General features: G+C 34.0%; 7 protein-coding genes and 1 long non-coding RNA gene across 13 annotated transcripts; 4 read left to right on the forward strand and 4 right to left on the reverse strand.

Moving 5' to 3' along the window:
- Positions 1–20,869: 20,869 nt before the first annotated feature.
- On the forward strand, positions 20,870–21,394 carry LOC141715098 (uncharacterized). The gene has a single exon (XM_074518582.1). It carries the CDS (start codon positions 20,870–20,872, stop codon positions 21,392–21,394), a length of 525 nt encoding a protein of 174 aa, XP_074374683.1.
- A 20,347-nt stretch (positions 21,395–41,741) lies between these two features.
- On the forward strand, positions 41,742–52,386 carry LOC141713481 (condensin complex subunit 2-like). 2 transcript variants are annotated; one of them, XR_012571966.1, is made up of 9 exons: positions 41,742–41,963; positions 42,197–42,356; positions 46,449–46,832; positions 47,066–47,226; positions 49,990–50,050; positions 50,421–50,486; positions 50,592–50,677; positions 50,983–51,122; positions 51,402–51,842. XR_012571966.1 is itself a non-coding variant. In XM_074516915.1 (9 exons), exons 7-9 carry the CDS (start codon positions 50,647–50,649, stop codon positions 51,974–51,976), a joined length of 297 nt encoding a protein of 98 aa, XP_074373016.1. In that variant the 5' UTR covers positions 41,749–41,963; positions 42,197–42,356; positions 46,449–46,832; positions 47,066–47,226; positions 49,990–50,050; positions 50,421–50,486; positions 50,592–50,646; the 3' UTR covers positions 51,977–52,386. The 2 variants fall into 2 exon arrangements, 1 of the variants encoding a protein (XP_074373016.1); XM_074516915.1 differs by lacking the exon at positions 51,402–51,842 and adding an exon at positions 51,851–52,386 and having other exon boundaries at positions 41,749–41,963.
- A 223-nt stretch (positions 52,387–52,609) lies between these two features.
- LOC141711094 (uncharacterized) lies at positions 52,610–55,838 on the reverse strand. Its single transcript, XM_074513531.1, has one exon. The coding sequence runs from the start codon at positions 55,803–55,805 to the stop codon at positions 52,788–52,790; it is 3,018 nt and encodes a 1,005-aa protein (XP_074369632.1). The 5' UTR covers positions 55,806–55,838; the 3' UTR covers positions 52,610–52,787.
- Positions 55,839–61,445: 5,607 nt separating this feature from the next.
- LOC141713482 (uncharacterized) lies at positions 61,446–101,917 on the forward strand. 4 transcript variants are annotated; one of them, XR_012571967.1, is made up of 9 exons: positions 61,446–61,904; positions 62,138–62,297; positions 71,207–71,424; positions 86,490–86,654; positions 86,888–87,047; positions 99,496–99,556; positions 99,927–99,992; positions 100,098–100,626; positions 101,355–101,917. It is a non-coding gene; the product is annotated as an uncharacterized LOC141713482 (long non-coding RNA). The 4 variants fall into 4 exon arrangements; XR_012571968.1 differs by having other exon boundaries at positions 61,448–61,904; positions 100,487–100,626; positions 101,355–101,912; XR_012571969.1 differs by lacking the exons at positions 86,490–86,654; positions 86,888–87,047; positions 99,496–99,556; ... (1 more) ...; positions 100,098–100,626; positions 101,355–101,917 and adding exons at positions 71,824–71,984; positions 74,747–74,807; positions 75,178–75,243; positions 75,738–75,877; positions 76,606–77,164 and having other exon boundaries at positions 61,448–61,904; positions 71,207–71,590.
- On the reverse strand, positions 77,365–80,593 carry LOC141711095 (uncharacterized). The gene has a single exon (XM_074513533.1). The coding sequence runs from the start codon at positions 80,558–80,560 to the stop codon at positions 77,543–77,545; it is 3,018 nt and encodes a 1,005-aa protein (XP_074369634.1). The 5' UTR covers positions 80,561–80,593; the 3' UTR covers positions 77,365–77,542.
- Positions 101,918–102,173: 256 nt separating the features above from the next.
- LOC141711096 (uncharacterized) lies at positions 102,174–105,343 on the reverse strand. The gene has a single exon (XM_074513534.1). The coding sequence runs from the start codon at positions 105,308–105,310 to the stop codon at positions 102,293–102,295; it is 3,018 nt and encodes a 1,005-aa protein (XP_074369635.1). The 5' UTR covers positions 105,311–105,343; the 3' UTR covers positions 102,174–102,292.
- Positions 105,344–110,933: 5,590 nt separating this feature from the next.
- LOC141713484 (condensin complex subunit 2-like) lies at positions 110,934–126,635 on the forward strand. 2 transcript variants are annotated; one of them, XR_012571971.1, is made up of 9 exons: positions 110,934–111,397; positions 111,631–111,790; positions 120,698–121,081; positions 121,315–121,475; positions 124,238–124,298; positions 124,669–124,734; positions 124,840–124,925; positions 125,230–125,369; positions 125,649–126,089. XR_012571971.1 is itself a non-coding variant. In XM_074516916.1 (9 exons), exons 7-9 carry the CDS (start codon positions 124,895–124,897, stop codon positions 126,221–126,223), a joined length of 297 nt encoding a protein of 98 aa, XP_074373017.1. In that variant the 5' UTR covers positions 110,954–111,397; positions 111,631–111,790; positions 120,698–121,081; positions 121,315–121,475; positions 124,238–124,298; positions 124,669–124,734; positions 124,840–124,894; the 3' UTR covers positions 126,224–126,635. The 2 variants fall into 2 exon arrangements, 1 of the variants encoding a protein (XP_074373017.1); XM_074516916.1 differs by lacking the exon at positions 125,649–126,089 and adding an exon at positions 126,098–126,635 and having other exon boundaries at positions 110,954–111,397.
- A 221-nt stretch (positions 126,636–126,856) lies between these two features.
- On the reverse strand, positions 126,857–130,085 carry LOC141711097 (uncharacterized). Its single transcript, XM_074513535.1, has one exon. The coding sequence runs from the start codon at positions 130,050–130,052 to the stop codon at positions 127,035–127,037; it is 3,018 nt and encodes a 1,005-aa protein (XP_074369636.1). The 5' UTR covers positions 130,053–130,085; the 3' UTR covers positions 126,857–127,034.
- Between the last annotated feature and the right edge of the window lie 3,187 nt (positions 130,086–133,272).

Raw genomic sequence — 133,272 nt, forward strand, 5'->3', positions numbered from 1 at the left:
CACAAAGAAGAAAAGCGGGACAGACACTTCAGATTCTGAAGATGAGGAGAACTATGCCTTGATGGCAAATGCTGATAGCAGTCCTGAAACTGTTGAGTTAAAGGTACCTCAAACAACTTATGCCTTTCATACTGATGATATTACTGAGTTGAGATTATATCTTAAAATCATGTTTATTAGCTACAGAGATCAAACTTTAACATGTGAAAGATTAACTTATGAAAATCTTGCTTTTAAGAAAAGGAATGACTATTTAGAAAAAGAGTTAGTTATGTTCCATCAAACTTAGAAAGAAAGAGATGATGCTTTTTATTTTAGAGATGAATTGCTGAAATTGAATAAATCTCTCAAAACTGAGTTAGAAAAAGAAAAAGAGATTATCAGGACTTGGACTAACTCTGGCAGAACAACTCAGAACTTATTAAGTAGTGGAAACTAGAAAGAGGGCTTAGGTTATGGAGATGATAAAAGTGAAAAAGGAACTGAACAAATTGAGCCATTTATTGTTAAACAAACTGTTAAGCCAAAGGTAAATTCTGTTAAGTTTGTAGCTAAAACTGTAAAGTCTGATTCTGAAAAGATGAAAGAGTCTGTGACAGAAGTTAAGGAGATGTCAACTTCTGATAAATTAGAACAGGATAAATCAGCTGAAGTCAACATAGGCTTAATGACAAAAAAGCAGCTTAAGCATAAGCTGAAAGAAATAAGGAATGTCAACAAGGTTAAGGCAGCTAGGAAAAATAGGAATGGAAAGGAAGGTGTGAATAAAAACAATAATTATATGCCTGTTCCTAATGCTCCTAGAAAGAAATGTTATAACTGTGGAAACTCTAACCATCTTGCTTCTTTTTGCAGGAAGAATAAGAATATAAACTCTTTACCTCCTAAGTCAGGAGTTAAGAGTCAGTCTGTTAGGTTTAAGCCACAAAATCCTTGTTTTCATTGTGGTAGTTTATGGTATTCCATTTATACTTGTAAGGAATATCATAGTTAATACTATGATTATTATCAAATAAAATCTTCTTTGAGGAAAGTTGCTTTAATTCCTTCTAGTGTATAATCTGATACAAAGTCTGATATAAGTTCTGATAAACAACATGTTAACATAAACTCTGATATTAAATCTGCTACAAATGCTAACAAACTTAAAAAGGCCAAAGGATCCAAGCAAATTTGGGTCCTTAAAACTAACCATTAGTGGTCTTTGTGATTGCAGGGCAACAGGAGAAACATCCTAGTACTGGATAGTGGATGTTCAGGACATATGACTGGAAATAAAGCCCTGCTCTCAGACTTTGTGGAGAAAGCTGGCCCAGAAGTTTCTTATAGAAATGGCAACATGGGAAAAACTCTGGGATATGGCAATATTAATCTTGGGAATGTCATCATTGAAACAGTAGCTCTTGTCTCAGGACTTAAACACAATCTGCTGAGTGTGAGTCAAATCTGTGACAGAGGTTATCATGTGGATTTCTTTGAAGAACACTGTGAAGTTGTAAGCAATTCTACAGGCAAAGTGGTTCTGAAAGGTTACAGGCATGGTAACATTTATGAAGCCAGACTTTCAACAAGTACTGATGGTTCTGCAATCTGTCTGTTGAGTAGAGCATCAATTAAAGAAAGCTGGAATTGGAACAAAAGACTCTCTCATTTAAACTTCAACAACATAAATGAGCTCGTAAAGAAAGATCTTGTGAGAGGATTGCCAAAATCAATATTTGCTCCTGATGGCCTTTGTGATTCATGTCAAAAGGAAAAACAAAGAAAATATTCTTTCAAGAGCAAAACCGAGTCATCAATTCTTGAGCCTTATCACCTACTGCATGTTGATCTATCTGTTCCAGTCAATGTCATATCTATTGCAAAGAAGAAATATGTTATGGTTATAGTGGATGAGTTCACAAGGTACACTTGGGTGTACTTCTTGCATAAGAAGAATGAAACTGTATTTACTCTAACTGATCATGTCAGATAGCTGGATAAGTTGGTCAAAGATTCTGTTAAAATTATAAGAAGTGATAATGGCACTGAGTTCAAGAATTCAATCATGGAAGAGTTCTGCAAAGAGCATGGAATCAAACAGGAATTCTCTGCACCTGAAACTCCACAGTCTTTTGGATGTCATCCATGAAAAGTAGAGAAGGTTCATATCTAGCTGCATGGAGCTGATTTAGCTTGACCCTGGAGTCATTTGAGTGTGTGATATGATTTTGAACTTGATTATGAAGAGCCACAAAGGAATTCTTCATGTTGATGATCTCCTTTTCAATGGAGGCCATGTCCATTCTTTTCATTTGCTCTGTGAATTTGTGGAATTTGTTCTCAATTTCAGTCTGAGAAGGCATTAGTTTGTCCATCTTCTTATTCACAAGCCTTCTGACTCTCTCTTCATGACCTGTCACCTTGACTTCAAGAGCTTTACCAAACAGGTAAAAAACCTTGAGTTGAGCTTTTTAGACATCCATGACAGCATCATAGACTTCAGGAGGGGTTAAAGCTTTTGCATTGTTGCCCATGATGGTGATGTACTCCCTCCTGAATCTAGCTAGAACTTTATCCATTTCTAGCACATAATCATTTGAGAGCCAGGCATCCACATTGCCATCTTCTTCAACATCATCCACTATTTTCTCCTTTTGTTGTTCAACATCTTCATTAAAGCTTAACATGATGGCCTGATAATCTTGGTTGCTCATATTTGAAGTGAGAAGCTGCTGAGAGATATTGGCCAACCCAGAGATCTGCTCCACAAGCATGTCATCAACTGTGGAGGGTTGAGCTTCAATGTTTTGGAGCCATTGGGCTAAGATGTGTGGCTGTTGTGGCTGAGAAATGGATGGCTGAGGAGTTGAATCAATAGAACCACCTATGATTGGAGTCACAGTTTGAATCACAGATTGCTCTGTGGTTTTGACAGCTTGCTGTTCCCCACTAGTTGTGGGAACCTCCATTTAAATTGGAGAGGAGTTGGCTGGGTTACTGTCATATACACCAGTCTCAAACCTTTGTGCTTCTTGCAAAGCACTGTCACTTGAATGTGATGTTCTTGCCTCTCCTATAGCAGGGTCATTGGAAATTGAACTCCCAGCTTCAACTGCTAATGTAATTTCAGCCAGGGTTTTGAGGGGAGTTACCCCTACAAGAGGAACCTCCAATTGAATTAGAGAGGATTTAGATAGCTCTCCCTCAAGAGTACTACCCTAAAACCTATCAACTTGTGAAGGTGATGTTGCACATAAAGGTGCATCCAAGGTCACCATGGGGTCTTCAGTAAAAACTGATGAAACCCACATGTTTTTTATGTTGTCATCAAGGTCTACCCCAGCTAGTAGCCTCTCACCATCTAAATGTAGGTTATGGGTGGTGAGCACAGTGTCATGAACCATGTCACTTGATTGTTGATGCACTTGAGAGTTAGATTCAAGTGCTTTATGAGCTGAAGAAATTTGAGAGATAAGAGATTGTTGTTCAGTTGTGAGTGTTGACAGCTCCCCCTGAATGGATGAGGGAGCTTCATCCTTATTTCTCCTGCCATACACTATAGGTTTAAGTGCAGGCTGTGCTGACTCAGTACAAGGTGCATTGGGGAGAATGCTCTTTTCAATAGATACACCCTGTTGAGAGGATGCATCTAGTAATTATTATGTCCTCATTTGTTCAACTATATCCTTTTGATAGGATACAGAGGTGTCTTGAGTGGTCAGCTCAGTCTTTTTACTCTTCTTTGGTTTCTTGACCAAAGGTGACTCAGTTTCCGTTGGTACCTCACCACTCTCATTTACTACTGTAAGGGTTGGCTCTTTTCTCTTCTTTTTACTCACCTCAACCTTTTGAGAGGCTGAGGTGGTTGGTTTCCTAGTTGCTAATGGTTTTGAAGAAAGGGTTGCAGCTTTGGAAGGTCCCTGTTGGTGTGCCTGTGTTTGTTCTTCCACAGGCTCATGAACCATAGCCAAACTAGATAATTGAGGAGCTCTCATGTCTGGCATAGGGTAAGGGTAAGTCCTGAATCTCTCAAACATGAATGGAGTGATTCTCAGACTTACACTTACCTTATTTTTAGTAGTAAGTGAACCAAATATTATTTTGGACACTTGCTTACAGTTGCCAATTTTTGTGCTATCAATACCAGCTAGTAAGTGTATGTATTTTATTTTATGAATTAAAGTAGACGTAATAAAACTAGGTAAAAAGATTTCCTTACCTCTATTCTTCAAAGGCATAGTGAGCCTAGTAGCCAGCTCCTCCAAGTTTAGAAGTCCAATATTGAGGTGCATGTTGTGAGCTATAGAGAACACCAGCTTCTGCACTACACTGGAGATATTGTCAAATCCAGTCTTCCTGCAGGTGAATGCCCTCACTACAGAATCAAACACAAAGGACCATTCCTTCCTAAGGTTTGTCCTGTTCAGGCTTGCCAGGTTAATTGAGCCACTATAGTTATGAAGTCCATGAACTCAGTTAGCTCATCTGGAGTTGGCACCTCTCCCAGATTCTCAGTGGGAAATCCCAGGGCTGCATTCACATCAGCATCATTGAACTCAATTTATTGACCTCCAATTTTGCAAGTGACCACCATTGAAATGACACTATCTTGAACAACTGTCCTGGAGATAGCTGAGGTCCCGAACCCATGCAGCACATCAAGATACATGACTGGATTAGCAGTAAGAGCATCTGCAATGTAAGACTCAGCTAAGAACTTCATAAACCCTTGAAGCTTTCAGGGGCCTGGTTAGCATCTAGAAAAGCAATGAAATTAGTTCCTTTCTCAGGGATTGAAGTTCTAATGGTGTTCAGTGCCATTGTTGATTGTTTAGAAGTAGTGGGTAAGAAAAATTTGTGAGAAAGGAGCAAAAATGAGAGAGAAATGGGTTTTTGTTTGAGAGCTAGGTCACTTGAGATCTCGAAAAAGTGTAAGTAAGTGTATGTATCGTGAAGTCTGGGTATTTATAGTAAAAGCAAATTACTTATCGAGAAATCAGAAATAAATGTTTGATATTATACTTATCGAGAAGTAAATCTGAATTTGAAAAGATATATCGATAAGTCATTTTATTAATTCTTGTAGAGAACTGAAAATTGACCTATCGAGAAGTCTAATAAATACCCAGTTTGTCCAAAATTGACTGAATTAATTCCAATATTTATTTGATTAAATAAAACTAAAATTAGAATATTTTTACCAAAAGTAGTTTACCAAAATAATTTATTAAATTAAATTATTTTAGTTTTGAATTATTGATAAGTCTCAAAATATCCTTGTCGAGAACTCGGTGAATCATCACTAATCATGAACTCTACAAGGACTTATCGATAGGTCATAATAGAGCTTATCGAGAAGTCATTCGAGAAGTCTGTAAATTGACTTATAGAGGACTCACTCGAGAACTCTGAAATGACTTATTGATAAGTCATTTAGACTTATCGAGAACTCAGTTCTCGACATACTTTTGATTATTGTGATTCTGCCTTGTGTTAATTTTGCACAATAATGATGTAAATCAATAGCTGAGCAGTTTACTTAGAATTTGAAAAATTTCAAGTTATTTTTAAATTTGAAAAATATATATACAGAGATTCTAAAATATTTATAATTCATATTTTAGCTAATTTCCAATTAAATCAAACTAGTGTTGATTTACCAAGAAATTAATCTACTGCAACACATTAGCTGAGTTCTTGCCTTAGGATGAAGAATTAAGCATTCCAATTTCACTTACAAGTCTAGTGAAAGTTGCTTCATGCAAAGGTTTAGTAAAAATATCAGCTAATTGTTTCTCTTTTGGAATAAAAATGAGCTCAATGGTACCATTTACAACATGTTCCCTGATGAAATGATACCTTACATCAATGTGCTTTGTTCTAGAATGATTAACTGGATTAGCCACTATAGATATAGCACTAGTATTGTCACACATAATAGGAATTTTGTGTAACACTAGGCCATAGTCCATTAGCTGATTTCTAATCCAAAGCACTTGAGCACAACAACTTCTCGCAGCTATGTATTCAGCCTCAGCTGTAGAAGTTGACACAGACTGTTATTTCTTGCTATACCAGAATACAAGTCTTTGACCAAGAAATTGACAGCTTTACTAGTACTCTTCCTATCAACCCTGCATCCAGCAAAATCTGTATCTATGAAACCAACAGCTTCAAAACCAGTTCCCTTGGGATACCATAATCCCAAGTTTGGAGTCCCCTTCAAGTATCTGAAAATCCTTTTCACAGCCATCAAATGTGATTCCTTTGGATTGGCTTGAAATCTAGCACATAGACATGTAGCAAACATGATGTCTGGTCTACTAGCAGTTAAGTATAGCAATGATCCAATCATCCCTCTATAGTTTGAGATATCTATATTTTTGCCCTTTTTATCCTCATCCAACTTAGTTGCAGTAGACATAGGTGTAGATGCAGGTGAACTATCAACCATACCAAACTTTTTCAACAAATCATTCACATACTTGGTTTGGCTGATGAAAATACCATCACTTCTTTGACTGACTTTAAGTCCAAGAAAGTAACTTAATTCCCCCATCATGCTCATTTCATATTCACTCTGCATAAGCCTATAAAATCTTTGACAAAGCTTTTCATTTGTAGAACCAAAGATGATATTATCCACATAGATTTGAACTAGGATCATATCTTCACCATGTTTCTTGTAGAAGAGAGTCTTATCAATTATACCTCTAGTAAAACCATGTTTGAGTAGGAATTCTGACAGTGTGTTATACCAAGCTCAAGGTGCCTATTTTAGTCCATATAGAGCTTTGAGTAACTTGTATACAAAGTTTGGAAATTCTGAATCTTCAAATCCAGGTGGATGTTGCACATAGACCTCTTCTTCTAGTTCACCATTTAAAAAGGCACTTTTGACATCCATTTGATATACTTTGAAGTTTGAGTGTGTAGCAAATGCTAGAAAAATCCTTATTGCTTCTATTCTTGCAACTGGAGCAAAAGTTTCATCATAGTCAATTCCCTCTTCTTGTGAGTAGCCTTTTGCAACCAACCTTGCCTTATTTCTAATAGCAATTCCATTTATCCATTTTGTTCCTATACACCCATTTTGTTCCAATTATGCTTCTGTTCTTTGGTGCAGGAACCAACTTCCAAACCTTATTCCTTTCAAATTGATTTAGCTCCTCTTGCATAGCACATATCCAATTAGGATCCAATAGGGCTTCTTCACTTTTCGTAGGATCTACTTATGACAAAAAACATGCATGTAGGCACTCATTAGCAGTTGTACTTCTAGTCCTCACACCAGCTCTGGGATCACCAATTATAGCTTCTTTAGTGTGACTTCTATCCCACTTTCTAGTATGAGTTTATTGACTAGTGCCTTCATCATTTCCTTCATGATTGGTATGACTGTTAGATTCTTCCTCTCTTTCTCCCCCTGAGTTTGTGCCATCAAATTCAGGTGTCTGAGATGAATTTTCATTTTCATGATTTTGTTGTTCAGTGGTCTCTTCATTTGTCATTTGTTGTGCTTCAACTTTATCTTCTCCATCAGAGTCACTATCAATGTTTAGATTTTCAAATACAAGGGCTTCAGCTTCATTTTCATCAAGGCATTCCAAGCCTGGACACTTGTCTTCATCAAAAGTCACATCTATGTTTTCCATAATTTTCTTTTGATCAATCACATAGACTTTGTAGGCAGTTCTTTCCAATGAATATCCCAGAAAAATTGCTTCAAAAACTTTAGAGTCAAATTTTCCCACATATTCAGAGTTGTCTTTCAATATGTAACACTTGCTTCCAAACACATATAGATGCTTCACTATAGGCTTTCTCTTAGACATGATTGAGTAGGGTAAATTTTCATGAGCCTTGTTGATGAGATATCTGTTTTGAGTATAACATACAGTGTTGACAGCTTCTTCCCAAAAACTTGTTGGCAACTTGGCATCCTGCAACAATGTTCTAGCAGCTTCAACTAACGTCCTATTCTTTCTTTCAACAACTCCATTTTGTTGAGGTGTTCTAGCTGCTGAAAATTCTTGAACAATGCCTTTGTTCTTGTAGAATTCACTCAATGTTGCATTCCTGAATTCTGTTCCATTTTCACTCCTCAATCTTTCCACACAATTTTGATCTTCAGCATGTTTCTTTATCTTCTTGATGTGTTCAATTATAATGGTTGAAGTTTTGTAACACCCCCAGATCCGGGGTCGGGGATCCGGGTTGTCACGGTCTTTCTTTCCACAATATCACTTTACTTAATTAATAATAAATACCCTCATGCTGTGACCCCACACTAACACACACCACAACTCGTTATAGTCTCAGAGATGAAATTGAAATAAGTACAAGTCTTTGAATCCACAATTTAAAATTATTACAACCCAAAATGATTACTTGATAATTTACAGTTAATTGCCATTATCTGCCACAAGTTATAATTATACATAATTGGATTCTCAAAAGTAGATGGTCTAAACTACAATGGATCTACCTCTGCAGCTATAGCAGCTACAATATCAACCCACTAATCAAAATCATCTTATAATATATAGGAATCTAGGGTTTGGAGATGGTATACCTTCCTTGAAGCTTTTAATCCATGAAAGATCCTTGGAATGTCCATGGAAGCCTTAATATATGCTTAAGCTACCTTGACCTTGCAAATAAAATCAAGAATCACAAATTTGTTCTTGAAAGTTACTATTCACCCTAAACTAAAATGATTTGTTTGAGATAGAAAACCTTTGATTCAAGCACTCAAACTACTTGCTCTTCTTAGTTATGAAATATAGGATCCAAAGAAACAAACCTTATAATTTTCCATGGAGTATAGCTTGTGTTTTGAATTTCTAATTCACCATTTTGGTGAAAAATTCGAAATGAAGAAGATGAAAAGGGGGGAGAGAGAAGCTTGCTTTGTTTTCTTGATCTTTGTGCATAAAAAGCTTGGTTGATATCCTTTTGTTTTGTTAATTACCTTTTAACCATGGTAAAATTTGTGTGGCTTGAAATCAACCAACAATACCTTCCCTTTGGTCATGCTTATGTCATCCTCCTATGTCATCTTCCCACACTTGTCATCTTCTTGTTGGTGTGGTGACATCATCATCACTAACCTCTTTGATTAGCTCTTAATTACTTGGCTAATGACCGTTGATCTGTTATACGGTTCACTTAACTTTCGTTCTCGTTTATCGTTTGAGGGATCATACCCGGGATCTTATTACTTGGGTTCCCTTAACCTTTCTCAATACGTTATATTCCTTTTTATGATCCTCTATTATAATCCTTTAATTTAAATCCTTTTTATCCTGTTACCTTATACTCAATTCTCTCCGTATCTTGTGGATTTCCGGGAAAAACCAAAGTGTTCGGAATTGGGTTCTGACGATATTTACATACACTTATATACTTCATATAGTACTAATAAAATCCCAGAATATCCATAACAGAACCCCTACATAGTGTGGCGCGAAAAGTTTTCTCATTCAGCTAAAACACTATTCACAAGGGTTACAAAAAGTTGAAAAAATTTGGGGTTATTACAGTCTCCCCTCCTTAAAAGGATTCCGTCCCGGAATCAGATAGAAAACAAATGGGGATACTTTCTTAGCATTACACTTTCTAACTCTCGAGTCAATTTTCCACATTGTGGTTCTTCCATCAAACTCTGAATAGTTTGATAACCCTTCTCCAAAGCACTTGTTCCCTTTTCACTCTATAACTCTTCCTGGTTGCTCCATATAGGTTACGTCGGGTTACATATCTATGCGCTCATATGCCTCTATTTATCTGGCATCTGAATTTCACTTCCTTAACATTGATACGTGGAATACGTTACGACCTGCTACATGTTCGGGGTTAGGGCTAGCTCATATGCTAACTTCCCAAACGTCTTAATATATCCAAGGGTCCAACAAATTGTAGACTTAGCCTTCCTTTCTTTCCGAACCTCATCAATCCTTTCCAAGGGACACCTATAACATTACTAGGTCCCCTATTTCATACTCTTTATCCTTTCGTGTCAAATCAACATACTTCATGTTCCTATCTTGGGCTACTACCAGCCGTCCTCTGATTAGATCTATCATATCCTTGGTCCTTTGGACTACTGCGGGTCCGAGCATCTTGCGCTCTACAACTTCATCCTAACGTAAGGGAGATCGACATTGTCTTCCCTTAAGGATCTCATAAGGCGACATCTCGATAATGACATATGATCTATTGTCGTAAGATACTTAATCCGTGTTAAGTGATCATTCCAATTTCTTTCAAGTCTATTGCACAGACTCTCATTATAGCTTTTATCATTAGAACTTTTGCTTCTCACTACCCATCCTTTTCCAGTTCGTAGTCGCTACTACCTTCCGTTCCTAATATTATACGGGTTATACTTTTGCTCGCTAGCGTTCTATAACCTTTTAATAACCATGCCAACCTTAGTATCACGAATGTGTTTCCATTCCGCATACTACCACCACTTTATTACTCCTTTTTCAGTTGTTTCTATTTTCCAAAATTTGATCAATCAAATAGAAGTAAAGGAATTTGTTGAGAGATCACTATGATCATGAACACTTGTTATATTGCATAGTTAGTACAGAAGGTGGCCAGCCTTTAGTACTTGACAAGCAATTAAACAATAGATGGTATCCTACTAGGCTTCTATCACACAGATAGATAGTCATTCGGCAATACCTCCCCTTCTGGAAGGGTTGTTCTTCTCAGATTACATGCAATGAAAAGAAGAGAAAAGAACGAACTGAAGAGAATTGTATATATAAAAAAAATATATATATACTGCCACAAAATATCTGGCTTGGAACCTACCTCTGAATTATAGAGGTTTGACATAGGAGAACAAAACATATACGTGTTTATATCAGCATCAAGCATTATAGCCTCGTATTTCCCATGCCTAAATATTTCTATTCCGTTCATCATTCTATGGACCCATGCTCTTCCTCGAGCTTATACACAATTACCTTTGAAACTCCCTCGACATCGAAAATCGAATTTGGGATCTCATTCTATATATCACCGTTACTAGGATTCTATGCTCGCACCGCAACCTTCCTCGTATAATAATACGACTCTCTATTGATAAGAAAGAATAATTATTCACTAGGTAGATACTCTACTTAATTAGTCTATCAATGATAACTTATACACTACCACTACCCGATTAGTGGTACTCAATCTCAACACCCATTCCAATACAACTCTCACGGTTGTAAGCAGCTCATTACTCGCAGAATCATTGCTACCTTACTATGGTCCACCACTGACCTACTGTAGTCATTCATTTTCCTTGAAGTCTTAATAGCTAACCATACGGAGTCTATCCATGTCGTATCAAATCATTCTAAGGAGGTAACATAATCACCACTCCTGATTTATGAAGAACACTCCTGATCCTGACATACATACATGACATGAAGCATATAAAATTGCAGAAGAGTTTCAATCAAAGCACCGATAGCAGGTTAATACCATTCTTAATCATATGCCTTCAATAGAAGACTTAACTCAAAGGTTTGTTTGGTCCTTTTTGAAACATGGTCCTGGCTTATCTCAAGATAGGACCTTCTAAGATAGATAGCCCGTTCATGGCGATTACACAAATTAAACCTTTACCAACTACTAATACGGTTGGGTATTGCACAGTCATCAGAAGGAATGTCAATCTTCCAAATCATAATTCAACCTTCACATTTTAACCATCATCACTGTATCCTTTTGGCACACGTGCCTATAATTATCCTCTTACCTTTAAAGTGTCGGCCACCTCTTTGGCCTTTCCTGATAGTAAAATTTCCTTACAGTCAATGTCACATTAACCACTTCCAAATAAATTTTCTACCTTATTTCAATCACAGCTTATGTGTAAATGCTTTCCTTAAAATCTGATGAGAGAAAAAAAAAATCACCATTTTTCCATAAGTTATTGCCTCAGTCTTTAGAGGTTAATCACTGTCATGACTGACTCTTAATCATACTTAGAACATCTTTTATCCTGGGCCCTAATTGCCCTGAACAATTTCGACCTTTACTGGTTCGATTCATACTTTCTCGTGGTTCAACACGTGCCCCACTTGGCATCATTATAATTACGTCATATTTCCTTTATCAACATTTCTATTCTTGAGAATTTTGAATATTACCTTTTTCCTTATAAAACCTCTAAGGTTATCCTTCAATCGTTCCTCCTGTATTCCCTAGATACAGGGCATATCACAATACCGTTTACTAATAGTAGAACCATTGTCTATATACTTCTGCAAAATTTCTCCACTGATCCTTAAAGGTTATTATTACCTTAATGCTTTCCAATTCATACTGTCAAAACTCATACTATCCCTATCAAGGGTGAAATGCCAACCTTTATGCATTCCCCTAGGATTCGTTTTAAGTTACCGATGTCCTATCCTTAATTCCACCTTTAAAAAGGTACAAGCATCCTTCCATGGATAAATAAAGTCATATATCCCTGATATGGGTATCTTATTCAATCATTCCCACCTTGATAGTAAATGCCTAATTTCACAATAACATCTGTATATAAAATGAGGTTAATCAAAATGGCCTCCAAAAGATAACAACGGTTATCCGCTTTTCTTGCCTAATCTGGTAACGATAACATGGATGATCTGGAAGATATTGGTCGTGTTCAACGTGAACTTCTTCTTAATAAATCCTTATTTACTTTTGTTGTTTATCTCAACAGTCATCTCAATGTTGGGATATCTTTCATACCTGGCGTCTCCCTTCCTGGGTATCAAGCCACCGGTCTTACACTTCACATTCTTGAAGGTCACTTCCTTCATCCAATTTTCCTAATTTCTTACTTCCTTGTCTCCTCAGTCTATCCGCGTCTCAATATTTATCCTTCGAACTATCTCAAGGTTTTCCTCGAATCCTCCCAACTTACAGGGGATAAACTATATGCATCTCTTATGCCTTCAACCGTCAACTTTAACTCATGGTGAATCACCCTCATCCTGACGATCATATACTTTTCTATTTCTATTAATAGGAGTCTTTAGGGTTTCCTCATACCCAACTCCCTTATCATTCCTCAAACTCTGTTGCCTTTTTATTCCTTTCCACTTCAATTCCTTTTTATTTTCCTTTCTCTTATCATTATTTCATGAACCAACACAACATAAGCATTGATTTCAAATATCCCGTCATTCTGGATTCGCGTCTTCAGAACGAATCTTAACAACTTTTACAGCTTAGATTCATAATTCATCATACTCGTCTGCCTTTGTTCTGGCTCTAAAGCTTTTACACTATTCCATAACCTTGGGAATTACGATCCCGAAAACAATTGGCTGAACTTTAATCAGTTTATTATAATCTCTTGCTCCGTGCCTTCCTTGGCCTTTCACCAGCGGGTGGTCTCTCTCTTGGGAGGGTAAGTGACAAAACAGTCTTTTGTGGTTCGTCAATCATTTAGAATCTCAAATGATTCATCTATTTCCTTTAGCCAGGCTCTTGCCTCGACTGGGTCAGCTTGTTCCTTGGAACTCTGAGAGCTCAGCGACTTAAAGGTCATGAAAGAATTTCCCACCGCACTGTCTCCTCAGAGTGGTGGTTAGGGATAATAGTCTAAGTTCTGTCTAGACAGGTCCATGAATTGCCGTATAGGAGTACCGTCTCGGGTCTCCTTTCCTTACTCGACTTTCTGTTTCCTTATTATGAAATGTTTCATCCTACTCCCCATAATTGGGGTCATCTTTTAATTTAAAATCCTCATTTTCCACTCCATTATGTCATGGGTTCCTTCTATCTTGATGGCGACCTCCCTGACTATCGCGTTCAGGGTTTGCTCTAAATCTTATTCCTCAACTATGGCTCTCATCTAAGTTCTCATCCTTACACTCTTGAACTTTCGGAACCCAAATTCTATAGGAATACCTCATTATTCCCTTATCATCTTTCTCGATATTAATTTCATATTTATTTGTTGGCTCTCTGCCTTCATTCATAACTTTTTCTGGCACAATATGATCTTTTCCAATAATTCGGGCTATATTGCAATCTCAAACAGCTTTTCGGTACCGGCTCCGGTTACCTTCACTACTATTTCCATTTTCTCAAAATCTCTTATAAACTCTCCAAAAGACATTATCATCTTGAGTTTCTCCTATTTACTAAGGGTATCAGCCACCACATTGGCTTTCCCCGAATGATAAAGAATCTCCCAATCATTATCCTTGATTAGCTCTAACTGCCTCCTCTGGCATATGTTGAGCTCTTTCTACGTGAAAAGGTACTAGAGCTCCTATGGTTTGTGTAAATCTTGCACTTCTCTCCATACAAGTAGTGCCTCCAATCTTTAGGGAAAAACTATTGCAACGAGCCTAAGCTCATGGGCGGGGATATCGAATTTCATATTACCTTAATTGTCTTGACATGTACGCGATTACCTTACCGTGCTGCATAAGCACGCACCCTAAGCCCTTGTGCGAAGCGTCACTACACTTCACAAAATCTCCTTTTCCATCCGGCAACGCCAGCATAGGGGCCGTCACCAACCTTTGCTTCAGTTCTTAAAAGCTGTTCTCGCATTTCTCTGTCTATTCGAACTTCTCAGTCTTATGAGTAAGCCGCGTTAAAGGGGCTACTATCTTTACAAACTTGAACGAACCTCCGGTAGTCGACCTAACCATGGTCATCAATTCATCAGTGGTCCTTTATCCAATCTTGTCAGGATCCTCCATGGGATCCTCCTCAGCAACTATCCCTTCTAGGACAACATCCTCAACCGCTACATCCTCAATATCAACATCATCCGGTCCTGCATTAGGACACTCTATCGGATCCACAATCTGATTTCCAATAACTAATAAAACATCATCACGCTGTTGCTCCTCAACCTCAGGGTTCGGAGTCCCGCTACTCTATACGATAACGAACTACGCTCCTATCACGATATTTATAAGGGTTCCCATAAGGGTTTTAACTGTCAGTGCTACGTTAGGTAGCCCGACTATGAACTTGGCAAGAGTTCTTATTATCTTAGTTAACTTATTATCTTAACGTCCCATCATCTCTGAGGTTTATAACGCTTAGCTCTGATACCATTTCTGTAACACCCCCAGATCCGGGGTCGGGGATCCGGGTTGTCACGGTCTTTCTTTCCACAATATCACTTTACTTAATTAATAATAAATACCCTCATGCTGTGACCCCACACTAACACACACCACAACTCGTTATAGTCTCAGAGATGAAATTGAAATAAGTACAAGTCTTTGAATCCACAATTTAAAATTATTACAACCCAAAATGATTACTTGATAATTTACAGTTAATTGCCATTATCTGCCACAAGTTATAATTATACATAATTGGATTCTCAAAAGTAGATGGTCTAAACTACAATGGATCTACCTCTGCAGCTATAGCAGCTACAATATCAACCCACTAATCAAAATCATCTTATAATATATAGGAATCTAGGGTTTGGAGATGGTATACCTTCCTTGAAGCTTTTAATCCATGAAAGATCCTTGGAATGTCCATGGAAGCCTTAATATATGCTTAAGCTACCTTGACCTTGCAAATAAAATCAAGAATCACAAATTTGTTCTTGAAAGTTACTATTCACCCTAAACTAAAATGATTTGTTTGAGATAGAAAACCTTTGATTCAAGCACTCAAACTACTTGCTCTTCTTAGTTATGAAATATAGGATCCAAAGAAACAAACCTTATAATTTTCCATGGAGTATAGCTTGTGTTTTGAATTTCTAATTCACCATTTTGGTGAAAAATTCGAAATGAAGAAGATGAAAAGGGGGGAGAGAGAAGCTTGCTTTGTTTTCTTGATCTTTGTGCATAAAAAGCTTGGTTGATATCCTTTTGTTTTGTTAATTACCTTTTAACCATGGTAAAATTTGTGTGGCTTGAAATCAACCAACAATACCTTCCCTTTGGTCATGCTTATGTCATCCTCCTATGTCATCTTCCCACACTTGTCATCTTCTTGTTGGTGTGGTGACATCATCATCACTAACCTCTTTGATTAGCTCTTAATTACTTGGCTAATGACCGTTGATCTGTTATACGGTTCACTTAACTTTCGTTCTCGTTTATCGTTTGAGGGATCATACCCGGGATCTTATTACTTGGGTTCCCTTAACCTTTCTCAATACGTTATATTCCTTTTTATGATCCTCTATTATAATCCTTTAATTTAAATCCTTTTTATCCTGTTACCTTATACTCAATTCTCTCCGTATCTTGTGGATTTCCGGGAAAAACCAAAGTGTTCGGAATTGGGTTCTGACGATATTTACATACACTTATATACTTCATATAGTACTAATAAAATCCCAGAATATCCATAACAGAACCCCTACATAGTGTGGCGCGAAAAGTTTTCTCATTCAGCTAAAACACTATTCACAAGGGTTACAAAAAGTTGAAAAAATTTGGGGTTATTACAAGTTTCATCTTTGGAGTACATGAACTCAACCCAAGTGTACCTTGAAAAATCATCTACTATAACAAGGGTATATTTATTCCTTGAAATGGATAAGACATTTACTGGCCCAAATAAATCCATGTGAATAAGTTGTAGTGGTGCACTTATAGAATTCACAGTTTTTGGCTTATGACTTGATCTTTTCATTTTTCCTTTCTGACAAGCTTCACAGAGTTCTATTTGAGCAAACTCTAAGTTAGGCATGTCTCTTACAAGCCCCTTCCTGACCAAGGTATTGATTGCCTTGAAGTTCAAGTGAGAAAACTTTTTATGCCATAATTTGCTTTGTTCTTCTGATGCCTTGGTGTAGAAGCAGCAAACTCCATCCTTAATTGTTGAGTCTAAGTCTACAACAAACAAGCTTCCTTTCCTTACTCATTTGAGAGCAATTTCACCAGTTTTTTTGCTGATAAAAGAGTAATCTTCTTTGTTGAAAACAACTTGAAACCCTTTGTCTGCAAATTGACTAACACTTAGAAGATTCACTTCTAGTCCAGCTACCAGTGCTACATCTTCAATGATAACATTTCCAGAAATAATCTTTCCATATCCCATTCTGAATCCTTTGTTGTTGTCTCCAAAGGTCACCAAAGGGCCATCCATTTCCTTAAATTGTGATAGCAGGACCTTATCACCTGTCATATGCCTGAAACATCCACTATCAATGATCAATATGACCTTCTTCATTTTTCCCTGCACACAATGAGGATTAAGTGTGTTTAGCAACCCAAACAGTGTTGGGCACTTTCTTTTTGTTAACTGATTTAGCAGAAGTAGAATGAGAAGTGTCAGATAAAATAGAATTCATGGACTGTTGCGCATTTTCCCTTTCTGATGTAGACCCAATCATACATTTCTTGAGGTCAACTCTCAGCTTATGACAACTTTTCATCACTTTCATGTTGCAGGGAATGTAATCAAACTTGTCACTGAATGAGTAGGGATCATTTGCATTTGCTTCATTATACTTGCATACTCCTTCAGATGGCTTACTAACTACCTTTTTGCAAAGGAGAGTTAGATGGTTCATGGAGCCACATTTTTCACATGTCTTTCTAGGAGCATCTGCAACATAAGCAAAGTTCTTGCTTTTGTTTATCCCAATTTTTCCATTTCTATTTTTCTTTTTCTTCTTAGCATCTTCAGTTTTGATTTCCTTGACAGGTTTCTTGACCTCCTGATTGGCCATGAGTTTCTCATTAGTGTTGAACGATTGAGTTGCTTCTTCATGTTTCTTTTCCTTATCTTCATCAGCAATTTCTTGCTTAATGATCAACTCCTCTTCACTGAAATTTACTTCACATGCCTTGAACATAGGTGAGTCAACTTTCTTTAGAATTGTTGGAACATTTTCAGAAACTGTTGCCTTTCCTTTGTCACTCACATTTTTCTTTTTGTTGTTCAAGACATCATAGTCAAGACCAATGGCAATGTTTGCACATGGTTTGTTCTTCTCATGATATTGGCCAATCAGTTCAGATGCATTTTTGAATGATTTCAGCTTAACTTCATTCTTCTCTAACTTCTTTCTTAATACTGCCTCAATTTCACTTGCACACTTCAATTTATTCTTTAAGTATACATTCTCCTGTTTGGAAGCATCAAGTTCTACTAGTAGCAATTCAGCTTCTTGCTTCTCACTCTCAAGTTTCTCATTGATCTTTGTCAATCTGCTTACTTCCTCATTTGCAGCAACCATACTTGTGTGAATATGGAACAATTATGTGCTCATATTTTCAACAGTTTCCTTATATTGACTCACATTTAAATCAATAGTGGTAAGGGTTGGTACCTATGATTTAGATGATGAAGAGTCTCCTTGCTCCAAAGACATGAGTGCATAGTTTCCAACTTCCTCATCTTTATCATTATCCGAATCATCCCAACTTTTTCCCTTTACAATGTTGGCCTTGCCCTGTTGCTTCTTTAGAAGAGCCTCATACTTTGCTTCCAATTCCAGATAGGCTTTATCTTTCTTTGCCTTATTAGGTTTTCTACATTCTGTTGCAAAATGGCCTAGCTCATCACAGTTAAAGCACCTAATGTTTGATCTTTCAACAGATCCGGTTTTGTAGCCATTCTTGCTAATAGAAGTGTACTTCCCTTTTCATTTCCAGCTGCTGTCTTTGTCGAAGGACTGTCCTTTACTCTTGAAGTACCTTGGCTTTTTACTCTAATGTTAGAGAATTTTCTAGCCAGATAGACCATTGATTTGTCTAGCTCATCAAGAGTTTAGAACTCATCTTCTTCATCCAATTCCAGTATGACTTGCTCTTGAGTGTCATTGGTTCTTTTCTCACTTGTTGAGGAGACCGGAGTCTGGATTCTTTGCTCATCATTGGATGTCTGACCGTCATTAACCATTAGAGCACTTGATCCATCCATAATGTGCCCTTGACCAGCTCTCAATGATTTCCTTTGAATCATTTCTAGTTCATATGTCTTTAAGATTCCATATAGAACTTCCAGGGTTATCCTACTTAGATCTCTCCCTTCTCTGATTGCTGAAATCTTTTGCTCCAAGTGATGAGGGAGTGTGAGTAAGAACTTTAGATTCACTTCTTCAGAATCATAAAACTTGTCATGAAGCTACAAGTTATTGATCAGCTTATTGAACCTTTCAAACACATCTGTTATGCTTTCTTTTGGTTTAGCCATAAACCCCTCATATTGAGAAATCGGTATTCTTCTCTGATTTGACCTCACCTCCTCAGTTCCTTCATATAAGATCTCAATCTTCTCCCAGATTTACTTAGCAGTCTCACAATTAACAATATTATTGTACATCACATTGTCAAGTGTATTTATCAGGATTAGTTGCAGAGCACTATCCAGGGAGACTTTCTCTCTTTCAGTCTCAGTATACTGAGATGGGTCCTTGGGAGCATAATGAGCTGGAATAACCATATCTCCATCAGTAGACTCTTCAACTCTGACCATGGGAATGAAGGGTCCATCTTTGAGGATCTGGATATAGAGATGATTAGCCATTCTGATAAACAGTAGCATCTTCTTTTTCCAAAGAGTATAGTTGGCTTTGTCAAATGTAGGGATTTTAATGCTGCTGATTTTCTGTGTATTCATTCTTCCAAGATCTTGAATCTGTTTGCTTTCAGATTTTGCTCTGATACCACTTGTTAGGTAATGAATTACACACAGGGGGTGAATGTGTTTTGGTGTTTTGGTTGCTTTTTCTCTACTTAAATTAACAATAAATAACTCTCAATTAGATCTTGTTAGATAAGTGTTAAACATAAATAAATTTGCAAGTATGAACAACACAGATCTTTCAAAACTCACTTAATTTTATATTAAAAATTAAGAAGTGTTTTGCTACAAAATCTCTAAGTTCTTTTCTGTTAAAGAACTTAGCTTCTTTCTCGAGAGAGAATACAAGTTTTCTTATCTATTCAAGTACTACTGAAACAAAGGACCATAGTTAACTTTATAAGATAGTTAACTATTGGTTTACACAATGTATAATAAAGAGTGCTAATCACTTTAGTAACCTGTCACTAATCACTTCCATTTAAGGGAAAGTGAGTCTTCCATTTCTGGCTTAGCATGTCTTTGTCCACTGTGTTAACACTAATCATCCTTTGTCAGTTAATCTTCACCATTGATCTTGCACATCTCTCAAACTGTTTTTTGTAGACTTGTCAACCCAGTTGCGTGAGTTGTTTGTTGATTGATAATCTTGGATATTAAACTATTTTGCAATCTTGTACTTTGAGATTTTCTTCACTTCGACATCTCCAATTGAACTTTAAAGAACTCGACATCTCGATAGGCAATTTGGCTTGTCGATATCTCTGATACTCCATTGTTGACTTGACTTATCAATAACTCTGAGTTCTTTAGTGAATTTTGGTTTATCGATAACTCAGAGTTCTCTAATGAACCTTGGCTTATCGATAACACAGAGTTCTCTAATGAATGTTTGCTTGTCGATAACTCTGAACCTCAATCTTCATTCTGACTTGTCGATATCTTTGAGTTCTCGAATGGAAAAATGACTTCTCGATATCTCCAACTGCATTTCCTGAGTTCTCGATAGGTAATTCATGAGTTCTCGATAAGTCATTCCTGAGTTCTCGAATGACTTCTCTATAACACTAAATATGTGACTTGTAGAGTTCTTGACTTAAATTTTTTTTCACCAAACAGATTTATTCAACTCCAAGCTTTTTCACAATTCTTCTGGGGCATGATCTTCTTGATCTTCTTCCAGATAGAACTCTTAGGCTTGACACTGTTTATGGAAAAATACTTCAGTCTGCTCCATTGACATTTTTACAGACTTTAAGTGTTACAAGTACAATTTACAGATTAAGATTACAATACAACTAATCTTAGGGTTGTCAATATGACTTAGTCTTGTTAAGGTACAGGCATGTCTTGCATAATAGTTATCAAAACAAGCGAGGATCCTACAAAGGTTTCATTGCAGGAAGTGGATTTCTGGATTCAAATTCATAATCTTCCAATAGGGTATATGACAGAGACGGTGGGTAAGCAGCTGTGCAATTTCTTTGGCACCGTAGTACAAAATGATGCTAAAAACAATTCTAGCATATGGTGTGAGTTCATGAGGTTAAGAATAAGGTTAGATATGAGAAAACCCCTTAAAATGAAGAAGAAAATTGTGAGGAAAGATAGAACGGAGGTGGTGGTCTTGTGCAAATATGAAAAGCTTGGAGACTTCTGTTTCGTTTATAGACTATTATCTCATACAGAAAGGTTTTGCAAGAAAAAGTTAGATACTGGCAATAAATCAACAACTAGAGACTGGGGTCAATGGTTACGCACTCAACCTCGAAGGGGAATTGGTGGTAGTAAAAGCAAGTGGCTCAGAGATGAAGAGGGTGGCGATAGGTGGCATTCGTCTGATCGTGAAAATCAATCTACTATAAATTAGGGATTTCAAAACGCGGAATTTTCGCGTGCAAAGGAATTATCTCGCAGTCAAAAGGAAAAGGCTAATATCATGGGTGATAACACGGGTCAACAAGTTTTTCAAAAATTTCAAAAACAACCACATGAGGGAAATTCATGTTGTATTAACAATAAGGGGTTGGACTCGGAAGAATTGTATGGGCTAAATCTGGAGGAACGAAAAAGACAAAGGAGCGAAGCCCATGTTGTAGCAACTCAGTTAAAAATACCAACTAGATTAAACATGAACTCTACACTTTCTGCATTTGATTGTGTGGAGACCTCACCTAATGTTTTGGCTAAGCTTGCTCAGCAAGCTAGCCATTTCCAATGAGTTGTTTAGGATGGAACTGTCGAGGTCTTGGGAACCCTTGGACAGTTCGTGCTCTTGGTGATCTCTTAAGGGATCATAAACCCGATTTCCTTTTATTAATAGAAACAATTTCTTTTGCTAATAAAATAGAGAAGATTAGAATAAAGTACGGCTTTGATCATTGTTTTTCCATTAATAGAATGGGGAGAAGTGGTGGACTAGCTGTATTCTGGAAAAAGGGCAGTAAATTGTCAAGTGGAAGGTTATTCTAATCACCACAATGATATGGCATTTCTAGAGAACAACTTTGTCTCATGGCGTCTTACTTGTTTTATGGGTATCCAGAGCGTACTAGGCGAAGAGAGTCCTGGGATCTCATTCGTAGATTAGCAGCTGTATCTTCTTTACCTTGGTGTGTATAGGTTGATTTTAACGATATTTTGTATGCCTCAGACAAGAAAGGTAGAGTTAATCATCCATCATGGCTTTTGGATGGGTTTCGAACAGTGTTGGAGGAATGTCACATTTCTGAGCTTACTTTAAATGGAGGCAAATTCACTTGGGAACGTAGTAGAGGCACTCCGGAGTGGGTTAGAGAAAAGCTAGATTGAGCTTTCACTACAGACAGTTGGTGGGCAAAATTTCCTCTTCATAATTTGAGGATGGTGCATAGTTCGGTTTTAGATCATGAACCTCTTTTACTTGAGTTCTTTAAGACAGATTTATCTAAGAAAAATTGCAGATTTAGATTTGAAAACATATGGTTGAAGGAACCATGTTTCGTGCAAGAGGTGTCTGCAATTTGGCAAGTTATCCCAGTTATTCATCTACTGCCAAAAATAGTTGAAGTTACATCTTTTATGGCAAGATGGGGAAGAGCATTCATTCATAAATTCAGGGAGAAATTAAAGTGACTCAAGTCTAATCTAGACAATCTAGTGAACCGTGAAGATGATCAAAGTGTGAGGGAATATTTAAGTGAAAGAAGTAAGTTGAATACACTTCTGCTGCAAGAAGAGACGTACTGGAAACAACGAGCCAAATTTTTTTGGCTCCGTGAAGGAGACGAGAACATCAGGTTTTTTTCATGCATCTGCTACATCAAGGAAAAAATCAAATAGAATAGAAGTGTTGTATAATTAAAATGGAGTCAGATTTGAGGACCATGATAGTAAGTGTCAAATTGCGCAGGACTACTTCAAAAAGCTATTTGCGGAGAGAGAAGATACCACTGATTTGTTGAATGTAGACAATCCTAGATTTGTCTCTGCAGAACAAAACGTACAGCTGGTTAGAGAGTTTACTTTTGCGGAGTTCACATCATCTATAAACAAATGCACCCTGACAAAATGTTAGGGCCTGATGGTCTCAATCCAGCCTTTTTTCAGAGCTTTTGGAAAGTCATGGAAACTGAAGTATTCAAGCAATGCACGTACTGGCTAAGATTAAAGAATTTTTCGGGTGAGCTAAATTGTACAAACGTTGTTTTTATTTCGAAAAAATAAAATGCTTCTTGTATGAAGGACCTTAGGCCTATAGCGTTATGTAATGTTCAATACAAGATCATAGCAAAGGTTTTGGCAAATAGATTGACTACTGCGCTCCCTCATTTAATTTCAGAAAATCAGTCCGCATTTGTTAAGAACATGAGTATCAGTGACAATGTCCTTATAGCTTTTGAAATGATTCACCGTATGAGTCGGAAGAAGAGTGGTAATAGAGGAGAGGTGGCTCTTAAACTGGACATCAGCAAAGATTACGACCGAGTTAATTGGTCTTTTCTTCGAAAGTGGTTGAGAGTGATGGGCTTCTGTGAACGATGGACTGATTGGATGATGTTATATGTCAAGACAGTTACATACAACTTCTGCATTAACGGTTTGATAGTTGGTCTGGTGGTGCCAAAGAAGGGATTGAGACAGGGGGGATCCCCTCTCGCCCTATCTCTTTTTGTTGTGCGTTGAAGGGCTATCTAACGCTCTTGATAACGCCTCTGCTGAAGAAAATATTCATGGCTGTCAGATTAGTTCAACGGCTCCTACGATTTCTAATAGTTATTTGCAGATGACAGTTTTTTGTTCTTTTAAGGTACCACTGAGGAAGCCTTAAACATCAAAACTCTTCTGCTTAATTATGAAAAAAGTTCAGGGCAGAGTGTCAACTTTCAGAAGTCCGGGGTATACTTCAGTGCCAATGTTAGACATGACAAGCAAAAGGAAATCTCTCAAATATTGGGGGTCTATAATGACATTACTATTACAAAATATTTGGGGTTGCCATCTCTGGTGGGAAGATCTAAAAAGAGAGTTTTTGGCTATTTAAAAGAGAAGGCGTGCAAATGCATTCAAGCGTGATAGGCGAAGCCTTTTTCTCAAGCTGGTAAATCAGTACTTATCAGAAATGTAGCACAGGCCATCCCGTCCTATAGCATGTCATGTTTTCTCATTCCCAAATCTTTATGTCAAGAGCTGGAATAGATGTTTAATAATTTCTGGTGAAAAACAAAATAGGGTGATAATCAAAAGGGTTTGAATTGGCTTTCGTGAAATAACATGAGCTGTTCTAAAAGCAAAGGTGGTCTAGGATTCAGAAATCTCCATGGTTTTAACATTGCCTTGTTAGGGAAACATGTGTGGAACTTCACTCATAACCAAAATTCTCTTGTGTCCAGAGTTTTTAAGGAAATATACTTTCCTGACTTCAATGTTTTGAAGGCTAAGTGAGGTCAAGGTTCGAGTTTCTTGTGGTCAGGTATTTTTGCTGCCAAGGAGGAGCTAGCTAAGGGATTTAGATGGGTTCTGGGGAATGGAAATGATATCATTGCTATTAGGGATCCATGGCTGAGAAGCAACAATAATTTTCTATTGGAACGGAATCTGAGGTATGAACAAAGAAATGAGGTGGTTTCTAATATGTTTATCCAGAATTAAGAGAAATGGAATGTGGCTCTATTTCGAGATCAATTTCTTCACATAGATGCTGAGGCAATTTTGAAGACTTACATCCCTCAATGTGAGGTACCTGACATAGTAGTTTGGGTAAACTCGAGAAATGGTATTTATAATGCTAAATCTGCATATCAATACATAATGTAGTTCCTCAAAGTATTGGATGGAAAAAAAATTGGGAGTTAAAACTTCCTCACAAAATCAAAGTCTTTGCTTGGCATTTTTGTCGTAATGTTGTTCCGGTTCGTAAACGTCTGAGTTCCAAAGGGGTAAGACTTCCTATTACATGTCCTATGTGTAATGTAGATATTGAGCATATGTTGCATCTATTCTTTGATTGTACGTTTGCTGGAGGTTGTTGGGCCCAGGTTGGTTTGCATTATGATTGGGAGGATGTGAAATCTGCTCATGTTTGGCTTCTCCAAAAATTGAGTACATCTGGAACTTCCAATGAATCAAAAAGTACCCGACAGCCACCATATACTCCCAGATTATTTAGTAGAGACCCTTGTCCCCAACTTCATCAAACTGAGCAGATGTTTGACGATAGACCGGATCAACCGCAAATACAGCTAAAAGAAAGAAAATCAAGGAACCCCTTTCATTGTTGATTTCAAGTAACATTATAATTATTAAGATACAATAAAGATAAAATGCTACCATCAAATTTTTTCACATTAAGCGCATTAAATGAAGATTCAAGTGTTGATAAAGGTGATAACTGCAGAAATACATCAATATTAGTTATGGTACATTGTGACTCTAATATTTGAAATTATGAATCACTTAATAACAGACCTTTCAATCCTTATCTTTATTCAAATTGTCTTCCTCTGCCCATTGATAATATTCGAATCTTCCACAGTACTATCTAGCATAACAGAGCATCATAAGAAAGATGATTTAACAATATAATCACGTACTACAATCAAATTTTGTGAATAACTATAATTATATTCATCAGTTAACAAAAAAAAAATGAAAAACTGACATTTGTTAGCTGGTACCCAGCCCAACAGATGTGGTGTAGTATAACCCAACAATTTCCCCTTCACACAGCGGGGCTCACACCTACCAAGCCACTCCCCAGCCAACAATCCAGACAAACTGAGATTTAGACTTTTAGCATGACTTGGTAACTACCCTTCCACATTTTCTCTTCCAGAATTACATCTGGAATCAATGCAACATCTGTATACATTACAACCAGGTTTTGGAGCTCTGTATTTTTCTCTTCCAAGTCCAAAATAAAAATATTTTAATGGTAATGAAAATTTTATTAAAAAAACTTGAATCATGTAAAGTATTCATCAAAATTAACTACAAAGGGGCACACATTAAGAAATGGACAGCACCATTTTGCTAGAAAAAAATACCAAGCAAAAACTAATAATTTTAATTGGTTGTATCAGGGTTATTCAAATTGGTCTCTGCTTTTATGAATTAATTTGATTCACATATGATAAAGCCTCTCCATTCCACATTGAAATATTCTCTAGATGAGTCAAATAATTATATGACCCTGGCCTGGATATTAACTTCTTATAACTTATAAGTAGTTCAACTAATGAATTAAAGTTTGTCCTAATAGATAAATCACGGGTTGGAGTTCTGAATTAAATTCTGAATTATGCATCTACCATTGTCACCAATATCAAATCAAACAAGATATATACAAATAACCAACCTAGAATCCACACAATTACAATAGACTAAAAAAATGGTACGTTTCAGAAATTAGCCTCCACATCATCTTCTGCATCGACCTTGATTATATCGCAAAATGATCAATCAAACTCAGCTCCCATGTATTCTTCTGATTAACTTCCTTTATCCAAAAATTGATTTAAATCAACAATTAAACTTAACCGAAATAATAATTCAACAAAACCTCGAAAAATTATTCTTTTCTCGGTCTCCACATCATCTTCTGCATCCACCTTAATTATTTCGCACAAATGATCAATCAAACTCTGCTCGCTCGCTCTCACACCCTCTCTCGCTCTCGCTCTCGCATTAGATGGAGGCATTAGATATAGGTTGTTAAATTAGATGCAGGCATTGTTAAATACAACCTTTTGATGTGATTCTCTAATTCTCTTAATGAAACTTCCTCGTTATGATGAAGAAAAACATTTGAGTAATGTTCTTTTCAAACATGCTCACCATTCTAGATAACAAGGTTTTGGCCATTAAGAATATGTGTATCTATAGTTTTGATGAATCATTAGTCTTAAAAACAAAAATGAAGATAGAGGTTGTGTTATGGTTTTCCACATTTCTTTGGTTTTCTTGTATTTCAAATGGTTTGCTTTCTCCTAAAGGTGTCAACTTTGAAGGTTAAAATTTAAACTTTCTTCACTAAAGTTAGTCAAGAAAATATTTTTCTTTTCTCGTGGTTTATATAAAAATAACTATAGTGCAAGATTTGATGGGCATTAAAACTTTCTTGGTGGATCCCCATGTTGTTCTTGATAATTGGGATGGTGATCCTGTTGATCTATGTAGTTGGACTATAGTACTTGTTCTGCTGAAAGCTTGGTCATTGGCCTGTAAGTTCATATTAAATCCAGTTTAAAAGTTTTATGATACGTAGTTATTGATTCTTCTTAGTATGTAAAATTTCAGTGGAACTTCTAGCCAAAAATTATCTGGCATCTTTTCTCCAGGCACTGGCAATTTAAAAAATCTCAAGAGTACATGAGTATTTAATGTAAGATGTGTGTGTTCTTCTCAGTCTTTCTGATCTTATACCGACTAGGCCTGTTCAAATTTTGTTACTGATTTTGTTGTGTAATATGTTGCAGACTCTTACATAACAACAACATAACTGGACTTATTCCAATAAAGCTGTGAAGGCTCAGAAATCCGCACACTCTTGATCTTTCAGATTATATATACTTCCTGCAGGAACATTGAGTCAAGTTCAACTCCTCCTACTGAGTTCATATAATAACTCGCTACAGTTTTGGTGCACTCCATCAGTGTCATACCAATTTTTTGCATAATTCTCATGAATTCACCCTCATAAATTATTCTTGTTTGAATATCGACCGGTGATCGGATCAACGGATTGTTGAGCCCACGAAACACATAATTGTAATTTTTTGAAAGGAAGCCAATTAGTACCCATTAAATATGTTAAATATATAATAAGTTCAAAGAAAAATAATAGTGAGAAGATAGAATTTTGGGTATTGTAAAATTTGGTGCAAGCAATTAAGTAGAAGAAGTAATATATACACACAAATTTCGGACCGTTATTCGTGTGACATGCATCAAATATATAGTCATTGTAGTGTGAAAAGTAAAATAAAAAGACACAAGACCCACTGATTGCAACCCGTTGCAACGGCCGTTGAAAACTAAAGTTGAGGCTCCCGAATTGACGGAGTTTCAAAAATTGAAGCCATCAATCCTCATACGATGCATACTCATTTTGGTGTGGCCCGTAAAAATGATGCTGAATCAATCTAAATACATACCCCGGTGCATGTGCTCTAATAGGGGCAAGAGTGGTCACTCGACCTCCCTTAAAAAAAATTCTTGGTTTTATATGTATTCATAGGATACATATCTTTAAAAGAACCCCGTTAATATTTATTTTTGTGATAATAATTTTACCAGCCGGGGCAATAATATAATTATTAGGAACGAAAATAATGAGTGATGCACTTTTTTTATATTAATAGTCTTTTTTAATTGGATGTTGAGCAAAAATTTTCAAATTATCGTTAATTGCCACATAATACTACAAGAAATTGAAGAATTAGAGAGTATAAAATCGAGATTGAACATATTGCAACCGATAAGAAACCATCACCGATTTTTTTATAAAAATTCTACGACCCCCCTTAACTCTAAAACTCCACTGGTTGCATTCTCCATGTTTGCAGTAGTTTTATCCCACCTTGACCTCTGATGTTTTGGTGTTGGGGTCGACATAGCATCCCAAAGAGTTTATCCATCAGTAAGCAGTGTAGCATCTGAATCAACATCTGGAGTTTCATAGATGTCACCCGTCTCTGTTTTCTTCAAACCCTCCTTCATGATTGTTTGTAGCACGCACAAATTTACATAAATTTATTTATTTTTTATGAAGGAGAACACTACAAGAATTCCTAATTATACCAATGAAAAATGTTCACGAAACCGAGTCTGTTGGCAATTACTAATGGATTGTCAAACGAACTGAGAAATTTGAAAAACTAACCGTACATCAACTAAACCATGATGGATTACTAGCAGATATTTATTAATGGATATTTTCGCTTGGAAAATAGACGCCAAAAATGCCCGCCAAACCACAACAAGGAAAATGCTAATAATATGCCATCAAAATTTTGCCAACGATCTAGTAATGGAATACTAACATTTTAGAAATGGATTACCAACATTACACTAACGGAAATGCAAACTTGCTACAATCCGTTATAATTCTATATCAGTTAAAGGTATATCTATTACTATTCCATTCGTACATTCAGCTTTCATACCAATCTACCTTTTGTACTATTACAACGTCTTATTAATTTAGTTGTAATCCTTCTCCACGGCAGATCATATCATATCTTCTTCCCCAGCATTGTTGCACCGCCATTTCACTTTTTTTTGCTATCAAGATTGGTCAACATTTCACTAACTTATATTTTAATTAGTTCTTATGTCCATAATGATATTATTTTAATATCAATGTTGTTAATACATGTTATTATTTAGCTAAATTTAACCTTTCATAAGTATTACAAATTTAGTTAGTTTCTAATAAAATGTTACGTGTCACAAGTACATAATTGTTAGTTTATTAGCTTGTTTGAAAATCATATAAATAACATTCTTCTTGTTATTTTGTTTATTTATAACAGATAAATTGTAATTTTATTTACCCAATCTTAGTTGGTTTAAATTTAGTTAACATTGTATATTCTAGCTGTGAATGTTTACTTATTGTAGGGTACTAAAAAGTTCAACATAAATAATGATTGAATTTTGATGTATCAAAGAATTGACAGTGGAGGATACTTACTCCGGAATTTATAAGCGGGTTTGAAAATTTTATGCAACATGTTATATCTCTTCGTCTTGAATGGGACATATTTTCAGTGTTCATGTTCCAAGTGTAAAAATTGTAAATTTTAAAATGCAAAAACGGTAAAATCACACTTATTAAAAAAAAAGCGTTTGTAAGAATAACAAATTTTTCGAAGGTGGACCTTTCCACATTCGGGAGACCATGTGATGTGTCTTATTTTAGTAAATTATGTTTGTAATTTTGTTTTATAATTGTTAAATTTTAATATAGGTCAAATTTTTTACTTAATTTGTACGTTATACTCCTAAATTTTGGATTTAATTATGTTTTATATAAATATTAACTTGTAAAAGTAATTTTTTTCTCTTATTATATTTTATATAATATAATATATATGTAGAATGTGGGCTTATACATTAACCAATGAATAATATATTGAAAATTTTGAATTTAATATATATTTCACTTTAGAAAAAAACAGAGCCAATAAATAACTCAATCCTAGCCATTCATATTAATTTAAAATCAAGATTTTACCTGAACATGTGCACACCTAATATTTACCGACTTTTTAATTGGATAGGTAAATTAATAAAAGAATAAATATATAAGCTCCAAATCTATAAAATCAGGATATAATTAATCCTTTTTTTTGAAATAAACGAAACTTTCATTAAGACATAGAAACATCCGATAAGAGTGTCTCCAACAAAAAAGATGGAGGAGACGAGAAAACAACGAAGCTATTAAGCGCACAAGGAACCCTAGCCAAACTATGAGTTGCTTTGTTTGCTTGCTTCTTAACAAACACTACTGAAATATATATATATATATATATATATATATATATATATATATATTCTTAATGACTACTCCTTAATTTACCCATTTTCCAAATGTGTACCCATAACCCATATTAAGTATAAAATTACTAGATCCATGGATATATCCACAAAATTTACCCATGACCCATATTAAGTATAAAATCTATATATCCATGGATATATCCATATAAGTTTACCCATTTATTTACCCATCAAAATAATAAACATGGAGATTTTTTGAATTTTAAAATTTAAACATCTTATCTAAGGAAAGATTTGCATGATTTTCTCATATCTGTTACAATACTAATTCAATGATAATTATTGATTTTCTTATTCTCTCTCATTTTTTGCAAGCATGACCTAATTTTTTCATCGCCTACTTCAGTTTGAACGAATTGTTGGTTATTATATCTAAATTGTTCCTCCATTTTTATTAGTTAATTAGTGAGTCTCATCTTATGAATTTAGTTGATTTATATTTTTTTAGGTTTAACCAATCACACTCTTTTCTAGCAAGTAACCTTAAACCAATCACACTCTTTTGTAGCAAGTAACTTTAAACATAAAACTACAAACTACATTAATAAACAATCTTAATAGACAAATTATTAAGATTACCCAATATTTTCTGTTCAATTGTGTTATTTACAGCATCTACATTCGTCCAATTCAATCTACTAATCGATGGTTCGAGTTAGTGTTGTAATTATTTTTAATCTATATTTGAATTTTTCCGTTTAATCATTATGGTCCTATGTTGAATTGTGTTATTTTTATTTTTCAAGTAAGGTGTTGTCAATTAATGATAATCATTTTGGATTTAGTTTTAAGAAATAATTAATGGTTTGTGTTTATGGTGTTTCTGATGTGGATCTCTCCACAAAGAAAGAAAGAAAAGAAGAAGAAAAGGGATAAGAGAAGAAGAGGATATTTCAAAAGAACACGATCAATCCAGAAACGTGAACTTTGAATCTCAAATTGCTTAGATCAATCCAGAAACTAAGTAATTCGAATCTAATCTTCAAAACAATTCAGTAATTGAAGTTTAGAGAAAAGAAAAACTACTCATAGTTTATCTCAAAACATAAGTTTTATATCATCCATTGTCTCCCTTAAAAGATTACATTAGAAGGGTATTTATAGGCTTAGACAATAACCCAAACCCAATAGGATTCCGAGAGAAATTCAATATCAGCTTGAATTAGCCAATATCTGAATCCTTCCAGGAAACAAATTTAAAAACCAAATCCGAATAGAAAAAAGACAAAAAAACCAAATCCAAATAGGAAAATAAAATCCTAAGTGCTTAAAATAAGAAAAACCCTTTCAAGTGAAAGATAAAAACTTGCAAGCAAAATTCGAATTAATAATTATATAATAATCAACTACTTGTCCAACTTCATGCAGCGCTCCTTTATTCCTTGTTGTCCAAGTAAGCTGCATAACCCATGTTTGCATCCTCTCCAATTGAACATCACCACAAGTACACATAACCAAATCCAAATTAACATATTCATTCCTTGATCCTCATCATTCTCCTCTCCTTTGAAGAAAATTCGTCCTCGAGTTCTAAAGTATTTAAGAATAAGCACATAACGAGGTGATTTCTCGTAGAACTTGAAAGCCTTAAATTTCAATTCCATCAGCAATATCTTTGGAAGTAAACTCGAAAGAATAAGATAGTTTGATGAGATAGGTGAATTCAACAAGTTCTCTACCCCCAGAAAATCATTGTGTTCCACTAGGATAATGTTGTTTCCCTTGTACATAACCTCTTTAGTTTCGAACTTCTCCATTAGTATCTCTTGTCCTTCAACAATGTCGTCATGCACAAATTTAGGAGATGCATCTATCTGATTTTTTTCAACAACCAAAACTTTCTCAACAACTGACTTTCTTTTTTCAGGCTTCTCTATCATAGCTTCTTTTCTAACTGGTTCATCCTTTTCATCGAAACTTGATGTAGTCGGCATACGTAACACCTGGTAATCAACAACAAGATCCGCGACATTCTCTACACTGACAAAGTCTTCTTCTTTAGTTTCTTCTGAAAGAGTAAACTCGTGAAGGGAAGACTTCAATTTCTCGTCTTGTTGAAAAGATTCACATTCCAAAGCAAGATTGCATACATCATTAAACGAGATATATGGACTTGATTTAACCTTTCGATAAATAGGAAAATTCAATCCATGAATAAATCTTCCAATTTTAATTGTTTCCGTCTCCTCCAAGTCACAAATAAGGCGCAATCTATAAAATTCAGAAGTATACTCAGAAACACTCATAGTATCTTGAGAGAGGGATGTCATCTTCATTTTACATTCGAATTTATAATGCAAAGGAATATATTTTGCACGAAGTTTCTTCTTCAGAGATGTCCAAGTCATAATCTTTTCTTTTCCAGATCTAACTCTTTTTGTGTTTAGATTATCAAACCACAAGCCTGCTTTCTTTGTAAGTTTAAGCGCTGCAATCTTGAATATTCTCATCTCAGTCCAACCTGTATAAGCAGAAATCTTGTCGACTTGTGTAACCTATTCAACAAAATCATCTATGCTACCCAAACCTGTAAAGTAACCAAGCTCTATACCAGGATCATAGACTTCATCACTATCTTTCACCTTAACTAAAATTTTATCCAATTCATCAAACCTCGATTCCGTTGAATTAACAAGCTTTTGAGTACGTTTATCAATCTCATCCAATTTTCCAAGTAATTTTCTGAGCAATTCATCCGTAGCCATAAGAAAAATCTGATTTTTTTGTGATGAACAGTACCCGTGAACAGTGCCGATGAACAGTGCCCGTGAACAGTAAACTCATGAACAGTGCTGATGAACAGTACCCCGTGAATAGTATTATTTTTTTTGAAATCTAGATCTCCCAACAATTAAGAAATTGGAGAAAAAACCTTGGCTCTTGATACCAAATTGATGTGGATCTCTCCACAAAGAAAGAAAAAAAAGAAGAAGAAAAGGGATAAGAGAAGAAGAGGATATTTCAAAAGAAAACGATCAATCCAGAAACGTGAACTTTGAATCTCAAATTGCTTAGATCAATCCAGAAACTAAGTAATTCGAATCTAATTTTCAAAACAATCCAGTAATTAAAGTTTAGAGAAAAGAAAAACTACTCATAGTTTATCTCAAAACATAAGTTTTATATCATCTATTGTCTCCCTTAAAAGATTACATTAGAAGGGTATTTATAGGCTTAGACAATAACCCAAACCCAATAGGATTCCGAGAGAAATTCAATATCAGCTTGAATTAGCCAATATCTGAATCCTTCTAGGAAACAAATTTAAAAAACAAATCCGAATAGAAAAAAGACAAAAAACCAAATCCAAATAGGAAAATAAAATCCTAAGTGCTTAAAATAAGAAAAACCCTTTCAAGTGAAAGGTAAAAACTTGCAAGCAAAATTCGAATTAATAATTATATAATAATCAGCTACTTGTCCAACTTCATGCATCGCTCCTTTATTCCTTGCTGTCCAAGTAAGCTGCATAACCCATATTTGCATCCTCTCCAATTGAACATCACCACAAGTACACATAACCAAATCCAAATTAACATATTCATTCCTTGATCCTCATCATTTGTTTCTTAGCACTATACATTGAATCTGAACTGGACTGAATTGCTTAGGGTGTGGATGTTAACTTTATGGGTGAATTTTGAGCAAAAAATACAAATAAAGATATTGTTCCAACCGAAGAACTTACACATGGAAATGATGATCATACCCGTTCTGAGGTGGTTTCTCAGACTCAAGGATTGTCTGTTCAGAGATAACAATTTAACGTTTCCCTTTACTTGAGAAAGCTTTAATAAATAATTAAGATAGCCCTTTTTATTTCCTAATGTAAATCTATATCTTATGGAATGAATGTAGATGATAAGATGGAATACCTCGATTTTTTATGGCATTGTCAAGCAATTTGAACGCAACAAAATCTAAGCAGCTGCATCTGAAAAGAGGTAAAAACAGAAAGCAGTATTTTAATTTAGCAATGAAAAAAAGCATTGTTCTAATCACTTTCAGTGTATATGCACGTACGTAGTGATATATATATATGTGTATATATATTAGGCATATTAGATTTGATATAGACTTTGGTTGTTGATTTGGGGATAATTTTTGCAATTGTAGGATAGTTATTGTAATGCATTGTGATTGAAACAAATATGAACTGAAAACTTTCTCGAAAGAAGTGGCTCATTTTGGAAATATTTATTCTTGAAACAGTTAAATATAGATGAAGCTGAGACCTTTGGAGTTGTAATCTTAAAGTCTCGAGGTTTCTTATTCATATTGGTATTGGATAGCGGCAGAGACATTTATTGGATTTATTCTCATACTTAACATCGGCTACAGGTCAGCACTTATATATCTTAATCGTTGGTTTTTTAGTTTGATCTTAATTTAAATAGTTAATTGTTACTAGAAATTATGGCTTTTGATTTTGGTATTTTATTATAGTTCCATTCCATCTCATGTTTTTGCTGCAATAGCATATAATTTTATGCGTTAATGAAAGCGTGAAAGATTTATTAAAAAAAATCCTAACTAAAAATGTTTATTGTTAGTTGTACGAGTTATTCGTCCTAATTTTATTAATGTCCGGTCATGTGAACTCAAAATTTCATTAAATTAGATTGACGGCACAGAGTTATGACACTTTTATCTACTTTTCAATAATTTCATTAACATTATATTTGCATATATTTTTAAATTCAATTTGAATTCAAAAACTAAAAATCTACGGGAGATTCAGCTTGCTTGATCCTCCTGCTTTCTCTTACACTTCTGGTGTACCCAACGAAGCCATGTCGAAGAGGCGGAGAGAAATGCACAACCAGGTTTTGTTGCACAAAAAAAACCTTTTTTGAAGCTCATTAGTCTCATTATAGAAGAATTGCTGCTACTAAGAAGGCATCAGTTGTACACTGTTTATAAGTAGAACATTAGTAATAAATATCATGTTCTGCACTGTTTATCCGTTGGTGATCCATCATAGCTAGATTGTATTGAGATATGTACGCCATATCCTAAAGTGAAATATTTAATTTTTACAAATTCAGAAAAATTATGATGAATCTAAATTATGAGGATTATGGAAAGGTGTTTAACCTACATTGATCATGGTAGGTAAAAAGTATCACTAATACATATTACTCAATGATTGATGATTGCTCTCACCAGGACATGCAGACCAATCCTTTCTAGCAGTTTGTGCTTTATGAAACCTTATTGAAGAATTTAAAGAAAAAGTGTTCTCTAAGCAAAAATGCTAGAAAATGGGTAACTTCATTGGAGGCAAGTAACATTTATAAACTTCTGTTGGACTGTCAGTTAGGTATTGAGACTGTTTTATCATTCTAATACTCCAGTTAGTGCAACTATTGAACATATTACTTGCTATTTTGCTTGGGGATTTCGCTAAATTTAAAAAGAAGCCTCCAATGGCAAATATATGAGTTTGAAGTGAATAATCATGAAGATATAGAATCAGAACCTCAGAATTCGTTCTAAGAAGGCTCCAACTTAAAAGAGAACACATTGGCTCTTTTCATGCTGTTAAACATACCAGTTGTTTTATCACCTGGAAATTCAGGTTCTCAGGTAGGTACAATAACTAACATAGCTCCCTGGCAATTCACCATTGGAGCCAGCACTGTAGATCGCGAGTTTCCTACTTATGCTACTCTTGGCAACAAAATCCACTTCAAGGTTAGTTTTTGAACTAACCTCATATGTTTCTTCATAACAACATAACTATTTTTCTGGATATAAGTATTGTAGTTAAAACTGAACATGTGCATATTTTTCTAGAACATAAGGTATGTATGTATGACACCCTTAATTAACCCGGCTTGAATTTTCTTTGAAGATGTATCTCATAAATATAACTTTCTGTTTTCAGGGACAAAGCTTATCTAAAGCGTTGCCAAACAATGTTATCCATTTATTAGCTCTAAAGGTGCTAAAGCTGCAAATGCCACTCTACATGATGCGTAAGAAAACACATAAGCTACTAATATATCTTTACAAATACTATATGTGTAATGAATTAAATCAACTAACAATGACAAACTCAACGTTGGGTGAATCATGTGGCCAAGGTGCAACCAACAGCTGACAATCTGGATGTATTGACAAAGGAATACCTCATGTTTGCTTTGAAGATCTAAAATTAAATATTTCAACTGTGGGAACACGTTTACTAAAATTTATTTATATGTCCTTTGTTTTCAATATTTTACACACTATTTGCTTTTTAGATGTCTTTCGGACAAAGTATTTATTCTGATTGATTTGTGCAAGTGACAAGGCTATTTTCGACGCTCTTATAATTAAACGGAAGGCACTATATTACTCGACTCAAATGATAATGAAAACACGACGACAATCATCAAGACCATAGAAGAGACACCTACTATACTAATGTTTGACAGTGCTGAGGATAAGCAGCTACGAGATGTGGGATAAGATGGCGGAAATGAATCGTGGTCAAATAATTTGAGCTCATGTTCTCAGCTGGTACTGAAAATTCTATTCTTTTGGCTTTTTGTTTGGTGTACATTTAGTTCGAGTCTGAATAATTATGAATGGTTACCTCAAGGGTAAGTATGTTTGTCATGTTTGTCAGACAGTAGTTTAAGTCAGTTTATGGTGTTACTTTTATTTTGTACTAGATCTAAGACTTCGGTTGGGTCAAATGGGTGCTCCGGATGAGAATATATATTGAACTTGATAGTTGCTCTCAATGTTGATGTTCTGCAGGGGTAGATATCGAGGAAGATTTTTTTCATGGGAGAGTCATTTTTCTTGAAGGCAGTACTTTTTTAATAGGAGAGTGATTTTTCTTGAAGGTGGTACTGTTTTCACATGTGATGATCAGCTAGAGGAGATGGACTAATTTCAAGTCTGGAAACAAGCCTTTCCCCGTATTCTTAAAATCGGTGAGCGATTTGGCTCCATTAGCTACATAGGGTAGTAATGTATGTGTACGGTGGTGCAGTATGGACTAGTAGTTGATTATTTTTAGTTTTGTGGATCTCAATTTATGCTCTGTAGCTTTTGGTTTTGAGGTAGTCGGCGGAATTAAGTGTGGTTATGAGGTATAAGCATGAGCTCATATTCCCTCTTGATCAATATCATGTCCGGTTTATAAAAAAACCTTTATACTAATACAACATATATGTACTTAAATGTATTTTTGGAGTAATATTCATTTTATTAAATATATAAGTATAAAATATTGACTATAAAAATAGTGTTTATTCTAATTATGAATTAATGAGTTAAGGAAGGATACAAGTTAGATTGTTGATTCATATATCTCAAAAATTTATTCTAAAATATATAAAATAATTAATTATTAAAATTAAAATGACAATGAATAATTACTGTTACATAATACTGATAAAATGTGGAAAGTACACAATGAAAGAAATAAGTGAGTTCAGAGTCTTTAACAAGGGAGTTCACTTTATTGTAAAAATTATAGGTTGTCTGAAGATTATTCAATATGTACAAATAAATTTTTTGAAGTATTAGTTTTTATATTTAATCTTTTAATATGTGCATGATTGCTGATTAATGAAATTTATGTCATTTTTATCATATCTAAATTAATTTATTATGTTACCTTTTTAGAAACCAACACACTTACTTGAAACTTAAAATTATTAGATTTGTTACTGACATTATAATTTTAAATTTCGATAATTTAAAAGATGGGCAGATTTACAAAAGAGGTATTACATGCATGTTTTGCTTCTAAAGTAAAATTTTATCTTATACTTTTAAAGATGGAAAATATTATCTGTTAAGAAATGCGGCATTTTGTCAATTTTGTTAAATAATTTGAGATAAATGAATAAATAATAAAATACCATTTTATGAAAATATCTACTTTCGAATAATTATTCATGACGACATTTCCTTACTTCTCACCATTCCTAATTTTAATTTAGGAATAAATACAGGATTTTAAATTTTTAAGAATAATTTAGGAATGAACCAATAAATAAATTTTTATTGTATCATTAAACAATTTAAAAATAATTTAATTTAATTACGTAATAAATCAAATGAGATATGTTGAAAATATTTGAATTTTACATATTTATTAGAATAAATTTAAAATTATTAGAAAAATATTGATTAACAATTTTGTAATAAAAATATATTACATAATTTAAGAAAATTTAAAAAAATAAGCCTTTGGCATTTTTTATAAGCAAAACTCTGACATTTTTTAGAATACAATGAAAATTATATGAGCTGTGGACGAATTTAAGTGTTTGCGGGAAAACAAAATCCTTTCTATGAATCAATAAATTTTTTTATTATATCACTAAATAATATAAAACTAATTTAATTTAATTACGTAAAAAATCAAATGAAATATGTTGAAAATATTTGAATTTTGCATAATTCTTAGAATAAATTTTAAGTTATATGAGTTGTGGACGGAATGTTGTGTTAGCGGAGAAAAAAATAGTGATTACTAATTTTATAATTATAATATATTACATCATTTATGAATATAATACATAAATTTTTACAACTTTAAAAGTTAAGACTTTAGCATTTTTTTAAGTAAGACTTTGGCATTTTTCATAATATAGTTAGAATTATATAAGTTATGGACGAATTTTTGTGTTAGCGGACAAAAAAAATATTTACTGGGTTTTTTTAAAAAGTATTTAATTTAAAAAAATATATACTCAGTTTTGTTGTACAAATTATTAAAATATTGACTACCAAAAACGTAAAAGAGAAATGTTAAAATATGATTTAAGAGACTTTTAATTGGTTAAAATCTGAGAGAAAGAAAACTAAAATAAAATACTGAGATTTTACGTTAAACTATAATATGAATTTTATATTTTAAAATAAATGAAACCTAAATAACTGTACCAAATAAATTAAATAATACTAGAAGATAACCGTTTATGTTATAAAAATTACAAATTTCGAGAAAAAAATTCAAAATTGAAGAAATTTGGAGCGCGCGTAGCGCGGGCAAAAAGTCCCTAGTTACTATCAAGAATGGCTCGGCAATGACCAATGATGTCCCCCAGTTCCAAGTAATTGCACACGTTCTTGTTAATTGCCTCAACACTATTGTAACCTTTTGGTAAGATAGTTCCTGTGCCCACAATAATGCCTCCAGAATTCCCGCTAGCTCAGCCTCAAATACTGAAATACCGCCTGCAAACTTCATAGTTTTTGCACTAAGAAACAGACCAGAGTGGTCCCTCAATGCCATCCCTATCGAAAACGAGTCTGCACCCTAAAAAACAGAAGCGTCGACATTCAGTTTTACACTTCCCTCCTCAGGAGGAACCCATTCTCTACTCCTCTGCATGCTGATTGCTGAGATTTCTTCTTCTGAACTTCTATCCACTCTGATACTTGCTTCGAACTCCAGCAACAGTTATTTCTGGTGACATGTTTGCCTTCCCATACCTTTTTATTTCTTGCATACCAAATCCCCCATAACACCACCGCAATCTTGATCTTATTTTCATGACTCTCATTACACATTCTTTCCAGAAACCATTCTGACGCATTCTCCACATCCTACATATTATACACCAGCCCTATCTGTTGCCAACAAGCAGCTGCAAAACTACAGTCACAAAACAAGTGCATGAGATGATCGACATCGCCAACACACATATCACAAGCCACAGGAGCAAGTTACCTTTACCACGAAGTAAATTTCTAACCGGAATATTATTACGGCAGAACCTCCACAGAAAGATCTTAATCTTGTGAGGAACATCTAAACGCCAAATCATATCTCACCCCCTTGACTGCTGAAGTCCTAAATCACCAACATGATTTAAATGCCATCTCTGGTACCCCGATTTCACTGTGTACTGTCCACTACTCAAGTGAACCCAAGCCATCCTGTCTTTAGTACAATTCTGAGGAATTCGAGTTGCTAAAATAGCATCTGCATCAATATTGTTAAAAGTACTTCGAATCTTCTCTTCATCCCATGCTTTCCTTCCAGGAATAAAAAAATCACTCACCTTGGCACTCCCCTCTACCATATCATTATTCTCTTGATCTACACAGTAATTATCTTTTCCCCTCAACCATTTATCGGTAAATTTTTTTATCTCTTTCCCATCCCCTAAAACCCATCTCATCCCCTCCTTCAAGACATCCTTAGCTTCCCAGATGCCAGACCACGTATAACTAGCCCCACCAGTTCTGTTTGCTTTCAAGAGATGACAATCTGGAAAATACTATTCCAGTATAACTAGCCCCACGTATAATATTCCAGTATTGCTTTCCCAATAAAGCTAAGTTAAAACCATGGAGATCACGAAAGCCCAAACCACCTCTTTTTTTCGACATACTCATCCTCTCCCAAGCTAACCAACGAATGCCTTTATTATCAGACGAGTTAGATTTTCACCAAAAAGCGTTCATCATCCTCTCAATTTCCAGACACAACGACTTTGCAATCATAAAACAAGATATCGTGTAGGAAGGAATAGACTGAGCAACATTCCTTATTAACACAGTTTTCCCGCTTTAGATAAAAGCTTCATACTCCAACCCAGTATTCTTTGCCAGATCTTATCCTTCAAATATTGAAAAACTGTCTTTTTTGATCTGCGAATTAAGGATGGTAGTCCAAGATACTTACTGCTCCCAATATCATTAGTTACATTAAATAATCTCTTGATTTCCTCTTGTTTATCTCTACGAACATTGGCACTGAAAACAATTCATACGACTTTAAAATCTCGTTAATACTGCTTGCCTCCTCATTAGAAGCTTTAAAAAATAAAAAACTGTCAGCAAAAAGGAGATGAGTGCCTGCTGGTGCTGAAACACTTACACGACACCCATGAATCGAACCCCTAGCTGCAGCATCTCTCAGGACAATGATAAACCCTCCCCACACAATAAGAACAAGGGGACAAGGGGTCGCCCTGTCAAGCCCCCTTTTAATCCTGTTAATTAATCCTGTTAAACATTTCAAATTAACGGGTTTCATTTTGCAAAATATAAATATGGTGAGTAAATGGCATAATTTGAATCACTCGGTTAAGCAGGTTTTGGGAGGGGATAAGGGTGGGGGGGAGGTTGTGGGAGCGGGGGGTGCGTAAGTTAAATGTTCGAGGAAATGTGGAGGAGAGAGGTGGGGTTTTGGGGGTAGGGGAGAAGGGGGGGAGTTTGAGGGTTGAGGAGGGGGAGTATTATAGGGAAGCTGTTGCGGCGTTGAGGTTGGCCAAGGAGGTTATTAAGGTCAGCAGAAGTGGAGAGGGAATGTTGTTTGGGAGTTGAATCAGAAAGGGGGGTTTTCGAAGTCGTTGGCGAATTCGGCTACTGATTGGCCTTGTCTTTTGTTGGAACTTTTGTCTACTGCTTCGGAACTTGATTACTTTCAGGTAAGGGTCTTGCAGATATTTTGGTATCTTTTGTATAGCATAATATAGCATAAGAAGGAATATTTAGTTGAAAAGGTATAGGTGCAATCGTAAAGTTTGAAGTAATTACCAGATTTTAAGCATGAGCTGATAAACTACGAAAATACTTAATAGTGCATTTATTCATTTTTGATTTGTAATGCTTGATCTAATTTATTGATTTCGCTACATATTTTCTTGCCATTACTGAGTAGCCCAAATTGGTAATCCACAATATTGATGTCCTAAAGAATGCTGAATTAGTAGATGATACAACGGTCCGTGGATCATTGTATCACGACAGTCTATCTGGAGAATAATAGCTTTGGGTGCCAATGAAAGAATTCTCCCGGTCATTCTTTTGACGTCAGACAGGTACTTACTGTTGCTGCATAGTACAATTTTGGTGTTTTCAATTATGAGACGGATGGAGTATCATATTAAGAAAAAATAGTAAATAATCATTAGCTAAATAAAACAAGCGTAACGAGAATAATTAAAGATAGTCTAATCCTAATACTTGAATATTATTTTAAACGGACTAGATTATATAATATTATATGTTATCTACTTGTACAATACTTAAAATATATACTTAAATTCATAAATAACTTATGCTTTTATAATTTGTAAATTTTATAAATAAAGTAATATCATATTATAATATTCTTAATCATCTTTCTCTCTATTTTCTTTCTGATTTCAGTTATATTATAAATGTGAAAACGACACTGAATTAATTATTATTTTATGAGTTTCATGTAAGTCATAACATCTTAGAAATTGACTTTTAGAACTTAATATACAACAAATATAGTAAAGATTCCGCGTTAAAAAATTATATAAACTAGACCAAATTAACTAATGGTCCAGTTTTAAAATCCTAATGCTTTGGTGCACTCCATCAGTGCCATACCAATTTTTTGCATAATTCTCATGAATTCACCCCCATAAATTATTCTTGTTTGAATATCGACCGGTGATCAGATCAACGGATTGTCGAGCCCACGAAACACATAATTGTAATTCTTCGAAAGGAAGCCAGTTAGTACCCATTAAATATGTTAAATATATAATAAGTTCAAAGAAAAATAATAGTGAGGAGACAGAATTTTGGGTATTGTAAAATTTGGTGCAAGCAATTAAGCAGAAGAAGTAATATATACACACAAATTTCGGACCGTTACTCATGTGACATGCATCAAATATATAGTCGTTGTAGTGTGAAAAGTAAAATAAAAAGACACGAGACCCACTGATTGCAGCCCGTTGCAATGGTCGTTGAAAACTAAAGTTGAGGGTCCCGAATTGATGGAGTTTCAAAAATTGAAGCCATCAATCCTCATACGGTGCATACTCATTTTGGTATGGCCCGTAAAAATGATGTTGAATCAATCTAAATACATACCCCGGTGCATGTGCTCTAATGGGGGCAAGAGAGGTCACTCGACCTCCCTTAAAAAAAATCTTGATTTCATATGTATTCATAGGATACATATCTTTAAAAGAACCCCGTTAATATTTATTTTTGTGGTAATAATTTTACCAGCCGGGGCAATAATATAATTATTAGGAACGAAAATAATGAGTGATGCACTTTTTTATATTAATAGTCTTTTTTAATTGGATGTTGAGCAAAAATCTCACGTTAATTGCCACATAATGCTACAAGAAAGTGAAGAATTAGAGAGTATAAAATCGAGATTGAACATAATGCAGCCGATAAGTAACCATCACCGATTTTTTTAATAAATTTCTATGAACCCCCTTGACTCTAAAACTCCACTGGTTGCATTCCCCATGTTTGCAGTAGTCTTATCCCACCTTGACCTCTGATGTTTTGGTGTTGGGGTCGACATAGCATCCCAAAGAGTTTATCCACCAGTAAGCGGTGTAGCATCCGAATCAACATCTGGAATTTCATAGATGTCACCCATCTCTTTTTTCTTCAAACCCTCCTTCATGACTGTTTGTAGCACGCACAAACTTACATAAATTTATTTATTTTTTATGAAGGAGAACACTACAAGAATTTCTAATTATACCAACGAAAAATGTTCACAAAACCGGGTATGTTGGCAGTTACTAATGGATTGTCAACCGAACTGAGAAATTTGAAAAACTAACCGTATACCAACAAAACCATGATGGATTACTGCCAGATATTTATTAATGGATATTTCCGCTTGGAAAATAGACGCCAAAAATGCCCGTCAAACCACAACAAGGAAAATGCTAATGATATGCCGTCAAAATTTTGCCAACGATCTAGTAATGGAATACTACCATTTTAGAAATGGATTACCAAAATTACACTCACGTAAATGCAAACTTGCTACAATCCGTTATAATTCTATATGAGTTAAAGGTATATCTATTACTATTCCATTCGTACATTCAGCTTTCATATTTAATACTCCCTCCGTCCCAACCATTTCTTTACACTTTCCTTTTTGAGATGTACCTTCCAATTCTTTACATTTCAAAATTTTCCAAAAGTAGTAAAGTTTTTATAATATAAAAAGTAAACTCATCCACTACTTACCTCCACTATACCCACTTTATATATAAAATATTAATCGGTCTCACCACTTTACTCACTTTTTAAACTTTCCACCACTACTTTATCATTTTTCTTAACCTCCGTACCCAAACCAAATATAAACAAATGGTTGGGACGGAGGGAGTACCAATCTACCTTTTGTACTTTTACAACGTCTTATTAATTTAGTTTTAATCCTTCTCTACGGCAGATCATGTCACATCTTCTTCTTCCCCAGCATTGTTACACTGCCATTTCACTTTTTTTTTTGCTATCAAAATTGTTCAGCATTTCACTAACTTATATTTTAATTAGTTCTTATGTCCATAATGATATTATTTTAATATCAATGTTGTTAATACATGTTTTCATTTAGCTAAATTTAACCTTTCATTAGCATTACAAATTTAGTTAGTTTCTTATAAAATGTTACATGTGTCACAAGTACATAATTTTTAGTTTATTAGCTTTTTAGGAATCTTATAAATAACATTATTCTTGTTGTTTTGTTTATTTATAACAGAAAAATTATAATTTTATTTTCCCAATCTTAGTTGGTTTAAATTTAATTAACATTGTATATTCTAGCTGTGAATGTTTTTATTATTGTAGGGTACTAAAAAGTAGGGGTGAGCAAACAAAAACTGAAAAACCGAAACCGGACCGAAAAATCGAAAAACTGAATCGAAAAAAACTAAAATCGACAGAAACCGTAAAAAACCGTAACCGAATCGACGAACGGTTTGATAACGGTTACGGTTTTACTCCAAAAACCGAACCGAAAAACCGAACCGTTTATAATACATATAAATACATATTTAATTTTCTATTTATATAATTTATAAATAATACATTATTAAATATATATATATATAATAAATTTGTTACCATACTAGTAGTCTGTTACTTCTTAACTTGGTATCACCTGATTAGTACTTTGTTCATTTTCATTTATAAAACTTTTTGTAATTTTCATTTCCTGCTACCTCGCATTTTTCAAGTTGTTTTTTTCCTCGTACATTTAATTTTCTTTATTTTGTAGATAATAAAGTTAATAGGCTACATATGGTAGGTTCTAAATATTTCTTATTATTTTATTAAAAAATTAAATTTAAAATTATAAAAATTAAAAACCGAAAAAAATCAAAACCGAAATACGGTTAACCGAACCGAAAAAACCGTTCTGCACGGTTCGGTTATGATTAATAGATAGAAACCGAACCGAACCGACATGTATGGTTTGGTAACGGTTTCTGTAAAAACGGAACTGAACCGAATCGAACCGTGCACACCCCTACTAAAAAGTTCAATATAAATAATGATTGAATTTTGATGTATCAAAGAATTGACAGCGGAGGATACTTGCTCCGGAATTTTTAAGCGGTTTTTCGTCTTGAATGGGACATATTTTCAGTGTTCATGTTTCAAATGTGAAAATCGGAAATTATAAAATGCGAAAACGGTAAAATCACACTTATTAAAGAAAGCGTTTGTAAGAATAGCAAATTTTTCGAAGATGGATTCGGGAGACCAAGTGATGTGTCTTATTTTAGTAAATTAGGTTTGTAATTTTGTTTTATAATTATTAAATTTTAATATGGGTCAAAATTTTAACTTAATTTGTACATTATACTCCTAAATTTTGGATTTAATTATGTTTCATATAAATATCAACTTGTAAAAGTAATTTTTTGCTCTTATTATATTTTATATAATATAATATATATGTAGAATGTGGGCCTATACATTAACCGATCAATAATATATTAAAAATTTTAAATTTAATATATATTTCACTTTAGAAAAAAAACAGAGCCAATAAATAACTCAATCCTAGCCATTCATATTAATTTAAAATCAAGATTTTACCTGTGCACACCTAATAAACATTTCAAATTAACGGGTTTCATTTCCCAACAATTCAGGGAACACAAGACACTGTCACTCACTTAGTCGTTTCATCAAGCACCTGGTGTGCACACATTTCAAACTAAGAAAACACCAAACCAGAGCTTGTAAAATGGTAAACAAACCCTGGAAAATCATCCCACGACCTCTCCTGGAAACAATCCTCAACAACCACGCTAATCATCACCGTGTTTGAGGAGGGGGAGTATTATAGGGAAGCTGTTGCGGCGTTGAGGTTGGCCAAGGAGGTTATTAAGGTGCAGCAGAAGTGGAGAGGGAATACTGTTAGGGAGTTGAATCAGAAAGGGGGGTTTTCGAGGTCGTTGGCGAATTCGGCTACTGATTGGCCTTGTCTTTTGTTGGAACTTTTGTCTACTGCTTCGGAACTTGATTACTTTCAGGTAAGGGTCTTGCAGATATTTTGGTATCTTTTGTATAGCATAATATAGCATAAGAAGGAATATTTAGTTGAAAAGGTATAGGTGCAATCGTAAAGTTTAAAGTAATTACCAGATTCTAAGCATGAGCTGATAAACTACGAAAATACTTAATAGTGCATTTATTCGTTTTTGATTTGTAATGCTTGATCTAATTTATTTTTTTCTCTGCATATTTTCTTGCCATTACTGAGTAGCCCAAATTGGTGATCAACAATATTGATGTCCTAAAGAATGCTGAATTAGTAGATGATACAACGGTCCGTGGATCATTGTACCACGACAGTCTGATCTGGAGAATAATAGCTCTGGGTGCCAATGAAAGAATTCTCCCGGTCATTCTTTTGACGTCAGACAGGTAGTTACTGTTGCTGCATATTACTACCTCTGTCCCTCTCATTTCTTTATACTTTTTTTTTCAATGCTCGGCACGCATTTTAAGGTAAATATAAAATATGTTTCCTCAATTTTTTAAAAAAAAATTCTTTTTCTGTATAAAAGTTTAAACATTAAATTTTTTTTTGAAAGATTTTTTTTTTTTAAACTACACTTTTACGGAGCCTTAAAGTGCGCGCCGACTCCCCGTTACCCAATGTAAAGAATTGAGGGGGACGGAGGGAGTACAACTTTGGTGTTTTCATTTGCAATTATGGTGCTTATTCGTCAATCTGTTATTTTTTACCTAGTGGCCAGTATGCTGTGTTGAGTAACCAGCTCATCTAAAACCTTAAGGTATTAAAGGAAGGCCCCGTAAGATCATATATTTAACACTCCCCCTCACTCGAAAGCCCATTTATGGGTTGAAGAGTGGAACACCGGCGCTCATCTTTGGGGCATTAATTGCCTTTAGTGTCCACATTAAATTGTGAGAATGTTGGGGGTGGCTGGGAATCGAACCTTAGTTCTCCCGCCAGCCTAAGCTCTGATATCATGTTGAGTAACCAGCTCATCTAAAACCTTAAGGTGTTAGAGGAAGGCCCCGTAGGATCATATATTTAACATGCTGGACTTATGACAGTTCCTTTAGTTGCTTTATACTTTTAGATTAGACTATCGAGTAGACATAATATTTGAGATATGACATATTAGGTACTATCTTAGTAAATTTAGTAATGTTTTATTTTCGTTTTTTTTTAGTTTGTTTTCACACAACACTATCCATTTGTTTCTTGATTGCCAATTTCCTTTCAAAAATCTAATTTGCACATTGCTACTTGAGGGAATTTAGGATCCTTAGGAAAAGAGTGTAAATAGAAATTGTAAATAATAATAAATGTTGTATATTGTGTGTTGTTGCAAAGGAAACTCCTCTCATCTAGACATATAGCATATTTATAATTTATAAATGAATGCAACCCTACTATAGACGCTTTTATTATACCATTTTACTCTTTCTTCTTGTATTTCACTTATCCTAGGAACTACCAATTTATAACTTTTTTCATTACTAGAAAAGTATTGAAAGACAGAGATTAGTGCATATTGATGTCACTGCAACTTGCTTTGCATATATAAAGATTGCAAAGAAAATTTGCACAGATCTGTGTGTCCACACTTGTGAAACTTGGAACACATTTTTTCTTTTCTTGAAGCTCTGAGGAAAACTTAATATGATAATATTCCTTTGATTTCAGTGAAAAATGAATTTATGCGAGTTTGAAGCACCTCGGTCATGAATATATAATTTGTCCCAAATGCTGGTAAACTTAATGAAGTGAAACATGGTTGTCACGTCGATGAGTCGAGGCGAGTCGACGGACCTCCCGACTAGTCGTTGACTAGTCGACAAAAAATAATAAATTATTATAAATTAAAAATGTAATATACATATATATATCCACACACACAAATGTATATATATTATGTATTTTAGATTTCTAAGTTCTAGGTTCAAAGTTACTACTCCTTCCACAATGTTTTATTTAAGATTCTAAGGAATTAAGAATCGAACACTTGGAGAGACCGATGAAAAAACTAGAAGAGTTAAGAAATGACAACAAAGAAAAGTACTTGCAATCATCTAACAATTTAGTACAACAAAGAAAAGTATTTGCAATTATGTGAAATATGTAACAATTAATCAATACCAATTGTCTGAACAAAGAAAAGTATTCGCAATCATGTCAAATATGCAAAAAAAATTATGCAGATTTTTTTTTTACACTGAGCAGCTCGACTAGTCGACTAGTCAACCGCTTAGTCGACTGACCGATTAGTCGACCAGGCGACCGAAATATCGACATTCAGTTAGTCGACATGTTGAGTCGACATCCAATCACCGCTTAGTCGACTAGTCGCCGACTAGTCGCGACTAGTCGACCGACATGACAACCATGAAGTGAAAACCTAAGATGATAATAATCCTGTGATTTCATTGAAAAATGAATTTATGTGAGTTTGAAGCACATCGGTCATGGATATATAACTTGTCCTGAATGCTGGTAAACTTAATGAAGCGAAGCATCTGATTCATCCTACCTCTACATGCATTTCCCGTGTGCTAAATCTACCATTCCAATTTTATCATCTAAACATTACAATTGTTATGAGGTGCTTCTACCTGTAACATGAACCACACTGCTAATACAATTTTGGTTGCAATATTTAATTATATGTTACTGTTATTTTTAAGATTGACATTATTCGAATAGAACTGACTTAACAATTTAACTTGATTACTTGAACATGAAACACTAAATAATACCTTTGCTCAGCGAAGATACTGGGTAGCAGCCGGTCTAAGAAGCTTTCCAGCATTTTTTCCCCTTTAAGCTAAAATAAAAGCCAACCTAAATAGTTGTTAAGCTTTTTTACTAAACCTCATGAATGAAAGCATGAATTCACATTGTCACTACTTATAGAAAGATCTATCTGATAGAAAAGTGTTTCTTATGTGCCAGAGTTTTACTTTATACGTAATTATTTCACAAGCTCAGAATAACTGGTGGTAATTCTGTCACCTAGATTGTCAATGTGCATAGTGCATGCCATACATATAGCATTAATATCTGGTATACGTATTATTCATGTTTTTTAATTTTAAATTGTTATATTGTGTGATTCTTTTAATTCATTTTGTTTACAATTATAAACATTGTTTGTATTCATTAATGTTCTGCAGCTATTATTCCTACCGAGCTTTTATGGATTTTGGGTTTCCAGATATTTTTATCTCTCGAGAGGTAATCAAGTGAAATTTAAGTTATGAACCAGTATCTTTTTCGTTTATCTTGAGGCCATGTAATCACTATTTTCTCTCCCGGCTGTAATTATAAAGTGAAAAGGCCTAATTTAGTCTGGTCCTTTTTAAGGCCGAAGTAGTTCCTTCCTCTTGAACATTGCTTTCCCACAAAGTTGATGTTTTCTCAATGGTTTTCGTACATCATTTACATGAAATCAGGCCATCATATTCTCATGTTTTTTTAATGTACTTAATATTATTTAATAAAGTTACACGTGCATGTTTTGCTGGCCATGTGGAGTTATAGTCTGCTATGATGTGTTATTTAAAATTTGAATATCTTAGCGTATCTGACCTTTTTCAACTTGCAGACCTTTGGATGGACTCCTTAAGAGGGTAAACTGCATATGGTTAATGATTATTTCAGTCCTGCTGAGGTGGGCTCAATTTTATAGACCAATATGACAATTTAAAGGCGTGATTTCTTTTTACAGTCTATGAAGAGCTAATTTGAACTTTGACGTTATATCTTGAAATTGTAGTGGAATGTGATTGTTGAGGTTCTAGGGCCAAACCCACGGCATCTGTTTGAGCTATATGCACTTAAAAAAAGCAACTATTACCAAAAGTAAGTATTACTGAATGAGATTTTTTTTTTTAACTCACACACTCACTTTACCTTCGACAAGACTTAAACCCTCGAAATCCTGTAAATGGGGTGATGGCACTGTCTGTAGAGCACAAGCTCTCTGCTGAAGTTCATTTTCATAGATGATTTTGTTCTGGTCGAGAAGATATAAATTATTTTATTTTAACTGCACAAGAAATTTCAAATATGATCAGGATCTTTTAGGCTAATTTGTTGTTATTGGCTGATGCAAGATCCATTACTTTCTTCTTTTTGGTATAGATCAATTCTTTTTTTCTTTTCAGCTGAAATGAGTCATGAAGCGGATATTTACGATAACATGCCATCATGGAATGATGATACTGGGTTTGCTGACCATTTTGATGATGGAAATGATTGTAGTGATGTTGAAGAATCAAATACACTGGTCTCTCAGCCTCGTCAGGTTTGTTTACATTATATTCCGATGATCCAATCTACCGTTGCTTCAGCTATTAATCAATTGACATATTTGGAAACACTCTAATATTTTTTCCTATGGATCTGAGAAATCATTAGTGAGGAGTTCTACCTCTTCCCTTCGTTTCACTGAAACCTATTGTAACATCAATGCTTGATGACAATTTACTCATTATACCTTTGCATTATATTTCTTCACTGTTAGTATAACGAAAGTTACACTATTCCGTTCTAATAAAAAAATATTATTACCCGAGTAACACAGGTAAATAAGATTAAAGTCCAGTATGACAGAAAGTCCAAACAAGTTGATGTTCAGGCACTAAAAGAAACTCTTTGGGGGTCTTTGCAAGAATCTCAAGTGCGGTCTGTTCGAGTAGTTGATTTATCTCGTTCTCGACAGTTGTTTATATTTGACATCAAGTTTTCTCATTCTAGCATAAGCTCCCTTGAAATAAAGAATTATATCTTGGAAGGTCTATGTAATTTTATACTGAAGTGGGACATTTTAAGATTTAATTCTTAATTAGGATGTTTAAGATTTAAAACAAGGTATTGCAGCAACTTTTCTGATATGGCTTGTGAATTGTGATATTATGCTGCTTTTTGAACACAGTTTATTTAATTAAAGGTAGGTATATTAGATGTCAGTCTGTTGCTTCTAAATTCTGATATCTTTCCATGCTGCCATCGTCTTGTTTTTCCAATGTAAAGGAGCAGGGGGAAACAATATCTATCAAGGATGCCTTGGCCACATTTCCTGATGACTGCAGGGCAGCTGAATCCCTCAAAGACATCTCACCGCACTTGCTTTATATGTTTGCTGCACCTAGCAAATGAACACGGACTGAGTATCCAGGGCCGGGAGAGTTTGGACGACTTGAGCATTCATCTTCCACAACAGCAATGATCTGTTAAAAGGAGCAATAATTATAAGTTCACTGCACTCATCTTTTGATCTTGATGGATATTCCTGGACAGTATTTGGTTGCCCCTATAATATTTTAACCTGTTGTCCTTTTGGCATGAAAATAATTTATATTGATATACGGTTACCTTGAAATGTGAATTTATCACAGCCTCACAGGCAATGGAGTGCGTAGTGCTATTGCTGATTGAATAATCGGTAGCCTCGTCTTCTCTCCAAAATTTAAATGTATGGATTTGATGATAATGGTCGGATTTTGTTTTATTAACTTTAAGCTGGCTTCTGAACAAAAGTCTACACTTTCAATCTGGATAACACTAATTTTCTTGGAGCTTTGTTATATTAAGGTTGGAATGGTTACTATTGATTCATATCGAATGTCCTGCCTAAGCTCCATGGCTCTAATGATTTTCAAAACAATGTTGTTCCAGTAAATGTCATCCTTTCTTCAAAGATTATAACAGATGCAGATTTGAAAGTTTTTCTGTCACTATTACATTCAGAGTCATTGGGAATATCATAAACTTTTTCTGCAACTACTGGCTCAGATTGATTTTATTGAAAGAAAAGAAAAAAAACACTCAAGAGATTTCACCCTGTCAAACACAATCTATTTATAATATGGTGAATGGCAAAGAAACACCCAGCCAAATGTTAGGTAGATATTACAGAGTACTAATCAAAGTAAGAATCTAGTAACAGCAAACAGAGTCATTTCTGGAATTACACAAACATAGTCAATTCAGTCCGGCTGTAGATGTTTCGCTCCTCATCATAAAGTGAAGGATAAGCAGCCACCATTGCATCTTGAGCGCCAATGTAGAGTGAGTTGTACAACTTCCAGTATACTTGTCTAACCTTTCTTGCTGGATGAAACAACCCCTGAAGATAGTAGTTAAGTACAACAGCTGCGCCTAATGCAACCCTCATCGCTTCAATGGCTTCCATGACAGCATTTATGACATGCGGTGAAGTCTCAAATATGTTGGGCCAGACGTGGTTCATCAAGTGAACCAATGCATCCTCACATCCCAGACCAGCCACACCCAGAGCCATGTGCTTGACGGCTGATGCAGCGGTCTGCCTGTGAACCAGATCCCTGTCCATCAGAGCATCTACAAGTAATGGAGTCACGGCATATATGTAATCTTTACCCATTTCACCAATGTACTCGAAAAGAAAGGAGAGAGATTTCAGAACACCATTCTGCACATTTAGCTCAGGAACACCATACTCATTCATCAAGGCAGGTAACACTGTAAAAGGTGAACAAGTTTCTGCAACTATTGCAATTGCCACAGTTGTGCACACGCGATTCTGGCGTTCCTGAACCTTGAGATTGTTCAACAAGGTTGCCAGAACATCTTGTGGTCCAATAGCTTTTGCAATGTACCCAAAAGTATTCACTGTAGCTCGACGAATTCCCTTTTTGTGGGCTTTAAGCATCTCAAGAAGCTCAAAGCATATCCTCACCCACTCCCTAGCAGGAATGAACTCAGCTCCACGATCAGCAATTCGACCAACAAGATCAATACAGTTCTCCTGAACCTTCTCATGCCTATTCTTCAAAATTGGGGTCAACCGTGGAAGCAAATCTTTGATTGGAGGAGTCATTTTAGACATACCAATACTATTCACAATTGCTTTTAGTGCTCCCAGTATTGATCCCAAGACTTCAGGATATTCTTCTCCCAAATACTCGTACAAAACAACCCCAAGATGTCCCATAAGTTGCTCTTCCTGGCATTGTTTCATGACCACTGCAACCCGTGTAATGAGATCTGCTGCATGCTGTCTAAGCTTTGCACTCTTGTTGTTCAGACGCCACTTAATTGTACCACATATCTGAAGAAGGTAAGGCTTCACCCTCTTCCCTAAAGAATTCACTACTGCACTGAACCCATTAAGCATCACATTAGAATCATCACTGGTCTGCTCTTGGAATGCATAAAGCATGCCATCAATTAAAAGCTCTTCCAATCGAGCATCAATATCAGATGCACCCAGGTCTGCTATCACCTTCCCGATTGTCTCCATAACCATTCCCCTATACGGTTCACTCTCATCTTTAAGGCCCTCCATTATTCGTCCAACAATATCAGCAACTCCAGCTTTGTTTCCTATTTCAACAGTAGTCTCAACAAGCTGTTTATAATTTCTACGATCCAAAGCCATCCTCCTAACCCAAAAATTGCGGAAAAATTCAGGCAACATTTCACTTCGAATATAATTAGCCTCTACACCTTCAGTGCTAACACACTGCTTAACCACTTTTAACACAATCTTCTTCATTTCCTCATCGGGTGACTGAAACTCACGTATCAAGATAATCATGACTTCTTTTGTATAGTAACTTGCATATACCGCATCCATTAGTGGTATAATGAAACCAATTGCCTTCAAGAAAGCAGCCAAGACTTTCCCACGGTGTGACCTAATACCCTTCCATAGCGGCTTCAAAACTGAGTCAAAGCTTTCAATACCATATGGAGCAGAGGCCTCTGCAAGAGCTGCTAAAGACAGAGCCGTAATAGTTCTGACCTTCTGATTCTCATCATTCAGACCATGTTGGATAATTTCTACAAGAGAACGCAAGTGAGGAAGAACTGCACAGCCTATCAGTATAGCAATTTGCTGAACAATCTTAATACCCGTGTGACGAGCTTGCCATGACTTCTTACTTTGACATACAGCTTTCAAGAATGGAAAAATGGCAGGTATCCCTAGTGCAGAAGCAACAACACTGAAGGCTCTCGCAGTGGTGTTCCTCACATACTCATCAATGTTATCAATATCAGGACGCATTGCAGAAATCATTGTAGGCAGGCCAGCTGCTTTGCTGAGATTGGATATAATTTCTCTTCCCTCTACACGAGCATAATAGTCTTGATCAATTAATAAAGGCTCAATCACCACAAGGATTTTGTGTACATAAGGACGTACCAAATCATCCAGTTTATATAATACTCTGTCAATGACCTTGACCAAAAGATGTCTCTCCTGATCTTCCAAGGTAGGTTGCATGAGAAGCGGCAGTATCTGACTAAACAATTGGCCAGCACCAAACTCCCTGGCCTTATCAGTAAGCTGTCTCAAAGCCGTTTTACGCTGAGCCGGTGTTCCATTCTTCACCTTAAACAACAATTTCATAATTTTTCGCCCTTTCTGCTCCTCAGCAGACAGTTTATCTTCTTCTTCATCTTCCTCATTCAGCAAAGCTCCGAAGAACTGGTAATCTTCGGGCTTCATGAATGGCAAACCGCCTGGCAATTCCTTGGGAACATCGAATTGCTGACCTCTATTCTCTTCAGGAATTGCATAAAGTGGAGTTGCCATTGGAGTGGGGGTAGCAATGAGTTTCCTAGCAGGTGTTCTGATAGGCACATATGAAGCCGGAGGATCTAAAATTGTATATCCTTTCTCTGGGAACATCGAGTCGAGTTCTTGATCACTCAGCAAGTAGTTAATGTTAATAGCCCCCGGTGTTGGGGTAGCAAGTTCAACTCCTCCCACTGGTGTATAATAAGCAGTTGCAGCTTTGTTGCACTCCATTGGTGTTGCACTCCCCATGTCTGCAGCAGGTGTCTCATCCCACCTTGACCTCTGTCGTTTTGGTGTTGGGGTCGACATAGCATCATCCCAAGTCGTCATTCCAGCGCCAGGAGTCATTGCACCAGCATTAACTTCTGTAGTCTCATCCCACCTGGATGACTCTCCTCTCTTTCTCTTCAGACCTTCCATGCTGTTATTGTTATGTTTGTTTGTGTGGGTGCATCCCCCTCGGCCTCTATATATAGGGCGTACACGATTCCCATTCATAATAGAATTAGCAATATCTTTTTATCTATTCATGTTAGAATTACCAATATCTTTTAATACTTGTCACCATAATTTCTATTCATGATAGAATTAGTAATATCTTTTAATCTATTCATGATAGAATTAGCAATATCTTTTAATACTTGTCACCATAATTTTCTATTCATGATAGAATTAGCAATATCCATAAAATTATTAGTAATATCTTTTAATATCTTAAAATATCATTTTCACTGTCCTCTTTTTTCTACGAATTCGGCATATTATCAGAAAATAGCTGTAATAAATTTTTTTAATTATTTTTGGGGAAATGTTAAGATATATTGATTAAAATCATATTAAAAAATTATTATAAATTTTAAAATTATCTTGCATAACAAGATGGGGAAAACGTAGTAAACACAATCCTTAAATATTTTTTGACGATTCAATATGTTAGATATATTGATTATAGTCGTATGAAAAAAATTATTATAATTTCTGAGATTAGTCTCGCATAATAATAATAATAATATTTTTCATTATTATATATTAATTATTATATATTGATAATTTCATTTAATATTATTATAATTCTAAAATTATTATAAATTGATAAAAAATAATTAAAAATTAATAATATTAGTCAAAATATTAAATATTAAATTTTTTAATTATAAATTCTAATTATAATATTTGAAATTGAATATTTAGGTTTATAATTGGTTTAAATATTATTTTTATTCAATATTTTAATACTATAAAATAAAAATATTTATTACTTTTAGAATTTATATAGGAGTATTCAATTGTAACATAAATATTTAATTTTATATATTAAAATTATAATATTACAGTTTCGGTATAAAGAAATAATTATTTAATATTTTTATAATAATAATAATTATTATTACTATTATTGTAAAATGAGGGAAGTTATGACATTGTAAGCAAAGGATGGGGTTGTTTCTTATTTAGCAAAAGAAAAAGAGGACCGGACAGTTGTGGCATCAAAAAGTAGCGGGCCATCCACGAATAGCTAACTCGAGAAAAAAGGAAAGGGGAAGTTTCTCGGGCAATATCGTTTCTTAATTTACTTTTTTTTTGCCTACCAATGGACCCAAAACCAAACCAAAGCCCTCTCTTATCATCCTTATTGTTCCGCCGGTCTATTATATTATCATTATTGTCATTAATTTTGTCCCGAGATATTATCCACATTATATTATTATATCAGGTGATATTATTATCTCAATTTTATATTATGATAATTATTAATTTATTTGACTCGATGGAGTAAAATATGAATTTTGATTGATGGATAAAAAAAACTAGAAAAATGAAGTAGTATTTATACAAACATCTCGTTCATGATATCTACAATAATCTCTTCTCCTTTTTGGTGACTACTCCTATATATAATATTACAATGACGAATCATCTTTCTCGCCAAGAAAGAGAAAAAGAATGCTCTCAGATTTTATTCTCCATAATATTATTAATTTTTGTGATGGTCGTATTGTTGTTCCCTCTTCTACAGGATCTTCTTCAGGGACAGTTTATCATATCCGGTTTCAAGTTTTCAAAATTCGAAATCGACTCGCTTATTATTAATAAAATCAACGAGTCTCGAAGTATTAGTGGAACATGACATCATCAAATTAAGTGAGAGTTTGACATTATCAGAAAATGTCATCCATAAAAGGAGAGCTTGACATATTAGGAATAATGATGTCAACTATACTCGATTTTTTTTAATGGTCATATTGTTCTTCCCTCCCCTACCCCCTATAGGGAGACTTTATCATATCCAATGCCAAGTTTCTAAAATTCGAAATCGACTCGCTTACTGTTCCAACTTCAACCTCTCAGAACCTACAATTAGATCTCATTGGAACATCAACATAAATTTAACCAATTTTCATAGTGTTGATTTATCTTTTAACTCCTTTAACAATCATTTCTCGGTATTTTACGAAATTCAAGAAGGTGCAATTTTGGAGAAGAAACTTACTTGGTTTGATATGAATTTAAATAAGCGTAACGTATATGTAACCCTAAACTTCCGGGGATCGCCAGACAATGTAGATGACATGATCATGAAAGCTATCAGTGAGAGTATTGCGAATAATATTGAAAATCAAATTTAATCACTGTCTTAGTACGTAAAATTTCAGTGGAACTCCTAGCCAAAAATTATCTGGCATCTTTTCTCCGGGCATTGGCAATTTAACAAATCTCCAGAGTATACGAGTATTTTATGTAAGATGCGTGTGTTCTTCTCAGTCTTTTTGATCTTATACCGACTAGGCCTGTTCAAATTTTGTTACTGATTTTGTTGTGTAATATGTTGCAGACTCTTACATAACAACAACATAACTGGACTTATTCCAATAAAGTTGTGAAGGCTCAGAAATCTGCACACTCTTGATCTTTCAGATTATATATACTTCCTGCAGGAACATTGAGTCAAGTCCAACTCCTCCTACTGGGTTCATATAATAACTTGCTACAGCTTTGGTGCACTCCAATAGTGTCATACCAATTTTTTGCATAATTCTCATGAATTCATCCCCATAAATTATTCTTATTTGAATATCGACCGGTGATCAGATCAACGGATTGTCGAGCCCACGAAGCACATAATTGTAATTCTTCGAAATGAATCCAGTTAGTACCCATTAAACATGTTAAATATATAATAAGTTCAAAGAAAAATAATAGTGAGAAGATAGAATTTTGGGTATTGTAAAATTTGGTGCAAGCAATTAAGTAGAAGAAGTAATATATACACACAAATTTCGGACCGTTACTCATGTGACATGCATCAAATATATAGTCGTTGTAGTGTGAAAAGTAAAATAAAAAGACACAAGACCCACTGATTGCAGCCCGTTGCAACGACCGTTGAGAACTAAAGTTGAGGCTCCTGAATTGATGGAGTTTCAAAAATTGAAGCCATCAATCCTCATACGGTGCATACTCATTTTGGTGTGGCCCGTAAAAATGATGTTGAATCAATCTAAATACATATCCCGGTGCATGTGCTCTAATAGGGGCAAGAGTGGTCACTCGACCTCCCTTAAAAAAAATTCTTGATTTTATATATATTCATAGGATACATATCTTTAAAAGAACCCCGTTAATATTTATTTTTGTGGTAATAATTTTACCAGCTGGGGCAATAATATAATTATTAGGAACGAAAATAATGAGTGATGCACTTTTTTTATATTAATAGTCTTTTTTAATTGGATGTTGAGCAAAAATCTCAAATTATCGTTAATTGCCCCATAATGCTACAAGAAAGTGAAGAATTAGAGAGTATAAAATCGAGATTGAACATATTGCAGCCGATAAGTAACCATCACCGATTTTTTTTAAAAATTCTACGACCCCCTTAACTCTAAAACTCCACAGGTTGCATTCCCCATGTTTGCAGTAGTCTTATCCCACCTTAACAGTTGCATTCCCCATGTTTGCAGTAGTCTTATCCCACCTTGACCCCCGATGTTTTGGTGTTGGGGTCGACATAGCATCCCAAAGAGTTTATCCACCCGTAAGCGGTGTAGCATCCGAATCAACATCTGGAGTTTCATAGATGTCACCCATCTCTTTTTTCTTCAAACCCTCCTTCATGACTGTTTGTAGCACGCACGAACTTACATAAATTTATTTATTTTTTATGAAGGAGAACTCTACAAGAATTCCTAATTATACCGACGAAAAATGTTCACAAAACCGAGTCGGTTGGCAATTACTAATGGATTGTCAACCGAACTGAGAAATTTGAAAAACTAACCGTATACCAACGAAACCATGATGGATTACTGGCATATATTTATTAATGGATATTTCGCTTGGAAAATAGACGCCAAACCACAACAAGGAAAATGCTAATGATATGCCATCAAAATTTTGCCCACGATCTATTAATGGAATACTAACATTTTAGAAATGGATTACCAACATTACACTAACGGAAATGCAAACTTGCTACAATCCGTTATAATTCTATATCAGATAAAGGTATATCTATTACTATTCCATTCGTATATTCAGCTTTCATATTTAATACCAATCTACCTTTTGTACTTTTACAACGTCTTATTAATTTAGTTTTAATCCTTCTCCACGACATATCATATCACATCTTCTTCTTCCCGAGTATTGTTGCACCGACATTTCACTTTTTTGTTTGCTATCAAGATTGTTCAGCATTTCACTAACTTATATTTTAATTAGTTCTTATATCAATAATGATATTTTTTAATATCAATGTTGTTAATACATGTTATTATTTAGCTAAATTTAACATTTCATAAGCATTACAAATTTAGTTAGTTTCTAATAAAATGTTACATGTGTTACAAGTACATAATTGTTAGTTTATTAGCTTGTTTAGGAATCTTATAAATAACATTCTTCTTGTTATTTTGTTTATTTATAACAAAGATATTGTAATTTTATTTACCCAATCTTAGTCGGTTTAAATTTAGTTAACATTGTATATTCTAGTTGTGAATGTTTTAATTATTGTAGGGTACTAAAAAGTAGGGATGAGCAAATAAAAATCAAAAAACCGAAACCGGGCCGAAAAACCGAACTGAAAAAAACCGAAACTGACAGAAACCGTAAAAAATCGTAACCGAACAGAACCGACGGAACAGTTTGGTAACGGTTACTATTTTACTCTAAAAACCGAACCGAAAAACCGAACCGTTTATAAACCGAACTCAATCTTAGTTCGGTTACGGTTAATAGATAGAAACCGAACCGAACCGACATGTACGGTTTGGTAACGGTTTTCTGTAAAAACCGAACCGAACCGAACCGTACACAACCCTACTAAAAAGTTCAATATAAATAATGATTGAATTTTGATGTATCAAAGAATTGACAGTGGAGGATACTTACTCCGGAATTTTTAAGCGTGTTTGAAAATTTTATGCAACATGTTATATCTCTTCATCTTGAATGAGATATATTTTCAGTGTTCATGTTTCAAGTGTGAAAATCGTAAATTCTAAAATGCGAAAACGGTAAAATCACACTTATTAAAGAAAGCGTTTGTAAGAATAGCAAATTCTTCGAAGATGGACATTTCCAAGTTCGGGAGACCGTGTGATGTGTCTTATTTTAGTAAATTATATTTGTAATTTTGTTTTATAACTATTAAATTTTAATATGGGTCAAAATTTTAACTTAATTTGTACATTATACTCCTAAATTTTGGATTTAATTATGTTTCATATAAATATCAACTTGTAAAAGTAATTTTTTGCTCTTATTATATTTTATATAATATAATATATATGTAGAATGTGGGCTTATAAATTAACCGATCAATAATATATTAAAAATTTTGAATTTAATATATATTTCACTTTAGAAAAAAACAGAGCCAATAAATAACTCAATCCTAGCCATTCATATTAATTTAAAATCAAGATTTCACTTAAACATGTGCACACCTAATATTTACCGACTTTTTAGTTCGATAGGTAAATTAAAAAAGAATAAATATATAAGCTCCAAATCTATAAAATCAGGATATATTTAATCCTGTTAAACATTTCAAATTAACGGGTTTCATTTTACAAAATATAAATAGGGTGATTTCATATTTAGCGAGAGCCAAGAAAGCCCAACAATTCCGGAAACACAATACATTGTCACTCACCTAGTCATTTCATCAAGCACCTGGTGTGCACACACTTCAAACTAACAAAACACCAAACCAGAGCTTGTAAAATGGTAAACAAACCCTGTAGAATCATCCCACGACCTCTCCTAGAAACAATCCTTAACAACCACGCCAATCATCACCGTGTTTGAGGAGGGGGAGTATTATAGGGAAGCTGTTGCGGCGTTGAGGTTGGCCAAGGAGGTTATTAAGGTCAGCAGAAGTGGAGAGGGAATGTTGTTTGGGAGTTGAATCAGAAAGGGGGGTTTTCGAAGTCGTTGGCGAATTCGGCTACTGATTGGCCTTGTCTTTTGTTGGAACTTTTGTCTACTGCTTCGGAACTTGATTACTTTCAGGTAAGGGTCTTGCAGATATTTTGGTATCTTTTGTATAGCATAATATAGCATAAGAAGGAATATTTAGTTGAAAAGGTATAGGTGCAATCGTAAAGTTTGAAGTAATTACCAGATTTTAAGCATGAGCTGATAAACTACGAAAATACTTAATAGTGCATTTATTCATTTTTGATTTGTAATGCTTGATCTAATTTATTGATTTCGCTACATATTTTCTTGCCATTACTGAGTAGCCCAAATTGGTAATCCACAATATTGATGTCCTAAAGAATGCTGAATTAGTAGATGATACAACGGTCCGTGGATCATTGTATCACGACAGTCTATCTGGAGAATAATAGCTTTGGGTGCCAATGAAAGAATTCTCCCGGTCATTCTTTTGACGTCAGACAGGTACTTACTGTTGCTGCATAGTACAATTTTGGTGTTTTCATTTGCAATTATGGTTGTTATTCGTCAATCTGTTATTTTTTACCTAGTGACCAGTATGCTGGACTTATGACAGTTCCTTTAGTTGCTTTATATTGTTAGATTAGACTATCGAGTAGACATAATATTTGAGATATCACATATTAGGTACTATCTTAGTAAAGTTAGTAATGTTTTATTTTCGTTTTTTTTAGTTTGTTTTCACACAACACTATCCATTTGTTTCTTGATTGCCAATTTCCTTACAAAAATCTAATTTGCACATTGCTACTTGAGGGAATTTAGGATCCTTAGGAAAAGAGTGTAAATAGAAATTTTAGAGAATAATAAATGTTGTATATTGTGTGTTGTTGCAAAGGAAACTCCTCTCATCTAGACATATAGCATATTTATAATTTATAAATGAATGCAACCCTACTATAGACGCTTGTATTATACCATTTTACTCTTTCTTCCTGTATTTCACTTATCCTAGGAACTACCAATTTATAACCTTTTTCATTACTAGAAAAGTATTGAAAGACAGAGATAAGTGCATATTGATGTCACTGCAACTTGCTTTGCATATATAAAGATTGCAAAGAAAATTTGCACAGATCTGTGTGTCCACACTTGTGAAACTTGGAACACATTTTTCATTTTCTTGAAGCTCTGAGGAAAACTTAATATGATAATATTCCTGTGATTCCAGTGAAAAATGGATTTATGCGAGTTTGAAGCACCTCGGTCATGAATATATAACTTGTCCCAAATGCTGGTAAACTTAATAAAATTTAAGCGGGTTTAAGCGGAATTAAGTGGATTTTGAACGATTAAGCGGTTTTTGACCAATTAAAAGGGGAATTAAAAATTATTAGAAAAAAATAAATCTTATTTTTAAAAAAGGTATAATTTGATATTTTTAAATTTTACTTGTATTTTTTAAGTTGATTATGATTTTGTGAATGATTATTTTATTAATTTATTATAATACGTGAATGTTATCTCTTTATTCAAAAAAATATTCATTACTTTTAATATATACATATTAATTAATTTATTTATAATCCGATTAAGCGTCCGCTTGTAAAACCGCTTAAGCGCCCGCTTTAGCGCTTAAGCGCTAGAAGGTGACCTCACCGCTTAGGTCCGATTTGCGCTTTTTACAACACTGAGAAAAAGAGGACATGGGAGTTGTGGCATCAAAAAGTAGCGAGCCATCCACGAATAGCTAACTCGAGAAAAAAGGAAAGGAGAAGTTCCCCGGGCGATCTCGTTTCTTACTTTACCTTTTTTTTTGCCTACCAATGGACCCAAAACCAATCCAAAGCCCTCTCTTATCATCCTTATTGTTCCGTCAGTCTCGATTATATTGTCATTATTGTCATTAATTTTGTCCCAAGATATTATCCACATTATATTATTATATCAGGTGATATTATTATCTCAATTTTATATTATGATAATTATTAATTTATTTGACTTGATGGAGTAAAATGTGGATTTTGATTGATGGATAAAAAAACTAGAAAAATGGAGTAGTATTTATACACACATCTCGTTCATGATATCTGCAACAATCTCTTCTCCTTTTCGGTGACTACTATATATAATATTACAATGGCGAATCATCTTTCTCGACAAGAAATAGAAGAAGAATGCTCTCAGATTTTATTCTCCATAATATTATTAATTTTTGTGATGGTCATATTGTTGTTCCCTCTTCTACAGGATCTTCTTCAGGGACAGTTTATCATATCCGGTTCCAAATTTTCAAGATTCAAAATCGACTCGCTTATTATTAATAAATTCAACGAGTCTGGAAGTATTAGTAGAACATGACATCATCAAATTAAATTAGAGTTTGACATCATCATATAATGTCATCCATAAAAGGAGAGCTTGACATATCAGGAATAATGATGTCAACTATACTCGATTTTTTTAATGGCCGTATTGTTCTTCCCTCCCCTACCCCCTATAGGGAGACTTTATCATATCTAATGCCAAGTTTCTAAAATTCGAAATCGACTCGCTTACGGTTTCGAACTTCAACCTCTGAGAACCTACTATTAGATCTCATTGGAACATCAACATAAATTTAACCAATTTTCATAGTGTTGATTTATCTTTCAACTCCTTTAACAATCATTTCTCGGTATTTTACGAAATTCAAGAAGGTGCAATTTTGGAGAAGAAACTTACTTGGTTTGATATGAATTCAAATAAGTGTAACGTATATGTAACCCTAAACTTCTGGGGATCGCCAGACAACGTAGATGACAAGATCATGAAAGCTATCAGTGAGAGTATTGCGAATAATGTTGAAAACCAAATTTAAGGACCGTCTTTTACTAAATTGGTTATGGTGGGATAAGAATCCCTACTTCAGAATCAGCTGCAATTTGCAGTCGTCTTTAAATTCTTCGGAGAAGATGTGTGCAGATTTGTTGATCAATGATTCTCAAGCATGCAAAATTGTTATATATTGAGGGGTTGGCCGAAATGAACATCATAGTTTCGAGTATTTAATTATTTTAATATGATATATATATATATTATTTTAAATATTGAGAACTATATTGATGATCACTCTTCCACAAAGACGCAAATATTTAGTTATAAATTGTTATGCTTAAAGTTCAGTATATTAACGAGTTTTGTTTATGTTAGAATACTAATATGAGATCATATAAAGGGCCTTTTTCTAAAACCCATGAGATTTTAGAGTGACTAGTTCCTTAACATGGTATCAGAGTTCAGGTCGGTGGAATATGGTTCAGTTGTGTAATGAGAGGGAGTTCCATATTTAGATAAGGCCTTTCAGAATCTCATTGGCATTATCTACTTTGGTATCATAAGCACCGCAAGTAGTTCTCAATTAAATTTTTAAGTTATGTATCACATTTGAATATGTTAAGTATTGCTCCTGTTAGCGTCCTTTTGTAATCTCAATTCTACTTCGAAAAATTATGTAAACTCATTTTAAATTTCTACATGGTAGCTTGTTAAATTAGATGCAGGCATTGTTAAATACAACCTTTTGATGTGCTTCTCTAATTCTCTTAATGAAACTTCCTTGTTATGATGAAGAAAAACATTTGAGTAATGTTCTTTTCAAACATGCTCACCATTCTAGATAAGAAGGTTTTGGTTATTAAGAATTTGTGTATCTATAGTTTTGATGAATCATTAGTCTTAAAAATAAAAATAAAGATAGAGGTTGTGTTATGATTTTAAACATTTCTTTGGTTTTCTTGTATTTCAAATGGTTTGCTTTCTCCTAAAGGTGTCAACTTTGAAGGTTAAAATTTAAACTTTCTTCACTAAAGTTAGTCAAGAAAATATTTTTCTTTTCTCGTGGTTTATATAAAAATAAGACTAATTTACACTTTGCATCCCAAAACTTTGGTTGAATCTCACTTCAGGTTTAATATTTTAAACTAAAACGGTTTGCACCCCAAAGTTTATAAACGCTGTCAATAAGCATCCCTTGAACGTTTCTGACGTTAAGTCAGACGTTAACGCTATTGTCAGAGGGGTATTTCTGGTAATGTATATTTTCAAAAAAATTACGCAAACGTAAATTACAGTCTACATCCCATATTTTATCTTTAATCTCATTTTAGGTCTATAAATTTAAATAATAACAGTTTGCATCCCACAATTAATTTAAATAAATAAACAAATTTATCTAAAATATTCAATTTTCTTTTTCCAAGTTTATATAATTTAAAATGAAATATAATAAGTTGAAGTATAATACTCTCTATTCCACCCAATTCTTTACATTGGAATATGAAGGCTCGACACGCATTTTAAAACTCTTATGAAATATAGTTACCTCATTTTTTTTAAATTCTTTTCTTCTAATTAAAAATTTAATATTAAATTTTTTATAAAAGAAAAAAATTTTAAAATTAATTATGGTACTATAAATTGTAGTAGCCTCAATTATGAGACGGATGGAGTATCATATTAAGAAAAAATAGTAAATAATCATTAGCTAAATAAAACAAGCGTAACGAGAATAATTAAAGATAGTCTAATCCTAATACTTGAATATTATTTTAAACGGACTAGATTATATAATATTATATGTTATCTACTTGTACAATACTTAAAATATATACTTAAATTCATAAATAACTTATGCTTTTATAATTTGTAAATTTTATAAATAAAGTAATATCATATTATAATATTCTTAATCATCTTTCTCTCTATTTTCTTTCTGATTTCAGTTATATTATAAATGTGAAAACGACACTGAATTAATTATTATTTTATGAGTTTCATGTAAGTCATAACATCTTAGAAATTGACTTTTAGAACTTAATATACAACAAATATAGTAAAGATTCCGCGTTAAAAAATTATATAAACTAGACCAAATTAACTAATGGTCCAGTTTTAAAATCCTAATGTGAACATAAAAAATAATATAACTCGATTTATTTTTTGATAATTTGTAATTACCATTATTTTTTGATAACTGAATTTCAAAACTCTAGGATGCAAAGTAAGATTTGAGGAAAATTTTAGGATGCAAACTGAAATATAAAAATATTACCAAAAATGCCCTTCTGACAATTAACGTTAACGTCTAACTTAACAGCAAAACTACCAAAGGGATGCAAAAAGTCACCGTTTTTTAAGTTTAGGATGCAAACTGTTAAGGTTAAAAGTAATAGTACCAAAGTGAGATTCAACCAAACTTTTGGGATGCAAAGTGTTAATTAGTCTAAAAATAACTATAGTGCAAGCTTTGATGGGCATTAAAACTTTCTTGGTGGATCCTCGTGTTGTTCTTGATAATTTGGATGGTGATCCTGTTGATCTATGTAGCTGGACTATAATACTTGTTCTGCTGAAAGCTTGGTCATTGGCCTGTAAGTTCATATTAAATCCAGTTTAAAAGTTTTATGATACATAGTTATTGATTCTTCTTAATATGTAAAATTTCAGTGGAACTCCTAGCCAAAAATTATCTGGCATCTTTTCTCGAGGCATTGGCAATTTAACAAATCTCCAAAGTATATGAGTATTTTATGTAAGATGTGTGTGTTCTTCTCAGTCTTTCTGATCTTATACCGACTAGGCCTGTTCAAATTTTGTTACTGATTTTGTTGTGTAATATCTTGCAGACTCTTACATAACAACAACATAACTGGACTTATTCCAATAAAGTTGTGAAGGCTCAGAAATCTGCACACTCTTGATCTTTCAGATTATATATAATTCCTGCAGGAACATTTAGTCAAGTTCAACTCCTCCTGCTGGGTTCATATAATAACTTGCTACAGCTTTGGTGCACTCCATCAGTGCCATACCAATTTTTTGCATAATTCTCATGAATTCACCCCCATAAATTATTCTTGTTTGAATATCGACCGGTGATCAGATCAACGGATTGTCGAGCCCACGAAACACATAATTGTAATTCTTCGAAAGGAAGCCAGTTAGTACCCATTAAATATGTTAAATATATAATAAGTTCAAAGAAAAATAATAGTGAGGAGACAGAATTTTGGGTATTGTAAAATTTGGTGCAAGCAATTAAGCAGAAGAAGTAATATATACACACAAATTTCGGACCGTTACTCATGTGACATGCATCAAATATATAGTCGTTGTAGTGTGAAAAGTAAAATAAAAAGACACGAGACCCACTTATTGCAGCCCGTTGCAATGGTCGTTGAAAACTAAAGTTGAGGGTCCCGAATTGATGGAGTTTCAAAAATTGAAGCCATCAATCCTCATACGGTGCATACTCATTTTGGTATGGCCCGTAAAAATGATGTTGAATCAATCTAAATACATACCCCGGTGCATGTGCTCTAATGGGGGCAAGAGAGGTCACTCGACCTCCCTTAAAAAAAATCTTGATTTCATATGTATTCATAGGATACATATCTTTAAAAGAACCCCGTTAATATTTATTTTTGTGGTAATAATTTTACCAGCCGGGGCAATAATATAATTATTAGGAACGAAAATAATGAGTGATGCACTTTTTTATATTAATAGTCTTTTTTAATTGGATGTTGAGCAAAAATCTCACGTTAATTGCCACATAATGCTACAAGAAAGTGAAGAATTAGAGAGTATAAAATCGAGATTGAACATAATGCAGCCGATAAGTAACCATCACCGATTTTTTTTAAAAATTTCTATGAACCCCCTTGACTCTAAAACTCCACTGGTTGCATTCCCCATGTTTGCAGTAGTCTTATCCCACCTTGACCTCTGATGTTTTGGTGTTGGGGTCGACATAGCATCCCAAAGAGTTTATCCACCAGTAAGTGGTGTAGCATCCGAATCAACATCTGGAATTTCATAGATGTCACCCATCTCTTTTTTCTTCAAACCCTCCTTCATGACTGTTTGTAGCACGCACAAACTTACATAAATTTATTTATTTTTTATGAAGGAGAACACTACAAGAATTTCTAATTATACCAACGAAAAATGTTCACAAAATCGGGTATGTTGGCAGTTACTAATGGATTGTCAACCGAACTGAGAAATTTGAAAAACTAACCGTATACCAACAAAACCATGATGGATTACTGCCAGATATTTATTAATGGATATTTCCGCTTGGAAAATAGACGCCAAAAATGCCCGTCAAACCACAACAAGGAAAATGCTAATGATATGCCGTCAAAATTTTGCCAACGATCTAGTAATGGAATACTACCATTTTAGAAATGGATTACCAAAATTACACTCACGTAAATGCAAACTTGCTACAATCCGTTATAATTCTATATGAGTTAAAGGTATATCTATTACTATTCCATTCGTACATTCAGCTTTCATATTTAATACTCCCTCCGTCCCAACCATTTCTTTACACTTTCCTTTTTGGGATGTACCTTCCAATTCTTTACATTTCAAAATTTTCCAAAAGTAGTAAAGTTTTTATAATATAAAAAGTAAACTCATCCACTACTTACCTCCACTATACCCACTTTATATATAAAATATTAATCGGTCTCACCACTTTACTCACTTTTTAAACTTTCCACCACTACTTTATCATTTTTCTTAACCTCCGTACCCAAACCAAATATAAACAAATGGTTGGGACGGAGGGAGTACCAATCTACCTTTTGTACTTTTACAACGTCTTATTAATTTAGTTTTAATCCTTCTCTACGGCAGATCATGTTACATCTTCTTCTTCCCCAGCATTGTTACACTGCCATTTCACTCTTTTTTTTGCTATCAAAATTGTTCAGCATTTCACTAACTTATATTTTAATTAGTTCTTATGTCCATAATGATATTATTTTAATATCAATGTTGTTAATACATGTTTTCATTTAGCTAAATTTAACCTTTCATTAGCATTACAAATTTAGTTAGTTTCTTATAAAATGTTACATGTGTCACAAGTACATAATTTTTAGTTTATTAGCTTTTTAGGAATCTTATAAATAACATTATTCTTGTTATTTTGTTTATTTATAACAGAAAAATTGTAATTTTATTTTCCCAATCTTAGTTGGTTTAAATTTAATTAACATTGTATATTCTAGCTGTGAATGTTTTTATTATTGTAGGGTACTAAAAAGTAGGGGTGAGCAAACAAAAACTGAAAAACCGAAACCGGACCGAAAAATCGAAAAACTGAATCGAAAAAAACTGAAACCGATAGAAACCGTAAAAAACCGTAACCGAATCGACGAACGGTTTGATAACGGTTACGGTTTTACTCCAAAAACCGAACCGAAAAACCGAACCGTTTATAATACATATAAATACATATTTAATTTTCTATTTATATAATTTAGAAATAATACATTATTAAATATATATATATATATATAATAAATTTGTTACCATACTAGTAGTCTGTTACTTCTTAACTTGGTATCACCTGATTAGTACTTTGTTCATTTTCATTTATAAAACTTTTTGTAATTTTCATTTCCTGCTACCTCGCATTTTTCAAGTTGTTTTTTTTTCTCGTACATTTAATTTTCTTTATTTTGTAGATAATAAAGTTAATAGGCTACATATGGTAGGTTCTAAATATTTCTTATTATTTTATTAAAAAATTAAATTTAAAATTATAAAAATTAAAAACCGAAAAAAATCAAAACCGAAATACGGTTAACCGAACCGAAAAAACCGTTCTGCACGGTTCGGTTACGATTAATAGATAGAAACCGAACCGAACCGAACCGACATGTATGGTTTGGTAACGGTTTCTGTAAAAACCGAACTGAACCGAATCGAACCGTGCACACCCCTACTAAAAAGTTCAATATAAATAATGATTGAATTTTGATGTATCAAAGAATTGACAGCGGAGGATACTTGCTCCGGAATTTTTAAGCGGTTTTTCGTCTTGAATGGGACATATTTTCAGTGTTCATGTTTCAAATGTGAAAATCGGAAATTATAAAATGCGAAAACGGTAAAATCACACTTATTAAAGAAAGCGTTTGTAAGAATAGCAAATTTTTCGAAGATGGATTCGGGAGACCATGTGATGTGTCTTATTTTAGTAAATTAGGTTTGTAATTTTGTTTTATAATTATTAAATTTTAATATGGGTCAAAATTTTAACTTAATTTGTACATTATACTCCTAAATTTTGGATTTAATTATGTTTCATATAAATATCAACTTGTAAAAGTAATTTTTTGCTCTTATTATATTTTATATAATATAATATATATGTAGAATGTGGGCCTATACATTAACCGATCAATAATATATTAAAAATTTTAAATTTAATATATATTTCACTTTAGAAAAAAAACAGAGCCAATAAATAACTCAATCCTAGCCATTCATATTAATTTAAAATCAAGATTTTACCTGTGCACACCTAATAAACATTTCAAATTAACGGGTTTCATTTCCCAACAATTCAGGGAACACAAGACACTGTCACTCACTTAGTCGTTTCATCAAGCACCTGGTGTGCACACATTTCAAACTAAGAAAACACCAAACCAGAGCTTGTAAAATGGTAAAGAAACCCTGGAAAATCATCCCACGACCTCTCCTGGAAACAATCCTCAACAACCACGCTAATCATCACCGTGTTTGAGGAGGGGGAGTATTATAGGGAAGCTGTTGCGGCGTTGAGGTTGGCCAAGGAGGTTATTAAGGTGCAGCAGAAGTGGAGAGGGAATACTGTTAGGGAGTTGAATCATAAAGGGGGGTTTTCGAGGTCGTTGGCGAATTCGGCTACTGATTGGCCTTGTCTTTTGTTGGAACTTTTGTCTGCTGCTTCGGAACTTGATTACTTTCAGGTAAGGGTCTTGCAGATATTTTGGTATCTTTTGTATAGCATAATATAGCATAAGAAGGAATATTTAGTTGAAAAGGTATAGGTGCAATCGTAAAGTTTAAAGTAATTACCAGATTCTAAGCATGAGCTGATAAACTACGAAAATACTTAATAGTGCATTTATTCGTTTTTGATTTGTAATGCTTGATCTAATTTATTTTTTTCTCTGCATATTTTCTTGCCATTACTGAGTAGCCCAAATTGGTGATCAACAATATTGATGTCCTAAAGAATGCTGAATTAGTAGATGATACAACGGTCCGTGGATCATTGTACCACGACAGTCTGATCTGGAGAATAATAGCTCTGGGTGCCAATGAAAGAATTCTCCCGGTCATTCTTTTGATGTCAGACAGGTAGTTACTGTTGCTGCATATTACTACCTCTGTCCCTCTCATTTCTTTATACTTTTTTTTTCAATGCTCGGCACGCATTTTAAGGTAAATATAAAATATGTTTCCTCAATTTTTAAAAAAAAAATTCTTTTTCTGTATAAAAGTTTAAACATTAAATTTTTTTTAAAAGATTTTTTGTTTTTAAACTACACTTTTACGGAGCCTTAAAGTGCGTGCCGACTCCCCGTTACCCAATGTAAAGAATTGAGGGGGACGGAGGGAGTACAACTTTGGTGTTTTCATTTGCAATTATGGTGCTTATTCGTCAATCTGTTATTTTTTACCTAGTGGCCAGTATGCTGTGTTGAGTAACCAGCTCATCTAAAACCTTAAGGTATTAAAGGAAGGCCCCGTAAGATCATATATTTAACACTCCCCCTCACTCGAAAGCCCATTTATGGGTTGAAGAGTGGAACACCGGCGCTCATCTTTGGGGCATTAATTGCCTTTAGTGTCCACATTAAATTGTGAGAATGTTGGGGGTGGCTGGGAATCGAACCTTAGTTCTCCCGCCAGCCTAAGCTCTGATATCATGTTGAGTAACCAGCTCATCTAAAACCTTAAGGTGTTAGAGGAAGGCCCCGTAGGATCATATATTTAACATGCTGGACTTATGACAGTTCCTTTAGTTGCTTTATACTTTTAGATTAGACTATCGAGTAGACATAATATTTGAGATATGACATATTAGGTACTATCTTAGTAAATTTAGTAATGTTTTATTTTCGTTTTTTTTTAGTTTGTTTTCACACAACACTATCCATTTGTTTCTTGATTGCCAATTTCCTTTCAAAAATCTAATTTGCACATTGCTACTTGAGGGAATTTAGGATCCTTAGGAAAAGAGTGTAAATAGAAATTGTAAATAATAATAAATGTTGTATATTGTGTGTTGTTGCAAAGGAAACTCCTCTCATCTAGACATATAGCATATTTATAATTTATAAATGAATGCAACCCTACTATAGACGCTTTTATTATACCATTTTACTCTTTCTTCTTGTATTTCACTTATCCTAGGAACTACCAATTTATAACTTTTTTCATTACTAGAAAAGTATTGAAAGACAGAGATTAGTGCATATTGATGTCACTGCAACTTGCTTTGCATATATAAAGATTGCAAAGAAAATTTGCACAGATCTGTGTGTCCACACTTGTGAAACTTGGAACACATTTTTTCTTTTCTTGAAGCTCTGAGGAAAACTTAATATGATAATATTCCTTTGATTTCAGTGAAAAATGAATTTATGCGAGTTTGAAGCACCTCGGTCATGAATATATAATTTGTCCCAAATGCTGGTAAACTTAATGAAGTGAAACATGGTTGTCACGTCGATGAGTCGAGGCGAGTCGACGGACCTCCCGACTAGTCGTTGACTAGTCGACAAAAAATAATAAATTATTATAAATTAAAAATGTAATATACATATATATATCCACACACACAAATGTATATATATTATGTATTTTAGATTTCTAAGTTCTAGGTTCAAAGTTCCAACTCCTTCCACAATGTTTTATTTAAGATTCTAAGGAATTAAGAATCGAACACTTGGAGAGACCGATGAAAAAACTAGAAGAGTTAAGAAATGACAACAAAGAAAAGTACTTGCAATCATCTAACAATTTAGTACAACAAAGAAAAGTATTTGCAATTATGTGAAATATGTAACAATTAATCAATACCAATTGTCTGAACAAAGAAAAGTATTCGCAATCATGTCAAATATGCAAAAAAAATTATGCAGATTTTTTTTTTACACTGAGCAGCTCGACTAGTCGACTAGTCAACCGCTTAGTCGACTGACCGATTAGTCGACCAGGCGACCGAAATATCGACATTCAGTTAGTCGACATGTTGAGTCGACATCCAATCACCGCTTAGTCGACTAGTCGCCGACTAGTCGCGACTAGTCGACCGACATGACAACCATGAAGTGAAAACCTAAGATGATAATAATCCTGTGATTTCATTGAAAAATGAATTTATGTGAGTTTGAAGCACATCGGTCATGGATATATAACTTGTCCTGAATGCTGGTAAACTTAATGAAGCGAAGCATCTGATTCATCCTACCTCTACATGCATTTCCCGTGTGCTAAATCTACCATTCCAATTTTATCATCTAAACATTACAATTGTTATGAGGTGCTTCTACCTGTAACATGAACCACACTGCTAATACAATTTTGGTTGCAATATTTAATTATATGTTACTGTTATTTTTAAGATTGACATTATTCGAATAGAACTGACTTAACAATTTAACTTGATTACTTGAACATGAAACACTAAATAATACCTTTGCTCAGCGAAGATACTGGGTAGCAGCCGGTCTAAGAAGCTTTCCAGCATTTTTTCCCCTTTAAGCTAAAATAAAAGCCAACCTAAATAGTTGTTAAGCTTTTTTACTAAACCTCATGAATGAAAGCATGAATTCACATTGTCACTACTTATAGAAAGATCTATCTGATAGAAAAGTGTTTCTTATGTGCCAGAGTTTTACTTTATACGTAATTATTTCACAAGCTCAGAATAACTGGTGGTAATTCTGTCACCTAGATTGTCAATGTGCATAGTGCATGCCATACATATAGCATTAATATCTGGTATACGTATTATTCATGTTTTTTAATTTTAAATTGTTATATTGTGTGATTCTTTTAATTCATTTTGTTTACAATTATAAACATTGTTTGTATTCATTAATGTTCTGCAGCTATTATTCCTACCGAGCTTTTATGGATTTTGGGTTTCCAGATATTTTTATCTCTCGAGAGGTAATCAAGTGAAATTTAAGTTATGAACCAGTATCTTTTTCGTTTATCTTGAGGCCATGTAATCACTATTTTCTCTCCCGGCTGTAATTATAAAGTGAAAAGGCCTAATTTAGTCTGGTCCTTTTTAAGGCCGAAGTAGTTCCTTCCTCTTGAACATTGCTTTCCCACAAAGTTGATGTTTTCTCAATGGTTTTCGTACATCATTTACACGAAATCAGGCCATCATATTCTCATGTTTTTTTAATGTACTTAATATTATTTAATAAAGTTGCACGTGCATGTTTTGCTGGCCATGTGGAGTTATAGTCTGCTATGATGTGTTATTTAAAATTTGAATATCTTAGCGTATCTGACCTTTTTCAACTTGCAGACCTTTGGATGGACTCCTTAAGAGGGTAAACTGCATATGGTTAATGATTATTTCAGTCCTGCTGAGGTGGGCTCAATTTTATAGACCAATATGACAATTTAAAGGCGTGATTTCTTTTTACAGTCTATGAAGAGCTAATTTGAACTTTGACGTTATATCTTGAAATTGTAGTGGAATGTGATTGTTGAGGTTCTAGGGCCAAACCCACGGCATCTGTTTGAGCTATATGCACTTAAAAAAAGCAACTATTACCAAAATAAGTATTACTGAATGAGATTTTTTTTTTAACTCACACACTCACTTTACCTTCGACAAGACTTAAACCCTCGAAATCCTGTAAATGGGGTGATGGCACTGTCTGTAGAGCACGAGCTCTCTGCTGAAGTTCATTTTCATAGATGATTTTGTTCTGGTCGAGAAGATATAAATTATTTTATTTTAACTGCACAAGAAATTTCAAATATGATCAGGATCTTTTAGGCTAATTTGTTGTTATTGGCTGATGCAAGATCCATTACTTTCTTCTTTTTGGTATAGATCAATTCTTTTTTTCTTTTCAGCTGAAATGAGTCATGAAGCGGATATTTACGATAACATGCCATCATGGAATGATGATACTGGGTTTGCTGACCATTTTGATGATGGAAATGATTGTAGTGATGTTGAAGAATCAAATACACTGGTCTCTCAGCCTCGTCAGGTTTGTTTACATTATATTCCGATGATCCAATCTACCGTTGCTTCAGCTATTAATCAATTGACATATTTGGAAACACTCTAATATTTTTTCCTATGGATCTGAGAAATCATTAGTGAGGAGTTCTACCTCTTCCCTTCGTTTCACTGAAACCTATTGTAACATCAATGCTTGATGACAATTTACTCATTATACCTTTGCATTATATTTCTTCACTGTTAGTATAACGAAAGTTACACTATTCCGTTCTAATAAAAAAATATTATTACCCGAGTAACACAGGTAAATAAGATTAAAGTCCAGTATGACAGAAAGTCCAAACAAGTTGATGTTCAGGCACTAAAAGAAACTCTTTGGGGGTCTTTGCAAGAATCTCAAGTGCGGTCTGTTCGAGTAGTTGATTTATCTCGTTCTCGACAGTTGTTTATATTTGACATCAAGTTTTCTCATTCTAGCATAAGCTCCCTTGAAATAAAGAATTATATCTTGGAAGGTCTATGTAATTTTATACTGAAGTGGGACATTTTAAGATTTAATTCTTAATTAGGATGTTTAAGATTTAAAACAAGGTATTGCAGCAACTTTTCTGATATGGCTTGTGAATTGTGATATTATGCTGCTTTTTGAACACAGTTTATTTAATTAAAGGTAGGTATATTAGATGTCAGTCTGTTGCTTCTAAATTCTGATATCTTTCCATGCTGCCATCGTCTTGTTTTTCCAATGTAAAGGAGCAGGGGGAAACAATATCTATCAAGGATGCCTTGGCCACATTTCCTGATGACTGCAGGGCAGCTGAATCCCTCAAAGACATCTCACCGCACTTGCTTTATATGTTTGCTGCACCTAGCAAATGAACACGGACTGAGTATCCAGGGCCGGGAGAGTTTGGACGACTTGAGCATTCATCTTCCACAACAGCAATGATCTGTTAAAAGGAGCAATAATTATAAGTTCACTGCACTCATCTTTTGATGTTGATGGATATTCCTGGACAGTATTTGGTTGCCCCTATAATATTTTAACCTGTTGTCCTTTTGGCATGAAAATAATTTATATTGATATACGGTTACCTTGAAATGTGAATTTATCACAGCCTCACAGGCAATGGAGTGCGTAGTGCTATTGCTGATTGAATAATCGGTAGCCTCGTCTTCTCTCCAAAATTTAAATGTATGGATTTGATGATAATGGTCGGATTTTGTTTTATTAACTTTAAGCTGGCTTCTGAACAAAAGTCTACACTTTCAATCTGGATAACACTAATTTTCTTGGAGCTTTGTTATATTAAGGTTGGAATGGTTACTATTGATTCATATCGAATGTCCTGCCTAAGCTCCATGGCTCTAATGATTTTCAAAACAATGTTGTTCCAGTAAATGTCATCCTTTCTTCAAAGATTATAACAGATGCAGATTTGAAAGTTTTTCTGTCACTATTACATTCAGAGTCATTGGGAATATCATAAACTTTTTCTGCAACTACTGGCTCAGATTGATTTTATTGAAAGAAAAGAAAAAAAACACTCAAGAGATTTCACCCTGTCAAACACAATCTATTTATAATATGGTGAATGGCAAAGAAACACCCAGCCAAATGTTAGGTAGATATTACAGAGTACTAATCAAAGTAAGAATCTAGTAACAGCAAACAGAGTCATTTCTGGAATTACACAAACATAGTCAATTCAGTCCGGCTGTAGATGTTTCGCTCCTCATCATAAAGTGAAGGATAAGCAGCCACCATTGCATCTTGAGCGCCAATGTAGAGTGAGTTGTACAACTTCCAGTATACTTGTCTAACCTTTCTTGCTGGATGAAACAACCCCTGAAGATAGTAGTTAAGTACAACAGCTGCGCCTAATGCAACCCTCATCGCTTCAATGGCTTCCATGACAGCATTTATGACATGCGGTGAAGTCTCAAATATGTTGGGCCAGACGTGGTTCATCAAGTGAACCAATGCATCCTCACATCCCAGACCAGCCACACCCAGAGCCATGTGCTTGACGGCTGATGCAGCGGTCTGCCTGTGAACCAGATCCCTGTCCATCAGAGCATCTACAAGTAATGGAGTCACGGCATATATGTAATCTTTACCCATTTCACCAATGTACTCGAAAAGAAAGGAGAGAGATTTCAGAACACCATTCTGCACATTTAGCTCAGGAACACCATACTCATTCATCAAGGCAGGTAACACTGTAAAAGGTGAACAAGTTTCTGCAACTATTGCAATTGCCACAGTTGTGCACACGCGATTCTGGCGTTCCTGAACCTTGAGATTGTTCAACAAGGTTGCCAGAACATCTTGTGGTCCAATAGCTTTTGCAATGTACCCAAAAGTATTCACTGTAGCTCGACGAATTCCCTTTTTGTGGGCTTTAAGCATCTCAAGAAGCTCAAAGCATATCCTCACCCACTCCCTAGCAGGAATGAACTCAGCTCCACGATCAGCAATTCGACCAACAAGATCAATACAGTTCTCCTGAACCTTCTCATGCCTATTCTTCAAAATTGGGGTCAACCGTGGAAGCAAATCTTTGATTGGAGGAGTCATTTTAGACATACCAATACTATTCACAATTGCTTTTAGTGCTCCCAGTATTGATCCCAAGACTTCAGGATATTCTTCTCCCAAATACTCGTACAAAACAACCCCAAGATGTCCCATAAGTTGCTCTTCCTGGCATTGTTTCATGACCACTGCAACCCGTGTAATGAGATCTGCTGCATGCTGTCTAAGCTTTGCACTCTTGTTGTTCAGACGCCACTTAATTGTACCACATATCTGAAGAAGGTAAGGCTTCACCCTCTTCCCTAAAGAATTCACTACTGCACTGAACCCATTAAGCATCACATTAGAATCATCACTGGTCTGCTCTTGGAATGCATAAAGCATGCCATCAATTAAAAGCTCTTCCAATCGAGCATCAATATCAGATGCACCCAGGTCTGCTATCACCTTCCCGATTGTCTCCATAACCATTCCCCTATACGGTTCACTCTCATCTTTAAGGCCCTCCATTATTCGTCCAACAATATCAGCAACTCCAGCTTTGTTTCCTATTTCAACAGTAGTCTCAACAAGCTGTTTATAATTTCTACGATCCAAAGCCATCCTCCTAACCCAAAAATTGCGGAAAAATTCAGGCAACATTTCACTTCGAATATAATTAGCCTCTACACCTTCAGTGCTAACACACTGCTTAACCACTCTTAACACAATCTTCTTCATTTCCTCATCGGGTGACTGAAACTCACGTATCAAGATAATCATGACTTCTTTTGTATAGTAACTTGCATATACCGCATCCATTAGTGGTATAATGAAACCAATTGCCTTCAAGAAAGCAGCCAAGACTTTCCCACGGTGTGACCTAATACCCTTCCATAGCGGCTTCAAAACTGAGTCAAAGCTTTCAATACCATATGGAGCAGAGGCCTCTGCAAGAGCTGCTAAAGACAGAGCCGTAATAGTTCTGACCTTCTGATTCTCATCATTCAGACCATGTTGGATAATTTCTACAAGAGAACGCAAGTGAGGAAGAACTGCACAGCCTATCAGTATAGCAATTTGCTGAACAATCTTAATACCCGTGTGACGAGCTTGCCATGACTTCTTACTTTGACATACAGCTTTCAAGAATGGAAAAATGGCAGGTATCCCTAGTGCAGAAGCAACAACACTGAAGGCTCTCGCAGTGGTGTTCCTCACATACTCATCAATGTTATCAATATCAGGACGCATTGCAGAAATCATTGTAGGCAGGCCAGCTGCTTTGCTGAGATTGGATATAATTTCTCTTCCCTCTACACGAGCATAATAGTCTTGATCAATTAATAAAGGCTCAATCACCACAAGGATTTTGTGTACATAAGGACGTACCAAATCATCCAGTTTATATAATACTCTGTCAATGACCTTGACCAAAAGATGTCTCTCCTGATCTTCCAAGGTAGGTTGCATGAGAAGCGGCAGTATCTGACTAAACAATTGGCCAGCACCAAACTCCCTGGCCTTATCAGTAAGCTGTCTCAAAGCCGTTTTACGCTGAGCCGGTGTTCCATTCTTCACCTTAAACAACAATTTCATAATTTTTCGCCCTTTCTGCTCCTCAGCAGACAGTTTATCTTCTTCTTCATCTTCCTCATTCAGCAAAGCTCCGAAGAACTGGTAATCTTCGGGCTTCATGATTGGCAAACCGCCTGGCAATTCCTTGGGAACATCGAATTGCTGACCTCTATTCTCTTCAGGAATTGCATAAAGTGGAGTTGCCATTGGAGTGGGGGTAGCAATGAGTTTCCTAGCAGGTGTTCTGATAGGCACATATGAAGCCGGAGGATCTAAAATTGTATATCCTTTCTCTGGGAACATCGAGTCGAGTTCTTGATCACTCAGCAAGTAGTTAATGTTAATAGCCCCCGGTGTTGGGGTAGCAAGTTCAACTCCTCCCACTGGTGTATAATAAGCAGTTGCAGCTTTGTTGCACTCCATTGGTGTTGCACTCCCCATGTCTGCAGCAGGTGTCTCATCCCACCTTGACCTCTGTCGTTTTGGTGTTGGGGTCGACATAGCATCATCCCAAGTCGTCATTCCAGCGCCAGGAGTCATTGCACCAGCATTAACTTCTGTAGTCTCATCCCACCTGGATGACTCTCCTCTCTTTCTCTTCAGACCTTCCATGCTGTTATTGTTATGTTTGTTTGTGTGGGTGCATCCCCCTCGGCCTCTATATATAGGGTGTAGACGATTCGATTCATAATAGAATTAGCAATATCTTTTTATCTATTCATGTTAGAATTACCAATATCTTTTAATACTTGTCACCATAATTTCTATTCATGATAGAATTAGTAATATCTTTTAATCTATTCATGATAGAATTAGCAATATCTTTTAATACTTGTCACCATAATTTCTATTCATGATAGAATTAGCAATATCCATAAAATTATTAGTAATATCTTTTAATATCTTAAAATATCATTTTCACTGTCCTCTTTTTTCTACGAATTCGGCATATTATCAGAAAATAGCTGTAATAAATTTTTTTAATTATTTTTGGGGAAATGTTAAGATATATTGATTAAAATCATATTAAAAAATTATTATAAATTTTAAAATTATCTTGCATAACAAGATGGGGAAAACGTAGTAAACACAATCCTTAAATATTTTTTGACGATTCAATATGTTAGATATATTGATTATAGTCGTATGAAAAAAATTATTATAATTTCTGAGATTAGTCTCGCATAATAATAATAATATTTTTCATTATTATATATTAATTATTATATATTGATAATTTCATTTAATATTATTATAATTCTAAAATTATTATAAATTGATAAAAAATAATTAAAAATTAATAATATTAGTCAAAATATTAAATATTAAATTTTTTAATTATAAATTCTAATTATAATATTTGAAATTGAATATTTAGGTTTATAATTGGTTTAAATATTATTTTTATTCAATATTTTAATACTATAAAATAAAAATATTTATTACTTTAGAATTTATATAGGAGTATTCAATTGTAACATAAATATTTAATTTTATATATTAAAATTATAATATTACAGTTTCGGTATAAAGAAATAATTATTTAATATTTTTATAATAATAATAATAATTATTACTATTATTGTAAAATGAGGGAAGTTATGACATTGTAAGCAAAGGATGGGGTTGTTTCTTATTTAGCAAAAGAAAAAGAGGACTGGACAGTTGTGGCATCAAAAAGTAGCGGGCCATCCACGAATAGCTAACTCGAGAAAAAAGGAAAGGGGAAGTTTCTCGGGCGATATCGTTTCTTAATTTACTTTTTTTTTGCCTACCAATGGACCCAAAACCAAACCAAAGCCCTCTCTTATCATCCTTATTGTTCCGCCGGTCTATTATATTATCATTATTGTCATTAATTTTGTCCCGAGATATTATCCACATTATATTATTATATCAGGTGATATTATTATCTCAATTTTATATTATGATAATTATTAATTTATTTGACTCGATGGAGTAAAATGTGAATTTTGATTGATGGATAAAAAAAACTAGAAAAATGAAGTAGTATTTATACAAACATCTCGTTCATGATATCTGCAATAATCTCTTCTCCTTTTCGGTGACTACTCCTATATATAATATTACAATGACGAATCATCTTTCTCGCCAAGAAAGAGAAAAAGAATGCTCTCAGATTTTATTCTCCATAATATTATTAATTTTTGTGATGGTCGTATTGTTGTTCCCTCTTCTACAGGATCTTCTTCAGGGACAGTTTATCATATCCGGTTTCAAGTTTTCAAAATTCGAAATCGACTCGCTTATTATTAATAAAATCAACGAGTCTCGAAGTATTAGTGGAACATGACATCATCAAATTAAGTGAGAGTTTGACATTATCAGAAAATGTCATCCATAAAAGGAGAGCTTGACATATTAGGAATAATGATGTCAACTATACTCGATTTTTTTTAATGGTCATATTGTTCTTCCCTCCCCTACCCCCTATAGGGAGACTTTATCATATCCAATGCCAAATTTCTAAAATTCGAAATCGACTCGCTTACTGTTCCAACTTCAACCTCTCAGAACCTACAATTAGATCTCATTGGAACATCAACATAAATTTAACCAATTTTCATAGTGTTGATTTATCTTTCAACTCCTTTAACAATCATTTCTCGGTATTTTACGAAATTCAAGAAGGTGCAATTTTGGAGAAGAAACTTACTTGGTTTGATATGAATTTAAATAAGCGTAACGTATATGTAACCCTAAACTTCCGGGGATCGCCAGACAATGTAGATGACATGATCATGAAAGTTATCAGTGAGAGTATTGCGAATAATATTGAAAATCAAATTTAATCACTGTCTTAGTACGTAAAATTTCAGTGGAACTCCTAGCCAAAAATTATCTGGCATCTTTTCTCCGGGCATTGGCAATTTAACAAATCTCCAGAGTATACGAGTATTTTATGTAAGATGCGTGTGTTCTTCTCAGTCTTTTTGATCTTATACCGACTAGGCCTGTTCAAATTTTGTTACTGATTTTGTTGTGTAATATGTTGCAGACTCTTACATAACAACAACATAACTGGACTTATTCCAATAAAGTTGTGAAGGCTCAGAAATCTGCACACTCTTGATCTTTCAGATTATATATACTTCCTGCAGGAACATTGAGTCAAGTCCAACTCCTCCTACTGGGTTCATATAATAACTTGCTACAGCTTTGGTGCACTCCAATAGTGTCATACCAATTTTTTGCATAATTCTCATGAATTCATCCCCATAAATTATTCTTATTTGAATATCGACCGGTGATCAGATCAACGGATTGTCGAGCCCACGAAGCACATAATTGTAATTCTTCGAAATGAATCCAGTTAGTACCCATTAAATATGTTAAATATATAATAAGTTCAAAGAAAAATAATAGTGAGAAGATAGAATTTTGGGTATTGTAAAATTTGGTGCAAGCAATTAAGTAGAAGAAGTAATATATACACACAAATTTCGGACCGTTACTCATGTGACATGCATCAAATATATAGTCGTTGTAGTGTGAAAAGTAAAATAAAAAGACACAAGACCCACTGATTGCAGCCCGTTGCAACGACCGTTGAGAACTAAAGTTGAGGCTCCTGAATTGATGGAGTTTCAAAAATTGAAGCCATCAATCCTCATACGGTGCATACTCATTTTGGTGTGGCCCGTAAAAATGATGTTGAATCAATCTAAATACATATCCCGGTGCATGTGCTCTAATAGGGGCAAGAGTGGTCACTCGACCTCCCTTAAAAAAAATTCTTGATTTTATATATATTCATAGGATACATATCTTTAAAAGAACCCCGTTAATATTTATTTTTGTGGTAATAATTTTACCAGCTGGGGCAATAATATAATTATTAGGAACGAAAATAATGAGTGATGCACTTTTTTTATATTAATAGTCTTTTTTAATTGGATGTTGAGCAAAAATCTCAAATTATCGTTAATTGCCCCATAATGCTACAAGAAAGTGAAGAATTAGAGAGTATAAAATCGAGATTGAACATATTGCAGCCGATAAGTAACCATCACCGATTTTTTTTAAAAATTCTACGACCCCCTTAACTCTAAAACTCCACAGGTTGCATTCCCCATGTTTGCAGTAGTCTTATCCCACCTTAACAGTTGCATTCCCCATGTTTGCAGTAGTCTTATCCCACCTTGACCCCCGATGTTTTGGTGTTGGGGTCGACATAGCATCCCAAAGAGTTTATCCACCCGTAAGCGGTGTAGCATCCGAATCAACATCTGGAGTTTCATAGATGTCACCCATCTCTTTTTTCTTCAAACCCTCCTTCATGACTGTTTGTAGCACGCACGAACTTACATAAATTTATTTATTTTTTATGAAGGAGAACTCTACAAGAATTCCTAATTATACCGACGAAAAATGTTCACAAAACCGAGTCGGTTGGCAATTACTAATGGATTGTCAACCGAACTGAGAAATTTGAAAAACTAACCGTATACCAACGAAACCATGATGGATTACTGGCATATATTTATTAATGGATATTTCGCTTGGAAAATAGACGCCAAACCACAACAAGGAAAATGCTAATGATATGCCATCAAAATTTTGCCCACGATCTATTAATGGAATACTAACATTTTAGAAATGGATTACCAACATTACACTAACGGAAATGCAAACTTGCTACAATCCGTTATAATTCTATATCAGATAAAGGTATATCTATTACTATTCCATTCGTATATTCAGCTTTCATATTTAATACCAATCTACCTTTTGTACTTTTACAACGTCTTATTAATTTAGTTTTAATCCTTCTCCACGACAGATCATATCACATCTTCTTCTTCCCGAGTATTGTTGCACCGACATTTCACTTTTTTTGTTTGCTATCAAGATTGTTCAGCATTTCACTAACTTATATTTTAATAGTTCTTATATCAATAATGATATTTTTTTAATATCAATGTTGTTAATACATGTTATTATTTAGCTAAATTTAACATTTCATAAGCATTACAAATTTAGTTAGTTTCTAATAAAATGTTACATGTGTTACAAGTACATAATTGTTAGTTTATTAGCTTGTTTAGGAATCTTATAAATAACATTCTTCTTGTTATTTTGTTTATTTATAACAAAGATATTGTAATTTTATTTACCCAATCTTAGTCGGTTTAAATTTAGTTAACATTGTATATTATAGTTGTGAATGTTTTAATTATTGTAGGGTACTAAAAAGTAGGGATGAGCAAATAAAACCAAAAAACCGAAACCGGACCGAAAAAACCGAACTGAAAAAAACCGAAACTGACAGAAACCGTAAAAATCGTAACCGAACAGAACCGACGGAACAGTTTGGTAACGGTTACTATTTTACTCTAAAAACCGAACCGAAAAAACCGAACCGTTTATAAACCGAACTCAATCTTAGTTCGGTTACGGTTAATAGATAGAAACCGAACCGAACCGACATGTACGGTTTGGTAACGGTTTTCTGTAAAAACCGAACCGAACCGAACCGTACACAACCCTACTAAAAAGTTCAATATAAATAATGATTGAATTTTGATGTATCAAAGAATTGACAGTGGAGGATACTTACTCCGGAATTTTTAAGCGTGTTTGAAAATTTTATGCAACATGTTATATCTCTTCATCTTGAATGAGATATATTTTCAGTGTTCATGTTTCAAGTGTGAAATCGTAAATTCTAAAATGCGGAAAACGGTAAAATCACACTTATTAAAGAAAGCGTTTGTAAGAATAGCAAATTCTTCGAAGATGGACATTTCCAAGTTCGGGAGACCGTGTGATGTGTCTTATTTTAGTAAATTATATTTGTAATTTTGTTTTATAACTATTAAATTTTAATATGGGTCAAAATTTTAACTTAATTTGTACATTATACTCCTAAATTTTGGATTTAATTATGTTTCATATAAATATCAACTTGTAAAAGTAATTTTTTGCTCTTATTATATTTTATATAATATAATATATATGTAGAATGTGGGCTTATAAATTAACCGATCAATAATATATTAAAAATTTTGAATTTAATATATATTTCACTTTAGAAAAAAACAGAGCCAATAAATAACTCAATCCTAGCCATTCATATTAATTTAAAATCAAGATTCACTTAAACATGTGCACACCTAATATTTACCGACTTTTTAGTTCGATAGGTAAATTAAAAAAGAATAAATATATAAGCTCCAAATCTATAAAATCAGGATATATTTAATCCTGTTAAACATTTCAAATTAACGGGTTTCATTTTACAAAATATAAATAGGGTGATTTCATATTTAGCGAGAGCCAAGAAAGCCCAACAATTCCGGAAACACAATACATTGTCACTCACCTAGTCATTTCATCAAGCACCTGGTGTGCACACACTTCAAACTAACAAAACACCAAACCAGAGCTTGTAAAATGGTAAACAAACCCTGTAGAATCATCCCACGACCTCTCCTAGAAAACAATCCTTAACAACCACGCCAATCATCACCGTGTTTGAGGAGGGGGAGTATTATAGGGAAGCTGTTGCGGCGTTGAGGTTGGCCAAGGAGGTTATTAAGGTCAGCAGAAGTGGAGAGGGAATGTTGTTTGGGAGTTGAATCAGAAAGGGGGGTTTTCGAAGTCGTTGGCGAATTCGGCTACTGATTGGCCTTGTCTTTTGTTGGAACTTTTGTCTACTGCTTCGGAACTTGATTACTTTCAGGTAAGGGTCTTGCAGATATTTTGGTATCTTTTGTATAGCATAATATAGCATAAGAAGGAATATTTAGTTGAAAAGGTATAGGTGCAATCGTAAAGTTTGAAGTAATTACCAGATTTTAAGCATGAGCTGATAAACTACGAAAATACTTAATAGTGCATTTATTCATTTTTGATTTGTAATGCTTGATCTAATTTATTGATTTCGCTACATATTTTCTTGCCATTACTGAGTAGCCCAAATTGGTAATCCACAATATTGATGTCCTAAAGAATGCTGAATTAGTAGATGATACAACGGTCCGTGGATCATTGTATCACGACAGTCTATCTGGAGAATAATAGCTTTGGGTGCCAATGAAAGAATTCTCCCGGTCATTCTTTTGACGTCAGACAGGTACTTACTGTTGCTGCATAGTACAATTTTGGTGTTTTCATTTGCAATTATGGTTGTTATTCGTCAATCTGTTATTTTTTACCTAGTGACCAGTATGCTGGACTTATGACAGTTCCTTTAGTTGCTTTATATTGTTAGATTAGACTATCGAGTAGACATAATATTTGAGATATCACATATTAGGTACTATCTTAGTAAAGTTAGTAATGTTTTATTTTCGTTTTTTTTAGTTTGTTTTCACACAACACTATCCATTTGTTTCTTGATTGCCAATTTCCTTACAAAAATCTAATTTGCACATTGCTACTTGAGGGAATTTAGGATCCTTAGGAAAAGAGTGTAAATAGAAATTTTAGAGAATAATAAATGTTGTATATTGTGTGTTGTTGCAAAGGAAACTCCTCTCATCTAGACATATAGCATATTTATAATTTATAAATGAATGCAACCCTACTATAGACGCTTGTATTATACCATTTTACTCTTTCTTCCTGTATTTCACTTATCCTAGGAACTACCAATTTATAACCTTTTTCATTACTAGAAAAGTATTGAAAGACAGAGATAAGTGCATATTGATGTCACTGCAACTTGCTTTGCATATATAAAGATTGCAAAGAAAATTTGCACAGATCTGTGTGTCCACACTTGTGAAACTTGGAACACATTTTTCATTTTCTTGAAGCTCTGAGGAAAACTTAATATGATAATATTCCTGTGATTCCAGTGAAAAATGGATTTATGCGAGTTTGAAGCACCTCGGTCATGAATATATAACTTGTCCCAAATGCTGGTAAACTTAATAAAATTTAAGCGGGTTTAAGCGGAATTAAGTGGATTTTGAACGATTAAGCGGTTTTTGACCAATTAAAAGGGGAATTAAAAATTATTAGAAAAAAATAAATCTTATTTTTAAAAAAGGTATAATTTGATATTTTTAAATTTTACTTGTATTTTTTAAGTTGATTATGATTTTGTGAATGATTATTTTATTAATTTATTATAATACGTGAATGTTATCTCTTTATTCAAAAAAATATTCATTACTTTTAATATATACATATTAATTAATTTATTTATAATCCGATTAAGCGTCCGCTTGTAAAACCGCTTAAGCGCCCGCTTTAGCGCTTAAGCGCTAGAAGGTGACCTCACCGCTTAGGTCCGATTTGCGCTTTTTACAACACTGAGAAAAAGAGGACATGGGAGTTGTGGCATCAAAAAGTAGCGAGCCATCCACGAATAGCTAACTCGAGAAAAAAGGAAAGGAGAAGTTCCCCGGGCGATCTCGTTTCTTACTTTACCTTTTTTTTTTGCCTACCAATGGACCCAAAACCAATCCAAAGCCCTCTCTTATCATCCTTATTGTTCCGTCAGTCTCGATTATATTGTCATTATTGTCATTAATTTTGTCCCAAGATATTATCCACATTATATTATTATATCAGGTGATATTATTATCTCAATTTTATATTATGATAATTATTAATTTATTTGACTTGATGGAGTAAAATGTGGATTTTGATTGATGGATAAAAAAACTAGAAAAATGGAGTAGTATTTATACACACATCTCGTTCATGATATCTGCAACAATCTCTTCTCCTTTTCGGTGACTACTATATATAATATTACAATGGCGAATCATCTTTCTCGACAAGAAATAGAAGAAGAATGCTCTCAGATTTTATTCTCCATAATATTATTAATTTTTGTGATGGTCATATTGTTGTTCCCTCTTCTACAGGATCTTCTTCAGGGACAGTTTATCATATCCGGTTCCAAATTTTCAAGATTCAAAATCGACTCGCTTATTATTAATAAATTCAACGAGTCTGGAAGTATTAGTAGAACATGACATCATCAAATTAAATTAGAGTTTGACATCATCATATAATGTCATCCATAAAAGGAGAGCTTGACATATCAGGAATAATGATGTCAACTATACTCGATTTTTTTAATGGCCGTATTGTTCTTCCCTCCCCTACCCCCTATAGGGAGACTTTATCATATCTAATGCCAAGTTTCTAAAATTCGAAATCGACTCGCTTACGGTTTCGAACTTCAACCTCTGAGAACCTACTATTAGATCTCATTGGAACATCAACATAAATTTAACCAATTTTCATAGTGTTGATTTATCTTTCAACTCCTTTAACAATCATTTCTCGGTATTTTACGAAATTCAAGAAGGTGCAATTTTGGAGAAGAAACTTACTTGGTTTGATATGAATTCAAATAAGTGTAACGTATATGTAACCCTAAACTTCTGGGGATCGCCAGACAACGTAGATGACAAGATCATGAAAGCTATCAGTGAGAGTATTGCGAATAATGTTGAAAACCAAATTTAAGGACCGTCTTTTACTAAATTGGTTATGGTGGGATAAGAATCCCTACTTCAGAATCAGCTGCAATTTGCAGTCGTCTTTAAATTCTTCGGAGAAGATGTGTGCAGATTTGTTGATCAATGATTCTCAAGCATGCAAAATTGTTATATATTGAGGGGTTGGCCGAAATGAACATCATAGTTTCGAGTATTTAATTATTTTAATATGATATATATATATTATTTTAAATATTGAGAACTATATTGATGATCACTCTTCCACAAAGACGCAAATATTTAGTTATAAATTGTTATGCTTAAAGTTCAGTATATTAACGAGTTTTGTTTATGTTAGAATACTAATATGAGATCATATAAAGGGCCTTTTTCTAAAACCCATGAGATTTTAGAGTGACTAGTTCCTTAACATGGTATCAGAGTTCAGGTCGGTGGAATATGGTTCAGTTGTGTAATGAGAGGGAGTTCCATATTTAGATAAGGCCTTTCAGAATCTCATTGGCATTATCTACTTTGGTATCATAAGCACCGCAAGTAGTTCTCAATTAAATTTTTAAGTTATGTATCACATTTGAATATGTTAAGTATTGCTCCTGTTAGCGTCCTTTTGTAATCTCAATTCTACTTCGAAAAATTATGTAAACTCATTTTAAATTTCTACATGGTAGCTTGTTAAATTAGATGCAGGCATTGTTAAATACAACCTTTTGATGTGCTTCTCTAATTCTCTTAATGAAACTTCCTTGTTATGATGAAGAAAAACATTTGAGTAATGTTCTTTTCAAACATGCTCACCATTCTAGATAAGAAGGTTTTGGTTATTAAGAATTTGTGTATCTATAGTTTTGATGAATCATTAGTCTTAAAAATAAAAATAAAGATAGAGGTTGTGTTATGATTTTAAACATTTCTTTGGTTTTCTTGTATTTCAAATGGTTTGCTTTCTCCTAAAGGTGTCAACTTTGAAGGTTAAAATTTAAACTTTCTTCACTAAAGTTAGTCAAGAAAATATTTTTCTTTTCTCGTGGTTTATATAAAAATAAGACTAATTTACACTTTGCATCCCAAAATTTGGTTGAATCTCACTTCAGGTTTAATATTTTAAACTAAAACGGTTTGCACCCCAAAGTTTATAAACGCTGTCAATAAGCATCCCTTGAACGTTTCTGACGTTAAGTCAGACGTTAACGCTATTGTCAGAGGGGTATTTCTGGTAATGTATATTTTCAAAAAAATTACGCAAACGTAAATTACAGTCTACATCCCATATTTTATCTTTAATCTCATTTTAGGTCTATAAATTTAAATAATAACAGTTTGCATCCCACAATTAATTTAAATAAATAAACAAATTTATCTAAAATATTCAATTTTCTTTTTCCAAGTTTATATAATTTAAAATGAAATATAATAAGTTGAAGTATAATACTCTCTCTATTCCACCCAATTCTTTACATTGGAATATGAAGGCTCGACACGCATTTTAAAACTCTTATGAAATATAGTTACCTCATTTTTTTTAAATTCTTTTCTTCTAATTAAAAATTTAATATTAAATTTTTTATAAAAGAAAAAAATTTTAAAATTAATTATGGTACTATAAATTGTAGTAGCCTCAATTATGAGACGGATGGAGTATCATATTAAGAAAAAATAGTAAATAATCATTAGCTAAATAAAACAAGCGTAACGAGAATAATTAAAGATAGTCTAATCCTAATACTTGAATATTATTTTAAACGGACTAGATTATATAATATTATATGTTATCTACTTGTACAATACTTAAAATATATACTTAAATTCATAAATAACTTATGCTTTTATAATTTGTAAATTTTATAAATAAAGTAATATCATATTATAATATTCTTAATCATCTTTCTCTCTATTTTCTTTCTGATTTCAGTTATATTATAAATGTGAAAACGACACTGAATTAATTATTATTTTATGAGTTTCATGTAAGTCATAACATCTTAGAAATTGACTTTTAGAACTTAATATACAACAAATATAGTAAAGATTCCGCGTTAAAAAATTATATAAACTAGACCAAATTAACTAATGGTCCAGTTTTAAAATCCTAATGTGAACATAAAAAATAATATAACTCGATTTATTTTTTGATAATTTGTAATTACCATTATTTTTTGATAACTGAATTTCAAAACTCTAGGATGCAAAGTAAGATTTGAGGAAAATTTTAGGATGCAAACTGAAATATAAAAATATTACCAAAAATGCCCTTCTGACAATTAACGTTAACGTCTAACTTAACAGCAAAACTACCAAAGGGATGCAAAAAGTCACCGTTTTTTAAGTTTAGGATGCAAACTGTTAAGGTTAAAAGTAATAGTACCAAAGTGAGATTCAACCAAACTTTTGGGATGCAAAGTGCTTAATTAGTCTAAAAATAACTATAGTGCAAGCTTTGATGGGCATTAAAACTTTCTTGGTGGATCCTCGTGTTGTTCTTGATAATTTGGATGGTGATCCTGTTGATCTATGTAGCTGGACTATAATACTTGTTCTGCTGAAAGCTTGGTCATTGGCCTGTAAGTTCATATTAAATCCAGTTTAAAAGTTTTATGATACATAGTTATTGATTCTTCTTAATATGTAAAATTTCAGTGGAACTCCTAGCCAAAAATTATCTGGCATCTTTTCTCGAGGCATTGGCAATTTAACAAATCTCCAAAGTATATGAGTATTTTATGTAAGATGTGTGTGTTCTTCTCAGTCTTTCTGATCTTATACCGACTAGGCCTGTTCAAATTTTGTTACTGATTTTGTTGTGTAATATCTTGCAGACTCTTACATAACAACAACATAACTGGACTTATTCCAATAAAGTTGTGAAGGCTCAGAAATCTGCACACTCTTGATCTTTCAGATTATATATAATTCCTGCAGGAACATTTAGTCAAGTTCAACTCCTCCTGCTGGGTTCATATAATAACTTGCTACAGCTTTGGTGCACTCCATCAGTGCCATACCAATTTTTTGCATAATTCTCATGAATTCACCCCCATAAATTATTCTTGTTTGAATATCGACCGGTGATCAGATCAACGGATTGTCGAGCCCACGAAACACATAATTGTAATTCTTCGAAAGGAAGCCAGTTAGTACCCATTAAATATGTTAAATATATAATAAGTTCAAAGAAAAATAATAGTGAGGAGACAGAATTTTGGGTATTGTAAATTTGGTGCAAGCAATTAAGCAGAAGAAGTAATATATACACACAAATTTCGGACCGTTACTCATGTGACATGCATCAAATATATAGTCGTTGTAGTGTGAAAAGTAAAATAAAAAGACACGAGACCCACTTATTGCAGCCCGTTGCAATGGTCGTTGAAAACTAAAGTTGAGGGTCCCGAATTGATGGAGTTTCAAAAATTGAAGCCATCAATCCTCATACGGTGCATACTCATTTTGGTATGGCCCGTAAAAATGATGTTGAATCAATCTAAATACATACCCCGGTGCATGTGCTCTAATGGGGGCAAGAGAGGTCACTCGACCTCCCTTAAAAAAAATCTTGATTTCATATGTATTCATAGGATACATATCTTTAAAAGAACCCCGTTAATATTTATTTTTGTGGTAATAATTTTACCAGCCGGGGCAATAATATAATTATTAGGAACGAAAATAATGAGTGATGCACTTTTTTATATTAATAGTCTTTTTTAATTGGATGTTGAGCAAAAATCTCACGTTAATTGCCACATAATGCTACAAGAAAGTGAAGAATTAGAGAGTATAAAATCGAGATTGAACATAATGCAGCCGATAAGTAACCATCACCGATTTTTTTTAAAAATTTCTATGAACCCCCTTGACTCTAAAACTCCACTGGTTGCATTCCCCATGTTTGCAGTAGTCTTATCCCACCTTGACCTCTGATGTTTTGGTGTTGGGGTCGACATAGCATCCCAAAGAGTTTATCCACCAGTAAGTGGTGTAGCATCCGAATCAACATCTGGAATTTCATAGATGTCACCCATCTCTTTTTTCTTCAAACCCTCCTTCATGACTGTTTGTAGCACGCACAAACTTACATAAATTTATTTATTTTTTATGAAGGAGAACACTACAAGAATTTCTAATTATACCAACGAAAAATGTTCACAAAATCGGGTATGTTGGCAGTTACTAATGGATTGTCAACCGAACTGAGAAATTTGAAAAACTAACCGTATACCAACAAAACCATGATGGATTACTGCCAGATATTTATTAATGGATATTTCCGCTTGGAAAATAGACGCCAAAAATGCCCGTCAAACCACAACAAGGAAAATGCTAATGATATGCCGTCAAATTTTGCCAACGATCTAGTAATGGAATACTACCATTTTAGAAATGGATTACCAAAATTACACTCACGTAAATGCAAACTTGCTACAATCCGTTATAATTCTATATGAGTTAAAGGTATATCTATTACTATCCATTCCGTACATTCAGCTTTCATATTTAATACTCCCTCCGTCCCAACCATTTCTTTACACTTTCCTTTTTGGGATGTACCTTCCAATTCTTTACATTTCAAATTTTCCAAAGTAGTAAGTTTTTTATAATATAAAAAGTAAACCTCATCCACTACTTACCTCCACTATACCCACTTTATATATAAAATATTAATCGGTCTCACCACTTTACTCACTTTTTAAACTTTCCACCACTACTTTTATCATTTTTCTTAACCTCCGTACCCAAAACCAAATATAAACAAATGGTTGGGCGGAGGGAAGTACCAATCTACCTTTTGTACTTTACAACGTCTTATTAATTTAGTTTTAATCCTTCTCTACGGCAGATCATGTACATCTTCTTCTTCCCCAGCATTGTTACACTGCCATTTCACTCTTTTTTTTTGCTATCAAATTGTTCAGCATTTCACTAACTTATATTTTAATTAGTTCTTATGTCCATAATGATATTATTTTAATATCAATGTTGTTAATACATGTTTTCATTTAGCTAAATTTAACCTTTCATTAGCTATTACAAATTTAGTTAGTTTCTTATAAAATGTTACATGTGTCACAAGTACATAATTTTTAGTTTATTAGCTTTTTAGGAATCTTATAAATAACATATTCTTGTTATTTTGTTTATTTATAACAGAAAAATTGTAATTTTATTTTCCCAATCTTAGTTGGTTTAATTTAATTAACATTGTATATTCTAGCTGTGAATGTTTTTATTATTGTAGGGTACTAAAAAGTAGGAGGTGAGCAAACAAAACTGAAAAACCGAAACCGGACCGAAAAATCGAAAAAACTGAATCGAAAAAAACTGAAACCGATAGAAACCGTTAAAAAACCGTAACCGAATCGACGAACGGTTTGATAACGGTTACGGTTTTACTCCAAAAACCGAACCGAAAAACCGAACCGTTTATAATACATATAAATACATATTTAATTTTCTATTTATATAATTTAGAAATAATACATTATTAAATATATATATATATATCATAATAAATTTGTTACCATACTAGTAGTCTGTTACTTCTTAACTTGGTATCACCTGATTAGTACTTTGTTCATTTTCATTTATAAAACTTTTTGTAATTTTCATTTCCTGCTACCTCGCATTTTTCAAGTTGTTTTTTTTTCCTCCGTACATTTAATTTTCTTTATTTTGTAGATAATAAAGTTAATAGGCTACATATGGTAGCGTTCTAAATATTCTTATTATTTTATTAAAAAATTAAATTTAAAATTATAAAAATTTAAAACCGAAAAAAAATCAAAACCGAAATACGGTTAACCGAACCGAAAAAAACCGTTCTGCACGGTTCGGTTACGATTAATAGATAGAAACCGAACCGAACCGAACCGACATGTATGGTTTGGTAACGGTTTCTGTAAAAACCGAACTGAACCGAATCGAACCGTGCACACCCTACTAAAAGTTCAATATAAATATGATTGAATTTTGATGTATCAAAGAATTGACAGCGGAGGATACTTGCTCCGGAATTTTTAAGCGGTTTTTTTCGTCTTGAATGGGACATATTTTCAGTGTTCATGTTTCAAATGTGAAAATCGGAAATTATTAAAATGCGAAAACGGTTAAAATCACACTTATTAAAGAAAGCGTTTGTAAGAATAGCAAATTTTCGAAGATGGATTCGGGAGACCATGTGATGTGTCTTATTTTAGTAAATTAGGTTTGTAATTTTGTTTTATAATTATTAAATTTTAATATGGGTCAAAATTTTAACTTAATTTGTACATTATACTCCTAAATTTGGATTTAATTATGTATTCATATAAATATCAACTTGTAAAAGTAATTTTTTGCTCTTATTATATTTTATATAATATAATATATGTAGAATGTGGGCCTATACATTAACCGATCAATAATATATTAAAAATTTTAAATTTAATATATATTTCACTTTAGAAAAAAAACAGAGCCAATAAATAACTCAATCCTAGCCATTCATATTAATTTAAAATCAAGATTTTACCTGTGCACACCTAATAAACATTTCAAATTAACGGGTTTCATTTCCCAACAATTCAGGGAACACAAGACACTGTCACTCACTTAGTCGTTTCATCAAGCACCTGGTGTGCACACATTTCAAACTAAGAAAACACCAAACCAGAGCTTGTAAATGGTAAAGAAACCCTGGAAAATCATCCCACGACCTCTCCTGGAAACAATCCTCAACAACCACGCTAATCATCACCGTGTTTGAGGAGGGGGAGTATTATAGGGAAGCTGTTGCGGCGTTGAGGTTGGCCAAGGAGGTTATTAAGGTGCAGCAGAAGTGGAGAGGGAATACTGTTAGGGAGTTGAATCATAAAGGGGGGTTTTCGAGGTCGTTGGCGAATTCGGCTACTGATTGGCCTTGTCTTTTGTTGGAACTTTTGTCTGCTGCTTCGGAACTTGATTACTTCAGGTAAGGGTCTTGCAGATATTTTGGTATCTTTTGTATAGCATAATATAGCATAAGAAGGAATATTTAGTGAAAAGGTATAGGTGCAATCGTAAAGTTTAAAGTAATTACCAGATTCTAAGCATGAGCTGATAAACTACGAAAATACTTAATAGTGCATTTATTCGTTTTTGATTTGTAATGCTTGATCTAATTTATTTTTTTCTCTGCATATTTTCTTGCCATTACTGAGTAGCCCAAATTGGTGATCAACAATATGATGTCCTAAAGAATGCTGAATTAGTAGATGATACAACGGTCCGTGGATCATTGTACCACGACAGTCTGATCTGGAGAATAATAGCTCTGGGTGCCAATGAAAGAATTCTCCCGGTCATTCTTTTGATGTCAGACAGGTAGTTACTGTTGCTGCATATTACTACCTCTGTCCTCTCATTTCTTTATACTTTTTTTTTCAATGCTCGGCACGCATTTTAAGGTAAATATAAAATATGTTTCCTCAATTTTTAAAAAAAAATTCTTTTCTGTATAAAAGTTTAAACATTAAATTTTTTTTAAAAGATTTTTTGTTTTTAAACTACACTTTTACGGAGCCTTAAAGTGCGTGCCGACTCCCCGTTACCCAATGTAAAGAATTGAGGGGGACGGAGGGAGTACAACTTTGGTGTTTTCATTTGCAATTATGGTGCTTATTCGTCAATCTGTTATTTTTTACCTAGTGGCCAGTATGCTGTGTTGAGTAACCAGCTCATCTAAAACCTTAAGGTATTAAAGGAAGGCCCCGTAAGATCATATATTTAACACTCCCCCTCACTCGAAAGCCCATTTATGGGTTGAAGAGTGGAACACCGGCGCTCATCTTTGGGGCATTAATTGCCTTTAGTGTCCACATTAAATTGTGAGAATGTTGGGGGTGGCTGGGAATCGAACCTTAGTTCTCCCGCCAGCCTAAGCTCTGATATCATGTTGAGTAACCAGCTCATCTAAAACCTTAAGGTGTTAGAGGAAGGCCCCGTAGGATCATATATTTAACATGCTGGACTTATGACAGTTCCTTTAGTTGCTTTATACTTTTAGATTAGACTATCGAGTAGACATAATATTTGAGATATGACATATTAGGTACTATCTTAGTAAATTTAGTAATGTTTTATTTTCGTTTTTTTTTTTAGTTTGTTTTCACACAACACTATCCATTTGTTTCTTGATTGCCAATTTCCTTTCAAAAATCTAATTTGCACATTGCTACTTGAGGGAATTTAGGATCCTTAGGAAAAGAGTGTAAATAGAAATTGTAAATAATAATAAATGTTGTATATTGTGTGTTGTTGCAAAGGAAACTCCTCTCATCTAGACATATAGCATATTTATAATTTATAAATGAATGCAACCCTACTATAGACGCTTTTATTATACCATTTTACTCTTTCTTCTTGTATTTCACTTATCCTAGGAACTACCAATTTATAACTTTTTTCATTACTAGAAAAGTATTGAAAGACAGAGATTAGTGCATATTGATGTCACTGCAACTTGCTTTGCATATATAAAGATTGCAAAGAAAATTTGCACAGATCTGTGTGTCCACACTTGTGAAACTTGGAACCACATTTTTTCTTTTCTTGAAGCTCTGAGGAAAACTTAATATGATAATATTCCTTTGATTTCAGTGAAAAATGAATTTATGCGAGTTTGAAGCACCTCGGTCATGAATATATAATTTGTCCCAAATGCTGGTAAACTTAATGAAGTGAAACATGGTTGTCACGTCGATGAGTCGAGGCGAGTCGACGGACCTCCCGACTAGTCGTTGGACTAGTCGACAAAAAATAATAAATTATTATAAATTAAAAATGTAATATACATATATATATCCACACACACAAATGTATATATATTATGTATTTTAGATTTCTAAGTTCTAGGTTCAAAGTTCCAACTCCTTCCACAATGTTTTATTTAAGATTCTAAGGAATTAAGAATCGAACACTTGGAGAGACCGATGAAAAAACTAGAAGAGTTAAGAAATGACAACAAAGAAAAGTACTTGCAATCATCTAACAATTTAGTACAACAAAGAAAAGTATTTGCAATTATGTGAAATATGTAACAATTAATCAATACCAATTGTCTGAACAAAGAAAAGTATTCGCAATCATGTCAAATATGCAAAAAAAATTATGCAGATTTTTTTTTTACACTGAGCAGCTCGACTAGTCGACTAGTCAACCGCTTAGTCGACTGACCGATTAGTCGACCAGGCGACCGAAATATCGACATTCAGTTAGTCGACATGTTGAGTCGACATCCAATCACCGCTTAGTCGACTAGTCGCCGACTAGTCGCGACTAGTCGACCGACATGACAACCATGAAGTGAAAACCTAAGATGATAATAATCCTGTGATTTCATTGAAAAATGAATTTATGTGAGTTTGAAGCACATCGGTCATGGATATATAACTTGTCCTGAATGCTGGTAAACTTAATGAAGCGAAGCATCTGATTCATCCTACCTCTACATGCATTTCCCGTGTGCTAAATCTACCATTCCAATTTTATCATCTAAACATTACAATTGTTATGAGGTGCTTCTACCTGTAACATGAACCACACTGCTAATACAATTTTGGTTGCAATATTTAATTATATGTTACTGTTATTTTTAAGATTGACATTATTCGAATAGAACTGACTTAACAATTTAACTTGATTACTTGAACATGAAACACTAAATAATACCTTTGCTCAGCGAAGATACTGGGTAGCAGCCGGTCTAAGAAGCTTTCCAGCATTTTTTCCCCTTTAAGCTAAAATAAAAGCCAACCTAAATAGTTGTTAAGCTTTTTTACTAAACCTCATGAATGAAAGCATGAATTCACATTGTCACTACTTATAGAAAGATCTATCTGATAGAAAAGTGTTTCTTATGTGCCAGAGTTTTACTTTATACGTAATTATTTCACAAGCTCAGAATAACTGGTGGTAATTCTGTCACCTAGATTGTCAATGTGCATAGTGCATGCCATACATATAGCATTAATATCTGGTATACGTATTATTCATGTTTTTTAATTTTAAATTGTTATATTGTGTGATTCTTTTAATTCATTTTGTTTACAATTATAAACATTGTTTGTATTCATTAATGTTCTGCAGCTATTATTCCTACCGAGCTTTTATGGATTTTGGGTTTCCAGATATTTTTATCTCTCGAGAGGTAATCAAGTGAAATTTAAGTTATGAACCAGTATCTTTTTCGTTTATCTTGAGGCCATGTAATCACTATTTTCTCTCCCGGCTGTAATTATAAAGTGAAAAGGCCTAATTTAGTCTGGTCCTTTTTAAGGCCGAAGTAGTTCCTTCCTCTTGAACATTGCTTTCCCACAAAGTTGATGTTTTCTCAATGGTTTTCGTACATCATTTACACGAAATCAGGCCATCATATTCTCATGTTTTTTTAATGTACTTAATATTATTTAATAAAGTTGCACGTGCATGTTTTGCTGGCCATGTGGAGTTATAGTCTGCTATGATGTGTTATTTAAAATTTGAATATCTTAGCGTATCTGACCTTTTTCAACTTGCAGACCTTTGGATGGACTCCTTAAGAGGGTAAACTGCATATGGTTAATGATTATTTCAGTCCTGCTGAGGTGGGCTCAATTTTATAGACCAATATGACAATTTAAAGGCGTGATTTCTTTTTACAGTCTATGAAGAGCTAATTTGAACTTTGACGTTATATCTTGAAATTGTAGTGGAATGTGATTGTTGAGGTTCTAGGGCCAAACCCACGGCATCTGTTTGAGCTATATGCACTTAAAAAAAGCAACTATTACCAAAATAAGTATTACTGAATGAGATTTTTTTTTTAACTCACACACTCACTTTACCTTCGACAAGACTTAAACCCTCGAAATCCTGTAAATGGGGTGATGGCACTGTCTGTAGAGCACGAGCTCTCTGCTGAAGTTCATTTTCATAGATGATTTTGTTCTGGTCGAGAAGATATAAATTATTTTATTTTAACTGCACAAGAAATTTCAAATATGATCAGGATCTTTTAGGCTAATTTGTTGTTATTGGCTGATGCAAGATCCATTACTTTCTTCTTTTTGGTATAGATCAATTCTTTTTTTCTTTTCAGCTGAAATGAGTCATGAAGCGGATATTTACGATAACATGCCATCATGGAATGATGATACTGGGTTTGCTGACCATTTTGATGATGGAAATGATTGTAGTGATGTTGAAGAATCAAATACACTGGTCTCTCAGCCTCGTCAGGTTTGTTTACATTATATTCCGATGATCCAATCTACCGTTGCTTCAGCTATTAATCAATTGACATATTTGGAAACACTCTAATATTTTTTCCTATGGATCTGAGAAATCATTAGTGAGGAGTTCTACCTCTTCCCTTCGTTTCACTGAAACCTATTGTAACATCAATGCTTGATGACAATTTACTCATTATACCTTTGCATTATATTTCTTCACTGTTAGTATAACGAAAGTTACACTATTCCGTTCTAATAAAAAAATATTATTACCCGAGTAACACAGGTAAATAAGATTAAAGTCCAGTATGACAGAAAGTCCAAACAAGTTGATGTTCAGGCACTAAAAGAAACTCTTTGGGGGTCTTTGCAAGAATCTCAAGTGCGGTCTGTTCGAGTAGTTGATTTATCTCGTTCTCGACAGTTGTTTATATTTGACATCAAGTTTTCTCATTCTAGCATAAGCTCCCTTGAAATAAAGAATTATATCTTGGAAGGTCTATGTAATTTTATACTGAAGTGGGACATTTTAAGATTTAATTCTTAATTAGGATGTTTAAGATTTAAAACAAGGTATTGCAGCAACTTTTCTGATATGGCTTGTGAATTGTGATATTATGCTGCTTTTTGAACACAGTTTATTTAATTAAAGGTAGGTATATTAGATGTCAGTCTGTTGCTTCTAAATTCTGATATCTTTCCATGCTGCCATCGTCTTGTTTTTCCAATGTAAAGGAGCAGGGGGAAACAATATCTATCAAGGATGCCTTGGCCACATTTCCTGATGACTGCAGGGCAGCTGAATCCCTCAAAGACATCTCACCGCACTTGCTTTATATGTTTGCTGCACCTAGCAAATGAACACGGACTGAGTATCCAGGGCCGGGAGAGTTTGGACGACTTGAGCATTCATCTTCCACAACAGCAATGATCTGTTAAAAGGAGCAATAATTATAAGTTCACTGCACTCATCTTTTGATGTTGATGGATATTCCTGGACAGTATTTGGTTGCCCCTATAATATTTTAACCTGTTGTCCTTTTGGCATGAAAATAATTTATATTGATATACGGTTACCTTGAAATGTGAATTTATCACAGCCTCACAGGCAATGGAGTGCGTAGTGCTATTGCTGATTGAATAATCGGTAGCCTCGTCTTCTCTCCAAAATTTAAATGTATGGATTTGATGATAATGGTCGGATTTTGTTTTATTAACTTTAAGCTGGCTTCTGAACAAAAGTCTACACTTTCAATCTGGATAACACTAATTTTCTTGGAGCTTTGTTATATTAAGGTTGGAATGGTTACTATTGATTCATATCGAATGTCCTGCCTAAGCTCCATGGCTCTAATGATTTTCAAAACAATGTTGTTCCAGTAAATGTCATCCTTTCTTCAAAGATTATAACAGATGCAGATTTGAAAGTTTTTCTGTCACTATTACATTCAGAGTCATTGGGAATATCATAAACTTTTTCTGCAACTACTGGCTCAGATTGATTTTATTGAAAGAAAAGAAAAAAAAACACTCAAGAGATTTCACCCTGTCAAACACAATCTATTTATAATATGGTGAATGGCAAAGAAACACCCAGCCAAATGTTAGGTAGATATTACAGAGTACTAATCAAAGTAAGAATCTAGTAACAGCAAACAGAGTCATTTCTGGAATTACACAAACATAGTCAATTCAGTCCGGCTGTAGATGTTTCGCTCCTCATCATAAAGTGAAGGATAAGCAGCCACCATTGCATCTTGAGCGCCAATGTAGAGTGAGTTGTACAACTTCCAGTATACTTGTCTAACCTTTCTTGCTGGATGAAACAACCCCTGAAGATAGTAGTTAAGTACAACAGCTGCGCCTAATGCAACCCTCATCGCTTCAATGGCTTCCATGACAGCATTTATGACATGCGGTGAAGTCTCAAATATGTTGGGCCAGACGTGGTTCATCAAGTGAACCAATGCATCCTCACATCCCAGACCAGCCACACCCAGAGCCATGTGCTTGACGGCTGATGCAGCGGTCTGCCTGTGAACCAGATCCCTGTCCATCAGAGCATCTACAAGTAATGGAGTCACGGCATATATGTAATCTTTACCCATTTCACCAATGTACTCGAAAAGAAAGGAGAGAGATTTCAGAACACCATTCTGCACATTTAGCTCAGGAACACCATACTCATTCATCAAGGCAGGTAACACTGTAAAAGGTGAACAAGTTTCTGCAACTATTGCAATTGCCACAGTTGTGCACACGCGATTCTGGCGTTCCTGAACCTTGAGATTGTTCAACAAGGTTGCCAGAACATCTTGTGGTCCAATAGCTTTTGCAATGTACCCAAAAGTATTCACTGTAGCTCGACGAATTCCCTTTTTGTGGGCTTTAAGCATCTCAAGAAGCTCAAAGCATATCCTCACCCACTCCCTAGCAGGAATGAACTCAGCTCCACGATCAGCAATTCGACCAACAAGATCAATACAGTTCTCCTGAACCTTCTCATGCCTATTCTTCAAAATTGGGGTCAACCGTGGAAGCAAATCTTTGATTGGAGGAGTCATTTTAGACATACCAATACTATTCACAATTGCTTTTAGTGCTCCCAGTATTGATCCCAAGACTTCAGGATATTCTTCTCCCAAATACTCGTACAAAACAACCCCAAGATGTCCCATAAGTTGCTCTTCCTGGCATTGTTTCATGACCACTGCAACCCGTGTAATGAGATCTGCTGCATGCTGTCTAAGCTTTGCACTCTTGTTGTTCAGACGCCACTTAATTGTACCACATATCTGAAGAAGGTAAGGCTTCACCCTCTTCCCTAAAGAATTCACTACTGCACTGAACCCATTAAGCATCACATTAGAATCATCACTGGTCTGCTCTTGGAATGCATAAAGCATGCCATCAATTAAAAGCTCTTCCAATCGAGCATCAATATCAGATGCACCCAGGTCTGCTATCACCTTCCCGATTGTCTCCATAACCATTCCCCTATACGGTTCACTCTCATCTTTAAGGCCCTCCATTATTCGTCCAACAATATCAGCAACTCCAGCTTTGTTTCCTATTTCAACAGTAGTCTCAACAAGCTGTTTATAATTTCTACGATCCAAAGCCATCCTCCTAACCCAAAAATTGCGGAAAAATTCAGGCAACATTTCACTTCGAATATAATTAGCCTCTACACCTTCAGTGCTAACACACTGCTTAACCACTCTTAACACAATCTTCTTCATTTCCTCATCGGGTGACTGAAACTCACGTATCAAGATAATCATGACTTCTTTTGTATAGTAACTTGCATATACCGCATCCATTAGTGGTATAATGAAACCAATTGCCTTCAAGAAAGCAGCCAAGACTTTCCCACGGTGTGACCTAATACCCTTCCATAGCGGCTTCAAAACTGAGTCAAAGCTTTCAATACCATATGGAGCAGAGGCCTCTGCAAGAGCTGCTAAAGACAGAGCCGTAATAGTTCTGACCTTCTGATTCTCATCATTCAGACCATGTTGGATAATTTCTACAAGAGAACGCAAGTGAGGAAGAACTGCACAGCCTATCAGTATAGCAATTTGCTGAACAATCTTAATACCCGTGTGACGAGCTTGCCATGACTTCTTACTTTGACATACAGCTTTCAAGAATGGAAAAATGGCAGGTATCCCTAGTGCAGAAGCAACAACACTGAAGGCTCTCGCAGTGGTGTTCCTCACATACTCATCAATGTTATCAATATCAGGACGCATTGCAGAAATCATTGTAGGCAGGCCAGCTGCTTTGCTGAGATTGGATATAATTTCTCTTCCCTCTACACGAGCATAATAGTCTTGATCAATTAATAAAGGCTCAATCACCACAAGGATTTTGTGTACATAAGGACGTACCAAATCATCCAGTTTATATAATACTCTGTCAATGACCTTGACCAAAAGATGTCTCTCCTGATCTTCCAAGGTAGGTTGCATGAGAAGCGGCAGTATCTGACTAAACAATTGGCCAGCACCAAACTCCCTGGCCTTATCAGTAAGCTGTCTCAAAGCCGTTTTACGCTGAGCCGGTGTTCCATTCTTCACCTTAAACAACAATTTCATAATTTTTCGCCCTTTCTGCTCCTCAGCAGACAGTTTATCTTCTTCTTCATCTTCCTCATTCAGCAAAGCTCCGAAGAACTGGTAATCTTCGGGCTTCATGATTGGCAAACCGCCTGGCAATTCCTTGGGAACATCGAATTGCTGACCTCTATTCTCTTCAGGAATTGCATAAAGTGGAGTTGCCATTGGAGTGGGGGTAGCAATGAGTTTCCTAGCAGGTGTTCTGATAGGCACATATGAAGCCGGAGGATCTAAAATTGTATATCCTTTCTCTGGGAACATCGAGTCGAGTTCTTGATCACTCAGCAAGTAGTTAATGTTAATAGCCCCCGGTGTTGGGGTAGCAAGTTCAACTCCTCCCACTGGTGTATAATAAGCAGTTGCAGCTTTGTTGCACTCCATTGGTGTTGCACTCCCCATGTCTGCAGCAGGTGTCTCATCCCACCTTGACCTCTGTCGTTTTGGTGTTGGGGTCGACATAGCATCATCCCAAGTCGTCATTCCAGCGCCAGGAGTCATTGCACCAGCATTAACTTCTGTAGTCTCATCCCACCTGGATGACTCTCCTCTCTTTCTCTTCAGACCTTCCATGCTGTTATTGTTATGTTTGTTTGTGTGGGTGCATCCCCCTCGGCCTCTATATATAGGGTGTAGACGATTCGATTCATAATAGAATTAGCAATATCTTTTTATCTATTCATGTTAGAATTACCAATATCTTTTAATACTTGTCACCATAATTTCTATTCATGATAGAATTAGTAATATCTTTTAATCTATTCATGATAGAATTAGCAATATCTTTTAATACTTGTCACCATAATTTCTATTCATGATAGAATTAGCAATATCCATAAAATTATTAGTAATATCTTTTAATATCTTAAAATATCATTTTCACTGTCCTCTTTTTTCTACGAATTCGGCATATTATCAGAAAATAGCTGTAATAAATTTTTTTAATTATTTTTGGGGAAATGTTAAGATATATTGATTAAAATCATATTAAAAAATTATTATAAATTTTAAAATTATCTTGCATAACAAGATGGGGAAAACGTAGTAAACACAATCCTTAAATATTTTTTGACGATTCAATATGTTAGATATATTGATTATAGTCGTATGAAAAAAATTATTATAATTTCTGAGATTAGTCTCGCATAATAATAATAATATTTTTCATTATTATATATTAATTATTATATATTGATAATTTCATTTAATATTATTATAATTCTAAAATTATTATAAATTGATAAAAAATAATTAAAAATTATAATATTAGTCAAAATATTAAATATTAAATTTTTTAATTATAAATTCTAATTATAATATTTGAAATTGAATATTTAGGTTTATAATTGGTTTAAATATTATTTTTATTCAATATTTTAATACTATAAAATAAAAATATTTATTACTTTTAGAATTTATATAGGAGTATTCAATTGTAACATAAATATTTAATTTTATATATTAAAATTATAATATTACAGTTTCGGTATAAAGAAATAATTATTTAATATTTTTATAATAATAATAATAATTATTACTATTATTGTAAAATGAGGGAAGTTATGACATTGTAAGCAAAGGATGGGGTTGTTTCTTATTTAGCAAAAGAAAAAGAGGACTGGACAGTTGTGGCATCAAAAGTAGCGGGCCATCCACGAATAGCTAACTCGAGAAAAAAGGAAAGGGGAAGTTTCTCGGGCGATATCGTTTCTTAATTTACTTTTTTTTTGCCTACCAATGGACCCAAAACCAAACCAAAGCCCTCTCTTATCATCCTTATTGTTCCGCCGGTCTATTATATTATCATTATTGTCATTAATTTTGTCCCGAGATATTATCCACATTATATTATTATATCAGGTGATATTATTATCTCAATTTTATATTATGATAATTATTATTTATTTGACTCGATGGAGTAAAATGTGAATTTTGATTGATGGATAAAAAAAACTAGAAAAATGAAGTAGTATTTATACAAACATCTCGTTCATGATATCTGCAATAATCTCTTCTCCTTTTCGGTGACTACTCCTATATATAATATTACAATGACGAATCATCTTTCTCGCCAAGAAAGAGAAAAAGAATGCTCTCAGATTTTATTCTCCATAATATTATTAATTTTTGTGATGGTCGTATTGTTGTTCCCTCTTCTACAGGATCTTCTTCAGGGACAGTTTATCATATCCGGTTTCAAGTTTTCAAAATTCGAAATCGACTCGCTTATTATTAATAAAATCAACGAGTCTCGAAGTATTAGTGGAACATGACATCATCAAATTAAGTGAGAGTTTGACATTATCAGAAAATGTCATCCATAAAAGGAGAGCTTGACATATTAGGAATAATGATGTCAACTATACTCGATTTTTTTTAATGGTCATATTGTTCTTCCCTCCCCTACCCCCTATAGGGAGACTTTATCATATCCAATGCCAAATTTCTAAAATTCGAAATCGACTCGCTTACTGTTCCAACTTCAACCTCTCAGAACCTACAATTAGATCTCATTGGAACATCAACATAAATTTAACCAATTTTCATAGTGTTGATTTATCTTTCAACTCCTTTAACAATCATTTCTCGGTATTTTACGAAATTCAAGAAGGTGCAATTTTGGAGAAGAAACTTACTTGGTTTGATATGAATTTAAATAAGCGTAACGTATATGTAACCCTAAACTTCCGGGGATCGCCAGACAATGTAGATGACATGATCATGAAAGTTATCAGTGAGAGTATTGCGAATAATATTGAAAATCAAATTTAATCATTGTCTTAGTACGTAAAATTTCAGTGGAACTCCTAGCCAAAAATTATCTGGCATCTTTTCTCCGGGCATTGGCAATTTAACAAATCTCCAGAGTATACGAGTATTTTATGTAAGATGCGTGTGTTCTTCTCAGTCTTTTTGATCTTATACCGACTAGGCCTGTTCAAATTTTGTTACTGATTTTGTTGTGTAATATGTTGCAGACTCTTACATAACAACAACATAACTGGACTTATTCCAATAAAGTTGTGAAGGCTCAGAAATCTGCACACTCTTGATCTTTCAGATTATATATACTTCCTGCAGGAACATTGAGTCAAGTCCAACTCCTCCTACTGGGTTCATATAATAACTTGCTACAGCTTTGGTGCACTCCAATAGTGTCATACCAATTTTTTGCATAATTCTCATGAATTCATCCCCATAAATTATTCTTATTTGAATATCGACCGGTGATCAGATCAACGGATTGTCGAGCCCACGAAGCACATAATTGTAATTCTTCGAAATGAATCCAGTTAGTACCCATTAAATATGTTAAATATATAATAAGTTCAAAGAAAAATAATAGTGAGAAGATAGAATTTTGGGTATTGTAAAATTTGGTGCAAGCAATTAAGTAGAAGAAGTAATATACACACAAATTTCGGACCGTTACTCATGTGACATGCATCAAATATATAGTCGTTGTAGTGTGAAAAGTAAAATAAAAAGACACAAGACCCACTGATTGCAGCCCGTTGCAACGACCGTTGAGAACTAAAGTTGAGGCTCCTGAATTGATGGAGTTTCAAAAATTGAAGCCATCAATCCTCATACGGTGCATACTCATTTTGGTGTGGCCCGTAAAAATGATGTTGAATCAATCTAAATACATATCCCGGTGCATGTGCTCTAATAGGGGCAAGAGTGGTCACTCGACCTCCCTTAAAAAAAATTCTTGATTTTATATATATTCATAGGATACATATCTTTAAAAGAACCCCGTTAATATTTATTTTTGTGGTAATAATTTACCAGCTGGGGCAATAATATAATTATTAGGAACGAAAATAATGAGTGATGCACTTTTTTTATATTAATAGTCTTTTTTAATTGGATGTTGAGCAAAAATCTCAAATTATCGTTAATTGCCCCATAATGCTACAAGAAAGTGAAGAATTAGAGAGTATAAAATCGAGATTGAACATATTGCAGCCGATAAGTAACCATCACCGATTTTTTTTAAAAATTCTACGACCCCCTTAACTCTAAAACTCCACAGGTTGCATTCCCCATGTTTGCAGTAGTCTTATCCCACCTTAACAGTTGCATTCCCCATGTTTGCAGTAGTCTTATCCCACCTTGACCCCCGATGTTTTGGTGTTGGGGTCGACATAGCATCCCAAAGAGTTTATCCACCCGTAAGCGGTGTAGCATCCGAATCAACATCTGGAGTTTCATAGATGTCACCCATCTCTTTTTTCTTCAAACCCTCCTTCATGACTGTTTGTAGCACGCACGAACTTACATAAATTTATTTATTTTTTATGAAGGAGAACTCTACAAGAATTCCTAATTATACCGACGAAAAATGTTCACAAAACCGAGTCGGTTGGCAATTACTAATGGATTGTCAACCGAACTGAGAAATTTGAAAAACTAACCGTATACCAACGAAACCATGATGGATTACTGGCATATATTTATTAATGGATATTTCGCTTGGAAAATAGACGCCAAACCACAACAAGGAAAATGCTAATGATATGCCATCAAAATTTTGCCCACGATCTATTAATGGAATACTAACATTTTAGAAATGGATTACCAACATTACACTAACGGAAATGCAAACTTGCTACAATCCGTTATAATTCTATATCAGATAAAGGTATATCTATTACTATTCCATTCGTATATTCAGCTTTCATATTTAATACCAATCTACCTTTTGTACTTTTACAACGTCTTATTAATTTAGTTTTAATCCTTCTCCACGACAGATCATATCACATCTTCTTCTTCCCGAGTATTGTTGCACCGACATTTCACTTTTTTTTTTGCTATCAAGATTGTTCAGCATTTCACTAACTTATATTTTAAATAGTTCTTATATCAATAATGATATTTTTTAATATCAATGTTGTTAATACATGTTATTATTTAGCTAAATTTAACATTTCATAAGCATTACAAATTTAGTTAGTTTCTAATAAAATGTTACATGTGTTACAAGTACATAATTGTTAGTTTATTAGCTTGTTTAGGAATCTTATAAATAACATTCTTCTTGTTATTTTGTTTATTTATAACAAAGATATTGTAATTTTATTTACCCAATCTTAGTCGGTTTAAATTTAGTTAACATTGTATATTATAGTTGTGAATGTTTTAATTATTGTAGGGTACTAAAAAGTAGGGATGAGCAAATAAAAACCAAAAAACCGAAACCGGACCGAAAAACCGAACTGAAAAAAACCGAAACTGACAGAAACCGTAAAAAATCGTAACCGAACAGAACCGACGGAACAGTTTGGTAACGGTTACTATTTTACTCTAAAAACCGAACCGAAAAACCGAACCGTTTATAAACCGAACTCAATCTTAGTTCGGTTACGGTTAATAGATAGAAACCGAACCGAACCGACATGTACGGTTTGGTAACGGTTTTCTGTAAAAACCGAACCGAACCGAACCGTACACAACCCTACTAAAAAGTTCAATATAAATAATGATTGAATTTTGATGTATCAAAGAATTGACAGTGGAGGATACTTACTCCGGAATTTTTAAGCGTGTTTGAAAATTTTATGCAACATGTTATATCTCTTCATCTTGAATGAGACATATTTTCAGTGTTCATGTTTCAAGTGTGAAAATCGTAAATTCTAAAATGCGAAAACGGTAAAATCACACTTATTAAAGAAAGCGTTTGTAAGAATAGCAAATTCTTCGAAGATGGACATTTCCAAGTTCGGGAGACCGTGTGATGTGTCTTATTTTAGTAAATTATATTTGTAATTTTGTTTTATAACTATTAAATTTTAATATGGGTCAAAATTTTAACTTAATTTGTACATTATACTCCTAAATTTTGGATTTAATTATGTTTCATATAAATATCAACTTGTAAAAGTAATTTTTTGCTCTTATTATATTTTATATAATATAATATATATGTAGAATGTGGGCTTATAAATTAACCGATCAATAATATATTAAAAATTTTGAATTTAATATATATTTCACTTTAGAAAAAAACAGAGCCAATAAATAACTCAATCCTAGCCATTCATATTAATTTAAAATCAAGATTTCACTTAAACATGTGCACACCTAATATTTACCGACTTTTAGTTCGATAGGTAAATTAAAAAAGAATAAATATATAAGCTCCAAATCTATAAAATCAGGATATATTTAATCCTGTTAAACATTTCAAATTAACGGGTTTCATTTTACAAAATATAAATAGGGTGATTTCATATTTAGCGAGAGCCAAGAAAGCCCAACAATTCCGGAAACACAATACATTGTCACTCACCTAGTCATTTCATCAAGCACCTGGTGTGCACACACTTCAAACTAACAAAACACCAAACCAGAGCTTGTAAAATGGTAAACAAACCCTGTAGAATCATCCCACGACCTCTCCTAGAAACAATCCTTAACAACCACGCCAATCATCACCGTGTTTGAGGAGGGGGAGTATTATAGGGAAGCTGTTGCGGCGTTGAGGTTGGCCAAGGAGGTTATTAAGGTCAGCAGAAGTGGAGAGGGAATGTTGTTTGGGAGTTGAATCAGAAAGGGGGGTTTTCGAAGTCGTTGGCGAATTCGGCTACTGATTGGCCTTGTCTTTTGTTGGAACTTTTGTCTACTGCTTCGGAACTTGATTACTTTCAGGTAAGGGTCTTGCAGATATTTTGGTATCTTTTGTATAGCATAATATAGCATAAGAAGGAATATTTAGTTGAAAAGGTATAGGTGCAATCGTAAAGTTTGAAGTAATTACCAGATTTTAAGCATGAGCTGATAAACTACGAAAATACTTAATAGTGCATTTATTCATTTTTGATTTGTAATGCTTGATCTAATTTATTGATTTCGCTACATATTTTCTTGCCATTACTGAGTAGCCCAAATTGGTAATCCACAATATTGATGTCCTAAAGAATGCTGAATTAGTAGATGATACAACGGTCCGTGGATCATTGTATCACGACAGTCTATCTGGAGAATAATAGCTTTGGGTGCCAATGAAAGAATTCTCCCGGTCATTCTTTTGACGTCAGACAGGTACTTACTGTTGCTGCATAGTACAATTTTGGTGTTTTCATTTGCAATTATGGTTGTTATTCGTCAATCTGTTATTTTTTACCTAGTGACCAGTATGCTGGACTTATGACAGTTCCTTTAGTTGCTTTATATTGTTAGATTAGACTATCGAGTAGACATAATATTTGAGATATCACATATTAGGTACTATCTTAGTAAAGTTAGTAATGTTTTATTTTCGTTTTTTTTAGTTTGTTTTCACACAACACTATCCATTTGTTTCTTGATTGCCAATTTCCTTACAAAAATCTAATTTGCACATTGCTACTTGAGGGAATTTAGGATCCTTAGGAAAAGAGTGTAAATAGAAATTTTAGAGAATAATAAATGTTGTATATTGTGTGTTGTTGCAAAGGAAACTCCTCTCATCTAGACATATAGCATATTTATAATTTATAAATGAATGCAACCCTACTATAGACGCTTGTATTATACCATTTTACTCTTTCTTCCTGTATTTCACTTATCCTAGGAACTACCAATTTATAACCTTTTTCATTACTAGAAAAGTATTGAAAGACAGAGATAAGTGCATATTGATGTCACTGCAACTTGCTTTGCATATATAAAGATTGCAAAGAAAATTTGCACAGATCTGTGTGTCCACACTTGTGAAACTTGGAACACATTTTTCATTTTCTTGAAGCTCTGAGGAAAACTTAATATGATAATATTCCTGTGATTCCAGTGAAAAATGGATTTATGCGAGTTTGAAGCACCTCGGTCATGAATATATAACTTGTCCCAAATGCTGGTAAACTTAATAAAATTTAAGCGGGTTTAAGCGGAATTAAGTGGATTTTGAACGATTAAGCGGTTTTTGACCAATTAAAAGGGGAATTAAAAATTATTAGAAAAAAATAAATCTTATTTTTAAAAAAGGTATAATTTGATATTTTTAAATTTTACTTGTATTTTTTAAGTTGATTATGATTTTGTGAATGATTATTTTATTAATTTATTATAATACGTGAATGTTATCTCTTTATTCAAAAAAATATTCATTACTTTTAATATATACATATTAATTAATTTATTTATAATCCGATTAAGCGTCCGCTTGTAAAACCGCTTAAGCGCCCGCTTTAGCGCTTAAGCGCTAGAAGGTGACCTCACCGCTTAGGTCCGATTTGCGCTTTTTACAACACTGAGAAAAAGAGGACATGGGAGTTGTGGCATCAAAAAGTAGCGAGCCATCCACGAATAGCTAACTCGAGAAAAAAGGAAAGGAGAAGTTCCCCGGGCGATCTCGTTTCTTACTTTACCTTTTTTTTTGCCTACCAATGGACCCAAAACCAATCCAAAGCCCTCTCTTATCATCCTTATTGTTCCGTCAGTCTCGATTATATTGTCATTATTGTCATTAATTTTGTCCCAAGATATTATCCACATTATATTATTATATCAGGTGATATTATTATCTCAATTTTATATTATGATAATTATTAATTTATTTGACTTGATGGAGTAAAATGTGGATTTTGATTGATGGATAAAAAAACTAGAAAAATGGAGTAGTATTTATACACACATCTCGTTCATGATATCTGCAACAATCTCTTCTCCTTTTCGGTGACTACTATATATAATATTACAATGGCGAATCATCTTTCTCGACAAGAAATAGAAGAAGAATGCTCTCAGATTTTATTCTCCATAATATTATTAATTTTTGTGATGGTCATATTGTTGTTCCCTCTTCTACAGGATCTTCTTCAGGGACAGTTTATCATATCCGGTTCCAAATTTTCAAGATTCAAAATCGACTCGCTTATTATTAATAAATTCAACGAGTCTGGAAGTATTAGTAGAACATGACATCATCAAATTAAATTAGAGTTTGACATCATCATATAATGTCATCCATAAAAGGAGAGCTTGACATATCAGGAATAATGATGTCAACTATACTCGATTTTTTTAATGGCCGTATTGTTCTTCCCTCCCCTACCCCCTATAGGGAGACTTTATCATATCTAATGCCAAGTTTCTAAAATTCGAAATCGACTCGCTTACGGTTTCGAACTTCAACCTCTCAGAACCTACTATTAGATCTCATTGGAACATCAACATAAATTTAACCAATTTTCATAGTGTTGATTTATCTTTCAACTCCTTTAACAATCATTTCTCGGTATTTTACGAAATTCAAGAAGGTGCAATTTTGGAGAAGAAACTTACTTGGTTTGATATGAATTCAAATAAGTGTAACGTATATGTAACCCTAAACTTCTGGGGATCGCCAGACAACGTAGATGACAAGATCATGAAAGCTATCAGTGAGAGTATTGCGAATAATGTTGAAAACCAAATTTAAGGACCGTCTTTTACTAAATTGGTTATGGTGGAATAAGAATCCCTACTTCAGAATCAGCTGCAATTTGCAGTCGTCTTTAAATTCTTCGGAGAAGATGTGTGCAGATTTGTTGATCAATGATTCTCAAGCATGCAAAATTGTTATATATTGAGGGGTTGGCCGAAATGAACATCATAGTTTCGAGTATTTAATTATTTTAATATGATATATATATATTATTTTAAATATTGAGAACTATATTGATGATCACTCTTCCACAAAGACGCAAATATTTAGTTATAAATTGTTATGCTTAAAGTTCAGTATATTAACGAGTTTTGTTTATGTTAGAATACTAATATGAGATCATATAAAGGGCCTTTTTCTAAAACCCATGAGATTTTAGAGTGACTAGTTCCTTAACATGGTATCAGAGTTCAGGTCGGTGGAATATGGTTCAGTTGTGTAATGAGAGGGAGTTCCATATTTAGATAAGGCCTTTCAGAATCTCATTGGCATTATCTACTTTGGTATCATAAGCACCGCAAGTAGTTCTCAATTAAATTTTTAAGTTATGTATCACATTTGAATATGTTAAGTATTGCTCCTGTTAGCGTCCTTTTGTAATCTCAATTCTACTTCGAAAAATTATGTAAACTCATTTTAAATTTCTACATGGTAGCTTGTTAAATTAGATGCAGGCATTGTTAAATACAACCTTTTGATGTGCTTCTCTAATTCTCTTAATGAAACTTCCTTGTTATGATGAAGAAAAACATTTGAGTAATGTTCTTTTCAAACATGCTCACCATTCTAGATAAGAAGGTTTTGGTTATTAAGAATCTGTGTATCTATAGTTTTGATGAATCATTAGTCTTAAAAATAAAAATAAAGATAGAGGTTGTGTTATGATTTTAAACATTTCTTTGGTTTTCTTGTATTTCAAATGGTTTGCTTTCTCCTAAAGGTGTCAACTTTGAAGGTTAAAATTTAAACTTTCTTCACTAAAGTTAGTCAAGAAAATATTTTTCTTTTCTCGTGGTTTATATAAAAATAAGACTAATTTACACTTTGCATCCCAAAATTTTGGTTGAATCTCACTTCAGGTTTAATATTTTAAACTAAAACGGTTTGCACCCCAAAGTTTAGAAACGCTGTCAATAAGCATCCCTTGAACGTTTCTGACGTTAAGTCAGACGTTAACGCTATTGTCAGAGGGGTATTTCTGGTAATGTATATTTTCAAAAAAATTACGCAAACGTAAATTACAGTCTACATCCCATATTTTATCTTTAATCTCATTTTAGGTCTATAAATTTAAATAATAACAGTTTGCATCCCACAATTAATTTAAATAAATAAACAAATTTATCTAAAATATTCAATTTTCTTTTTCCAAGTTTATATTATTTAAAATGAAATATAATAAGTTGAAGTATAATACTCTCTCTATTCCACCCAATTCTTTACATTGGAATATGAAGGCTCGACACGCATTTTAAAACTCTTATGAAATATAGTTACCTCATTTTTTTAAATTCTTTTCTTCTAATTAAAAATTTAATGTTAAATTTTTATAAAAGAAAAAAATTTTAAAATTAATTATGGTACTATAAATTGTAGTAGCCTCAATTATGAGACGGATGGAGTATCATATTAAGAAAAAATAGTAAATAATCATTAGCTAAATAAAACAAGCGTAACGAGAATAATTAAAGATAGTCTAATCCTAATACTTGAATATTATTTTAAACGGACTAGATTATATAATATTATATGTTATCTACTTGTACAATACTTAAAATATATACTTAAATTCATAAATAACTTATGCTTTTATAATTTGTAAATTTTATAAATAAAGTAATATCATATTATAATATTCTTAATCATCTTTCTCTCTATTTTCTTTCTGATTTCAGTTATATTATAAATGTGAAAACGACACTGAATTAATTATTATTTTATGAGTTTCATGTAAGTCATAACATCTTAGAAATTGACTTTTAGAACTTAATATACAACAAATATAGTAAAGATTCCGCGTTAAAAAATTATATAAACTAGACCAAATTAACTAATGGTCCAGTTTTAAAATCCTAATGTGAACATAAAAAATAATATAACTCGATTTATTTTTTGATAATTTGTAATTACCATTATTTTTTGATAACTGAATTTCAAAACTCTAGGATGCAAAGTAAGATTTGAGGAAAATTTTAGGATGCAAACTGAAATATAAAAATATTACCAAAAATGCCCTTCTGACAATTAACGTTAACGTCTAACTTAACAGCAAAACTACCAAAGGGATGCAAAAAGTCACCGTTTTTTAAGTTTAGGATGCAAACTGTTAAGGTTAAAAGTAATAGTACCAAAGTGAGATTCAACCAAACTTTTGGGATGCAAAGTGCTAATTAGTCTAAAAATAACTATAGTGCAAGCTTTGATGGGCATTAAAACTTTCTTGGTGGATCCTCGTGTTGTTCTTGATAATTTGGATGGTGATCCTGTTGATCTATGTAGCTGGACTATAATACTTGTTCTGCTGAAAGCTTGGTCATTGGCCTGTAAGTTCATATTAAATCCAGTTTAAAAGTTTTATGATACATAGTTATTGATTCTTCTTAATATGTAAAATTTCAGTGGAACTCCTAGCCAAAAATTATCTGGCATCTTTTCTCGAGGCATTGGCAATTTAACAAATCTCCAAAGTATATGAGTATTTTATGTAAGATGTGTGTGTTCTTCTCAGTCTTTCTGATCTTATACCGACTAGGCCTGTTCAAATTTTGTTACTGATTTTGTTGTGTAATATGTTGCAGACTCTTACATAACAACAACATAACTGGACTTATTCCAATAAAGTTGTGAAGGCTCAGAAATCTGCACACTCTTGATCTTTCAGATTATATATAATTCCTGCAGGAACATTTAGTCAAGTTCAACTCCTCCTGCTGGGTTCATATAATAACTTGCTACAGCTTTGGTGCACTCCATCAGTGCCATACCAATTTTTTGCATAATTCTCATGAATTCACCCCCATAAATTATTCTTGTTTGAATATCGACCGGTGATCAGATCAACGGATTGTCGAGCCCACGAAACACATAATTGTAATTCTTCGAAAGGAAGCCAGTTAGTACCCATTAAATATGTTAAATATATAATAAGTTCAAAGAAAAATAATAGTGAGGAGACAGAATTTTGGGTATTGTAAAATTTGGTGCAAGCAATTAAGCAGAAGAAGTAATATATACACACAAATTTCGGACCGTTACTCATGTGACATGCATCAAATATATAGTCGTTGTAGTGTGAAAAGTAAAATAAAAAGACACGAGACCCACTGATTGCAGCCCGTTGCAATGGTCGTTGAAAACTAAAGTTGAGGGTCCCGAATTGATGGAGTTTCAAAAATTGAAGCCATCAATCCTCATACGGTGCATACTCATTTTAGTATGGACCGTAAAAATGATGTTGAATCAATCTAAATACATACCCCGGTGCATGTGCTCTAATGGGGGCAAGAGAGGTCACTCGACCTCCCTTAAAAAAAATCTTGATTTCATATGTATTCATAGGATACATATCTTTAAAAGAACCACGTTAATATTTATTTTTGTGGTAATAATTTTACCAGCCGGGGCAATAATATAATTATTAGGAACGAAAATAATGAGTGATGCACTTTTTTATATTAATAGTCTTTTTTAATTGGATGTTGAGCAAAAATCTCACGTTAATTGCCACATAATGCTACAAGAAAGTGAAGAATTAGAGAGTATAAAATCGAGATTGAACATAATGCAGCCGATAAGTAACCATCACCGATTTTTTTAAAAAATTTCTATGAACCCCCTTGACTCTAAAACTCCACTGGTTGCATTCCCCATGTTTGCAGTAGTCTTATCCCACCTTGACCTCTGATGTTTTGGTGTTGGGGTCGACATAGCATCCCAAAGAGTTTATCCACCAGTAAGCGGTGTAGCATCCGAATCAACATCTGGAATTTCATAGATGTCACCCATCTCTTTTTTCTTCAAACCCTCCTTCATGACTGTTTGTAGCACGCACAAACTTACATAAATTTATTTATTTTTTATGAAGGAGAACACTACAAGAATTTCTAATTATACCAACGAAAAATGTTCACAAAACCGGGTATGTTGGCAGTTACTAATGGATTGTCAACCGAACTGAGAAATTTGAAAAACTAACCGTATACCAACAAAACCATGATGGATTACTGCCAGATATTTATTAATAGATATTTCCGCTTGGAAAATAGACGCCAAAAATGCCCGTCAAACCACAACAAGGAAAATGCTAATGATATGCCATCAAAATTTTGCCAACGATCTAGTAATGGAATACTACCATTTTAGAAATGGATTACCAAAATTACACTCACTTAAATGCAAACTTGCTACAATCCGTTATAATTCTATATGAGTTAAAGGTATATCTATTACTATTCCATTCGTACATTCAGCTTTCATATTTAATACTCCCTCCGTCCCAACCATTTCTTTACACTTTCCTTTTTGGGATATACCTTCCAATTCTTTACATTTCAAAATTTTCCAAAAGTAGTAAAGTTTTTATAATATAAAAAGTAAACTCATCCACTACTTACCTCCACTATACCCACTTTATATATAAAATATTAATCGGTCCCACCACTTTACTCACTTTTTAAACTTTCCACCACTATTTTATCATTTTTCTTAACCTCCGTACCCAAACCAAATATAAACAAATGGTTGGGACGGAGGGAGTACCAATCTACCTTTTGTACTTTTACAACGTCTTATTAATTTAGTTTTAATCCTTCTCTACGGCAGATCATGTCACATCTTCTTCTTCCCCAGCATTGTTACACTGCCATTTCACTTTTTTTTTTGCTATCAAAATTGTTCAGCATTTCACTAACTTATATTTTAATTAGTTCTTATGTCCATAATGATATTATTTTAATATCAATGTTGTTAATACATGTTTTCATTTAGCTAAATTTAACCTTTCATTAGCATTACAAATTTAGTTAGTTTCTTATAAAATGTTACATGTGTCACAAGTACATAATTTTTAGTTTATTAGCTTTTTAGGAATCTTATAAATAACATTATTCTTGTTATTTTGTTTATTTATAACAGAAAAATTGTAATTTTATTTTCCCAATCTTAGTTGGTTTAATTTAATTAACATTGTATATTCTAGCTGTGAATGTTTTTATTATTGTAGGGTACTAAAAAGTAGGAGTGAGCAAACAAAAACTGAAAAACCGAAACCGGACCGAAAAATCGAAAAACTGAATCGAAAAAAACTGAAACCGACAGAAACCGTAAAAAACCGTAACTGAATCGATGAACGGTTTGATAACGGTTACGGTTTTACTCCAAAAACCGAACCGAAAAACCGAACCGTTTATAATACATATAAATACATATTTAATTTTCTATTTATATAATTTATAAATAATACATTATTAAATATATATATATATATATATAATAAATTTGTTACCATACTAGTAGTCTGTTACTTCTTAACTTGGTATCACCTGATTAGTACTTTGTTCATTTTCATTTATAAAACTTTTTGTAATTTTCATTTCCTGCTACCTCGCATTTTTCAAGTTGTTTTTTTCCTCGTACATTTAATTTTCTTTATTTTGTAGATAATAAAGTTAATAGGCTACATATGGTAGGTTCTAAATATTTCTTATTATTTTATTAAAAAATTAAATTTAAAATTATAAAAATTAAAAACCGAAAAAAATCAAAACCGAAATACGGTTAACCGAACCGAAAAAACCGTTCTGCACGGTTCGGTTACGATTAATAGATAGAAACCGAACCGAACCGAACCGACATGTATGGTTTGGTAACGGTTTCTGTAAAAACCGAACTGAACCGAATCGAACCGTGCACACCCCTACTAAAAAGTTCAATATAAATAATGATTGAATTTTGATGTATCAAAGAATTGACAGCGGAGGATACTTGCTCCGGAATTTTTAAGCGGTTTTTCGTCTTGAATGGGACATATTTTCAGTGTTCATGTTTCAAATGTGAAAATCGGAAATTATAAAATGCGAAAACGGTAAAATCACACTTATTAAAGAAAGCGTTTGTAAGAATAGCAAATTTTTCGAAGATGGATTCGGGAGACCATGTGATGTGTCTTATTTTAGTAAATTAGGTTTGTAATTTTGTTTTATAATTATTAAATTTTAATATGGGTCAAAATTTTAACTTAATTTGTACATTATACTCCTAAATTTTGGATTTAATTATGTTTCATATAAATATCAACTTGTAAAAGTAATTTTTTGCTCTTATTATATTTTATATAATATAATATATATGTAGAATGTGGGCCTATACATTAACCGATCAATAATATATTAAAAATTTTAAATTTAATATATATTTCACTTTAGAAAAAAAACAGAGCCAATAAATAACTCAATCCTAGCCATTCATATTAATTTAAAATCAAGATTTTACCTGTGCACACCTAATAAACATTTCAAATTAACGGGTTTCATTTCCCAACAATTCAGGGAACACAAGACACTGTCACTCACTTAGTCGTTTCATCAAGCACCTGGTGTGCACACATTTCAAACTAAGAAAACACCAAACCAGAGCTTGTAAAATGGTAAGCAAACCCTGGAAAATCATCCCACGACCTCTCCTGGAAACAATCCTCAACAACCACGCTAATCATCACCGTGTTTGAGGAGGGGGAGTATTATAGGGAAGCTGTTGCGGCGTTGAGGTTGGCCAAGGAGGTTATTAAGGTGCAGCAGAAGTGGAGAGGGAATACTGTTAGGGAGTTGAATCATAAAGGGGGGTTTTCGAGGTCGTTGGCGAATTCGGCTACTGATTGGCCTTGTCTTTTGTTGGAACTTTTGTCTGCTGCTTGGGAACTTGATTACTTTCAGGTAAGGGTCTTGCAGATATTTTGGTATCTTTTGTATAGCATAATATAGCATAAGAAGGAATATTTAGTTGAAAAGGTATAGGTGCAATCGTAAAGTTTAAAGTAATTACCAGATTCTAAGCATGAGCTGATAAACTACGAAAATACTTAATAGTGCATTTATTCGTTTTTGATTTGTAATGCTTGATCTAATTTATTTTTTTCTCTGCATATTTTCTTGCCATTACTGAGTAGCCCAAATTGGTGATCAACAATATTGATGTCCTAAAGAATGCTGAATTAGTAGATGATACAACGGTCCGTGGATCATTGTACCACGACAGTCTGATCTGGAGAATAATAGCTCTGGGTGCCAATGAAAGAATTCTCCCGGTCATTCTTTTGACGTCAGACAGGTAGTTACTGTTGCTGCATATTACTACCTCTGTCCCTCTCATTTCTTTATACTTTTTTTTTCAATGCTCGGCACGCATTTTAAGGTAAATATAAAATATGTTTCCTCAATTTTTAAAAAAAAAATTCTTTTTCTGTATAAAAGTTTAAACATTAAATTTTTTTTAAAAGATTTTTTGTTTTTAAACTACACTTTTACGGAGCCTTAAAGTGTGTGCCGACTCCCCGTTACCCAATGTAAAGAATTGAGGGGGACGGAGGGAGTACAACTTTGGTGTTTTCATTTGCAATTATGGTGCTTATTCGTCAATCTGTTATTTTTTACCTAGTGGCCAGTATGCTGTGTTGAGTAACCAGCTCATCTAAAACCTTAAGGTATTAAAGGAAGGCCCCGTAAGATCATATATTTAACACTCCCCCTCACTCGAAAGCCCATTTATGGGTTGAAGAGTGGAACACCGGCGCTCATCTTTGGGGCATTAATTGCCTTTAGTGTCCACATTAAATTGTGAGAATGTTGGGGGTGGCTGGGAATCGAACCTTAGTTCTCCCGCCAGCCTAAGCTCTGATATCATGTTGAGTAACCAGCTCATCTAAAACCTTAAGGTGTTAGAGGAAGGCCCCGTAGGATCATATATTTAACATGCTGGACTTATGACAGTTCCTTTAGTTGCTTTATACTTTTAGATTAGACTATCGAGTAGACATAATATTTGAGATATGACATATTAGGTACTATCTTAGTAAATTTAGTAATGTTTTATTTTCGTTTTTTTTTAGTTTGTTTTCACACAACACTATCCATTTGTTTCTTGATTGCCAATTTCCTTTCAAAAATCTAATTTGCACATTGCTACTTGAGGGAATTTAGGATCCTTAGGAAAAGAGTGTAAATAGAAATTGTAAATAATAATAAATGTTGTATATTGTGTGTTGTTGCAAAGGAAACTCCTCTCATCTAGACATATAGCATATTTATAATTTATAAATGAATGCAACCCTACTATAGACGCTTTTATTATACCATTTTACTCTTTCTTCTTGTATTTCACTTATCCTAGGAACTACCAATTTATAACTTTTTTCATTACTAGAAAAGTATTGAAAGACAGAGATTAGTGCATATTGATGTCACTGCAACTTGCTTTGCATATATAAAGATTGCAAAGAAAATTTGCACAGATCTGTGTCTCCACACTTGTGAAACTTGGAACACATTTTTTCTTTTCTTGAAGCTCTGAGGAAAACTTAATATGATAATATTCCTTTGATTTCAGTGAAAAATGAATTTATGCGAGTTTGAAGCACCTCGGTCATGAATATATAATTTGTCCCAAATGCTGGTAAACTTAATGAAGTGAAACATGGTTGTCACGTCGATGAGTCGAGGCGAGTCGACGGACCTCCCGACTAGTCGTTGACTAGTCGACAAAAAATAATAAATTATTATAAATTAAAAATGTAATATACATATATATATCCACACACACAAATGTATATATATTATGTATTTTAGATTTCTAAGTTCTAGGTTCAAAGTTCCAACTCCTTCCACAATGTTTTATTTAAGATTCTAAGGAATTAAGAATCGAACACTTGGAGAGACCGATGAAAAAACTAGAAGAGTTAAGAAATGACAACAAAGAAAAGTACTTGCAATCATCTAACAATTTAGTACAACAAAGAAAAGTATTTGCAATTATGTGAAATATGTAACAATTAATCAATACCAATTGTCTGAACAAAGAAAAGTATTCGCAATCATGTCAAATATGCAAAAAAAATTATGCAGATTTTTTTTTTACACTGAGCAGCTCGACTAGTCGACTAGTCAACCGCTTAGTCGACTGACCGATTAGTCGACCAGGCGACCGAAATATCGACATTCAGTTAGTCGACATGTTGAGTCGACATCCAATCACCGCTTAATCGACTAGTCGCCGACTAGTCGCGACTAGTCGACCGACATGACAACCATGAAGTGAAAACCTAAGATGATAATAATCCTGTGATTTCATTGAAAAATGAATTTATGTGAGTTTGAAGCACATCGGTCATGGATATATAACTTGTCCTGAATGCTGGTAAACTTAATGAAGCGAAGCATCTGATTCATCCTACCTCTACATGCATTTCCCGTGTGCTAAATCTACCATTCCAATTTTATCATCTAAACATTACAATTGTTATGAGGTGCTTCTACCTGTAACATGAACCACACTGCTAATACAATTTTGGTTGCAATATTTAATTATATGTTACTGTTATTTTTAAGATTGACATTATTCGAATAGAACTGACTTAACAATTTAACTTGATTACTTGAACATGAAACACTAAATAATACCTTTGCTCAGCGAAGATACTGGGTAGCAGCCGGTCTAAGAAGCTTTCCAGCATTTTTTCCCCTTTAAGCTAAAATAAAAGCCAACCTAAATAGTTGTTAAGCTTTTTTACTAAACCTCATGAATGAAAGCATGAATTCACATTGTCACTACTTATAGAAAGATCTATCTGATAGAAAAGTGTTTCTTATGTGCCAGAGTTTTACTTTATACGTAATTATTTCACAAGCTCAGAATAACTGGTGGTAATTCTGTCACCTAGATTGTCAATGTGCATAGTGCATGCCATACATATAGCATTAATATCTGGTATACGTATTATTCATGTTTTTTAATTTTAAATTGTTATATTGTGTGATTCTTTTAATTCATTTTGTTTACAATTATAAACATTGTTTGTATTCATTAATGTTCTGCAGCTATTATTCCTACCGAGCTTTTATGGATTTTGGGTTTCCAGATATTTTTATCTCTCGAGAGGTAATCAAGTGAAATTTAAGTTATGAACCAGTATCTTTTTCGTTTATCTTGAGGCCATGTAATCACTATTTTCTCTCCCGGCTGTAATTATAAAGTGAAAAGGCCTAATTTAGTCTGGTCCTTTTTAAGGCCGAAGTAGTTCCTTCCTCTTGAACATTGCTTTCCCACAAAGTTGATGTTTTCTCAATGGTTTTCGTACATCATTTACACGAAATCAGGCCATCATATTCTCATGTTTTTTTAATGTACTTAATATTATTTAATAAAGTTGCACGTGCATGTTTTGCTGGCCATGTGGAGTTATAGTCTGCTATGATGTGTTATTTAAAATTTGAATATCTTAGCGTATCTGACCTTTTTCAACTTGCAGACCTTTGGATGGACTCCTTAAGAGGGTAAACTGCATATGGTTAATGATTATTTCAGTCCTGCTGAGGTGGGCTCAATTTTATAGACCAATATGACAATTTAAAGGCGTGATTTCTTTTTACAGTCTATGAAGAGCTAATTTGAACTTTGACGTTATATCTTGAAATTGTAGTGGAATGTGATTGTTGAGGTTCTAGGGCCAAACCCACGGCATCTGTTTGAGCTATATGCACTTAAAAAAAGCAACTATTACCAAAAGTAAGTATTACTGAATGAGATTTTTTTTTTAACTCACACACTCACTTTACCTTCGACAAGACTTAAACCCTCGAAATCCTGTAAATGGGGTGATGGCACTGTCTGTAGAGCACGAGCTCTCTGCTGAAGTTCATTTTCATAGATGATTTTGTTCTGGTCGAGAAGATATAAATTATTTTATTTTAACTGCACAAGAAATTTCAAATATGATCAGGATCTTTTAGGCTAATTTGTTGTTATTGGCTGATGCAAGATCCATTACTTTCTTCTTTTTGGTATAGATCAATTCTTTTTTTCTTTTCAGCTGAAATGAGTCATGAAGCGGATATTTACGATAACATGCCATCATGGAATGATGATACTGGGTTTGCTGACCATTTTGATGATGGAAATGATTGTAGTGATGTTGAAGAATCAAATACACTGGTCTCTCAGCCTCGTCAGGTTTGTTTACATTATATTCCGATGATCCAATCTACCGTTGCTTCAGCTATTAATCAATTGACATATTTGGAAACACTCTAATATTTTTTCCTATGGATCTGAGAAATCATTAGTGAGGAGTTCTACCTCTTCCCTTCGTTTCACTGAAACCTATTGTAACATCAATGCTTGATGACAATTTACTCATTATACCTTTGCATTATATTTCTTCACTGTTAGTATAACGAAAGTTACACTATTCCGTTCTAATAAAAAAATATTATTACCCGAGTAACACAGGTAAATAAGATTAAAGTCCAGTATGACAGAAAGTCCAAACAAGTTGATGTTCAGGCACTAAAAGAAACTCTTTGGGGGTCTTTGCAAGAATCTCAAGTGCGGTCTGTTCGAGTAGTTGATTTATCTCGTTCTCGACAGTTGTTTATATTTGACATCAAGTTTTCTCATTCTAGCATAAGCTCCCTTGAAATAAAGAATTATATCTTGGAAGGTCTATGTAATTTTATACTGAAGTGGGACATTTTAAGATTTAATTCTTAATTAGGATGTTTAAGATTTAAAACAAGGTATTGCAGCAACTTTTCTGATATGGCTTGTGAATTGTGATATTATGCTGCTTTTTGAACACAGTTTATTTAATTAAAGGTAGGTATATTAGATGTCAGTCTGTTGCTTCTAAATTCTGATATCTTTCCATGCTGCCATCGTCTTGTTTTTCCAATGTAAAGGAGCAGGGGGAAACAATATCTATCAAGGATGCCTTGGCCACATTTCCTGATGACTGCAGGGCAGCTGAATCCCTCAAAGACATCTCACCGCACTTGCTTTATATGTTTGCTGCACCTAGCAAATGAACACGGACTGAGTATCCAGGGCCGGGAGAGTTTGGACGACTTGAGCATTCATCTTCCACAACAGCAATGATCTGTTAAAAGGAGCAATAATTATAAGTTCACTGCACTCATCTTTTGATGTTGATGGATATTCCTGGACAGTATTTGGTTGCCCCTATAATATTTTAACCTGTTGTCCTTTTGGCATGAAAATAATTTATATTGATATACGGTTACCTTGAAATGTGAATTTATCACAGCCTCACAGGCAATGGAGTGCGTAGTGCTATTGCTGATTGAATAATCGGTAGCCTCGTCTTCTCTCCAAAATTTAAATGTATGGATTTGATGATAATGGTCGGATTTTGTTTTATTAACTTTAAGCTGGCTTCTGAACAAAAGTCTACACTTTCAATCTGGATAACACTAATTTTCTTGGAGCTTTGTTATATTAAGGTTGGAATGGTTACTATTGATTCATATCGAATGTCCTGCCTAAGCTCCATGGCTCTAATGATTTTCAAAACAATGTTGTTCCAGTAAATGTCATCCTTTCTTCAAAGATTATAACAGATGCAGATTTGAAAGTTTTTCTGTCACTATTACATTCAGAGTCATTGGGAATATCATAAACTTTTTCTGCAACTACTGGCTCAGATTGATTTTATTGAAAGAAAAGAAAAAAAACACTCAAGAGATTTCACCCTGTCAAACACAATCTATTTATAATATGGTGAATGGCAAAGAAACACCCAGCCAAATGTTAGGTAGATATTACAGAGTACTAATCAAAGTAAGAATCTAGTAACAGCAAACAGAGTCATTTCTGGAATTACACAAACATAGTCAATTCAGTCCGGCTGTAGATGTTTCGCTCCTCATCATAAAGTGAAGGATAAGCAGCCACCATTGCATCTTGAGCGCCAATGTAGAGTGAGTTGTACAACTTCCAGTATACTTGTCTAACCTTTCTTGCTGGATGAAACAACCCCTGAAGATAGTAGTTAAGTACAACAGCTGCGCCTAATGCAACCCTCATCGCTTCAATGGCTTCCATGACAGCATTTATGACATGCGGTGAAGTCTCAAATATGTTGGGCCAGACGTGGTTCATCAAGTGAACCAATGCATCCTCACATCCCAGACCAGCCACACCCAGAGCCATGTGCTTGACGGCTGATGCAGCGGTCTGCCTGTGAACCAGATCCCTGTCCATCAGAGCATCTACAAGTAATGGAGTCACGGCATATATGTAATCTTTACCCATTTCACCAATGTACTCGAAAAGAAAGGAGAGAGATTTCAGAACACCATTCTGCACATTTAGCTCAGGAACACCATACTCATTCATCAAGGCAGGTAACACTGTAAAAGGTGAACAAGTTTCTGCAACTATTGCAATTGCCACAGTTGTGCACACGCGATTCTGGCGTTCCTGAACCTTGAGATTGTTCAACAAGGTTGCCAGAACATCTTGTGGTCCAATAGCTTTTGCAATGTACCCAAAAGTATTCACTGTAGCTCGACGAATTCCCTTTTTGTGGGCTTTAAGCATCTCAAGAAGCTCAAAGCATATCCTCACCCACTCCCTAGCAGGAATGAACTCAGCTCCACGATCAGCAATTCGACCAACAAGATCAATACAGTTCTCCTGAACCTTCTCATGCCTATTCTTCAAAATTGGGGTCAACCGTGGAAGCAAATCTTTGATTGGAGGAGTCATTTTAGACATACCAATACTATTCACAATTGCTTTTAGTGCTCCCAGTATTGATCCCAAGACTTCAGGATATTCTTCTCCCAAATACTCGTACAAAACAACCCCAAGATGTCCCATAAGTTGCTCTTCCTGGCATTGTTTCATGACCACTGCAACCCGTGTAATGAGATCTGCTGCATGCTGTCTAAGCTTTGCACTCTTGTTGTTCAGACGCCACTTAATTGTACCACATATCTGAAGAAGGTAAGGCTTCACCCTCTTCCCTAAAGAATTCACTACTGCACTGAACCCATTAAGCATCACATTAGAATCATCACTGGTCTGCTCTTGGAATGCATAAAGCATGCCATCAATTAAAAGCTCTTCCAATCGAGCATCAATATCAGATGCACCCAGGTCTGCTATCACCTTCCCGATTGTCTCCATAACCATTCCCCTATACGGTTCACTCTCATCTTTAAGGCCCTCCATTATTCGTCCAACAATATCAGCAACTCCAGCTTTGTTTCCTATTTCAACAGTAGTCTCAACAAGCTGTTTATAATTTCTACGATCCAAAGCCATCCTCCTAACCCAAAAATTGCGGAAAAATTCAGGCAACATTTCACTTCGAATATAATTAGCCTCTACACCTTCAGTGCTAACACACTGCTTAACCACTCTTAACACAATCTTCTTCATTTCCTCATCGGGTGACTGAAACTCACGTATCAAGATAATCATGACTTCTTTTGTATAGTAACTTGCATATACCGCATCCATTAGTGGTATAATGAAACCAATTGCCTTCAAGAAAGCAGCCAAGACTTTCCCACGGTGTGACCTAATACCCTTCCATAGCGGCTTCAAAACTGAGTCAAAGCTTTCAATACCATATGGAGCAGAGGCCTCTGCAAGAGCTGCTAAAGACAGAGCCGTAATAGTTCTGACCTTCTGATTCTCATCATTCAGACCATGTTGGATAATTTCTACAAGAGAACGCAAGTGAGGAAGAACTGCACAGCCTATCAGTATAGCAATTTGCTGAACAATCTTAATACCCGTGTGACGAGCTTGCCATGACTTCTTACTTTGACATACAGCTTTCAAGAATGGAAAAATGGCAGGTATCCCTAGTGCAGAAGCAACAACACTGAAGGCTCTCGCAGTGGTGTTCCTCACATACTCATCAATGTTATCAATATCAGGACGCATTGCAGAAATCATTGTAGGCAGGCCAGCTGCTTTGCTGAGATTGGATATAATTTCTCTTCCCTCTACACGAGCATAATAGTCTTGATCAATTAATAAAGGCTCAATCACCACAAGGATTTTGTGTACATAAGGACGTACCAAATCATCCAGTTTATATAATACTCTGTCAATGACCTTGACCAAAAGATGCCTCTCCTGATCTTCCAAGGTAGGTTGCATGAGAAGCGGCAGTATCTGACTAAACAATTGGCCAGCACCAAACTCCCTGGCCTTATCAGTAAGCTGTCTCAAAGCCGTTTTACGCTGAGCCGGTGTTCCATTCTTCACCTTAAACAACAATTTCATAATTTTTCGCCCTTTCTGCTCCTCAGCAGACAGTTTATCTTCTTCTTCATCTTCCTCATTCAGCAAAGCTCCGAAGAACTGGTAATCTTCGGGCTTCATGAATGGCAAACCGCCTGGCAATTCCTTGGGAACATCGAATTGCTGACCTCTATTCTCTTCAGGAATTGCATAAAGTGGAGTTGCCATTGGAGTGGGGGTAGCAATGAGTTTCCTAGCAGGTGTTCTGATAGGCACATATGAAGCCGGAGGATCTAAAATTGTATATCCTTTCTCTGGGAACATCGAGTCGAGTTCTTGATCACTCAGCAAGTAGTTAATGTTAATAGCCCCCGGTGTTGGGGTAGCAAGTTCAACTCCTCCCACTGGTGTATAATAAGCAGTTGCAGCTTTGTTGCACTCCATTGGTGTTGCACTCCCCATGTCTGCAGCAGGTGTCTCATCCCACCTTGACCTCTGTCGTTTTGGTGTTGGGGTCGACATAGCATCATCCCAAGTCGTCATTCCAGCGCCAGGAGTCATTGCACCAGCATTAACTTCTGTAGTCTCATCCCACCTGGATGACTCTCCTCTCTTTCTCTTCAGACCTTCCATGCTGTTATTGTTATGTTTGTTTGTGTGGGTGCATCCCCCTCGGCCTCTATATATAGGGTGTAGACGATTCGATTCATAATAGAATTAGCAATATCTTTTTATCTATTCATGTTAGAATTACCAATATCTTTTAATACTTGTCACCATAATTTCTATTCATGATAGAATTAGTAATATCTTTTAATCTATTCATGATAGAATTAGCAATATCTTTTAATACTTATCACCATAATTTCTATTCATGATAGAACCTTAAACAACAATTTCATAATTTTTCGCCCTTTCTGCTCCTCAGCAGACAGTTTATCTTCTTCTTCATCTTCCTCATTCAGCAAAGCTCCGAAGAACTGGTAATCTTCGGGCTTCATGAATGGCAAACCGCCTGGCAATTCCTTGGGAACATCGAATTGCTGACCTCTATTCTCTTCAGGAATTGCATAAAGTGGAGTTGCCATTGGAGTGGGGGTAGCAATGAGTTTCCTAGCAGGTGTTCTGATAGGCACATATGAAGCCGGAGGATCTAAAATTGTATATCCTTTCTCTGGGAACATCGAGTCGAGTTCTTGATCACTCAGCAAGTAGTTAATGTTAATAGCCCCCGGTGTTGGGGTAGCAAGTTCAACTCCTCCCACTGGTGTATAATAAGCAGTTGCAGCTTTGTTGCACTCCATTGGTGTTGCACTCCCCATGTCTGCAGCAGGTGTCTCATCCCACCTTGACCTCTGTCGTTTTGGTGTTGGGGTCGACATAGCATCATCCCAAGTCGTCATTCCAGCGCCAGGAGTCATTGCACCAGCATTAACTTCTGTAGTCTCATCCCACCTGGATGACTCTCCTCTCTTTCTCTTCAGACCTTCCATGCTGTTATTGTTATGTTTGTTTGTGTGGGTGCATCCCCCTCGGCCTCTATATATAGGGTGTAGACGATTCGATTCATAATAGAATTAGCAATATCTTTTTATCTATTCATGTTAGAATTACCAATATCTTTTAATACTTGTCACCATAATTTCTATTCATGATAGAATTAGTAATATCTTTTAATCTATTCATGATAGAATTAGCAATATCTTTTAATACTTATCACCATAATTTCTATTCATGATAGAATTAGCAATATCCATAAAATTATTAGTAATATCTTTTAATATCTTAAAATATCATTTTCACTGTCCTCTTTTTTCTACGAATTCGGCATATTATCAGAAAATAGCTGTAATAAATTTTTTTAATTATTTTTGGGGAAATGTTAAGATATATTGATTAAAATCATATTAAAAAATTATTATAAATTTTAAAATTATCTTGCATAACAAGATGGGGAAAACGTAGTAAACACAATCCTTAAATATTTTTTGACGATTCAATATGTTAGATATATTGATTATAGTCGTATGAAAAAAATTATTATAATTTCTGAGATTAGTCTCGCATAATAATAATAATATTTTTCATTATTATATATTAATTATTATATATTGATAATTTCATTTAATATTATTATAATTCTAAAATTATTATAAATTGATAAAAAATAATTAAAAATTAATAATATTAGTCAAAATATTAAATATTAAATTTTTTAATTATAAATTCTAATTATAATATTTGAAATTGAATATTTAGGTTTATAATTGGTTTAAATATTATTTTTATTCAATATTTTAATACTATAAAATAAAAATATTTATTACTTTTAGAATTTATATAGGAGTATTCAATTGTAACATAAATATTTAATTTTATATATTAAAATTATAATATTACAGTTTCGGAATAAAGAAATAATTATTTAATATTTTTATAATAATAATTATTATTATTACTATTATTGTAAAATGAGGGAAGTTATGACATTGTAAGCAAAGGATGGGGTTGTTTCTTATTTAGCAAAAGAAAAAGAGGACTGGACAGTTGTGGCATCAAAAAGTAGCGGGCCATCCACGAATAGCTAACTCGAGAAAAAAGGAAAGGGGAAGTTTCTCGGGCGATATCGTTTCTTACTTTACTTTTTTTTTGCCTACCAATGGACCCAAAACCAAACCAAAGCCCTCTCTTATCATCCTTATTGTTCCGCCGGTCTATTATATTATCATTATTGTCATTAATTTTGTCCCGAGATATTATCCATATTATATTATTATATCAGGTGATATTATTATCTCAATTTTAAATTATGATAATTATTAATTTATTTGACTCGATGGAGTAAAATGTGGATTTTGATTGATGGATAAAAAAAACTAGAAAAATGAAGTAGTATTTATACAAACATCTCGTTCATGATATCTGCAATAATCTCTTCTCCTTTTCGGTGACTACTCCTATATATAATATTACAATGACGAATCATCTTTCTCGCCAAGAAAGAGAAAAAGAATGCTCTCAGATTTTATTCTCTATAATATTATTAATTTTTGTGATGGTCGTATTGTTGTTCCCTCTTCTACAGGATCTTCTTCAGGGACAGTTTATCATATCCGGTTCCAAGTTTTCAAAATTCGAAATCGACTCGCTTATTATTAATAAAATCAACGAGTCTCGAAGTATTAGTGGAACATGACATCATCAAATTAAGTGAGAGTTTGACATTATCAGAAAATGTCATCCATAAAAGGAGAGCTTGACATATTAGGAATAATGATGTCAACTATACTCGATTTTTTTTAATGGTCATATTGTTCTTCCCTCCCCTACCCCCTATAGGGAGACTTTATCATATCCAATGCCAAGTTTCTAAAATTCGAAATCGACTCGCTTACTGTTTCCAACTTCAACCTCTCAGAACCTACTATTAGATCTCATTGGAACATTAACATAAATTTAACCAATTTTCATAGTGTTGATTTATCTTTCAACTCCTTTAACAATCATTTCTCGGTATTTTACGAAATTCAAGAAGGTGCAATTTTGGAGAAGAAACTTACTTGGTTTGATATGAATTCAAATAAGCGTAACGTATATGTAACCCTAAACTTCCGGGGATAGCCAGACAATGTAGATGACATGATCATGAAAGCTATCAGTGAGAGTATTGCGAATAATGTTGAAAATCAAATTTAATCACCGTCTTTTACTAAATTGGTTATGGTGGGATAAGAATCCCTACTTCAGAATCAGCAGCAATGTGCAGTCGTCGATAAATTCTTCGGAGAAGATGTGTGCAGATATGTTGATCAATGATTCTCAAGCATGCAAAATTGTTATATATTGAGGGGTT

Source organism: Apium graveolens, chromosome 3 (assembly GCF_009905375.1).
Source record: "Apium graveolens cultivar Ventura chromosome 3, ASM990537v1, whole genome shotgun sequence".
Lineage (NCBI taxonomy): Eukaryota > Viridiplantae > Streptophyta > Magnoliopsida > Apiales > Apiaceae > Apium > Apium graveolens.

Bases quoted from the DNA above. Each gene is read 5' to 3' on its own strand.
- LOC141713481 (XM_074516915.1), top strand. From the start codon at position 50,647: ATGCACTTAAAAAAAGCAACTATTACCAAAA. The intron at 50,678-50,982 runs GTAAGTATTACT...TTTTCTTTTCAG, and splicing joins AAAAGCAACTATTACCAAAA to CTGAAATGAGTCATGAAGCG. The intron at 51,123-51,850 runs GTTTGTTTACAT...TCCAATGTAAAG, and splicing joins TGGTCTCTCAGCCTCGTCAG to GAGCAGGGGGAAACAATATC.
- LOC141715098 (XM_074518582.1), top strand. From the start codon at position 20,870: ATGTCTTGCATAATAGTTATCAAAACAAGCGAGGATCCTACAAAGGTT.
- LOC141711094 (XM_074513531.1), bottom strand. From the start codon at position 55,805: ATGGAAGGTCTGAAGAGAAAGAGAGGAGAGTCATCCAGGTGGGATGAG.
- LOC141711097 (XM_074513535.1), bottom strand. From the start codon at position 130,052: ATGGAAGGTCTGAAGAGAAAGAGAGGAGAGTCATCCAGGTGGGATGAG.
- LOC141711096 (XM_074513534.1), bottom strand. From the start codon at position 105,310: ATGGAAGGTCTGAAGAGAAAGAGAGGAGAGTCATCCAGGTGGGATGAG.
- LOC141711095 (XM_074513533.1), bottom strand. From the start codon at position 80,560: ATGGAAGGTCTGAAGAGAAAGAGAGGAGAGTCATCCAGGTGGGATGAG.
- LOC141713484 (XM_074516916.1), top strand. From the start codon at position 124,895: ATGCACTTAAAAAAAGCAACTATTACCAAAA. The intron at 124,926-125,229 runs GTAAGTATTACT...TTTTCTTTTCAG, and splicing joins AAAAGCAACTATTACCAAAA to CTGAAATGAGTCATGAAGCG. The intron at 125,370-126,097 runs GTTTGTTTACAT...TCCAATGTAAAG, and splicing joins TGGTCTCTCAGCCTCGTCAG to GAGCAGGGGGAAACAATATC.